Below are 135,153 nucleotides of genomic sequence, written 5' to 3'. Positions count from 1 at the left end.
CAAGAGGCCTCTGTGGTCTCCCTCTCTTGGGTCCATATGTCCTCATTTTCACTCTGGGAGGAGAAAGGTAGGAGTTTGATGGGGTACCTATAGTGATAGAGCAAGCTAGGACTCTTTCTCTGAACTGAGGAGAACCACTAAATTGCGGACTTATAGTGTGTGTGTAGGTGCATGTGCATGTGCATGTGTGCATGTATGTATGTTCATGCTCACACATGTGACCTTTAATGTCAGCATATTAGTAGCAGGAGGGGTGGATCTGGGAAATCTTAAAGGCATTTCAAATGGAGAGCCTAAGCTATAAAATTCAGCCATGCTTCCACCTGGAGAGATTATCATTGGAATCCTGGAAATGTTTCTCAGTTCAATACTCTGTCCCAACCTTCATACCACGCAGATCCTCAGAATGTTACCTTGTTTTGAAATGGAGTCTTGGCACATGTAATTGTTTTAGTTAGGATGAGGTCATGCTGACTTAAGATGGACTCTAATCCCTTGACTGTGCCAGTCCTAGGGCTTGAATTGAGGGCCTGGGCACTGTCCCTGAATTTCTATTTTTGCTTAAGGCCAGGGCTCTACCACTTGAGCCAAGTTCCCCTTCTGGCTTTTTGGTGGTTAATTGAAGATAAGAGTCTTATGGATTTTACTGTCCTAGCTGGCTTCAAATTGCAATTCTCAGATCTCAGCCTCCTTTGTTAGCTGGGCTTACAGGCATGAGTCAATCATGTTCAGCTATGACTGGTATTCTTATAAAGAAGGAAGTTTGGACAGAAAAACCAACACATAGGAAAGAAGACCATATGAAGACACAGAGAGATTTTGGGGTGACATGAAGAAAGACATTGGGCTGTTGCAGATGAAAGCCAAAAAACACCAAGTATTGCTGATAAGGTAACCTGAGTTAGGAATGCTCAAGGATGGCTTCTTCTCTAGAGCTTTCAGAGAGAGCATGGCCCTGCTGTCATCTTGATTTTGGATTTCTAGCTTCTGGAGCTGTGAGTATAAATGTCTGTTGTTTATATCACCTAGTTTGTGGTACTTTGTGATGGCAGCCCTAGGAATCAAGTATAGAGGCCAAATCTTTTTTTTTGCGGGGGGGGTTTCCGGTCATGGGGCCTGAACTCTGGGCCTGGGCACTGTCCCTCAGCTCTAGGTTAGCACTCTACCACTTGAGCCACAGCACCACTTCAGCTTTTTTCTTTTTGCTTATGTGGTACATAGGAATCGAACCCAGGGCCTCATGCATGCAAGGCAAGCGCTCTACCACTGAGCCACCTTCCCAGCCCGAGGCCAAATCTTCTTATGACCCTGCCTTTAGTGAGTGTGTCCCCCACTTTTCCCACTTCCATGATTTCTTTCACCCACAGCCCAGCCTCACACCCCTTCCAGGCTCTTTGGACCACCCTGCCTCCCCCTTTGTCTCCATATTATGTCTACCCTTGCAGGTCTAAACAGACTCTCAAGGTTCATATAGACTTTAAAGATCAATGGTTTACTTATTTTGAATGCTTAGCTTCTCTTGATAATGTCCTTACAAAGAAGTCATCTTAACCCTGATTAGATTTGGAATGTCATATCTCTCATTCTTTCTCACTCTTTCCATTCCATGAATATTCACTGGCTACCTGCTATGTGGGAAACTATATACAGGGAGTAAAAGACCCAGTCCCTGGTCTCATGGGGTTCATGTTCTAGTGGAGGTTTGATACTGGCAAACTCTTCCTTTTCTAGCTCATATCTGCCACTGAAGCAAGTCATGCTACTCTTGGTCCATATAAGGTGGATTGTGGTGGTGAATCTGTCACTGCTCCCCTGGGCACTTCTGATTCTCACATCTAAACCCAAGTGGAGATCAGAAAGGGTCACTATAAATGATCCAAGCTCTATTTTACAAGGCAATTGATGTTTAGAACACTGTAATTAAGAAAGAATTGGCAGCCTCTATTCTTTATCTCCAAATCAGATACAGTATCAGATGTGCAAGCCAGTGGGAATCATTGCTCTTATGATACAGGATACATATTGTCACATAATGTTGAAGTATGTATTTGCCAGAATGCAACAGATTATAATAAACTATATCATATCATCTATTAACATTGTATTTATAATATATTTTAACCATGTAAGAAACAGAATTTTTGGCAAGAATACCAAATTTATTGACTCATCTGATAATATTTCAGGGATGTTTGAAGCTAACAGAAACCTTAGTAATGAACTAGCTTTATCATTTTTGTGATAGAGGAAACTAAAGTACCAAGAGATAAGCTAACCTGTTCCACAAAGAGAGATTGATTGGAGACTCACACTCAGGTCTCTGAGCATCTTCCTAGTCAGCCTGTTGAGATGGATTCTCATTTTGTAGATGAGGATGCTAGGACATTTCACAAGTAAAAGCTCTGATGGCTAGACAGGGAAGGTCACATGTCTGATGTTTCTATACAATATACAAAATGAACTACAGTATCATATACCTTGATAACTGAGTATAGACTGATATTGCTTAACAGGTATTTCTTGTTACCTTCATATTCTGTAGTGGGGGGCAGATGATGTAGTTCAGTGGTAGAAAAATTGCCTAGCATACATGAGGTCCTGTGTCTGGACCCTGGTAACACTCATATGTGTGTACACAGCCAGGGGTCAGGAAATCTTAATGAAGAGGGGACAAAGGTTGACTTAGAGGCCTTCTTACTATCTATGGTTATCAAGATGGGTCATTCATTGCCCTTAGTAGAATCGGGTTGGGACAAAGCAAGGCTAAATAAGTATCTTGTGTTCAGCAAAACCTCTGGATTAATATGTCTCTTAGCAAGAGAGTTGGGTGACTGAAACCAAGCAGGAAAAGGATTCAAGAACACCAGAGCATCATTCTAGTTAGTATCATGCTTCTTACTTAGAAGCCAGTTGCCATGGACTTGTCCCAAAATATCTGCTCCTGAGACAAGATATTTCCTCATCTTGTTTGTTTGTCCCTTGAACCTCTGAACCAGAATGCCAATCATACAGGGTTGCTAGAACCTAAATCATTGGTGGGGAGAGGGGAGATGGGACTGAGATAGGGTTGGAGCATAGTGGATGGTGTCTTGGGGCTCAGCTGTATGGAGCCCATACACAGTTTGGGGGAAGTTTGACATCTACCATAGGTAAGGTGGCAAACAAAGGTGGATTTGGGTTAGAAGAAAGCCAACTCATTCATTCAATTAATTAATTAACTAGTTAATTAATCCAACAAATATTTACTGAAGGATATATGTTTTCTGTATACCCTTCATGCTTTAAGGTGCTGCTAGATATGTCAATAAGCAAAATCTTTGTCCTCATGGAGATTGCATTTCATAAGAGAGTCAGATAAACAAATAAACATCTGCAGGCAGAATTTATTGCTACTAAGTTGCCACTGCTCTGAAGAAAAGCAAAGGGCAGTGAAAGCAAAGGGAGCAGGGAAAAGTTGTTTTCTGACTCCTATGGAGAGGGCACAATGAGGCCAAGAACAGAATAAAGTGAGAGAGGAGACCTGCCATCTGACTGAGGAGATGACAGAGGGAATTCAAAGTACAAAGAGATTGAGAAGAGAGAGATGCTGGCTCTGCCCACTGGGAAGTGGAGAGCTGAGCTGGGTGTGTCTGTAGGACAGAGGTGGTAGGAGATGAGAGCAGAAGAGTAACCATAGGAACAAACTATGGCAATGGAGAGGTATTGGAGGGTTTTGAGCAGATTCTCCAAGCCTGTATGAAGAGACCTCTGAGGAGGTAGAGGAAAAGCACATGACAGATGGAAAAGTCAACCAGAGGGGCTCCTTCAGGTATTTGTTTATGGATCAAGTGGCTGGATGAGTAAAGGTTGTTGGGAGGGACTTGGGGATCTCATTTTGTGTAGCAGTGCCAAATGCTTTTCCTTCCTGCCAGCAGTTAACCACAGCACTTAATTCCCACCTCTCTGAAACCTCCTGGATTGGGTAGGAGAGAATCACTGATTTTCTTCTCAGTTCTTTCTCCTAGGGCAGGGAAAGAGGCACTGAGAGAGAAGTTATGACATCTAAACCCCAGCTCCAGACCTTCAGTGTCTTATCTGGTGAGCTTGGAGAAATCATATCACATCACTATTGCTGAATGTGCATACCAGCCCTCTCCAAGCGGGGATTATCTTCTCTGTTCTTACCCTGAAGGCTGGTTGTTAAGAGAGAATATGAGAGACCTGGAAACACAACAAATCAAAGAAAGGTTGGACAAATGGGATTGCATAAGGTTGCAGAGCTTCTGCAGGGCAAATGACATAGCTAGCAAGATCAATAGAAAGCCCACCGATTGGGAGAAGATCTTTACTAGCCATACAACGGACAAGGGTCTCATATCTAAAATATACTTGGAACTCAAAAAATTAAACCACCCAACAACAAATCCTCAAAGAAACAACTGCCCAATAAATAAGTGGGCGAAAGACTTAAAGAGAAGCTTCTCTGAAGAAGAAAGAAGGATGGCCAATAGACACATGAAGAAATGTTCAACATCCCTAGCCATAAAAGAAATGCAAATCAAAACAACATTGAGATATCACCTCACTCCAGTTAGAACAGCAAAAATCAAGAACTCTGGGCTGGGAAGGTGGCTCAGTGGTAGAGCGCTTGTCTTGCATGCTCAAGGCCCTGGGTTCGATTCCTCAGCACCACATAAGCAAAAAGAAAAAAGCCGGAAGTGGCACTGTGGCTCAAGTGGTAGAGTGCTAGCCTTGAGCTGAAAAGCTGAGGGACAGCGCCCAGACCCAGAGTTCAGGCCCCACAACCGGACCCAAAAAAAAAAAAAATCAAGAACTCTAACAACAACAGATGCTGGAGGGGATGTGGACAGAAAGGAACCTTACTTCATTGTTGGTGGGAATGTAAACTTGTTCAACCACTTTGGAAAGCAGTATGGAGGTTCCTCAAAAGACTTCACATAGATCTCCCCTATGATCCAGCAATCCCACTTTTGGGCATTTACCCAAATGTTTACAAACAAGACCACACTAAAGCTACCAGCACAACTATGTTTATTGCAGCATTATTTACCATAGCTAAGATATGGAACCAACCCAGATGCCCCTCAGTAGATGAATGGATCAAGAAAATGTGGTATATATACACAATGGAATTCTATGCCTCCATCAGAAAGAATGACATTTCCCCATTTGTTAGGAAATGGAAAGGTTTGGAAAAAATTATATTAAGTGAAGTAAGCCAGGCCCAAAGAAACATAGCCCCCATGGTTTCCCTTATTTGCAATATCTAGTATAGGTATGAGTCAAGCGGAAAAGGTCAGATAATGTGATGTTAGGAAAATGAACCCTTAAATATGTATTTTAATGTTTTCGTTTCTTTCATGCATGTGTTTCTAACGCATTTATAAGATTATTTCTTTGTTGCTTTGTATGTCCCTCCCCCACAGTGTAACCCCCGCTTTCACTATATTTGATGTCAGTATAACATGTGGAGGAGATGGGGACAAACAAGTCGTTTAAGGATTCAGGTGGACCTGTTGCAACAATGAGAAGTACAAAATGTCATGTCAAAACCAGCTTTACAATGTCGGTGTGTGTGGGGGGAGGGGGAGGCTGGGAAGGGAGGTGAAGGGTAAACAAAGGAGGAGGCTGCAATGCTTGGTAAGAAATGTATGCATTATCCTGCCCATGTAATTGTAACCCCTCTGTACAGTATGTTCACAAAAAAAAAATGTCAATTGTAGCTTGTCTGTTCTCCATAAGGCTTCTCCTTGTTGGACTCCTGCTTAGGATGGTTTGGATCTATCCTGTGTATCTTGCTAGGGGTAGGGTGGGTGTATGATATTCTAACAAGGTAGAACAGAAGCTCCAAGAGAGCTGTCAGAAACTTACCATGCTTCTTAAAGTATCAGCTTGAAGTGTACACAATATCATGTCTAACTACCACCTATTGGCCAAAGCCAGCCATATGACCATGCCCAAAAATAATGGGGCAGCAAAATGGAGAAACTATGTCCAGGGCATAGAGGAAAGGAAAAATTATGGATAGATAATTCAGTTAAACACAGAAAGTACTCCAATGTTTCTTCACTCCACCAATTTTGGTTAAACTCTACTATAAAGTCAAGATCCCTTGCCTACCTGACTTTGTAAAGTTAAGGAATGATAAATTAATTTTAGTCTGATGACGGAGAACAGCAGTTATGGAAGATCATTGTTCTGAATTCTGCTGGAACTATGCATCCTTGGAGATAGAGTAGTTTAAGGGAGTTAGAGCTGAATCCTTAAAGAAAGAGCAAGATGGGAAGTTCACATGCATGAAAGAAAAAAAACATTAAAATACATATCTAAGGGTTCATTTTCCTGACATCACATTATCTGACCTTTTCCACTTGACTCATACATATACTAGATATTACAAATAAGGGAAACCATGGGTACAATTGACATTTGAGTAGGAAATAAATGCTTTTACTCTAAGCCAGAAAGATTTTGAAATTGTTTGTTGCAAGCATTCTTATAGTAGGTTCTAACTCTTACATCTTCTGAGGTGACAGTAAACTTTATTAACTATACTAGCTCATTTTCCTATTTGGGTTCCCTGTCATTACTATCTGTGGTTTTTCTCAGGCTAAAATTTGGTCCCTTGTATTTATTTATTTCACTAGATCTTTAAGAAGGAGGCCATTTTTTAAGAGCAGGATCCATGTATATACCCAAGACAATGCCTCATCCAGAATCAGAGCCATATTGGTACCAAAATGAAAGCATTACAGCTAAGATGGTTAATAGAACCCTTTGAGATCAAATATGAGAAGTGCAGGACTTTTGAGGGGGAAAACCAGGTTGTTATGGCTTCAAAGAACAAATAAGTCAAGGTGGTCTAATAGAGAAAAGGTCACGGAAATCTTCCGCAATGGCAATGTCACTTTCATGTTCAAAGAGTGACTCATATCAAAGCTTTGAGACTCAGTCATCATCTGGACATAACAAAGATTTGAATCTCTAGCCTCTGTATCTCTAGTTTTGCCTACTGAAAGGAGACAAGAATGACCTTGGGTATCCTCTAGCTTTATTGGGCTAGGAATGCTTCCCACAGGAATGGGGCTAGAAGAGCAGGGAAGAATGTAATATAAGATTCCAAAGGCATCAAAGGCCCTGGACTAGAGTCACCTTGATACCCTCTAGCTCCAAAGGCAAGTGAGTCATATACTCAGGGATAGCAGAGCTTAAACATCATCATCTACTTCTTATAATTTTTGAAATGTCTAAATAGAGAATAGATGTCTATCTGTGGACATCTACAGGACATCTGTGGGCATTTTAAGGCTACGCATTTCAGTTCAGAATAAATCCATGCTCTGGTTGAAATGAGTAGTCCCAGGTTCCCGTATTCATACTCTGATCTCCAATGCAATAGTATTTGGAGACAGGGCCTTTAGAAATAACTGTATTTAGCTAAGGTCATGGAATAAAGCCCTTATGATGGGGTTAGTGCCTTTGTAAGAGCCTGGTTCGTCTCTCTCCCATTTGAGAATGTAACAAGATGCCCATCAGCAAATCAAGAAGTTAGTCCTCACCAGACTCTAGGTCTGCTAATAACTTGACCTTGGACTTCCCAGGCTCTAGAAATTTGTGCATTGAAGTTTCTGTTGTTTAATTCACCCAGTCTATGGTAATTTGTTACAGTTTCCTGAGCTGAAAACTGATGGTGAACCAGTGTTGTATGAACATAATTCTTTCTTTTGTTCTTTCTCTCTTTTAGCTCTTCATGTATTTTAAAGGTTTAGTATGTGAGTTGGCAAGCTTCCTCCTTTTTTCAGTTATATATTTTTAAAATTATCTTTAGTTGCAGAAAGAAGTTACCATTTAATAAAGCAGTTTATAAATACAATATGTCTTGATCAATGCCACTCTTTTCAAAGTTCTCACCCATCTCTCCCCTTCCAACCACTTCCCTTTTGTAAGATACACATTGGATTCTTGTCTGCATTTTATCCCTCTTCTCCTTTTCAGTTGTCTATCATTTTCCCCTAAGCCCTACCATATTCCTTTCAAGTATCTGCTTCTTGGTGTTTTATTTTGCTGAACTTTGATTTTGGCTTTCTAAAGAATGACACTATTTGAGATCTCTCTTAAGTCTACTATGCTTCAGTAAATTTTTTTTTATCATAAATGGTCTGACAATAAAGATTTTTAGATTTTGTGGGCATTATGCCAAGGTCGCAGGACCCCACCAAGAAGCCCACCGAGAGTCAGACTCTATAGCTGTTTTATTTAAATGGGCTACAGCTCCAGCCTCGTCCTACACTCTGACACAGTGGAGCCCAGGAGGAGAGCCCCAGGCTATGGATTTGTATGTCTTATAAGGGCACACAACTAGGTGGTTTAGCACTACGTGTTGCTCTGCTCTGAAACAAGCAACATGGTCAATGCCTCAAATACTCTAAGCTTTCATTCCCCCCCTTGACTTATTGTCTGAGCTACAATCTTGTGGCTCTGGCCCAAAACTAAACTCCAACAGCTCTTGATCTTGAATGGTTATACCAATAACGATCAGTCCATTTTTCTTTTCTTGAGGCGCATTCGGAGTGGTTGGGTAGAATGCTTGGAGACTTCCCATGTTTCCCCATGGTCGCCCAGGGCAAAAGGGTCAGCAGGTCTGGCGTGGGAGCAGTGGATACAAGCAGCAATGCCATCCACCTTAAGGGCAGTAGGTGTAGCCAGTAGCACCCTTTCACCGTGGTTCCAGAGATCTCAAGTTGTGCCTTCCAACAAACACCCAGTCCCCTGGTTAAACAAATGGGGGGTAGGAATAGAAGCAGAATCATATAATGCTCTAAGCTGGGGCCACATACTCTTATGCCCAGCTGTAAATAGTCAAGCTTACACAGAAATTCAGTATCATCCAAATCATCAAGCAATTCAGTCTGAAGGCTAGGAATAATGGGTGGAGGGTGTCCATACATTATTTCAAAAGGAGTAAAGCCAAGCCATTAGGGTGAATTTCTTATTCTAACCAAGGCAAAAAGAAAGAGCGATACCCAGTCTGCGCCAGTCTCCAAGGCCAATTTAGTTAAGGTCTCTTTTAGAGTCCGATTCATTCTTTCTACCTGCTCTGAACTCTGGGGTCTATAAGCACAGTGCAATTTCCAATCTGTCCCCAGTGCCGCGGCTATTCCCTGACTTACTTTTGAGATGAAGGCCGGTCCATTGTCCGACCCAATGGTGGATGGGAAGCCATACCTGGGTAGGATTTCTTCCAGGATCTTCTTAGCCATGACGTTCGCAGTCTCATGCTTTGTTGGGTAGGCTTCAACCCATACTGAAAAGGTGTCTACAAAAACTAGCAAATATTTATATTCGAATTTTCCAGTTTTAATTTCTGTGAAGTCTACTTCCCAATACACACCTGGCCTATCTCCATGGAGGCGAGCTCCTTTTGTAACCGGTTGATTGGGGGCATTGGTGAGCTGACAGGCTTTACAATTTTTAACAATGTCCTCAATGAGTTGATTTCCTTGCCTAATTTTTACTTCTGAGTGTCGGAGCAAGTCCTGCATTCTTCGGGTTCCCATGTGAGAGACCCGGTGAATTCTCTTAAGAATCCCCTTGCCCAATCTTTGTGGCAAGATAAGTTTTCCCTCACCAGTTTTTCACCAGTCTTTATTTCCTTCTCTGTCCATGGGTTTATAGGCCATGGGAATTTTCTTTATCCACTCCAAGTCTTCTTGGGAGTACTGAGGCTCAGGAGGCAAAGCTTGTAGCCCTGGGTCTACTAGAGTCAGTACTTCCGCTCTGGGCTGGAGGGCTGCCTCCTTAGCTGCCTGATTGGCCAAGTTATTTCCTTTGGTTATAGAATCAGTTCCCTTTTGATGGCCAGGGCAGTGCATATTGGCAATATTTGCTGGTTCCCATATGGCCCAGATGAGGCTTAAAATTTCTTGTTTGTTTTTAATAGTCTTTCCCTCAGCTGTCAGCAGCCCCCTCTCTTGGTAAATGACTCCAAGGACATGCATGGTGGCAAAAGCATACCGACTGTCCATGTAACTGTTTAGTCTCTTCCCTTTTCCCATTTGTAGGGCTTTTGTTAGTGCCACTAGCTCTGCTATTTGTGCAGACGTTCCCTGGGGGAGTGCTTCTGCCCACACGATCTCCATGTCTGTGGTGACTGCTGTGCCCGTGTACCTTTTTCCATCTCGAATGAAACTGCTGCTGTCTGTGAACCAGGTATGCTCAGCATGTGATAGTGGTGAGTCCAACAAGTCTGGCCTCTTTTCCTTGGCCAGGTCTCTCTTTTCACGCTCAGTTTCATGTTCTCTGTCCTTCCTTTCCTGTCTTTGCTCCTCTGGCTCTCTCTTATTGTAAACCTTTTCCACTGTGGCTACTAGATCCCTAATAGACTTTTCACCAAACCTGTCTAAAGCCTGCAACTTTCACTTTATGTCTGGTGCAGCTTGATTTATATAGGCAAACATAATCATCTGAGCCAACTCCTGGGTCTCAAGATCATATGGGGTATATTGACTAAAAGCTTCCACGAGCCGCTCAAGATATGCTGCCAGACTTTCACTTCCTCCCTGTCTTACATCATAAACCTTGGCCATATTAGTAGGTCGGCGAGCCACTGCCTTGAGACCTGCCAACACAGCCTGGTGGTAGACAAGGAGTCGCTCCCTACCTTCAACCGTATTGTAGTCCCATGTTGGTCGGATCTCAGAAAAATAGGCAGCGATCAGGGCAGGATCCATGATGGGCGCTCCTGTGGGGCCAGGGATATGTTTCCGGGCCGCCTCTCAGATACGGTCTCTCTCTTCGGTGGTAAAAAGGACCTGTAAAGGCTGACTGCAATCATCCCAAGTGGGCTGATGAGTAAAGAGTATAGTTTCAAGCAAACAAACTAAATCCTGGGGTTTCTCAGAAAAGAGGGCATTTTGGGTGCACCAATTGTATAGATCACTGGTAGAAAATGGCCAATATTGGAGTTGCTGTTGACCATCCGCATCCACAGGACCTACAGTGCGTAAGGGAAAAACAGCTGCATTAGAAGGCGGGTTGATCCTACGGCATCGTTGAGTGACTAGCCCCTCAGAAACTTTAAGGGCAGGTGCCGAGGGTTCTATAGCTCCCTTCTCCTCTTGATCATTCTCAGGTTCTGCAAAAGGAACTTGGGAAGGAGAGCATGGGGGAGGAAACATTTCTTCTTCCAAGTTATCTACCTGAAAATCCGGGGGTACCTTTTCTTTTCCTCATTCTCAGTTTCTTTTTGTAAGGCTAGGGGGCTAGATGGAGTGGTGCCCATGGTTTCCAGTCCCGTCAGTCATTCAGTCCCCAAAACAATAAACAGTACAAACAAGACACACGCAGGCCTGACAGTTATGAAAAAAAGGTTACAAAGTGGAGATCTCCTGAATTGGTCCACTGACTCCTGTAATGGGACACCCACGCCCCACAGCAGAAGGAGCAGACCCACAGTGGGTGAGTTGGGCCTCGATTAGGAGGCCCTTTTGGTCAGTTCCGGCCCAACACGGAATGGACCCCCGCCCCACAATTCACACGGGTGAGGTTCCAAGGACCCCCCGCCCCCCCCCACCACACGGCAGGGTTCCAAGGAACCCCCCCCCCCCCGCTCCACATGGCAGGGTTACCCCCACCTCACAAGAGGATCTGGGACATCTCACAATTCCTCCAGGGTTGTCGTGCAAGCGTGTCCACTTGAATTGGAGCGGCTGTCCTCACAAGGGAAAACAAAAGTAAAATAGACAAACAACAGGACAAGACAAATTAACAAAGACAGAGCTGTTTTACCTTTGGAGTCTGAGGTCTTGGGGATCTTTGGGGGGATCCCGGACGAGCCCCCACCAGTATGTTATGCCAAGATCGCAGGACCCCCACCAAGAAGACCACCGAGAGTCAGACTGTATAGCTGTTTTATTTAAATGGGCTGCAGCTCGGGCCTCGTCCTACACTCTGACACAGCGGAGCCCAGGAGGAGAGCCCCAGGCTATGGATTTGCAGGTCTTATAAGGGCACACAACTAGGTGGTTTAGCACCACGCGTTGCTCTGCTCTGAAACAAGCAACAAATGGTCAATGCCTCAAATACTCTAACTTTTCAGTTGGTAATTCCTGCACTATTCTGCACACTTCTTAGACAAGAACTAAGCATCTATTATGAACAAGGGAGCAAGTATATCAGAGGCTGTGAATATAGATCTGTTTTAATTAGCCTGAGCAGAGGAAAAGCAAATTTCAAGGGTCTCTCTGCCTTTCAAGAGAGATGTCTACTTTCATCTAAATATTTCTTTAGTCCATTTATTTTGATACTGCCTTCTAGATAGATACTGCATAGATTAAGAGGCTAATAAAGATTAGTGTATTTTGATTATCTGCTGGCCTTTAGCTTTTGTGGACCTATTTTAAGTTTTACGACCTTCTGTTCTTCTCAAGAAGGCAAAGAGGTAGACCACAGATAACTTTTGCTAAACTAGGTGATCTGTCCATCCCAAACTCACAAATTCTTGTTCATTTGTAGCATTGTATGCTTCCAAATCCCAAAGTGAACACATTCCAACTCATCAACACTCCAGGCTGTGCACGGCTTCCATTGGTTGCTTTCTTCATCTGTGTGGTATTGAGAAATTGTGTTACTCATTTTAGGAAAGTAAGTGGATTGAAACTCTCCACCAAAGCTGGGATAGAGGGCCAATATACCGAATTATTGAATTTAGTGTAAATTCAAGATTTCATGTGACAGTAAAGAACTGGTGAAGTCAAAGGGCAGCATTCACTCTGCCTCTTCAGCTCTAATAAGATATTATAGGCCTTGAGGCTCCTAATTCAGGAAATCAATCTGAAAAGAATCAACTTGAAGCCTTCTCCCTCCTGCCTTCATGAACTCCATCCAGAATTTCCAAGGGTGCTGGAGAAAGTTCCTTTGTTCAGACATGGAGTTGGAGAATTTTACAGACATACAGCTCTATCCTGCAGGCTCCCTTCCACCCAAAGAGTGCCCATCCTGGGCAAGCATGGCTGTCCTGAGCTGAGTTGATCCTTGATCTTTGTTAGTGAGTCTCCTGTGTGTTTTCTCAACAAGAATATTGTACTTTAACACAACAAAGAGTAAAAAGATTCCTAGGATTACTAATTTCAACAAATCATTTATGGCATGAATTATTGGTTCATTCACTCATTTGTCCAGTAACATTATTGATAACCTACTATTTCCCAATATTCAAAAGGGACACACAAATGACTGAAAGACCTAACCCTGTCCTCAGGGATCTTAGTTCAAAAGTAAGACCATAATTGCAATAGAATATTAGAAGTGCCCTGAGAGAGGCCTCGACGGGCTCTGTGGGACAGCAAAAGGATCCTCATCTCCTCTTTGCAAGGCACTGTGGCTCAGAGCCCTGAAGACTTGGCAATGTATTAGGGGAACTGAGAATCCAGCTGACATACTCTTGTTCATGGCCACATTTTTCAGTCATCACTTACACTAGTGCATGTCTGTTTCCCAAAGTTGTGAGTGTTCAGCACAAGGTCCCTCCATCACTGGAGATATATGATGTGCTGACCAGAGAGAAGACCAGACATCAGCAGCACCAGTGATAACAACAGCAATAACAACAATAATTGTTTATGGGGTTGTTTACCATATTTTTGAGACAGGGCTGATGAGCATTTTAGGTTTACTTTTCAGTGAAATCTTTATGGCAACCCTCTGGACACTTGCTAGGTTACAGAGGAGATCCAGGCCAGAAATTTTAAAATCTTCTCCAATGTCTAGGAAGTGATTCAGCTTGGATTGGAGCCACACCAGGAAAATTTGGTATACTTTGATCATACATTCTCTATATAGAAAGTTGAATGAGTTTTTCTGTGTCTAACATATCCGAATTATTGGAACCTCTGAATCTTGTACAACTAGTGTTGAGAACCCAAAAGACACATCACTAGTGCTCAAATTTATGCAATCATCAGTATTACCACATTGCCCCTTAAGAGTCAGATGTTCAGGTCCTCTCAGAACTGTGGAGTTGGAATTTTTCAGTGTGTGATAGGGCTGGGGCAAAGTGGACTTAAGAAGCTATGGGGCGGGGGGCGGTCGGGGCAGTGCACACACACAACAAAGCTTGGGAATTCCTAGAAGCAATGGCCTCTGAAGTCTCCTTCAGCTCTGAGTCCAAGGTTCCCCTAGGCAGTAGTACTTTTCTTTTTCCCAGGGCTGTAACTGCCTGTTGGTGATGAGAAGAGATATCACCAGCTTATAAGCTAAGCTTTAGTGTCCTGTGGGAATGCAGGCAGCTTGCAGTGGTGCAGAAAGTGGTAAACACATTTGACTATTCTTTATCATTTGCTCATGTACATGATGGGCAAAAGGGACTGGATCTCTGTATCCAGGATAATAGGGCACTAAGGCTTTGCTTTAGGCCCAAGGCCTGGGCTGGCTCCTGTTCAGTTTGCTCCATGCTTTGGCTTGAACCCCAACCTTAACCCTACCGGAAAAGAAAAAGCCAGCTTTGGAAACTTTTTCTGACTGAGTCAGCTCCATGTGTCTCTGGGTCAGTTGTATGGAAGTTTGATTCTAGATTTCAGCATTGGAATAAGGAAGTGAGAGGCAGGGTCTGGGGTTGAACTCTGACCCCGCCCTGACTCAGAGAGGTCATCTTTGCATATCTTTTCTTCCACATGATATACAGTGATTTAATGGCAGTGAAACTGACTGTGGATAACAAAGTCTCAAACTGCATATTGCTAATGGATGATTTCAAATGTGGATAAAATCTCTTCAACACATCAAGAATACACCTTCAAGTAAAGATTAGCGAGTGAAAAATTGCATAGTTAAACAAGAAAGAAAGGAAATTTAAATCAATCTTCCAAGTTCTCTACCACTTTAAATGTGTGATTTTAAAAGGTTAGTAGGGGGAGGGATTGTTGCCTCTTGCAGTTCCCAGAGTTGACTTTGTGGTGTTTAAGGGGATTCACTGTGGTAAAAAGAGTTCAGAAACCCATAGAAACTAGCATTCCAAGAAGAGTATCAGGGATATATCTGCCATAGTGCAAAGGTCCAGAGTCTTACATGTAGAAGAGACTTTGGAGGACATGTATCCTACTACATTGTGCATATGCATACACTGAAGCTCAGAGAAGGAAAGGTGTTGCTCAAAGTCATAAGATGAAAGATTGCAGGGGTAGATGCCAGGCTTCTCCATTGTGCCCTATGAAATTGGAATAATAATAATACCCATCTTACAGAGACACCACAAAGAGCTGGAGGAAAACTACTTCGGAATATCGATGCATTTAGTTCTGGAAGGAGTGTGGTGTGGGACAAGATTGGCCAGGAATCTCGATGGTAGATTGAGTGAGTGGCCTACCTCTTCGACCCCTTCACCAGTGTGCCTTCAGGAGCATGGCTGGCTTAGGATCCTGGACCCCTGTCCCCCACCAGGCTGAGAACAGGAATAGGCAGCGACAAGCCCCTGACATTTTCTTTGAGACAGTGGCAGCTGGTGAGACTTTTGACTAAAGGAATAAAGAGCAAGCAGAAAAAAAAAGTTACTGTGTTAAAAGAGGTTTAAAAATGTGCCTGCCATCTGTTTGGCCACCAATGTTTTTTGGGGTGTGCGTAGGGGGGGAAGGACCTCGTCTCCCACTTCTGGATGTCACCTTGGTCAGGGCCAACAAATGAAAATCTTTACCAAATCTGCAAGTGTTGTTTTCTTCCCAACCTTTCTTTCTGCATCTCGTGCATGTCCTCATTTTGTTTCCTGAAAAGATATGTACTTACTTTCCCCAATTGCTACTGAAATATTGAGTCCTTAAAGCCTGGCACACTTGGATCAAAAGGCAGGTTTTTGTTTTTAGCATTTTCTCTCTACAGTTGATCCTATTGTTAAGAGAAATGGGACTTTCAGAGACAGCTTAACAATATCATCATCTTTACATTTACTCAGTTATTCCTTCATGTTCTAAAGTTTTACACATTTTTTCTTTAATATTTCTTTTTGTTTGTTTCTGGTTTTTGAGGCAGGCTCTCACTACGTAGGCCAGACTGGTCTTGAACTCATGATCCTCCTGCTGAGATCATGGACCTACATCCTCAAGCCCAGCTTCTGCTGATATTTCTTAGTAAATTTGTCTTAGGCAAAGTGTGATGGTTCATAACTGCAATCTCAGCACTTGAGAGGCTGAGACAGGAGGCTCTCAAATTTGAGGACAGCCTGGGTTGCTAGTAAGATGCTATCTCAATTTTTTTAAAAAAAGCAACACAATAAAAACCAGAATTTATCACTCAGTAGGGACTTTCACCTTTATACTTATTTTTTAATTTTGTATAAATTGATTAATTTTTGTTATTCTTTTAATTTTTTTTTTTTTTTTGTTGGTTGTGGGGCTTGAACTCTGGGCTTGGGCGCTGTCCCTGTGCTCTTCAGTTCAAGGTGAGCTCTCTACCGCTTGAGCCACAGTGCCACTTCTGGTTTTCTTGTGGTTTATTGGATAAAGAGTCTCATGGACTTTCCTACCCAGGCTGGCTTTGAACCACGATCCTCAGATCTCAGCTTCCTGAGTAGCTAGGATTACAGGCATGAGCCACTGGTGCCCAGCTCTTTTAAAATTTTTTGTATACTTATTGCCTTACTTATACAAATGTAACCCCTCTGTATATCACCTTGACAACCTTTATATTTATTGATAGAACTTTATTTATTATAAGTTTATTTTCCTCCTTTATTGCTCCTATCAATTTTGTTGGATTTATTAAATGTTTTTTCATTTCAGTTTTTCTTCTCTAATGGTTCAGAATTAATAGGTTGCTACATTCATGTATTTTTAAAGAAGTATCAATATCTCTAGGGAATTATTACCTAGATTTCTTCTACAAAAAATTAAAAATTTTAGTTCTTTTCCTTCTTGCTTTCTCTTTGTATTTACTTTCTTCTCTCTACCTGAGCACTTAGCATACCAATATGATTTAGTACTTTAGTTACAAATTACTAATGATTGTTGGGTATCAGCATATATTTCAATTAGTAACATTCCTTAATGTGTCTGCATTCCTTTAACTCAACTTTTTGTATCCCATGTTTGTTTCTTTGGTTCCTTTCTTCATTTGATATGGTTCCATTCTGTCTAAGAATTCTTTATTGCCTGCTTGAAAACATCTTGATTTTCTCTTCTTAACATCAAAGAGTTTTACTGGGTATTGAATTTTAGGCTTAAAGCCAGTTGTCACACCTTATTATTGTTTTTTCTATTGTCATTCAATGGTGCCAATATGAATTCTGCTGCCACTTGATTCTCATTCTTTTACAAGATGCTGTAGACTGAATTGTATCTCCTCTTCACCCTTCATTACTTGAAGCTCCAACCCTTAAAATAATGGTACTGGGAGATGGGACCTGTGAAAATAGTTGGGTTTAGATGAATTGGTTTCAAGATGGAATTAGGACCCTTATAAGAAGAGATATTAGAATATGTTCTCAGTGTCTGTCTCTCTCATCTGAGAACACAAGAAAGTGGATATCTGAAAGCCAATAAAAAAGCTTTCTCAAGAACACCCTGAGACTGTCATCTCAGACGTCCAGCCTCTAGAACTATGAAAAGATAAATCACTCTATTTGATGTCGGTATAATTTGGGGAGGGGAATGGAAAAAACAAAATGTTTAACTAAGGATACAGACTGATCCATTGCAACAATGCAATATACAAGATGCTATGTGAAAAAATGAACTTTACAATTTAGTTGAGGAGGTAGGAGGGAAGGGATGGTAGGGGAAAAACAAAGGAGGAGGCAACATGCTGGATAAGAAATGTACTCATTACTTTGCTCATGTAACTGTAACCCTTCTGTATAATATTTTAACAATAAAAAACTTATTTTAAAAAAAGATAAATTTCTGTTGCTTACACCACTTGGTTTGTAGTATTTTGCTGTGGTAGCCCAAGTTGACTAACATACAGAGTCACTTTTCTCAGTTTTATCTTCCTTGTTTTTTTTACATGAAAGACTTAAATGTGTCTTTTAAAATTTAAATTTCTCAGCAGTTGATGGATCTTTTAATGTATACACTTTCATCTTTCTTTTCAAGTATTTCATCCTACCTCTTACTAAGTATTTTTTTTCTTCTCTAGTTTTTCCATTCCATCTGTCTAGAACTGTTATTGAATGGACTTAGGTGTTACTAGACTCATTCATCATCTCTTTACTTTATTCTTAGTTTGCATCTATATTTTCTTCTGTGTTATTTTTGAGTGAAGTAAAGTACTTGAATCAATCTTCCAGTTCAGTGATTTTTTTTAAAGTTTTTAAAAATCTATTCTCTTACATTTTAGATCATATAATGATTTTATTTTATACCTGTCCTGGGGATTGAATTTAGGGCCTGAGTGCTGTCCCTAAGCTTTTTTGCTCAAGTCTACCACTTGATCCACAACACCACTGGCTTCTTTTTGGTGTTTAATTGGAAATAAGGGTCTCATGGACTTTCCTGCTTTCCTTTCTTGGCTGGCTTCAAAACACAACCTCAGATCTCAGCCTCTGAGTAGCTAAGATTACAGGTGTAAACCACTATTGCTGGGCCATATAATCTTTTTTTTAACTTTTAAGTACTCAAATTTATAACGCCAGATGATTATTTTGTATGTAGGCTATATTCCCTTGCATGGGCATATTAATATTCTTCTAAAAACATCTTTTTTATTTGATTATTGTGGACTTTGGAGTTCTTCAATTTATTAAATTTAGTCCTCTTTTTTCTGTGAGGTTGAATTTCTTTAGTTCCTCAAATAAAAAGATTTCCCAACAGGAAGTCTCTTTCCTCTCTGGAAGATGAGAGGATGGAACAAGATGATTGGTAGTGACCCCTCCCAGTCTGAATTTTTTTTAAAAAAAGATTTGTTTACAAAAAAGATTTGTCACAACCAGTTGTGACAAAGAAGAGACTGACACTGATTTGATGGATTTTCTCACTTAGAAATGGGGAGAAAGTTGAGGTTCAGTAAGAGCTGTGCTATGTTGTTTGAAATTCTTGTTCCATACCTTTCTTCCTCCCTACACTTTCCTTCTCATAGAGACATTACTGTAACCATATTTCTATTGTTTGAGTGAGTTCCAAATAAAGCCCTGCTCCAGAAGCTACATGATTTCTCCCTCGTGTGCACATCTGCAGGGAGTGGCCCTCAGGTGCTTGAATGTCTCCATTTTTTAACCTGCATACGCCTATTCTCTATTCTATGTAATGCTTAGGCAGAATGTTTTTCCCTGCTATTGTCATTGGGATATGAACAAGTATGAGGTCAATGGTACCTTAGAATAAACTTACCCTCTTGGGCTTCTGCCATTATCATAAAAGAAAGGTGCCCTGGGCCTGCCTACTGGTCCAAGCAGGGTTGAGGGATAGCTGGAGCTAACTTGACCTAATCCCAAGGCCGGAGCCAAACTCAACTAACTCAGATGAGATCAGCAGAGCTGTCTCAGCAATCCACATATACATAAATGAGAATAAATGAATGTTGCAAGTCACTGAGTATTGGGGTGGTTTGTTTCCTGGTGTTATTATGGCAATATTGACTGATATATCACTTTCTAGAACCCAACCCATGTTTGGAATCCAATACTCACTCTTTCAACCAGCAACCCCCTTAACCTAAAGGCATGGTCTAACAGTACAATGTCAGCTCTGTTTGAGGCTAGTGAGGTCAGTGCTTTGCTGGGCCTGTGATAGAAGCTGCAGCAGAAAGAAAAGAAGAAAAAAATTCCCCAGGCAGCTAATATTGCTCAATGATGCTGTTTGATGACTCTGCAAATACAAAGAGCAAGGATTGGAAGATTTTTTAGCAGGAGCAATAGACTAGGTCTGGGGCTGGCAGTGTGCCTTGAGCTTCTTCTCTATTTCCCCCCCATGAGATCTTTCATTAAGATATAGGGGCCAGTAACCTTGCCCTGGGCCTGAAATATGCCCTAGTATGATATACCCAGAAGTACTGCTGTCCTGGGAATGAGAATTATATATTTCAAATGGACAATGTAGAAATTGAGAATCAAGCCTTATTAAGGAAAAAACCACCCTATTTGCATATTGGGAAAGGCAAGGAGAAGCAATTTTTTCTTCTTTCTTACTCAATTGAGGGGGGGGTGGGGAAAATTCTTAAGGAGGCTTTACTGCAGTCATGTTTCTATTGCTTAAGTGAATTCCAAATGCTACTGTAAATTCCATTCATTATTTAAACAGCTTCAGCTCCCTGGAGAGCCCAAGTGCCTTCCAGAAAGGAAGGAACTATCAAATACATGAAGGGTAGGAAGGTGCTGGTGTTTGGGTCCTAGAGGAATAGGGTCTGTGGTTTTTATGAAGAGTCTATAGGAAGGTGAGCCAAGGACCCACTGAGTGGTCACGAGATCAGTAGAGATAGAGCTGGGAACATGATTAAGATCATCTAGGATATTTTCTTAACTTTCCTGGTCCTGAGAATCAACTGACTCACTTGTTAAAAATAGGTCTCTGGGCACTACCCTGCAGATGTTATTTTAGTAGGTCTGACATGGGGTCCAAAGATTCACACTTTTAAGAAAGACCGCAAGTTATTTTGATAAGTAGGCATATATGGGAAATACTAATCTATCAAACTGCTATACTTCATAAGCAAAATAAATGAGGTATAAGGAGGGGTCTTGCCCCAGGTTTGTGACAGCCCTTGAGATAAATCCAAGGCAAGCATTTATATGAGAATGGCATGGATACTTGGGATGACTGCTTTGCAGCCACCCTGGGACAGACAGGATATTCTGCAAGGTTTTCTGATACTTTGGTAGTCTGCTTTTTGTGACTCATTTTTTTCTTTGTAAAAATAGCTGGAGGCAGAATTTCTGAAGTCAGGTGCAAGTCTTACCTTGGCTTCTGATTCCTTGTAAAACTATAAACAAACTGTTTATCCCAAACAATTGATAGAGGTATCAAATCATTATATCTACATCTAGTTGGTGTTCAGTCAATAGTTATTGTTCATGAAGTGCTAGCCTTGAAAGTATTAGTGCTAGTATGAACATATTTAATAAACAAAATAAGCAAGTCATTAATCTCATTGAAAAATTAAGGAAAGTGAAGAAGAAAATATCCAAATGACTTCCTTAATATTGTTCATACAGCTAAAGCAGATTTGTGGCTCAAACTGTAGCTCCCTCTTTCCTTTGGGTTCAAGGCTTGTATCCTACTTACTCCAGCATGGTGGTGGTTTAGGCCTTTGTACAGACTTAGACATTAATAGTGCTTACAGAAGAAAATTGAGATTCAAAGACAGGACAAGAAATATACTCCAAATGTGGCTGAGAATGAGGCATTAGGACAGGCAGGCTGGAGAAAGGTGGTAGAAAGCCTTGGAGAGAGAGGCCTATACCAGGGAAGGTAGGCAGGGCCTCTAGGACCAGTTCCTGGGAGTTAAAAAACTGATTTCAAGCTGAACAATTAGCATTGAAATGCATAGCAGCCAGGAAGTTTCCTTGCATTGTTGCCTGCAATAAAGAAAAATCCAGACTGAACTGGCTGCTTCTGTTAGAAGTGATGTAACAAGCCGGCTTTGGCCTAGTTTTCTTAAAGCAGGCAGATCCTTGCCTCTTCCCACACCCTTTTCTAGTTGTCAAGTGACAGCTATTGCCATCTAGTGGTCTGAGCCACACTGTACAGGAATGGAGGGGGGAAAAAAAGTTGGTCCTGGATTCCTCGGAGGAGGAGATGGCTTTGGCCTCCTTCCCCCCAGAGATATGAGCTCTGATGTTAATTGGGAGTTTATTCTGTTGAAAGCATGGCCACTTTCACTTCATTAGGACTTCTCCGCAATTGGTAGTCGGGGCCTCCAACTGCCTTTCCCCAAAGGAAAAGTGTCAGTTGCATTGTCAACTATGATGGAAACAGCACTAGGACCCAAGTGTTCACAAAACTGATTCTGTGCCTAGAAATGATTCATAGGCTGTGAGGGTTCCTTAAGTCTCCTTAGACAAGAGAATAGAAGATAGTGTCTCCTGAAGGTCTTGTGTATGTCACTACATGGTGGTGGGTCACCACCGATGAGTGAGAGATTTTCTCTAGGATGAGAATCCTCAGGTGGGATATATGGGCCATCAATGCCCTCTAGGAGGTTGCAGAAGAAGGTGAAGTCTGAGACACCACAGGATGCTTAGTGAAGTTTTCTGGTCCAGATCCCTTGTCGTTAAGATTGGTAACCAAAGTTCAAAGGGAGAACATAAAACCTCTCCTCTCCCCAGTCTGTCTTTCTGCTGAGCATATTCAGGTATTATAATGGGAGGTTACATTATTTCAAGCAGATCTGACTCTTGCCACATCTTGGGCAGGAATGAATATCAGTCTCTAATGTCCTGTAAGGCATGCCACAAAAATGCAAATGAAGAAAGGAGCGAATGGATACTTTTATTTTTTTAGCATCTATAACAACAGATAATCTCAAATCTTTCAGATAAATATTTTTTATTAAGTAGTTATACAAAGAGGTTTCAAATCCAACATGTCAGTTTGTGAGTACAACATATCTTGACCAATGTCACCCCCCTCCCTTTTTATTTATCATTTTCCTTCTCTCCCAGCCTCTAGGTGCAATGAAATCTTAGGCAGAACTTACAGGGTGCTGGTGGCTCATGCCTATAATCTTAGCTACTCCAAGGCTGAGATCTGATGATTGCAATTTGAAACCAGCCCAGGTAGGAAAGTTTGTGAGACTCTTGTCTCCAATTAACCATCAGAAAACTGGAAGTGGAGCTGTAGCTTAAAGTGGTAGAGCACTAGCCTTGAGCAGAAAAGCTCAGGGACAGCACCAAGGCCCTGAGTTCAAGCCCCACAATGGACAAAAAAACCCCAGAATTTGAGTTTGTGGAAGAGATAAAAGCAATAAAAACTGAGAAGGCTGACATTGACTGTGTCCCCTGGGCATGCTTGCCATGTCTGAGATCTAGAGGGAGCACAGATTAGAAATCAAGGTATTATTTAAGGAGCACTGAAAATAGAGTCCTAACACTTGAGCCTCAGGCCCTGTCCAGGAGTTTGCATTGTGGTCTTGGAGGTTATCCCGTATTCAAATCTTTTTCTAGTTTCTTCATTCATAAAATCATCCTGATCTTCCACATGCTCAAAAAACAGATCAAATGGAGGAATGGGGGAAGAATATAAAAATCATTTGTAAAAAGTAAAGTGTTATATTTATAAAAAAACTTTTTATTTTTGCTATATTAAAGTAAAAATTATATGCAATGATAATAGATGACTATTAAGTGTTCAAATCCATGAAGTTAGAGAATTCTATCAGATTAAAATTATTACCCAATAGAAAGCTGGGCTCCTTTCTATTCAGCCTCACCAGGCTCAAGACCACCCCTGTTCTGTTTCCTATCATTTAGCTTTGTGATTTTGTCCCTGTTCTGCAACTGTATATGAAGAAGGTCATATGATATGTGCTTTTCTTTGTCCATCATAATGCTTTTGAAAATGCATCCTAGTTTTTGACACATCATTACCTGTTTATCTATTTTCTTGTTGAAAATATTTGAGATATTTCCCTTATTTGGATACTGTGAGCAAGGTTGTAATGAGTGCCCTAGCGTACATTTTAGGTGTACATATGAACCCAATTTCTATTGAAATGGGAGTGGAATAGTGGAGCATGTGCTAGATACATATTTAATTTTAGAGGAAACTCAAACACCATTTTACATGCTCAGAAGCAATGCACATAATTCTATTTGGTCTGGCAGAATCCACGTTTTGTATGTCTTTTGCGTCATCAACATTCTGGTATGGAATGATATCTCACTGTAGTTAGACTTTGCACTAGTGTTGAGAAATCTTCAATGGTTTGTTGACTGTATATCTTCTTCTGTAACTAGCCAATATTATTTTGAAAATGAAGTACAAAGTTGGAGCAGTGACATAATCTGATTTTCAGAGTCACTGGAAACCTTCAGTTATCTAGACAGTGTAGTGTTAACAAAAATATACACATAGTATGAAGGAGTTTCTTGGGATGAGCAAATTGTTCTATAGCTGATTATGTCAATGGCTAAATGAATCTACATGAGCTAAGACTCATAGACATAAGATTTCTAGTGACTTTGAATCAGATCATGTTATAGCTGTTGGCTAAGTTTTTTGTTTTTTGTTTGTCAGTCCTAGGACTTGAACTCTGGGCCTGGGTGCTGTCCTCAGCTCTTCAGCTCAAAGCAAGGGCTCTACCACTTGAGCCACAGCACCACTTCTGGTTTTCTGGTGGCTTATTGGAGATAAGAGTCTCACGGTCATTCCTGCCTGGGCTGGCTTTGAACTGTGATCCTCAGATCTCAGCCTCCTTAGTAGCTAGGATTACACTACACTGTCTAGATAACAAGATTTCCACTGACTTCGAAAATCAGATTATGTCACTGCTCCAACTTTGTACTTCATTTTCAAAATAATATTGGCTAATTACAGTTCTTCAGCTCAAGGCAAGGGCTCTACCACTTGAGCACCCTGTGGCTATAGATTTTATAGTAGATATCTTTTATCAGCCTGAGGAAGTGTTTACAATTTTAGGGAACAATTTACCTTGTAAAACATACTTCAGTTTTTTATTAAAATATTTTATTAGGAATTGGTATTAAATTTTATCAACTGCATTTTGATTAATGATTAATATGATCATGCATTTTTTCATTATAAAGTTTTAGTTTCGTGAATTACTTTCCCTTTTTTCTATTCTCTTCCTTCTTATTTATTTATTTATTTATTTAGTTAGTTAGCTAGTTATTTTTGCCACTCCTGGACCTTGAACTTGGGCTGGGTACTGTCCCTGAGCTTCTTTTTCTCAAGGCTAACACTCTACCACTTGAGCCACAGCTCCACTTCGGCTTTTTTTTTTTGTTTATGTGGTACTGAGGAATTGAACCCAGGGCTTCACTCTGCCACTAAGCCACAGTCTCAGCCCACTTTTTTGTTTTTTTTGAGACAGGGTCTTATCATGTAGTGAGGTTGGCCTCACTCACAATCTTTCTGCCTAAGGCTTCCAAGTTCTAGTATTGTAGGCCACCATACCCAGCTCTTTTTCAATTTTGATATAATTTTGTCTCTTCTCTTTTTAATCATCTTGATAGACATTTCAGAGTTTTGTATCATTAAAAATGAACAATATCCTCTGTACAGCATCTTTACAATAAAATAAATTTCCAAAGGAACCAAAATTTTTAAAAATGAACAATATATGGCTTGATTAATTTTTATATTGTCATTCTGTTTTTTTATTTCTTTGATTCTATTTTCTTTCTCTTTGTTGTTATGGTTTAATTTTCCTCTTCTGTTTTTCCATCTTGCAGAAGCTCGGACTACTAATTTGAAACTTTTTTCTTTTACTATTATATGAACTTAATTTTGTAATTTTCTCTCTAAGCACAGTGTTAGGGCATCCCAGAAATTTTGGCAGGTTGTTGCATTCTTATTTAAATTCAGGTAAAATATTTTCTAATTTCCTTTGAGACCTTTTGTTTTGACCCAGAAATTACTTAGAAGTGTGCTGTTTAGTTTGCTAGTGTTTGGAGATTTCTTCCTTCTCTTTTTTCTTATTGATTTCTATTCAAATTCTATTATGGCTTGAATATACCTTGCATGGTTTAAATTATTTTAAATTGGTTAGGGTTGTTTTATGGGCTTTGAAAATGATATAACTCAATGCATACCTAGTCTTCAATTAAAAATAATGTGCAGGTTATTTTTTGGGGGGAAGGTATTCCATAAATATTAATAAGATCCAATTTATTGATCATGTTCAGTATACCAAAGAGTATGAATTTCCTTTTCTATATCTTGAACCATTACTGCAAGCCTCTCCTACAGCTCCCTGTTCATGATAATGCCCACAAAGGTCTTGAGGATCAGTCATGTTTGGATCTGCAGATGACTAAGAAGGAAAAAAGGTCCTAATTTCACAGTTCTGGTATCAGTTTTTTTTTAATCTCTCTGTTATTATTTACTTTGCAGACTTCTCAGAATGAATTGCACATTCCATCTAGTTTTTAACATTGTTTTTATTAGGAAACTCTCATAGTCTTGTTTTTGAGGCTGTGTGTAGGGTGGAATCTAGAAGTTCTTCCATGTGTCCTGTGTGGCCAGTTAGTGCACTTTATCCAAGGCTACAGTAATAGGTTGATGAACTGTACAACAAGAACCATTTCTGATGGGGCTGGGAAGGTGGCTCAGTGGTAGAGCGCTTGCCTTGCATGCATGAGGCCCTGGGTTTGACTCCTCAGCACCACATAAGCAGAAAAAAAAAGCCGGAAGTGGCACTGTGGCTCAAGTGGTAGAGTGCTAGCCTTGAGCTGAGGGACAGTGCCCAGGCTCAGAGTTCAGGCCCATGACTGGACCCCCCCCCCCCAAGAAAAAGAACCATTTCTGAGACTTTTGTGGGACCTAATAAAAGCAGAATCTTTTGTCACCAGGGTTATTTAATTGCTGGGATGATGGATCTTGGTAGTATGGCTCAAATGGTAAAGCACTAGCCATGAGCAAGAAAGGTGAATGAAATCACAAGGCCCTGAGTTCAATTCCCAGTAGTAGTACACACACATACACACACACACACACACACACACACACACACACACACGTGCACACATGTCTTTTTTTTTACACATGTCTTTTAACAGCCTGGGAATGTTTGCCTGAGAGTGAAAAGACACATTGAGAAATATGAGCCATACAAATTCCTAGTGAGCATACTTAAGCACCTAGATCCAGCCATTCCTGAAGCTTGTAGGCATATTTCATGTTCTAGACTTCTCAACTAAAACAAAATGAACCCAAACAAAACAGCAACAAACATACCTTCTCTACACTTGTCAGTATTATTTGACATTTCTATCACTTAGATTAAAGGACGCTTATTACATATCTCTTTATATTGTTACCTTTCTATCTCCTTACATTTCTCAGTCAGGATTCTAGGGACTCTCATTGCCCCTTAAGCTCTAGGCTAGCCTCCCCTTCTTTTAAAGAGAAAATAGCTGATTTCATGGTTCTGTAAACAGAAATGGCTGTCCTTAGAGAATCTCAGCATGGATTCTGGGCAGAGAGGCTGGGTCTCAGCACAGAGCCGGAGAGTGTGTTTGCAAGTCTGCATCTGCTGGCAAGATTAATGTGAAAGGCAGGCTGTGTGCCAGGGTTTATTTTTAATAATCAGAGCCCATCTTACTTTTGAAATGTGCTACAGCCTCCAGTGACGAAAGAGAAAAGATAGCTCTTTTTGTCTCACCCGATGGCGTCTGCATTTCTGGAGACTCGAAGATGACATAGTGGCTTTCCCACTGGGACTCAATAGTCAGGAAGGAATTAAATGAACAGGGGTGGAGAAAAAAAGATAGGCTTTTCAGAAATGGGAAAAGAAGATTATCTGCTTCTCTGTAGTATTTTGCTACTTCTGTTAAATTCATCAGGATCCCAAATTATGGGGTAGACAATACTGTTGGCATGTTGGTAAGGCATGTGCTCAGCATGGGTACAGGAACCCATTGAATCATGGAGACAGTGAGCTTGTAGTCATGATGTGATTAATGAAGAGGATGACCCTTGAGAGACAGGGCTTAGTCTGAGGTCACATGAAGAATTAGCTGCAGCAAAACAAGAATTATGCCCAGGAGTAGTTTTCCATTTGTGTCCAAAAGCCCTTCCTGCATAGCCCAGAACATTCACACATCATTTACACCTTTTATGTGTTGGGGATCTCTTGGTATGAGGATGCACACTTGGCTTGACCACCACCTACTCCTTACCTTTCTTTGCCACTTACCCATCTGGCTGTGTGTGTGTGTGTGTGTGTGTGTGTGTGTGTGTGTGTGTGTGTGTGTGTGTGTGTGTGTGTGTGTGTGTGTGTGTGTGTGTTTATATAGCTGTGTTTTACCAGGCAAGGTCAGAAAGAGAAAGAACAAAGTATACAACCAGAAGCAAGTCATTTGCTCTGGGTAGTGGAATGTGATTGGATCCCCTTGGGATGGAGGCCTAGTAAACAGGCTGCCTCATCAGCAGGATTTATTGAGTACCTGTTTTGTTTCCCACTCAGGGCTGGCAAGGCCCTGGGAGTCCAGCCTGTCTGGGCCTTCCAGGAGCCTTCATTCCAAAGAAAGAGGCAGAAATGGAAGTGGTTATCACACAAGGTGATGGGGCTGGATCAGTGCTATGTCAAAGAAGAGAGTGTTCAGCTTTACTGAGTGTTCAGAAATCCTTAGAGAAGATTTCTGCAAAAGAACACAGGCCCAGAGTTTGATCTTGAAGGTCAGGTCAAGTTCTTCAGTAGAAAGGCATGTAAGGGAATTTCTGCTTTCTCCTCTTGTGATGTTTATTTCACTCGCTGTTGCTGATAATACCATGGATTTGCTTGGTCATCTATATTCCCTCTGAACATAATTGTGCCTCAGTTCCTTCAGCTGTCAAACATGTGTCACTATAACACTCTCTCATTAGAGTCACATGGAGGATGAAATTATTTGATAGATATGAATGTGTATGAAACAAACAGGACAATGCTGTATGTACAGCAAACACCCAGTAGAGGTACAAAATACAACTCCTTACATATAATAGGTGGTCAAACCACATTTTATTAAGGTACCCATAAACTCTAAGTGACCCCTGTTATCTAAAATAACAAGGTCATTCTTGCTATGAGAAGTCTCTAGCAGACTCACGCCCCCTCTCAAAGAGAGTGTGTTACTTGCTCTTCTATTGCTACAGCGGAATCCCACATCCTGTGTAGTTTATAAAGAAGAAACCTTTATTCAGTTTATGATTCTAGAGGTCTGGAGGTCCAAGGAGAGTGTCAGAATCTGGTGAGCTCCTGATTGCTGGTAAGGATGACTGCTTTATTCAGAGGTAGTTTAGGGCATCACATAGAGATATAACAAGATTACTAACTTGACTGCTTCTTTCTCTTTCTATAAAGCCACTAATGAGGGCTCTACCCTCATGACCTCATGTAATTCTAATTATTTGCCATATGCCCTACCTCCAAATCCATTAGTAGCAGGAGAATCTACTACTAAATGTCAAAGAGACACAAAAGGCAATGACTCATGACTGTTCCTAAAACTTAGGGGCCACTTGGGGGAAATAGACTGTATGCTTGGATATAACTGGATGTAACTGTGTATAGACACCACAGGGCCAGTTGTCTTTCCAGCATACAGGTGTTTTGACTGGGAGTGTACATCATTGCTAGGAGGATGGTTGGCAGAGAGGTCCAAAAAGACTCCCAAATGGATATTCCAGCAGGTTCTCCAAGAAACACACTAAAAAAGGGAAACTGGTAGCTTATAGATCTGAAAAGGCTGCATCTTGCAAAGAAAATGAAAGGTATCTTCTTTCTTCTTCCTTCTTCCCATTAATGCTTTGAGGATTGGAAGGTAGGTTCTCAGATATCACAAAAAGATTGGCATGTTGCTAAGATGCTGAAGAGAAGCCCAAAGGAGGAAGCAGAATGAAGTGCATGTCTGGAGGACACAAGACCCAAGGCTTGGGCTCTCTGCTCTAGCAACTGTGAAGGACCCATTTAAAGACTGGAGTTTTGGCAGCAGTAATGATTTCAGCTTTTGTGTGCCATCTCTGACTCAATGTTTTGTGTGTTGCTTCCTGTTTATTAAATTCTATTCTTGATCATTTTGAGATGGCTGGCAGGCAAGCCTGTCTCGTATTTTGTATGGTCCCCAGGATGAACAGGTGGACTGTGAATGGATGGGAAGACGTGCCAAATAAGGGTTGGGAGATAAATCAGTGAAACATCACCAGGGGAGTTCATGGCGAAATGCAGACAAGGAAGTTATACTCAGACATCTGTCCAGAGAGAATCCCAAATTAATCATGTTAAAATATAAAAATAAATACATTCTGAAAATGAAAAAATCAGAATCAGGAGATTTGAGTGGAAAGACTTCTAGGGAGAAGCAGTTCTTGGCTAAGTCTTGAAGGATGTTTAGACTTTAGCTATTTGGAAGGAAAAAGATGGTATTCTAAGATGGATGTGATGGTCACTTTCATATGTCAACCAGACTGGGCTGCTGGGAACCCAAATAGTTAAATATTATTCAGAGTGTACTTGAAAAGAGTGTTCAGATGAGATTAACGTTTGAGTTAAGGTTTGAGCCATTTTCTCAGGCTAAAACACAGATTGCCCTCCCTCATGTGGGTAGACCAATTAGATGAAAGTCTAAATAGAACAAAAAAAAAACCCACCCCGATCCTCCTACAAATGCCAAGGAAGCCCTCCTGGCTGACTATATGGATTTGGGACACTGTAGTTTTCTTATTTTTATTTTGTGTTTATTTGCTTGGTTTTATTTTTTGAACTCAATAAAACAGTAGTTTTTCTAAGGTCTCCAGTCTGCTTTCAGACTGGAACTTTCTTCATCAACTCTTCCATTTCTCAGGTCTTTAGATTTGGACTAAACTACACATCAATAACTCTGGATCTCCAGCTTGTCCACTGCAGATCTTGGGGCTTCTCAGCTTCCATAATAGTGTGAACAAATACTCCTCTCTCTCTGTCTCTCTATGTCTCTTTTTGTCTGTCTCTGTCTTTGTCTTTGTCTCCCTCCCTTCCCCCACTCCCTTCAAATGCATGGTGCTTTCTTCATGATCTCATTTAGTCTCCAAATCCCTAGGCTCAGGCAGTAGCACATACTTCTGAATCTAACCTGTGGATCACTGGTGTACTGATATTTAAATAACAAATATCCACTGAGCACTTTCTACTTTCAATAATCAGGAATTTTGATATAATTCACCTCTTTATTTGGGCATGTTCCCAAGGGCCACTGATAGTTAGGACAGAGTCATCTGACTAGGAGGACTTGGGAGCACATAGAAGAATTTATTTATATCCTGACAACATTGGGATCCACTGCTGGCTGAGAAGGGAGTTGCGTTTATTATTCTTGAGACTAAGCCAAGGAGAGTAAGGTGATCACTACATCTTGGGAACCAAGAATAATAGGTACTCAAGTAATATTTGTATACGCTATGTAAAAACAAACAAAACCAACCTAAAGTGATCAAAACAATCCACTGTGAACAAAATACTAACTGTGATGGCCTTGCTTACCTCAACCGAGTCCCTGCCCTGCGGGACACTGTTATTGCATCAACGTTGGATATAAATTGTTACATACTATACATTCTTTGTGTCAATTTTGATTAAAATATATCTCATGAAAATAGTACTTTATCTTGATTGCTGAGGATTTTGCATGTCTCTGTACCTTTTGGGCTGCGCTATTGTCAGTAGGCTATAACCAGGTTTGGGGGCGCTGGAGGCCCAGGGAGACTAGTCTAGATGTAGTGTAGGTATAGAGACTGGTGTGGGTGGGTGGGTGCACACACACACGGTGTAGCCAGATTGTCAGCACGCGGGTGGTGCGGGTGGAGGGGATGTGCGGGAGGCCTGCTGCGCTAGCTCCCCCTTCTGAGGATTCTGAGGAGGGGGTTGGTGGGGGATGCTGTCAGCAGCCCATCTGTGCGGTGTGCGTGCCAACCAGGCTTGTAAGCCAAGAGTCTCTTTCCTCAGTGATGCTGATGAGGAACCATTTTTCCCAAGAGGAAGGGGATATGCCTCATGGTCTTAATCCATCATGCTTTGGGGTCCATTCTAGCTACCCCTCAGGAGTCAGTGGGTTCCTCTTTGTTCTCATCTGGTTCCTGTTTTATCTACTTACCTCCTCAGTTGTAGCTCAGGTGAGCCTTAGTTCTACTCTGTGGGGTCTATGTGGATCCTGCTTCTACCCACCTGCTCCTTAACCTGCCTGTAGTATTGTCATTGCTGGCCAATTCAGACATGTTGATCAGGCTATGGGAACACCTAAAATCTCCAGGTTGGAGAAAGCACTGGGAGAGGCTCAACCACCATTCCTAGTTGACTCTACTAGTCTTTTCCAGCCTGGATGTCTGTTTACCCACTGGGGCTTCAGTAGGTCCACATTACCTCATTGTATCTCTGTCTCCCAGCAGCCTTTACATCACTGTGCTGAGCATAGGAGCACAGCCAATATGCACACAGCTGAGCAGCCATAAGAGAGCAGGCCAAGTTGTAGCAGTGGAAACCTTAGATGCAGCCATGCCTGAAGCCAGGATGTGTCAATTACATGTAAATTCCTTTCTTTGACTCAAACCAAAATTTAAATTGGAGTTTCTGTTACTTGCAACAGCAAGAGTATGTTATGCTTAATTGCTTAAATAGGTGGGTAAGAGTTTACCCACCTATGAAGATTCTGGGAAGGAGGGGAGTGGGTACTTGTCAGGGGCCGTGGTATATGGGGCCTGGTGATGATGCAGAACCTTGGGCCTTTCTCCAGATTTGCAGATTCAAAATCTTTATTCTAATTAATTGTAGCAAAAGCCCCAGGTGATGAAAGTACACATTAAAACTGGAGAATCGGAGGGAAAAACTGGGAGAGAGTGAGGGACTGGGTGATTCACATAACCATAACCCCTCTTTACAGCACCTTTATAATAACAGTTAAAGAAAGGAAAAAAGTAACTTGCTATAGTTTAGGTACAGTTTGAGTGTGTCCCCCTAAAAACACATGTTCTAGAGTCTTGGTTTCCACTGTGGTAGTGTTAAGAAACAGCAACCTTTAAGAGGTAGAGTAGAAAGCAATTAAGTAACTTGAGGTACTAACTTGGAAGAAATTCATGTAGTTTTCTCATGATCGTGGTTAGTTTTTGTGAGAACAGGTTGACAGAAAAAGAACAAGCCTGAAGCTGGGCACTGGTGGCTCATGCCTGGAATCTTAGTTACTCAGGAGGCTGAGATCTGAGGATTGTGGTTCAAAGCTAGACTAGGCAAGAAAGTCCATGAGACTCTTATCTCCAGTTAACCAACTAAAATACATAAGTGGTACTGTGGCTCAAAGTAGTAGGTGATTAGCCCCCATCAAACCCCATGAATGACTAAACAAAAGCCAAGCCCTGAATCTCTTGGCTTGGCTTCCTATCTCACCAGATGATCCCTCTTGTACACATGCTAGTAAATCATTGTGATGCCATGCATCATAAAGCTCTTACCAGAGGCTGAACCCTCACGGCTTCCCTAGCTTAGATTTCCAATCTCCAAATCTTAAAGATAAACAGCTACTCTTCCTTATAAAAAAAACCCCAGCCTCAAGAATAGTGTCATAGCAATATAAAATGAGTTCATGCAAAAGTAATGTGTGTTGAGAATGAAGCCTCATGTCCCTAGCTCCTTGAACCTTCCTTAGTCATTGGGTATAGCTTAAAAGTTAATTGGAGTTTAGGATCAATGTTCAAATCATGTCTTTAAGTACTTAGTAGCTCATGGACAACAGGTTTGTTTGTAAATATATGTGAGCTTTAGTTTTCCTTTCTGAAGAATGGGGGTAATGACAGCTACTGCTAGAGGCTTTGTAATAATTCAGTGTTATTTTCCTCATGGAAAGTACTTGGCACATGATTGGGCATAGAGGAAGAGCTCAAAATATACCCGCTCTGATTATTTCCACAACTCTACAGTGAGGTTGCTTTATATTCAACCTACCTAATAACTTTTGGTAGATCAAATGAGAGAACAGATGGGAAAATATTTTTGGAATGTGTAAATTGATGAAAAAGAGGAGTGATTTTTTTTTTTGCTAAATCTTAAAAGAAAAAAATCATTCACAAGGGTTGTTTCATATGTATGTGATCAGTAGGTGGTTGTTTCTGGCATGCACCTTTGGACAAGGGTAGCAACTGGGCAATGACACGAGGAGAGGTCACCAGCCCTAAACTGAGGCTTAAAGACAGAGAATCTGTTTCTTCTAGAGAAAGACTAGATCAGAACATTTGGGAAGGGAGTTCTGGATGAAGACAGACCCAGAGAGCTCTGAGTCAAGGAAGTTAGGCTTTAACTAGCAAGCACTGGAGATGAAACTGATCATAGTGACACTTCTGCCTTGCTATCTCTTTTAAGAAATGGCTTCCCACATTGTACAAATCTCAGAGGAGCTCCAACATGGCCTTGAAGGCCACACCAGTCCTAATGGAGGGAGTGGGAAAGGGGCAAAGGGTACAGTACAGGAAGCCTGGGAAGGATATAAGGGAGGAGCCTTGGCAGAGCAAATGGCACCTTGTAGGAGGGTGGGTGTCCATCCTAGGCTTTCTGTGGTTGATTCCATATGTGGTTGAGCCTTGGGTTTCAGTCTACCTGAGACCACCAGTGAAGAGGGAGTGGGGGAAGGAAGGGCACCTGCTGGGCACTGCCATGGCTCCAGAATAAGGTCTTTAATGTAGTCTTAGAGAAGGTCCATGGGTCCTCTGCTCAGTCCTTGATTCGCTTTAGGACCAATTCTGGTAGAGATACTGAGCCTGGCTTTTGAGATTTATAGATGTGAGAAAGTGGGAAGGGATAAAGGTATATTAAAAGAACCCTCAATGCTCCAGAGAATCTCTGAGCTACCCGTGTTCTGCAAATGTAAATGCTGTGCCTGGGAGGTAGAAAAATTCCAAACTCCAACGTCAGGCATGAGGAGGCGTTGCAATGTGAAAAGAATAGACTGGATGCTGGGCAAATCTGGATTCAGAGTCCCTTCTTACTGTTTAGTCTCTTACTATCTATAAGATCCAGACAATCTCTGCATGTTTGTGTCTCAATTTCTCTTCTTATACGGGTGACACTAAAGTGATTACTGTAGCAAAATACGGTTCAGGGTACAATATGTGAGACAGAGTAAGAAGCAGGCAAAGACAGCTCCTTATTTAGCTCTTTCAGTATCTAATGGGACAGGGGGATTAGAACCTAATTGGACTGGTAAATTCAGGAAAAGCCTTTCTGAGAAACACAGTTTAAACTAGGATGAGAAGGAGCCCACATCATGACCCTAAGGGAACAGCGGATTCACATAGCTGAAATGGTAGCAGACTTAGCCACCAAGGCAAGGCTATAAGGGGAGCTTGGTGAGAGGCAGATGATGAGGATGCCTTGCTCTGAGAAGTGTCTACTTCCTCTTTACCACAGCCACACGTTGGAGGTGGGCTTTGGGTGACTGAGAGTTAGCAAGACTCTCATTTGGAAAGACACAGTAGACATAAAGCAGATGAGAGTGAGGACAAGCTGAGAGGCTCCAAGCCCCTCTGTGTCTGTATCTGATCATGGGGATATTTCATGGATGATGATTGCTCCTTCACTGCTTATCATCCAAATCTGCAAATTCCCATTTTGGACAGCTGTTTCAGAACCGTGCAATAAGGGGACTTTGGGATCTGCAATTACAGCTTATCTAAGTTGACAGCACAGTTATTAGAATGCTGGTAACTTATTTCCTAAAGTGAATAGAGAAAAAACTTGGACAGGAGTAAGTTTGGGATAGGAAAAGTCAAATATTCTGTTATGGACGTGTTTAATTTGAGATACCCCCAGTGATCCCAAGTCTTGCTGTTCATGCTGCCCTATGTGATTCTCTTCCCTCAATGTGGGCTGGGTTTAGAGACTCACTTCCAGCAAATAGAATTCCAGAGAGGCAATGAATGTCACTTCTGAGATCATGTTATAAAAAGATCTAGCTTTCTTGAGTGCTCTTTCCTTCTTCTTCCTTTGCTCTGAGACAAGCCAGCTGTCCCTGTGTTATATGTCAAGAGGCCCAAATGACAGAGAACCAAGGGAGACCTAAGGCCAGTGCCCAGTGAGGAACTGAGACCCTTCATTCAAGGGCCTGCCAAGAACGGAGCCTGCCATCAACCCCATAGATGAGTTTGAAAGCAAATAGTCCCCTACCTGACTTTCAGATGAGATTACAGCCCAAGTCAATGGCTTGATTACAACCTGGAGAGAGAACCTAAGCCAGCGGGACCTAGACATTGGCAGCCAGATTCCTGTCTCACAGCAAATGTGAAACAATAAATACATCTTGATTGTTTTAAACAGCTTTAAGCATATACCTCTGCTCCTGACCTCTTTGCCAAGCTCTAAATACCCTCTTGAATGTTCATATTCATTATTCATTACACCATAGCAAGTATTTAAACAGCAGCATAGTTGTTTAAAACAGAAAAGTGAGTTGGGGTTCTCAGAAGTCAGGGGTTGGCCCAAGGGAAGGATTCAGCATGTAGTGGCTGAGTCAGGAAGGAAAACAGAAGGCTGTGGTATCAGGACTCAAGACCATGTGCCAAGGGTAGAGAGTTCAGTGCTGCTGTGAGGTCAGAGGTAGAGTCAGAGAAGTGTCTGTTGGCTTTGACCACATGGAGTCAGTTGATAACCAGAACCAGAGCAGTTTAAGTGCAATAGAAGCTCAGCTGGCCAGGACTGAGGAAAGCAGAGAGCAGGAATTGATTGTGTGCCTATGTGGCAGCATGCATAATGAATGAAACAGGGACTTTCCTTTCCAATTCCAGGATAATTGGGCTTTCCTGGGTGGTACTTGGCCTTGCGAGAAGGGAGGTAGAGAAAGAGATGGGGAGCTTGGATTAGCAGAGAGTAGCATTGTGGAATAGCATGGTTGGGAGCAAGCTTGGACACAGAGCCAGGGAGCTCAACTGGCAGGGTTTCAAACCCTATTTCTGTTAATTGATTAAGGTAGTTTCTTTATATGGCTAGAACTAGAAATCTACTCTTCAGCCATTCAATGATAGGGACCCTGCTAGGCACTGGTGACCTGCCACTGAGTACTATATTATTCTATAGGGAGAGGATTCATGTCCTGGGGAAGTGGATGTTCTGATAAACATTATAGGACACTCTTGTCAGTAGTCAACATGTAACAGGTCCATGGTGCATGACAGCACAACTAAGGACAGAGGGCCTGAGTTTGCCTGGGCAGGGGGTGTGATGGGGACTTGAACAGCACTGAAGACTGAGTGGCCGCTGCTATGCAGGGAAGGTTATTTCAGGTCCCTTTTCACCCCTCCCTGCTGACCTCACTCACTCTCCTTCCCTGGCAATTTTTCCAGCCCTCCCCTTCCTTTCCCTTTCCCTCCCCCAGTCTCTCCCCTCCCCTACCGTCTCTTCTTTTTCATCCTATGCAGTATCCTTACCCCCTCCCATTTCTTTCTTCTCCTTGTCCTTCCCCCTCCCCATGTTCTTTCTCTCATTTCCCTCCTTCTCCCCTTCTCTTTTCCCTGGCCCAGGATGAAAGACCTTCCCTAGCCACCCGACTGATGAATTATGCATGGTCTCCAGCGGGTGTGCCTGGCATCCAATTAGGGCCTTTGCCAGGTTGATAACACTGACAGATTAAAATGTATTTCATTGGGGTTGACATTTAAGCCCCAGTGTGAATGGCACAGAAGAGAAGAAAAGCTCTCGGGTACTTTGTGTGTGTGTGTGTGTGTGTGTGTGTGTGTGTGTGTGTGTGTGTGTGTGTGTGTGTGTGTGTGTGTGTGTGTGTGTGTGTGTGTGTGTGTGTGTGTGTGTGTGTGTGTTGTGAAGGGCTCTTAGCTACCTGTGCTTGCTTAATTATGCCAGCTTGAAGTAATCAGCCTGCAGATGAGGCTTCTGATGCATGAAGAGACTGGGGAAAGGCCCAAAGCAGGCTTTAAGCCAAAGCAGGCATTTTTTTAAAAGACTTAAAAAAAATAATTTGAGATTTACACCAGAGTAGCAATCATAGTACATAGAGTTCCCATATACCCTTCACTGAGCTTTCCCTGATGTTAACATCTTATATAACCATGGTACAATGATCAAAGCAAAGCAATTAACATCAGTACAATCCCATTAAAAAACACTACTGACGTTTTTTTGTTTCCCCCAGTTTCCCACTAATGTCCTTTTGTGTGCCAGGTTCCGGCCAGGATCTAACATCCCAAAGCAGCCTTTTGTGTCGCGCCTCCCCAGGGACAGTAAGTCTTCTCCACACCTCAGATTCTCACATTTTAGAGGCCAAAGAGTTACCTGGGATTTGGGCTAAAGGCCATGGTCTTCCTCTAAATAATCAGATTCAGTAAGTCTTGGGTAGAGTCCTAGCATTTATATTTTTTAACAAATAGTTCAACCAACAGAGCTGCTGGCCCCATGACCAGCACTCCAAGTGAAGACTCATTGATTCTTAGTTCCTTTGGCAAGACACTTGTCCTCATCCATTGCAGATCCTGCAGGGAGGGGCTGCATGTATATCTCTCCTGTCACCACTGGGCTGGGGGCTGGTTAGTGGCTGGCTCATATATATATATATATATATATATATATATATATATATATATATATATATATATATATATCATATATATTTATGATGCCATTCTTCCATTTTATAAGATAAGCTGGATGTAGTGATACACTTCTATAACCCCAGTAGGAGTATTGTGAGTTCAAGGCCATCCTAGACTTCATAGTGAGATTGTGTCCCAAACAAAACCAAACAAAAAGCACAACAAAATATGAGGTAAAACATAGGGTAGGTAGATTAAGCAAATAAAAAATGGCTAAATTTGAACTTCAGATAATGCAATACTAAGGCATGCATCTATTTGAAAATTTTATAATCTGTAGAAAATTCAAATTTAACTAGGTTTGATATTGCAGTCCTAATTAATGATGGCCTTGGGATGCAAAGCTTGCATGTCAGCCTGCATAGGGGGTGTGGGTTTGACTCTGGTGCCCTATACTACAACACCCTTGTGCTTTGGTGATCAATGCCTTATCATTTAGGAGGCCACAAGCCATAGGAGGTGGGGACCAAATGTACTGATGTATCTCTAGGACTTAGTGCATTGGAGCTAGGGTTGCCTAATAAGTATTTATTGTGTAGATGAATGGCTACACACATATTTGAACAGACTCACTACTCTCTTTTCAGTGGCAGTGGGTGGGCGGAAGGTTGCAGATGATGATGACTTAACAGAGCAGCTAAATGGACCAGGTGCTCAAGATCTGTGTGCTTCAGCCCTTGCACAGTGAACATGGGAAATAAGCTAGTTCTTCTCTCTTAACTCTCAAGGCCTCTGCTTTACTGGCTATGTGACAGGATTGTGTTTCTTCCAGCTCTAGACTTCTGTGGTTCTATGGTTGTTCTTAGGTAAAAAAAAATATGACCAGCTGAGAATGTTTACTGCCAGCTATTTCTTCCCACTCCTCTATTTCTTTCTTCTTTCTCCCCACTCTCGCATCTATAAGAATGTTGGAGAACCCCCTTGGTTCTTGCCCTTATGGATTTTTTTCCTCGAATGCTCCTTTCCACCCTGTCAGATGGAATCAGAAGCCCAGAGAGACCCGGCACAGCACAGTTCCTTGCAGACAAGGGAAGACGTTGGGAGCGCATTGTATCTTTTAAAATAGACCTGTTGTCGTCGGAATGTATTTTTAGCTGTGGGAGAGATTGGCATGCTCTCAGTGCCACCATCTGCCAAAGGCAGTTGCTAGGCAACTGACACTGACGACAGCAAGGGGATGGCTTCACGGAGGATCTGGGGACCCTGGTGGCCCAATCCCTCTCCACTGTCTAGTTCCTGCACGACAACAGCCAGGCCCAGGAGAATAGCTGTTCTTTTCCTTAGAGGCTGGAGAGTTGACTTAAGGCCTTTGGAGCTGAGCTTGGAGGAGGTGGCCTAAGCAGTAAGAAGTAGTACTACCCCCTTGATTAGTGGAGTTTTCTGTTTAAAATGTCTGATGCTGTTGTGGTTTAAGGCTGGTCTCCGCATTCAGTGAATCCAAATAGTATACATCCCTCTCCCATAGCCCATCGAGGACAATGGCCTCATTGGGCTGGATTTATTTGGAGGCAGTATGTTTAGAGGAGGTGTCATGGGTAAACCACAGCAGGCAGGTAGCCAGGGTATCTGGGCTCTGGCCCAATCCAGCCTTTTGTTCTCTATGTGAGTTATATCTGTTCTTCTTTCCCACCTTCTTTTATTTTCTTCAAAATTAGGATATCAAATCAGATAAAATATACTCATGGGGCTAAAAAAGGATGAACAACCATAGAACAGAGAAAAATCCATGAGCCAGATTTGTAAATTCAAAGAAGACAGTATTTCAGACTCTTTACCTGTGAAGAATGATAGTGTCACTCTCTTGGTGCCAGGAGAAGTCAACAAAGCAGCACCTTTATTTTAGCACATGTTGGAGAGCTGAAAATGGGGAGGTCTGATTTCAATTCTGTAGCAGAGGCTGTATCATCCATCACAATCATCCCTCCTTGTTCTTTTTAAGACTTGAAGCTGGGAATGTGTCCAGCCTCCTTTGCAGCCAAGTTCTTACTGAAGACACAGAAAAGAGAGGGGGGGTACACTTTCTATCTTAGTCACTTGCGGGAAAATTGCCTCCTTGGGGCTACCTCTCTTTTTCTGCAGGACATGGCTATGCTGGGATACAACTATGGCCAAGCAGAGTAGGAAGACATCCTGTGGGTGTGGTGGGGGTGGCAAAGCAAGAAGATGAAAGACACCTGGGCTGAACCAGTTTAGTATACTTTTTTCCTGGACCTGGAAGAGGATAGAATGAACCTGCTTAGAAAGGTCTGAGTACTGGCAGGTGAGTTGGGGAGATATCAAAAGGAAGGGGAGATGTATTATCAAGCTGTTCATTACAATGGCTAACCAGATCTTCATTGCACAGGGAAGCTCTGGGAATAAGGATAAATCTGGCCTTCTTTGCTAACCAGCAGGTGAGAGAATGAGAGCAATTCTACCTGACACCCAGACACCTCCATACAGACCACATCTTCTGTTTGAGGAAATCCAAGCCAAAAGTTAAAGTGATTATGGACTAAATTTCTCAGTCAGAAGCTTGCCCTTTGCATACAAGCAGCGAGAAGGAATAGGTCAGTGAGGATTGCAGTAGGTGGTACTTGGCAGGTGAGAAAAGGAGTTGGACAGCAGAGTCCAGTGTTCAGGGACATTATGAAGAAGGCAAAGGGCCCTGTTGGCAAGTGGCAAGGATGAAGCTAAAGATAGAGCCAAGCCTATTTCAGTGGTGAGTGAACAGGGACCATGGGAGGAGAAACGAACCAATTAGAGCAGAGGAAGGAACAGATAGTTATCCAATGTCAATCCACACATGAGACCTGTAAGTCAGAACTACTCTTTGATTGGCTGGGAAGGCTACACATGAAGGACCCAGGAGGTAGGGCAGAGAGAGGGAAGATGAGTTTCTTTTGGATTAAGTCTTTCCTGGGGATTTCCTCACAAATCTGTGACCAGAACTAGGTAGTGAGGACCTTTGGCTTGTCAGGTTGAGTTCAGCCTCTCTAGCCCCCAGAAAGCTCTGGGATGAGGGAACTGGCTGAGCTGCATCCTTGGGGGCCCATCAGAGAGCAAAGGGGATGAAAGCACGTTGTACTAAGCTCAGGGTGCTCTGTCTACTGGAATTCTGTTCTCAAATAGAAGAGGCTTTACTGCCCATAGGATGAAATTCTCCCTTTAGTCCCACAGTGTATGAACTTCTCAATAACTTGGTCTTGGCCTGAATTCTTTCCTCATTTCATATTCCTGTCCTAGGATCATCATCATCTTTACCATCACAACCGTCACCAAATTATTTTTTTTCTTTTTCTTTTCTTTTATGAACATACTGTACAGAGGGGTTACAAGTACATGGGCAGGATAATGCCCGTCACCAAATTATTATGAATGAGTTTTCTTATAAGTAACAGGAATTCTTTTAAGCAGTATGTGTGCATAATAATTAATCTTTGGATGAGGTCTCCATTGGAGATCTTTATGGAGATTATTTTTCTCTCCAATTTGTGGAAAAAGAAACTAAGGCACAGGGGCACCAACTTACCCAGGGCTTCAACCAGAAGAAGGCAGGACAGTGGCTATATCTAACATGGAACTTCTTGCTTAGCCTTCAGCGTACTATGAAGGCTCATGTGTCTCAACCTTTACCCAGGCTGTACTCAGGCTTGGATAGTTGGCCTACCTTGGCATCTCATCCACCTAAAGAACATCTATAAGAACTCCTTTGCAAGGCACAGCTTCTGGCATTGTCCTAGCTCACCTAGCACGCCTTAATCATAGTGTTCATCATATCCCATTACTAGTTTTCCTTCATAGAACTACAAGTTACTCCAAAGAATCCCATTTCCCTTCATTTTTCCCATTTGGAAAACATTTTATTGACATAAAGAGACTACATTTCAACCTCAAGTCTTTTTTTCTCCCTCAACATGTGATCTGGTGCGGACCAAGGATGCAACCAATATACACTGAATGGGACATCTCTCTGCCCTTGCTTGGCTCACTCACTGCAGTCCTGTTCCTGACTCTTTACTGGTTGGGAGAATCCAGACATCTTGTATGACTGCAGTTCAGTGTAGCCCATTTTGGCTGGAATTCAAGGAGTAATTATAGACAAATGAATGCTACTACAACCCACATTAATCAGCTTCCCACTCCTCAAATGTTCTCACCAAAGGCATCTCACAGGGATGATTTCAGGAAGATGCCATTTCATTTGAGACCAAGTGTCTTTTTGGTGAGCAGGACACACATGCTACCTAGAGGGATTCCACATTGACTACCTACAGCTGAATCTCTAGAATGCAGTGCCTGTACAGTCTGAGAGCGCAGCTTTCTGGCAGCTGGAAGATCTGAATTCAGATCCTTCCATCACTTTCTCCTGAGTGAACTTAGACATAGGAGTTAACTTCTCTGAGTCTGGATGTTCTCAGAGATAATGGGGGGGGGGTAGGGGTAGCTGCTATTATATTCCCTGGGAGTATTGGTGCATTTATTAAATGAGATAGTACATGTGAAGTGTCAAAAGAGTTCCTAGGTGATTAATAAATAAAAACTTCCTTTCCCACTCATTCATGAATTAATCATTGGGTTCTTTGTTCTCTATTGGGGGCATGGTTCTATCATCGGGAGGGTTTTGCAACAACAGCTAGCTGCTAAGTCTCATTCTTGTCTACATTCTTAGGCTTCTTGGAGAATGCAGAGCAACTGGTACAGGGAAGCCTTCTCAGAGAAATCGCAAAACGTCTCTAACTTTGTAACTAACTCCACCTTGGTAAACATCATGGGTATAGAGAGCAAGTCTTTGTTGCCTTAGCAAGTTTGAGGGAAAAGTGATTTTTGCCTGAGCCCCGGCACATGTGGCAAACTGTCTGGAAGGAATATTTCTGAAACTGGAAGTGTAAGAGGCCAAGAGCCTCTGTTGGTCTGAACAGAGTCTGGACTTCAGAGGGTTTGGGATTATCTTTGTCTATCTGCTCAATTTGATTTAATAAAACATCCTGATACCCTCTTGAATGATACATAACATTGGGATTCAGGCATCCAGAAAAGAGAAATTGCTGGTCTTGTGTTAATCAGGGTCATTAGGATAATATACAGTAATGTAAGGACTAGAAACATGGATACTGACCCCTACTTTGGAGGAAAGGTGGACCTGACCTAAATTTAAAGGATGAGGGAATTTGTTGCCAATGTACTGTGCCAGGTGAACATTTTTCACTTTAAACCTGTGTAGCATGTAAAGAGCAGCTGAAAAAGTCTGGATTCAATCCCGACTCTGTCACTTATTAGCTGTGTTACCATACAGAAGTCACTGATTTCCTTTTCTAAGCCTTAGATTATTTGTCTTCTGTATCATAGAAGTAAAGGTTAAAACTACTTGAAATATTCATTTGAAGACTGATTGGTAGAGAAAACACATACAGCATTTATATAAGTGCAAGTGTAACTACCTAGAAAATAGATGGTAGTTGTGGTATTAGTTATGATTTTATCCTGAGGTCCAAGAGCAGAAAGGGGTAAGAATTTCAGAATGAAGCTGTAGTTGGTACATGAATCATCTGCTTTCTCTTGGCCATCTCATACTTTCTATGAAGCTCATAAATTTTCTTTTCTGTCCATCAGCAAGTACTGGCTGCTCTACCACACTTAAATTTAGTTCTACTCTCATCCTGACAAGTGCAGAGAGAAAGATATTCCCAGAGAACAAACAAAAGCACAGCCATATTTCATTGCTGTTAGGTTTTAGCCCAAATTCTAATGAAACCACAGTGAGTTGGACTGAATCTCTTTCATGATCATGTTAATCTTTTATCTCCATAGAAAAATTAGTCTCCAGATGCCTTTACCTCGTTTTCTTTCTTTTTTATTGTGAAAATACCACACAGAGGGATTACAATTACATGAACAAAGTAATGAGTACATTTCTTATCAAGCATTGTTGCCTCCTCCTTTGTTTCCCCTTACCATCCCTTTCAATATCAGAAATGACAGAAGTCTAATATATCCTGAATGCCTTATTTGGCAGAAGCTCTGTTGTTCAAATCATTTCACTATGAGCATAGATTATTCTATTTCTCTTTATTTTTTTCTGATAGCCTAATTTCTATATTTTTAGCTATGTTATTTGATGCCTACATGTTCACAATTGTAATAACTTCTTGCATTTTTAAATCTAATTATGAATATTTTCCTTCTATCTCATTTATATCACAAGGCCTGGCACTATGGGGAAGAATTGCAATCATATTTAAAAATCTCCGCTAGTTAGACAACTTCTTTTATGGTCCTATGAAGTCAGTTAATTATCCATTTTGTAAAGATTATGATATAAAAGGTCTGTCAGGAAGTTCAGAGCTGGAAAGACTCCCCCCCCCCCCCATAAAATCTCAGAGTACTGCAAGAGCAAGACTGATGAGAAACTGGCTTGATGATCTGCTCTACTGTTTCTCCTGCCTGTTTCTCTCTTGAATTTCTTCCCAGTAGATTAAAAAATTAGAATCTCTCCTTTATAAATGAGTAAACTGAAAAGCAGAGAAACTGATGTGTCTTGCCTAGGTCTGGAATTAGGATCTCTTGGCACTAAACTACTGCATAGTACAATTGCTTCTACTCAGATACTTTGTTTCTCTCTTTTGGTAGGCTAGTTTGATAATTTAGCAAATGTAGATTAAGTTTCTATTCTAGTTCCAAACAGTGAGTTAGGCAAACCAATTTGCCTGTCAATTTCGAAGGCAGGTATACGTCACCTAGTGTAGAGAGCATATTTATACCTACAGACAGGTACACTTGAGTTTTCATACAGCGTGTGTCTATTTCCCTGCAGCTCAATGACAGTGGTTTCGAATATAAACGCTGTGTTTTTGTTTTCTTTGTATTCCTTTCAAATAAGTCCTGGTCTGGGGCTCTGTGACCAAAGAGATCTCTGAATTGCTTTTCTCCAAGCTGACCCTTTGTTAGAACTGTGAAGGAGGTAGGTTACTTTGTTGCCTCTACTTCTTTAGGTATTTTTGTTTCATTTCTCCTGTCCCCATCCCTCTAACCTCCAGGTCTCCCATATTAATCTGAACTCCTCTGATTTGGTATAATAATCTCCTCCCCTGAGCTCCCACTTTCATTATGGCACTTGCATTACAAAATAGAACTCACTAAAGTTGGCATTTCAAACAACAGACGAGACATGGACATTTGGACTGTGCTTTCCACATGGTCCTACAAATCAAGGGGCATGAGACTGTACTTGACAGGTACTACACTTTTGTGTCTAATTAGTCCTCTTCAAGCTTCCCTGGGAACCAGGACTTGACAGGCCCTGATAGCCCTGAACCCGCATGAATCCCTTCTTAGGAATAAACAATGATTTTGCAGGATGCTGGTCTGATGTGTTAGTAAGTTTTCTGTCACTATAGAAAATATACCTGAGATAAATAACTTGTAAATAGAGAATGTTTATATTGGCTCAGAGTTTCTAGTCTATGATTGGCTGACCTCATTGCTTTGGGTGTGGGGCATGGCAGGAGTGTGTGGTGGAGAAAAGTCAGTTACATCGTAACCTGGGGCACATGAAGAGAAAGAGGAAGGGGCCAGTGTCCAGTTCTTTTCAGGGGCAGCCATAATGGCCCAAGGACCTCTTGTTAGGGTACACCCCAAGGGTTTTACTACCTCCCTATTGTGCCATGCTGGCAACATGAACTTTCCCCAAATTTTTAACCTTTGAGGGGCATCTGAGATCCAAAGTATACAGTCCTGTGCAAAGAAATTAGAGTGGTCTCTTCTCTCAAAATCCTCCATGTCTCCCTTATGCAGGTCATTAGGATGCCAGTTCTGGAGACCTGGCAGTGGTACACGATGAAGACGTCATGCCATCTCTTCCAACCTGAGGATTAGAGAGAATCATGCTTGGACTTGACCAAAGTGCACAAAAAAGCATCATGTAAGCAACTTCCTCCTGCTCATTCCATGTCCCCTAATTCTAACCTCCTAAGGTACACAATCGCTGTTGGGGAGTGGATGTTCCTACTTTTCTTCATCTGCCCTGGCTTTCCAGGTGATGAAGTTCCTGCTCATTTTAAGTGAAGAAGAAAGCACAGAAAACTGGCAGTGGCTTTTGGCAGGTAAATGATCAAAGCTGTGCTCAGCATCCAAATGCACAGTGAGGAAGGTTCAGATCAAAGGAGTCAGGTTCTATTTGAGGGTCAATTCTACAGTTCCTCATTACAGCCCTCTGTTGTTCCCTGTTGAAAGGAACAAGGCCAGGGAATTTTTCCTGAAGCTGGCTGCCACGTACTGACACATAGACAATCCCAGAACAGCCAGCATCTAATTGTCAACTTCAAAACTGAAGTAAAATCCATTGATATATAAGAGGAAAAGCAAAAGAGAAACAACTCCAGTGGGATCAGAAAAACCATTTGTAAAAGCTCTAGCTTTTAGGTCAGCCTGTATCCTAGAAATAACATTGGAGGTGTAAGTGTTTGCCATGGAAATTGACACGAGGGCTTTCAGGTCTGGGAAGGTGAGTCTAGCTCTCCAGGACTTCTGGTACCTAATGTACAAGGAAGATAAATGATGTCTCCATGAGCACAAGGTCAGGAGGCCAAAATGCACAGGTGCATTTTTCTTTCTTTTATTGATGGGAATTGAACCTACGGACTTGAGCATGCCAGGCAAGCATTTCACCATTGAGCTATATCCTCTTTCCAACAAATATATTTTGTAGCTTCATCACCTGAGGATGGGGAATCTGCTTAGCAAGCTCTATAGCCGAGCAGCTTTGTGTGCTTTTTGTCTGTGGGGCTTATTTCACTTTTTGTGAAGCATTGAAAACAAACCATGACAAGCTTTCAACAGTGTGCCGATAAAGAAATACTTTCTTTCTGTTCCTTTACTTTCTGTTTGAGAAAGATCCCTGACCTAGGGAGGGAAAAGGTGAGCATCTCCTCCCTTGCTTCAAGCAAACCTTTTCCTCTCTTTTTATCTTAATTTTACCATCAGAATGCAGGGTATACCTCTGAATGCAGTTTTGGGGAAAATGTTTGAAAACTTAAGCAAGGCCGTGTTGGTACCTAGGATTTAAAACTAGTAGATGCAAATTAAATCCAATTTGGAAGGTGAACAGCTGAACAGCCCCCTGAGTTTTGGCTGCAGAGTGAAGGCAGGTTTGCTTCTTGCTCCTCACCCCACGTATTTTTAGCTTGAGTACCGTGTTGCCTGTGGATAATTTCCAAGGTCCTTCATTGCTCTGACAAGCAGGTTTTGTGGTAGGCTGCGGGTCCTCAGGCCCTGAGCATATCCTGTAACATTGCACATTTCCTAGAAGACCACTTTCCTTCTTTTCTGGTATGCCTCTGCACAGGTTTTATTATGGGGTGGCACTAGGCTCATTCTTCAGAGAGGAAGGTTCCTGGTCTATCTGAGGCAGACCTATTATTCCCAGAGAGGGAAGCCTAGTCATCCCAATGAGCATCTCAAATGCCTTTTCTCTTGATCAACATGAGCCTGTGTTAATCTTGTTTAATTCCCCGCAGCTGGCCTCGCTATGTCTGTCTGGGGATAGGTTCTTTTGTTTTCCTCTTTTTTTTTTTTTTTGCATTTGAGCAAACAGATTTTCTTTTGCATTTTGGATAAATGTTTTGTACCAAGATTTGGATGCAAAACAACTCTCTTGGAAACTTCTGGGGCAAAATACTGGAGCAGCAAGGAGGGAAGAAGCTGTAGAAACAGCCTACAATGAAAAGTCAGGCTTCTAGAAAAGGGATTAATAGGGTAAAGGAAGCCTGCATTTGAGTCTGGATTCATACTCACTGCTGTGTGACCTTGGGAAATCCCTTACACTTTCTGAGCCACATTGTGAAATTTTAGTTTGATTAATGGTTTGCAATTAAAAAAATACTTTTGAGCCCTGTCTTCCATTAAAATCTACTGAAATCCAAAATAAATCCTGTGAAGTTTCTGTGTTAGTAGGTTGAAATAGGCAATATCCCAGATCTAGTCCAATGTCTCTGAGCCTTAGCATTGTGGAACTGTGGGGCACATAATGGCAAGAGACCCTTATCTTTATGGAAATATGGGGCAGGTAATTGCCAGAGGCTGCCAGGGGCCTGTAGCCAGTACATGCTTGTACTTATAATGATCCCAAATACCTTCAGACTTTGCTAAACATCTCCTAAGGGGAACAGTGACTCTAGCCTAATCATACTAAAAGGGGGGACAAATGGGACTCACAAGAAACTTTGGATTGTGGTCAGTGTGTTCACTGCCCAGGATGCTATACAACTTAACACAGGCATTGTAACTGTCATGTTGTCTCCTTTTCTTTTTCTCCTCCATGCTGGGGAACAAAAGATGAACACTTTCAGTTAAATTGGGGCCGCCTTTCTTCTGTCTCTCAGACCACAGGAATAATCTCTGTCAAATAAGACTTATGACTTGGGAGATGGGGAGCTGGTAAACCAGAGGTAAGAAGAACCAAAGGTACCACCTCTTTTGTGGCCATGTGCCCCTCTGCCCTCTGCCTAGTATCTGGAGCCAGCCCTTGCAACAGCATCTCTTATGTTTTCTCCTAGGACCAGAATGAGAGACTTTTTTCTAGAAAGTCCTTCTCATTTTGCCTGGCACGTTAAAAGCCCTAATTTCCTTTATTTCTTCTAACCCTTGGTATCCTTACTTATAAAGTGGCCAGACTTTCTGTAACTAGATTCTTGAGGGGAGATGGAAGGAGTTTCCTTTGATCCATTTTCTGTGTCCTCTGAGCCTCTTTTGACAAACCACTGTCTCAGATTAGAGTTTACAAATGGAGTCACTGAGCTTGATGTCTCAAAACTCACATTGGAACCCAGAATTCTCTTTCCAAGTTGATATTTAACGATGGGCTCTTGAAATAACCTGAGAATTTTCCATGGTGTTCTTAACTCCCAGCTCTGAAGGACATGAAATAGTCCAAAATGCCTTTTCTTATTTTCTTAGGTTTCTGACTTAGAAACCTTCTCTAGGAAGCTCCATTATGGCAACAATGAGAAATCATGATTGTGACTCCTATTTCTATCCTGAGAGGGACCCTGTGCCACTAAAACAGAACTGCCCTCTCCCTTCCTGGATAATCTCAGCCTCTCTGATTCTTTGAGGTGCTGGCATTAAGACCTAGGACAGGAGATGGAGGCAGAGCGTCTCTGGAAAGACTGGTCAGGCATATAACTCTGTCCCAGAAAATAAATAAATAAATAGCAAAATAAATCGGAGAGTCTACTTGGATAGAAGACTCCTATTTCATAGCCTCCACCTCAGTACCCCTTAGAGCTCCTCTTCTTCATCTATATAATGCAACTGCTTGGGCTTCCTTATGGGGTTGCAGCGAGGAGTAACTCCCATGACTTCTCTGACCCTGTACACAGTGTTCTCTTGGAAGGCAGTCATGTGAGTGGCAAGGCCTATGATGACCCCAGTGTTGGCACCTCCAGGTCTGTGACAACCCCAGTGTTGGCATTTCCATGTTCCCATCTTTCTGGTCATACTATCTTCCAAGCAAGTCGCTGCCCACTCACAGTCATGGAAACTTAGCTAGACTGGGACAGGAGTCCCTGGCCCCCCTGAGCACAGAACCTTTCTTGTGTAATAGTCAATGGAACTTCAGCTCACAGGGCTTGAGGGTTATTCATTCGCTTCCTGGTTAAGTGTTGAGAGTATCTGTGTGTCATGATACTTCATTTGAAGTCTTCCTTTTTTAAGGTATCTTAAAGGGTGATTTGCTTTTTATTTTCCTCCAACTAAAAGTTGTCTTTCACCCAAATAAAAATAACATTTTTTTCTGGTTATAAACATGGTTTATACTCATTATAAGGAATGTTTCAAACAATACACAAAAAGTATGCAAAAAAGTAAAAGCTACTTTAACACCTATCTGGTCCAACTTTTTCTGCTTTGAGTTTCTAGATGTGCCTATGGTGATTTAGGGTGTGTGAACTCAAAGAATACTAAAGATTTGCTTTTGCCTTTTCAATTTGTATGTGCAGTGTGTAACGTGTGTATTGAAAATAACATGAGTGCTCAGTGTACAGATCAATTTTTATGAATTTTTATTCTCTTTGCTATACTACACACATCAAAACAGAGCATTTGCCCACACCTTGGATGCCACACAGAATTATCATTCCTGCCAGGAAAATCACTCTTCCGACTTCTGGTGTCCTAGGCTAGTTCTGCTGCTTTTGAACTCTATATTATTGAACTTGTTTAGTGTATCTATCTATGCTTTTTTATATGGCTTGATTAGTTTGACAGTCTGGGTAATTTGTTTAGTTCATGATATTGTAGTGATTCATTCTTTTTCACTGTTGTATTGTGATTCATTGCATGGATATACCCTACTTTATCCTAAAAATAAAGTTATTTATTATACTAATAATGAGTACTTGATCTGATTGACTCTTTTTTTATTTTGGTGGCACTTGGGCTTGAACTCAGGGCTTTGTGCTTGCAATGCAGATGCTGGCCTTTGCTGAGGCTGGCCTGAACTTGTGATTCTCCTGTCTTTGTTTCCTGAGTAGCTGGAATTAAACATGCAAGCTAATGTGATTGTTTTTTATATTTTTTTTTCAGTGCCAATATTGGGGCTTGAACTCAGGGCCTGGGAAATGTTCCTGAGCTTTTCTGCTCAAGATTACAGCTCTATCACTTGAGACACAGCCACCATTCTTCAGGCTTTTTGGTGGTTAATTGGAGATAAGAGTCTCAGGAACTTCCCTGACTGGGCTGGCTTTGAACCCCAATCTTCTGATCGCAGGCTACTGGGTAGTTAAGATTATGGGCATTAGCCATCTCCAGCACCCAGCTATTTTTGTTTTTGTAATTATTATCATATTTAAGTAGTTGTGCAAAAGAATTGCCATTTAATAGACCAGTTTAAGAATACAATCTGTCTTGATCAATGTCATCTCTTTCAACTTTCTCACCCATCCCTTCCTACTCTTCCCTACAGACCCCTTTTGTGTTTGTTTTTGAGACAAGGTCTTACTATGTAGCCCAGGCTGGCCTTGAACCCATGATCCTCCCACCTCAGCCTCCTGGGAACTGAGATTACAGTCATAAGCTACCACACCCCTCTATATATTAGCTTTAAAAGCCTGATGACATGTGTTATATATAAGTGTATGTTAATCAACAACAACAACAAAAATACAGAAGTCTCTGGACCATGTCAGATCTTTGTTTTCCCATTGTACCTGGAGAGGCTCAGAAGAGAGGCTCTGTCTGGATCCTGGCCCTCTGTAGTCCAGGGAAGACTTCTACAAACTGGTTCTTCTGTTTGTGTGTTGATGACAAGGAAGATAAAATATGTCCTAAGAAAGGCAAGGCAAACTTTCATCTGCAACCTGGGTTCCTTAGAGGGTCCTTGGACCATTTCTTCCCTTCTCTAAGAAATACTATCCCAGCCCTGATGGTGTCTTGGTCTTTTGGAGAGACTAATGAACAGAATACCTCCTTGGCTTCCTGCTGGCCTCCATCTTCCAGGCAAAGAGCTTTGTTTTTCAGAGAACTGCAGAGAGAGGTCCCCTGGTATTAGATTCACTTGGCTTGTACCTTGGGCAGGTAGGACACTTAGCAGTCTCATGAGGATCCAAGCCAGAGAACAGAGTAAGAACGCTTCCAAAGCTGGAGTGTGGAGAAGCAGCAGCAGCTAGTTTAGGAGTATAGGGACGCTGCCATGGCCCCCAGCTGATAGCAAACTGCCCTTCTGAGTACATTTTCAGTACAAGCTCAACTTTCTCTGGTGGAAAAAGTAGATGCTAAAAACATGGTCTCCTAATGGAGTTTTAATGCTGACATAGACCTGGATAAGACAGTAGCTTTCCTGAACCACAGACTTTTTATATTTGAAGTGAGGGTAAACCTCATTTGCCAGGGTGGTCTTGATGATGAAAGGAGTCAATGCATAACCCTGTTTAGCCCAAAGTGCCTGGAAGACTGAAAGGGTTGCACCTCACAGGAACAACTGAGGATCTACCACCTGTATAGAGAAGACTTTGCTCAAAGCCTGGTAGCCTGAGTTCTAGTCCCAGCCCAACCTACTTCTAACAGTATCCCCATGCTAAGCTGAGGAGCCTGGTTTTGGTCATACCTAAGTCTCCCTAGTTATAACTCTGGAATCTGTACAGCTATACTTTTTGCCTCCAAGACAAATTTATAATGTATAATAGTGAGTCATAGCCTAGACTTAATTCTCCTGAGCCTTTACTCCTTCTTCTTACAAGGTGACAGTTACCCTAGCTACTTTATCCAGTTGTAGAAAGAGTAAATAAAAGTTTGTGAACCACATGGCCCAGTGGAAGCCATGATAATTATTGTGAAACAGTAAGCCTTGCATAATGGTTATATAATAGTGATATGAGCACTCATAAATAATTATTTTGATGATACTGGAGTTTGACCTGAGGGTGTGATGTTTGCTAGACAGGTGTTCTGCTGCTTGAGCCACACCTACAGATCTATTGTTTTTATGCTCTAGTTATTTTTCCAATAGGGTTTCACATTTCCACCTGGGTCAACCAGGAGCCTCCTACTTGCTTTATCCCAGAACCTCCTGTGTAGCTGTATAGGTGTATGCCACCACACCTGACATGAACACTCATAAATAAGTTAAACAATGTCTTTTAGTTGAAAGGAGCTGAACAGTTAGAATTTGACACTAAAGACAATCATGGTAAGTAACTATTCACAAATTTAGTACAAAAAATAGGATATTCTTTATTGTTGATAATGTTAAGCTATGGTGCAGAATCCTTGTAGTGGTGGGAAAATTGAACTTGAACTTTTCTAGGTTTCTTTACCTGCTCCCTTGTTCTTGAAACTGGGTCATAGTCCCTAAGTTTTAGTGCTAAGACATAGGGTGGGTCAGGTACTCTCAGGGCAGCCTATGTCTCAATCATTAATCTACATAATGTCCAATATCCATTAACCTTCCTGGTGCCTTAGAAGACCAGAAGAGTCATGTCCTTAGTGGGTTACATTTGTGGCAGGTGGCCACTACTGAGATGGTTGCCTGGCTACATGTTACTACCCCACCACTGGGTTCAAGTCACACCCCCAGTTTTAGTTCATTTTCTTTTGCTATAAGAAAATACCTGAGGCTGGGCAATTGGAGTTTATTTTCTTAATGATTTGGAGGCTGGGAAGTCCGAGAGTACAATACTAATATCCATTGGCCTCTCATGAGGACTTCATATAGCATTGTAACACACCATGTGGCTGGGTAGCCCAGCAAGTGAGCTAGCTCAGGTCTCCTATCCTCTTCTTATAAAACTACTAATGCCATCGCAGGAGCCCTGTCCTTATGATCACATCTAATCCCAGTGACCTTCAAGGAACTCCTGATCTATCTAAATACTTCCTTTTGAATCCCATCTCCAAACATCATGTATGTGTGTGTGTAGGGATTACAGTTCCAAGCACATAGATTTCTGAGGGACACATTCAAACTTTAGCTCCTCATTTCCATCCAGGAAGCAGAATCCTCTTGGTTCAAGATCCACAAGTCTCTCCTTCTGTCTGCTCTCCTCTCCTCTTCTTTGCCTGTTCTGGGACCTGCTTTCAGGAATCAATAGTCTGAAAAGAAAACTTTTAGTGGCTGTACCTCTTATTCTGTCCTGCCATATCCTTCCTCTATCTTGTCAGTTGTAAACAAATTATTGACACATTGCATATCTGTTTACCCACAAATTTCTGTGTCAATTATCTACAGTTGTAACAGGTTATATCCTAAGACATAGCTCATGATTTAGTCCATCAATAGTTTGACTAGGATGACCCAGGTAATTCTGTCATCTTCATCCAGGCTCTTGCATGCATCTGTAGTTAGCTGATACTCAGCTGAAGACCACACATGTAGATTGGATAGCTGTAGGCCAGGATTGTGGGATCTGTCTGTCTGTCTGCCTGTCTACCTGCCTGCGTGTCTGCCTGCATGTCTGCCTGTCTATCTATCTAATAAATATAAAATTTATATATGTATATAAAAGATATCAATTTATAGATAAATATTTAGCTCTGGCTTTCAGATATTGCCTAATATGTACTAAGATGTAACATTTTTTGAATAAATTTTGTATTGCATTTTTGAGATTCTTAGATATATGAATGGATGTCTTTATGTATATATTTATTGTAAAAATGTTGTATAGAGGGGTTACAGTTACATGAGTAGGGTAATGAGTACATTTCATAGTGAGCATTGTTACCTCCTCCTTTGTTTCCCCCTACATCACTTCCCTCCCCACCTCCCCAATTCCTCCCACCCCCTACCCCACATTATAAAGTTTGTTTTCAACATAGTGTCCTGTTCATCTTGTCGTCACACTGGGTCAGCCTGCATCCCCATTTAAGCATTCCCCAGATTCCTTCCCCTCCCCAAATTACAAAAATGTATATACAAGGTGCAGAACAGGAGCTCCAGTGGTGCAATCGGTTAGCGTGCGGTACTTACAAGGTGCAGAACACCGGCCTCAAGTCCAGTGAGAACCGTGATTATACTGTAGGGGAAGAACATAAAAAAAGAAACAAAAAATCACATAGTGCATTGTAAGTACATTAAAAACACTAGCAAGAAAGAAGAAAAAAAACCACTTGTATCCCTGTCTTGGGGTACATTTTGCTTAACATTATCTCATGTAGTTGTATGTACATAGCCTTTGATCTTCTCTGCTTGTCCTAGACATGTACTAGTCATTGCAAACAGGGGAAACCATGGGACCTATGTTTCTTTGGTCTGGCTTACTTCACTCAATATGATTTTTTTCCAAGTCTTTCCATTTCCTAACAAATGAGGCAATATCATTCTTTCTGACAGAGGCATAGAATTCCATTGTGTATATATACCACATTTTCTTGATCCTGAATGGATGTCTTTTATTACTTTTCCAGCCAGTGTTTTTCAGTTATTTCTACAGTTTCTTCTAGACTTTTCTTTTTAAACCAAGTCTCACTATGTAGTGTGAGGTAACCTCAAATTTGTGATCCTCCTGCTTCTGCGTTCAAGTGCTGGGATTACCATCATGCCTCACTAGACCTGGCTTCTTCTAGACTGTAATAACATATTTGTTAGACCATTATATATTGTACCTTGTATATTAATTCTTTTGTTTCCCTTCCTCTCTTTTTTCCTTGTACTATAGTTTTCATACTTGAGATTACTCATTTTTCAAATTTCCTAATTCTTTTTGTATATATTTTTATTGTAAAAATACTGTACAGAGTTACATGAGTAATGAATACATTTCCTATTGAGCGTTGTTAGTCTAGTCTACTTAGTATTAAAATAATTCTGCCAACTCTTTATTTCATACATTATATTTTCAGGTTTAGAATTTTCATTTCACTGATTTACCATCTAAATTCTTTCATGTGCTTATAACAGTAATTTTAAAGTTCTTATCTATATTTTTGTTATTTATGGGACTTTCTCCTATTGACCTTCTTGTCCTTTGGTAATAGGTCATATTTTGTTTTTTATTCTTCCTGGTTATGTATTTTTCTACTTTGTGCCAGATATTGTAAATAGAACTGATCTTGTCAAGTTTATCAAAAGTTGAGCTGAGTCAAAAAGACCTAAATGTGAACATGTTATCTAAAATTTTTTTAAAAAGAAAAAAAAAGAAATTGATCTCACAATGAGATCAAAGGAGGATATACATAGGAGCGGATCACAAAAGTTCAATAGTTATGTTCATATGGCTATGTAAAATGATATTTTAAAAATGAACTCCAAGAAATGGAAACAAGTGAAAAGTAAAAAGAAATTGGTCTAAACAAGAGTTGGGACTTTGAAGTTATAGTTAACCTCTAGTTTGAAATTCCTGGAGGCTGGACTTCAGAGCCCCCCCTTTGGTGGGGCTTTGATGTGTAGCACTGGGTATCTGTGAGGCTTCTACATTCTCCAGCATTTCTCTCAGCATCACAGTGTTCCTGCCTACTCAGCAAAATTCCCTTGGAGAAGAATTGGCAGTCAGGGAGCAGAGAGCCTGTGTTTGACATTTTTCCAGACTTTCCCATGCTGGAATAAATCATGTTTGGCTTTAGAAACTGAGATGGTTTGTCATTGTCCCTGAAAACCTCCCTGTCTTGGTAGACTCAGTCTTTTACCCATTTGTGACCTTGACTTGGCAGTGTCTCCTAAAGATAGAACTGTCTTCATCTCTGTTCATCTGCACTCACGTAGGAACAGCTGGTACCCTCGGTAGGGTTCAGTTTAATCAGGCTTCACTGGAACCACAGTTCTTTGATGGTTTTAAGAAAAAAATGTATAATTTTGCAAGTTTATCCATGCTCACTTCTTGTTACAGCAGGTGTGACAACAATCTGCTATGTCGTAACAGGAAGAAAGACTCCATGAGTGCTTTTATAAGCAGAACTATATTTCAAAAACAGGGTTTTTTTGCCCCAATCTTAGGAAAGCCAAAATTAAGACTGCTTGCATTTTTGATAAGCTGTATTATAGTATGGTAAACAATATTGATTTTATTTTTAAATACTAAAAAAGCCTGTATATCAGTGAAACCCAGAGCAATCTAAATTAACTGTACAGTTTCACTTGCTTCTAGGTGACTTAAAAATCCCAAAATTTTTAAAGTCATATGGCTGAGCAATATATTATTAATCTCCCCCTGGTTTATAGACAATGCTACTAATGAAAGCCACTAGTGAACTCTCCTACTTTTGCAATTACCCCTATACACACACACACACACACACACACACACACACACACATATATACTTATTTATTTTATTTTTTTCTGAGATATAACTTCCCTTACATTATAAATATAATTGGAGCTATGACTCTTCCAGCAATGTGGATTATAATTATATATTATATGTATTATATATAATAATTATTATTATTTATAGTGTTTATTTGATTGATATCTATTAGTTGTACAAATGGTTTCATTTTAACAAGTTCATTTCTGTATACAATATTTCTTAAACACAATCACCTTTCTACCATTTTTCCTTCTTCTGCCCTACCTCTTCTCAAGCCAGTCTCAACAAGTTGCCTTGTTGCATTTTTACATATGAATATGAAGTATTTTCTATATGTTCACTCTCTTTCTCCCTTTCCATTGGTCTGACCCTCTCCCCCAGACAAGAAATGTTTCAATTCCTTACCATTCTTTTTTGTTAAAGTGTATGCTAACTGATCAAAGGAGTTCAATCAAGGTGTCTCACACATGCTTACGCTGTACTTTAGTCAGATTGGCCACACAATTCACACATATATGTAAACATGCATAAGACCCTATATGTGCTTACATATTTGTTTGTATTGTAGATCTAACATATACATATGAGGAAAAACATGATACCACTTGATTTGAATTGCTAACATTTTAAAGGATGATTTGACATATGTTCCGAAGAGATATTGATATTTAATTTTTTCTTAATTCTTATACTTGGTAGATTTTGGAGTGAAAATTATATAAGTTCCATTAAAGAAGTTGGAAAGTGTTCATTTTTTTAGTCTCTGAAATAGTTTGTGCAAGATTGACATTAATTGATCTTTAAACACTGTTCCAGCACAATTCCAACTAGTCCAATATTCTGTTCCACATTTACCTTCTCAAATTCCACAAATAAATAAATAAAATAAAATAAATTGTTTAATTTACATCTATGGCAAGACCAGCATGGTGTCTCAAAAATGTTTGAATGCTCTTTGAAATTTGGGATTAGATGACCCATTTTTTTTCTTCTAATCAATAATTCAGATATTTTCCTGGCTGTCTTGGTTATCATTGAAAGCCTTTTTTCTCTCCTTTGCATTTCTATAACTTTTATCACTCCTTGGACTGATGGAAAATATAGGGGCCATGCTGTGCTTGGATGATTGCAAGATTCCTGCAGTAGTTTGTGCTACAACCAGATGATTTTTTTTTGAGTGAGTGTGACTCTGATCCAATGCCTGCTGGAAGGTCTTTGTGATGTGACATTGACAGCTACTGGATCTCCAAGTAATTAGACATTAGTTTTAGTTTCAAGTTCAGCAGAATCTTTTGCTTTGTCAAATACCCAGCTGTGGTGACTTGTAGACATATCCTTGTATCCCTAGAAATCAGGACCCAATATTTCCCCAAACCTTACGAACATGAAGCACAAATTCTGCAAGTCAGTTACTGGGTATGATTGTGACAAGGGCTGATATTTCTTCTACCTCCAATTATCTTACTGGATTCTTTTAGCTGTTGGGGTACAGCAACATATTTCAGACATTGTAGAACATCTAGAATAGTATCTTTTTATTTAATCTCTTTTTTCCATGTTTTTAGTTAGCTAAAGTCAACCAAAGTCTGAAACATTACTTGGAAAATTCCAGAAAAAAATCATGTTTTAAGTAATATTTCTTAAAATAATCCATTATTAGTTATCATCATGGTTTATTTATTACAGTGACTAATTCATTTAACTTTAGCAGAAGTGTGTGTATATCGGAAAAGCAGTGCATAAAAGGTTCAGTACTATCTGTGGTTTCAGGCATCCACTGAAGTCTTGGACCATATCTCCTGTATGACATTGCAATTTTGTAAGATGTTTCTCCCATACCTTTGCTGATACCTTAACAGACTATTTTATTGGTCTCTTAAGTTGACTGCTTCCTGTCCATATCTTTGTCAGGAGCAAGTATGGTGAGAGGGTCATTGTGCATCTATCACCAGAGCAGCCTTCCTTCATTTTGTTCACTTCTAGGTGAGTTTCCACCCTGAGCCAGCTCTCATTGTTTTCATGCATTCTTTAACCTTTCCTTACGAGAAACCAGAAGTGAGTGCTGATATTGCTGCTAATCAGCAAGGGTATATTGTTGAATGCTTGAGTTAAGTCTTAGACTGAGATCTTAGGTCTCATCTTAGTTTTCTCCCTCAGGGTTTCAATAGAACAACTTGAGAAAACAGGGAGATCTGATCATAGAGCTGTGTCTCTCAAAGGTCATCCAGGCCACTGGTGTGTGCTACTGATGGGAACATCAAGGTCCAGAGAAGTGGTGTCACTCAGTTAGTTTCTTAACAGATTAATCGAATGAAAGCAACAATCCTGAGATTGCATCTCACTCCATTTAGAATGGCCATCCTCATTTGTTGATGTACAAACATCAACAGATAATGGTGAGGACACTGGGAAAAAGGAACCTAGTACACTGTTGGTGAGAATATAAATTAGTGCAAACACTCTGGAGATTCCCTCCTCCCCAAAAAAAAACCAACTAAAAATAGAAGCACCCTATGATCCAGGGATACAATTCTTGAGCATTTATTCAAAAGTTAGGTTGGATACAATAAAGGCATCTATATACCCATATTCATTGCTGCATTATTCACCATAGCCAAGTTATGTAAACAGCCCAGATGTCTTATAACTGGAAAATGTGATATACATACATAGATATGAATTTTATTCACATATATGTTTGTTATGTCATTTGCAGGGAAAATCATAGATCTGGAAAATTATGCTAAGTCAGGCTCAGATAGACAAAGGATACATTTTCTCTTATATATGGAAGGTATATCTGAAATATAAGCATGGTATACAAATGCATACAGGGCCATAGGCATAAATAAACAACTGATTAAAGTATGGTATACACAGGAGTGGACTTCCATGGTATAACCCATTTGAACAATCAACCAACAGTTTAACAAAATGAATACCATGAAAGTGAATTATGTCTTGACTGAAGGAGACAGGACTTAAGAGGAAAGGATAGATGAATGCCAAGAGGAATGTTGGGCAAATACAGTCATAATACTCAATGTACATATGTGAAAATGGATCTAGGGAGCTTCAGAGGATGGGTGGAGTTGGAATAGATGGAAGGGAAAGAATGATGATCGAGATGCATTATATATGTAAAGGCACATGTTAAAGTGAACTAAAGGCAATAAAATAATAAAAAAATTAAAAAATAAACAAATTTGATTTTTAAAGAAAATTGATTAAAAAAGATTTAAATATTTTTGTGGCTTAATATTCCTTTATCTATCATTTCCTCTTCTTTCCTTTCCATCTTGTAGGTAGGAAAACTGGGTTCAAGTCTTAGTTGTATGTCCTCTCAGCCTTGTGATGTTGGAAAAATCAGCCTTTATTATAAATCCTCATTTGCTTCATCTACAAAATATAAATAATTTTGTTAAATTAAGAAACAGATACAAAGCATTTACCCCAGGTTTCATAGGTGGAACTTTCTGTTATTGTGCTGTCAGTTATCAGTTACCACCATTGTAACAGGTTCTTAGGCAAGATTTAGATTGCATTGTAGCAAACACTACTGACCACCTGCTATATGGTCAGGACAGGGGCTAAGTGCTCTGATGTCTATAAAGCTATAAAGGGAAGCTGGATTTCAATATAGTACATGTTTGCATTGAGATACCAAACAGAATCCCCAATCAGTATGTGTTAATAAAAAGAGTATAAAATACTTTAAACATATTTATCCAATGTCTTTGAATCCTCTTATAGCAAACATGCTTATAAACATTTATTAAGTTATGAATTCAGTGCTAAACCTAAACAAGTAAGCTCCAACAGATAAGCTAGAAACATTTTTGAAATTCTCACTCATCTCCCATTCATATCCAAAGATTCATGGTCACCTCAAAGGTGAACATTTTGAACATTTAGAAATATAATATAAACAACCCTTTCATTTTTGCCCCAGTCCATTTCAGTCATCATAACTATCATCCTATGTAATGTCTGCTGTTCTATTCTCAGTTACTGGATTTCAGGGACAATTTGAGAGACTTTTAAAAGGTTACCTTAAAATAGAAAAATAGAAATGATTTTGTGTTTTTCTTTTTCTTTTGGTGGTACTGGGATTTGAACTCCATGCTTCAAGCTTGTTAGGCAAATGCTCTACTACTTGAGCCATACTCACAGCCTGGACAGAAGTTATTTTTGCTGCAATAAGAACCCAATTCTCATATAAGATTCCATAGAGTCTTGTTTCTATAATTTATGGTACCTCTGCAGTCTATCAGAAATGGAGTTGAATTGGGGAAAATGAGATTATTTACTGGGAGACTTCTCATCTGCATGGTCCCATGGAGTACCCGCATTGAGCAAAGTGCGCTCAGCAGCTCGTGGCTCTGAGGTCGAGGAAGGACCCTACTTGTACAAAGTTCTGCATCCAGAAGACACATAATAAATACAGCTTGTGGCTCTCTCTGTGATCTCCCATGTGCTAACTATTTTGAAAAGTCCTCCATGCAGAGGATTCATTATTCCTAAGCCAAATATTGCTGTTGTTAAGTTCTAGGGTCCTGTCTCCAAATGGGGCTAGGACAGAGGCTATTTTCTCAATACGTAGACCTGATCATTCTGACTCTGGAAGTTCAGCTCCCAATGTTTGGGAAGCCCTCACTGTTAGTCCTGTAATGAATGGATCATGGAGCCTGCTGGGGACCAGTGATGATTATCCTGCCCAGGATCTCCTGTGACCCATGAGCTCTTTCCTAGAGCAAGGATGTTGGATAGAGCACTGCGGTGCATCCAGTACATCAAGAACCAGTATCCATGGAACCACCCACCATAACTTTCTCTCTCAGGGCTTATTTCCTGCCATTTACATTGGGGGGCCTGAATCTGAATGATAGCTGGCCCAGGACGAAGACAGTGGAAAAGCTATGTTGACCTCATGTGGTGATTTTTTTTTAAATTAAAAATGAAGAGATATTTGAATTGGTCTACCTGCACAGTCCTAGGACAAATGTTTGTTGGAGTTGCAGTGTCACTGTCTTTTTGGACTAAGCCTGGATTAGTCCCTATCACTTCCCATTCTTCCCTCATAGCCAACTTCATTCACTGCTGGTTTGTTGTCTTTCTGGTCCTATAGGTGTCTGAGCTTGAGATTCATGGCTTACTTGATCCTGAATATCCTTTTGACTTTTGCTATTCTATGCACCTAAAGCCTACAAAACTATCTTTTCCACTACAAGAGTTAATCATCAGCTGCTTCTTATGTAAATCAGAACAGGAAAAGCTTGCTTGGTGAATATCTCTGAAAATCTTGATCGGATGCTATTCTGCTATTCTGTGCCTGCAGCTCAGCATTTGTCTTCCGACAGGAAGCTTTTTCTTGTCCCTGAAAACAGCATCATCCGTGGATATCCAGGAAGTTCAGACAGGCCAGCCAGATGAGTGGGGATTGGGTACACCACAGGCAAGCCCTAATCTGGGTCATGTGGACCCTTGCAGCTATCATCAGGGGTGAGATGCTCAATGACAGATGGGTGGGGGGGATCTGAAAAGGTGGGAGAAGGGGGAGGATTTCCAGGTGAAAATGAAGTTATTTCTTGTTAGTCTCTAAGGACCATGGAGAGCTGTGTAGACCCTTAAGATTCAAATGTCTCATAATGCTGAGAGCCCTAGGTCCAGAGCCTTCTCAGTACAAAAGACCTGGTCCTTCCTTTGGGTTGCTTATATACCTGCAAAAAGAGGCTCCCGAGCTCCAGGGAGGGATGTGGAGCCTCTCTTAAAGTTTTGGCCACTGAGACAGGCCTTTGAATGTCATCAGAATACCTGCATTCTGCCAAATATTAATTTGAGAAATTTCCTTCTCTAGACTATTTTTTTCTGCAAAACCTGGGACATTTGCACATCTTGTCATCTCCTGGAAATGTCTGAACTGATTTCAGTTGACATTCATATGAGAATTTTTAATATTTTCATTTCTGTATATTATTTTCCATTTGTATCAAAATCACCTACCTAACTTACCAGAACCACTCTATAGATGTTATTGCTTAAGATTCTTCTAGGTTCAACTTTAAACGTTTATTTAATTTTCAGAAAACTAAGCAGTGAGTAAACTTAAGTAATCACTAGTAGTTATGCTGGTGGGTGTGGGAATGACAAGTATTTTGAAAACCCTGGGGCAGACAATTTAGTAAGGTGCTGGAAAGTCAGTCTCCAAAGCAAGTGAGCCCTCTCCCTAAATTCTGTGGCTTGGTGGTAGTCTTTCTAGTCAGTGTTCTGGTGGTGGTGGTGGTAACTTTACGGCAATCTTTTTGTGTGTGTGACTTTTTAATCTTTTAATTATTTTTATTTTTTTTTAATTTAACAGGGGGTTACAGTTACATAAGTAAGGTCATGAGTACAGTTTTTTTTTAAATTTTATTTTATTGTAAAGGTACTGTACAGAGGGGTTACAGTTACATGAGTACATTTCTTGTCCAACATTGTTACCTCCTTCTTTTTTTTCCTACTATCCCTTCCCTACAACCCCCCCCCCCCACCTTAGCTGGAGTTGTAAAGATCATTTCCAACATAGTATCTTGTGAGTATCATTGTTGCCATGGATCATCCTGTGTCCTGGTTTCAGCATTTTGTTATTCCCCTTCTATGGCAATCTTGAAGAAAGCAGAGGATGCGATTAGGATGGGCTATCTGGCTACTTACATTGCATGGCCTTTGGGTAGAGAGAGTGCTCTCCAGGAGAGTTCTAAGCTGGCTAATTCCCTGTGTCTTTGCACTTAGCTATTTATTCTTCCCATATGTTTCTTCAGGTATTGCCACTGAAGTGCCACAGAGGAACACCAAGCTGGGATGGGTCAAAGGGCAGCAAACCACAGTGCTGGGAAGTCCTGAGTCTGTGAATGTGTTCCTTGGGATCCCCTTTGCTGCGCCCCCTGTTGGACCTCTGCGATTTGCCAACCCACAGCCTGCAGTGCCCTGGAATGACGTGAGGGATGCCACCTCCTACCCGCCATTGTAAGACCAGACTCTGTTCTACAGGTGGCCCATGACTCCCAGAGTTGGTGGGAGATCACTGAGGGAGAATAAAGATCATGAAAACCTAGGGGCAGCAGAGAAAAGGGGCGGACATTAAGGAGGAGGGGCCATAAACAGAGGCAAGTGTTTCGGCAATCCCTGGGTTCCCTTCTGCACTTTCTGAATCAGAATCTCCTAAGCCGTCAGAATGATTTGAATGCTCTCTAGGGATCCTGAGCCCCAGCCAGGTTTAGGAAGAACTTCAGTGGGCTCCCTGAAGACACTCTCCAGATATTTCCATGGGACCTCTATCTAGGTCTTTAGCCCCCATAATCAGTTTGGGTTAGGCTTCAGAAGGGAGAACCACAGAAAGGGGATTTTAGCTCTTTTAGTCAAAACTGTATCCAATGCCATGCCTGGTTCCCAGTGGAAACTTCCTAAATTCCTGTGGAATGGTGATGTGGGTGACTGGGCATGGGGTGAGGGAGGCCATGGGAGACGAGGAATCTCTCCCCCCAGCCACTACAGATTTTCATATTCGGAGGATAAAGCAGTGACTCAATTAATTGAGGAAGGGTGAGATGAAACTTCTGGATGGCGGTGCGACTGGCAAATTCCCAATAATTTTCTGACATATGCCCTCAGGTGACCCAGGGCAAAACAAAAACAGGACAAAAACCAAACTTGTTTACTGATTCATTCATTCATTCTTCAAGTACTATTCATTCACAGCCAACTCAATAATCAGTTTTCCATTGGGTGTTAGGGTGCACACAGTATTGACCATACTCTTTACTAACAATGGACTTACGTCCTGGTAAGTTGAAGATGTATTTACTATACATAACCTACTACACACCATAGCTCAGCTACAAGAGTACAACAGGAGCTTCAGCTCATTGCTGCTCAGCAATATAATAGCCTGGATATGCTATCTTAGAAAAAAGGTCAATATTCAAAATTTGAGGTATAGTTTGTATTAAATGTATAATGCTTCTGCATCCTGATAAACTAGAAAATCCCAAATTGGATCATTATAAGGGGGAGATAGTCATGACTTTCATCTAGGAGCATGTAGGGTAACCACTGACAATTAAAATATAAGGTGACAAGGAAGCCATCAGGGGTAAGCTGCTGATGGAGCATCTGGAGCCTAAATTCTCCAGCTTTGGAAAAAGGCTAGTGATAGCTTTGTTTAGTGTAATAAAGTCTGAATTTGTGATAAACAATACACAAAGAGGCCAGGAGGCAGAAATAGCTGGGAGGAGGTAGATTGCTGTAATAGTTTCCCATTGCCAGTGTGTATACCAGTATGCCAAGAAAACAACTGATACGGATCAAACAATTATGGTAGAAATGTTCACATATACAATCTCAGTCTCACTGTCAGGCTCTGTGATAAGGGATATGAGGTACAGAAGTAGTTAATATAGAATCTTAGTCAATTAGCTACTCACAGTAGAGTTGGAGAACATGATAATGATCATGGATAGGCCTAAAACAAGTTCTAGGATGCAACACACATTATGAAGATGATTCCAAAAAAAAACTATGATGGAGAAATCTCAGAGGGCTTCTTGGAGGAAGCGACACTTGCACAGAATCTTATAAACAAAGGAAAACCATAAGCTAGCAGATAGAGGTGAGAAGAATCCTGACAAATAGAGCTTGAGAAAAGCCTGGATGCAGGAATCTCTTTGAAAATCTAATGTAGTTGGTTCCTGTTATGGAGATCTAAAGAGGTCCTTTGGTTCTCTGGGAGCAGAAAAAGAAACTGTGGGAGAGGACCATGTCATACTCAGCTCAATATCCTGACCTCCACAGTGTGGAGAATGGTTGAGCCATCTTGAATCTTTATGTGCATCTCTATTGTGGTGGGTGTTTGTAAGACTGGGCATGTGCCGCATGTGCCGGGAGCTAATACAATTACTTTGTACAATGTAGCTTTCTTGTCTGGGAACCAGATCATAGAGTATGATAGTGTGTTAGTTTAGTTGCTTACTAGTTTTGGCAATGAGGAGCTGGCTTCTTCCAGGTAGATTTGCTGAGAGTAATTCTATGGGCTTTTTCTACTTTTCTCCAAGGTGCTCCCAGAAGTTGGAGTGGATCAGCTCATATCAATCTTGGCTCAAGGTGCGCTACCCCAAACTCAGAACATCAGAAGACTGCCTGTACCTTAACATCTATGCACCAGCCCATGCGGACGATGGCTCTGAACTCCCAGTAAGACAGTCGGCTGCACGTTGGCATTGGGCTGCTGCTAGCTGGTCTTTGGCCTGGGATCCAGCACGGGTGTTTAGATTATTGGGAAACTGGCATATAAACATATCAACAACTTGTTCAAAGAAAATAATGGTAGATTTCACTTTACCATCTTTCTTTCTTTCTTTTTTTTTTTTTTTGGTCAGTCATGGGGCCTGAACTCTGGGCCTCGGCGCTGTCCCTCAGCTCTTCAGCTCAAGACTAGTGCTCTATCACTTGAGCCACAGGGCCACTTCTGGCTTTTCCTGCTTATGTGGTCCTGAGGAATCGAACCCAGGGCCTTGTGCATGCAAGGCAAGCCACCTTCCCAGCCCTTTACCATCTTTCTTGACTGAGCTTTTATTGAGCTTTGGTTTTAGTTTCACTTTGCTTTCTCATTTCCGTTAAGTATTGAGTAGTTTTTAAACTTTCAGAAAAAACATAGCTTCAAAGAACTTTGATTTGTTTTAACTCTTGGAACTCCATTTTCAAAGAGGGTAATTGCATCTTCTGACTTTCCTTAGGTAACCAAGATAGTGAGGTAATAATACAAAGTTTTCCATTTGAAAATGTAATAGAGCAGGGTGCAGTGGCTCACACCTGTAATCTTAGCTCCTCAGGAGGCTGACATCCGATGATGTCAAAGTCAGCATAGCTAAGAAAGTCCGTTGAGACATTTATTGCCAATTAATCATCCAAATGCCAGAAGTGGCACTGTGGTTCAAATGGTAAAGTACTAGCCTTGAGCAAAAAAGCTTGGGGATAGTGGAAGACTTGTTCTATTCTATTATGACCACTGCATCTATGAGTACTTACTACATGCTAAGCACATAATGCAGTGTGACATTTAAGGATTACTGGACCCAATACCAATGAGTCAGACGAGGCACAGGGAGTGCATTTGGGACTTGCTTCATGTTAGGTCCAGGCACCCAAGCCAATGCTTTGTCCACCTCTGCTTTTCTTCCATGACTTTCCTCTCTATTCCTGCCCCAATGGTTACAGTTTCTACTAATGAACTCAAGAGACTGGAATGGATTTATGACTATTCTGTGTTCGCTGGTCCTAATTTTTCTAATAATATTTTCCACATTTCAATTTCTTATTTTACTCAGAAAAAGCCCTAAGTTCAAACAGTGTAAGCTGCTTTTGCTCTGATCCACAGCTTACAGTGATTCCCATCTTCTTGTGGGTCACAGGCTCAGTGATACTTAGTTAACACTGAGTACCTGGAGTGAGCCAGCACTGGTTTTAGATGTGCATTCTTGTGTAGACCTCATGATAATCTCCTGAGATTTGTTCGTTCTTCACAAGATACAGGGAAGAAAAATGATCCTTAGAGATTGAATAGTTTGCCCAAGGTCACTCAGCTAATCAGTGGCAGAGCTAAACTTCAGCACTATTCACTTAGATACCATAGCTTGCATACTTAACCTGGACCCTTCTTCAACAGACAAAACATCTGACCCTACTTAGAAATGAATATTTCACAGAAGAAAGAAGTCACCAGCATGTCTAGGGAAGGGATATAGGTTCCTAGTGGACTGACTGGAATGTTCCTCTCCCCTCCTTAGGTCATGGTGTGGATCCCAGGAGGTGGCTTCCAGACTGGCTCAGCATCCATCTATGATGGTTCTGCCCTGGCTGCCTATGAGGATATTCTAGTTGTGGTCATCCAGTACCGGCTAGGAATATTTGGCTTCTTTAGGTGAGTTTCCTCAGATGACTGGCATCCTAAAACCCCGGGGGTAGCTGTGCAGAAGCCACGGGCAGTGTCCAGGAACGAACCTTTGGAGGTGTTGAATAAATCGGGCTCTAATTAGGTAATTTTAGCAACTATCCTAGATGCCTCTCCAAATCTTACTGGCTTCATACAATGAAAAAAACCTTTGTCATTTGCATGAAATCCATGTGAATATCCCCGATGCATAGACAGACATCTTTCTGTATGTTCTATCAGGGACTCCTTCCATCTTGTGTTTATGAGGTAGATTCTCTTGGGTCCCACATCAGCATTTGGCCAGCAGACAGAGAAGGAGAAAGAGCAGAGGGGATCACATGAGGGGGGTCAACTTAAAAGTGTATCTACTCATGTCTGTCCATTAGGCAGGGCTTTGTACATGGTGACAACCAAAATCATCTGAGACAGGGAAATGTAGCCAAGCCTGGAAGACAGAGAGACAGGTTGTGTGAGTAGTAGCTAGTGTCTTCATACCTCTCACCTGACTCCCAAAATGCTCCCCCAGAGAAGAATTCCCCAATTACATTGGCTTCCCTTCCTTCAGTAATACCTCCTAGGTATAACTGGGTGCTCGTTGTGAATCAGGAACCTCATTGTCTGCCTGCCACATGTTAGTTCAACTCACCTTCAGTGTAACACAACAAGAAAGTTCTATTGTTGTTTCCATTTTACATGGTCATGGGTCATGGGCAAAGAAAGAGACCCAAGAAGAGGAGCATTTTGGCATAGAGAAGTTACCCAGGCTCCTGGAGATCAATGAAAAGGGCTAGCTTTCTCAACAATTTCTATTATCCTGCCCTCAACATGGAAGAATGAGGGGTAGGAGTCATGCTTGGAGGCTGCTGTCCTATGCTATGGGGAAAGGCAGCAATGATGTACACCGGAAGCCTATCCTAAGGAGGTGTGTAAGCTAGTAAGGAAGATAATGCAGGGATATACATCTGTGTCACCAAGCAGGATGGGGCTAAAACCTCCAAGAAGGAGAGACAAATGGACATGGAAATGGGAAGGGAGATTCCAGAGTTCTTCCTAAGAGAGGTTGCATTGCAGCTATACCTTAAGTATATAGTGGGGCTTGGGAGGAGGGGTTTGGAGAGAGTGTGTTCAGCACAGGGTGCTGCCCTAGCAGTGGCTGGAAGGCTGGACGGGAAAGGAGCAGCTCATGAGTGAGATCTGCAAACGGTGCTTTGTGTCTGCAGCTCTGAGAGGTGACTTTGCTACTTCTGTGCAGGCTGGGCAGGAAAACAGGGTCCTCCGACGAGGGCACTTACACTTTTAGCAGCTGTATTCATTGGGATTCTACATAAGAATTCTTCGGCAGAAAGATTTCTGAAAATCATCTTGGTTTCAGCATAGGTAGAGGAGGACATCGTAGGAGATGGATTTGAAAAGCAAGGGCTCCAATGCAAGACCATCCATGGAGTTTGGACTTTCACTTTTAAGATCGAGGGAACCAGGAGACCCTGCAGGATGAGGGCTGAGTCGGGGGGTGTCCACCATAGAGAGCACATATGTAATGCTTATTGTATGTCTGGCATGGTCACTCTTCCTGTCAAACCTGTGGTAGTAGTAGTGGTCCCCTCCTCCTCCTCCTCCTCCTCCTCCTCCTCCTCCTCCTCCTCCTCCTCCTCCTCCTCCTCCTCCTCCTCCCCCCCTCCTCCTCCTACTCCTCCTCCTCCTCTTCCTCCTTCTCTTCCTCTTCATCCTCCTCTTCCTCTTTCTCCTCTTCCTCCTCCTCCTTTTCCTTTTTTTTCTCCTCCTCCTCTTCCTCTTTCTCCTCCTCCTCCTCCTTCTTCCTCTTCCATCCTCCTCTTCCTTCTTTCTCCTCTGGCTCCTCCTTCTCTTTCTTCCTCCATCTTCTTTCTTCTCCTCCCCCTCCTCCTTCCTGCTTCTCTTCCTCCTTCTTATTTTGCTGGTCCTCGGGCTTGAACTCAGGGCCAGGGTGTTGTCTCTGAACTTCTTTTGCTCAAAGCTAGTGCTCTACCACTTGAGCCACAGCACCATTTCTGATTTTTAAAAATTTTTATTGTTGAGATGCTGTTCAGAGGGGTTACAGTTACATGAGTAAGGCAACGAGTACATTACTTGTGGATCATTGTTACCCCTTCCCTTCCTGTTGTTGTCCCACTGTCCCTTCCCTCCCCCGCCACTGCCCAAAGTTCATTAATTTCTAGCTTTTTGTAAAGTAAGGTTTTTTTTAATTGTGAAAATACTGTACAGAGGGATTATAGTTACATGAGCAAGGTAATGAGTATATTTCTTGTCAAGCATTGTTGTCTCCTCCTTTGTTTTTCTCCCACCATCCCTTCCCTCCCACCTCCTCAACTACACTCTCCCCATCCCCCTACCTAAATTGTAAAGTTCGTTTTTTTTACTAATAAGTTTTTTATTGTGAAAATACCATACAGAGGGGTTACAATTACATGAGCAAGAAAATGAGTACATTTCTTGTCAAGCATTGTTGCCTCCTCCTTTGTTTCCCCTTACCACTCTTCCACCAAAGTTGTAAAGTTTGTTTTTCGACATAATGTCTTGTACATCTCATTGTTGCAATGGGTCCACCTGTATCCCTATTTAAACAATTTGTTTTTTCCCCTTCCCTTCCCCCAAATTATACCAACATTAAATACAGTGAAAACAGGGGTTATACCATGGGGGAGGGACATACAAAGCAACAAAAAAATTACATGGTACCTTATAAATACATTAGAAACAATAGCAAGAAAGAAAAAAAACCCACTTGTGTCCCTATCTTGGGGTTCATTTCACTTAACATCATTTTATCTAGCTTTTTATGAGTAGTTTATTGGAGATAAGAGTCTCATGGACTTTCCTTCTCAGGCTGGCTTCAAACCACGGTCCTCAGATTTCAGCCTCCTGAAAATCCTGTAATCCTGCTAGGATTACAGATGTGAGCCACCAGTGTCTGGCAAAGATATTATTATTCTTATTCTCATTTCCTTCTAAAGTACATGGAGTCCAAGTTGGTTAAATGACTGGCCCAAAGTAACCAGATGTGAAAGGCCAACCTATGAATTCTGGGCTAGAGGCTAGGACCTTAACTACTAAATTGTGCTGCTTCTAAACTGTAAGGGAGGAATGGAGACCAATGTGGGACCCACTAGGGAATGCAGGTAGGAAGACTTCAAAGGTGTCTGAGAGTGAGAAATATAGTCAGTCAATCGTGGGTCATGGACAGAGAAAAGGAACCAAGAGCTGGGACAATTTGAGGGAGCTGATAGGTAGTGGGGAGTAGATACTGGATCCTTTATGGTGTTCACCACATGGATTTTTACTGTTTTCTTCGTGAGACAGTGTCTTGCTTCATAGCTCAAGCTGGCCTTGCACTTGAGATAGTACTGCCTTACCATAATGAGTGCTGGGATTATAGGCATGTACCAACCATACTTGGTTGCACTGATACTTTTGATCTAGGCATTTATTTGGTTTTATGATATCTTTACTCTTTTTCCTATTAGAAATTCCATAGAGACAGCAGTGTTGGGGGTATGACTAGGAACATGGATGGATTCTAGGACTAGATTCATTGAATTCCAAATTTGTAACTTTTTAGATCTTTCTACAAAGAGGATTTAATCTTGCCTAAATTTCATAGTCTGTTCAAATGAGGTTTTATGCCCATTAGTATCTTAATGTCATAATCAAAGAGAATTAGTATAAGCTGTAACCATGGAGGAATGTGACCACTGCCCAACCCATTCCTCAGCATGGAGGAAGTAGAGGATGAATATCTCAATATTTCCTATTTTGTTCTCAATCACCTGCCTATGCCTTCTGTTGAAGGAATACAGCTGAAACCTGAGCCAGGCAATTCTTGGAGGTCAACCTGTTGGAAGCAGGTCAGGGGAGGGTGGAGAGAAGACACAGAGGCAAAGGGGGACAATCTAGAACCACTTGGATTACAAATGGTGAGAATTATGTGGGTATTAGCCATAAATCCCCTAGAACAGGGTCAGGAACATCCTGCTATTGTTAATAACTTTATATTTGGAATTAGGATCTCTGTGTCTGGGAAATCCTTACTCAGTACAATAAGTACAGACTTACTTTCACCAGCAGAATGCTTCAGGTGGTCTGGGAATGCCCTGAAAATTGATGTACAATATTGCACAAGAATTTTTCTGGGATGCAGAAATTTCATGGAATCTTCAAGAAACCCAAATCCCCACAAAGGTTGAATACTAAATCCAGTTTCCCCAGCTCCCTTACGACTTGGATTCTCATTCTTTTCCCAGATGACATCTGCTTAGGAGCTCTGCTAGGTCTCCCTGGGTTGTAGGCCACAGACAGCAGCTGACTAAGAATTAATTCTCACTTGCTTTCTGCCTTCAGCACACACGACAAACACAGCTCAGGAAACTGGGCCCTCAAAGACCAGTTGGCCGCCTTATCTTGGGTCCAGGAGAACATCCAATTCTTCGGTGGCAACCCCAACTCTGTGACCATCTCTGGAGGTTCAGCAGGAGCCATTAGTGCTTCTGGCCTTGTGAGTTCTCTGCTTTGTGACTTAAATGACTTTTGGTGGAGAGGTTATGAAGACGAGAACAATGAATCACTCATACTTGATTGGAGCCTTGGTGCTAAAAAAAAATCTCTTTAACATACATTCTCTCCCTCCATCTTCACATGGTGAGGTCAGGATGCATTCTCATCTCATGAATAGCACAATTGTTACTGGGAGTTTAGATTGTTCACTGGAGGTCACTAATGATGAACAATTTGAGGGGGAAAATCCCTTATAATTGTATTTTTAGAGTTGAAGTTCTAGCAGCCAATTACCAGTGTTGGTAAATACTTCTTTTATGTTAATCAGATGGAGGTAGTGTTTGTGGAAGAGGGAGGCTAAGTCCATTGGCACCCTATATTTCTGGGGAGTTTCAGTTCCACTCTGATCCAGGCATCACCCACCTGAATTCTAGCCAGCTTTCTGTTACTATAACAAGTATCTGCCATAGGCTAGCTTGTAAAGTAAGAGGTTTATTTAGCTTGCAGTTTCAGGATCTCAAAGCTGAAGATTATATGACCCTATTGGTTGGGTGTCTGGTGAGGGTGGTATATGTTATCATAGTATGGCAGGTATGTATAGGAAGAAGCTCAATATCTTGTACCAGCAAGCAAAAAGAACTCATGGGGCCAGGTTTTTCCTTTTTTACAGCAACCCTTTGTTGTTGTTTTATCCGCAAGGAAAGAGCCCCCAGTGACCTTCCACTACTCCATACTTCCAAGCTTCCAGCACTGGGGCCCTGAAAAGCACTCAAACCATTCCAAACTGTAGAATTGTTCATTTGGAAAGCTCCACTAAAGCATGGCATAACAATCAACACATGGAAACATTCTATTTAACAAAAACATAAATGTACATTGATAAACAGTGTGTTACCTTTTTAGGACTGATTTGTGGATTAGAGCGTAGTACTGATCCTTCTGCAAAAATCGCCTGCAGAATTCAATCCTACAAATTACACTTTAAATGTATTTTTTTCAGGAAGCAAAACCTTAAAGCTGTTTGCAATGTTGTTTTCTTTTTTACATGCATAATCCATTGTCTCCCACAATATTGCCTTGGTTATGTAACTACAATAGCAAGTGCAATTACAGATACAAATTTGGAAGCCAGCACGCCTGTCTCGGCAAGAACCCAATGGAAATGACAATGTGGCAGTGTATGGCTGTGAAAATGGCCCATTGGGTCACCATTTCCTTAGCATAAATGAACATACGATTTATAGGGATCAGTTACCTGTCCATGGATTAAGAGAGCTTCTGCTGTTCATCCTTCCTAATAGTCAAGGTATTTTTATCTATCAAGAGTACCTTCTACACTGGAATATATGAACCAATTTTACATATATAGTAACAGCCATCTTTCATGAGACTTGACCAGATTTGGATAAATTTATATCTGTTACTTTCCCTATTTTTCACAACAATTCTGTGATAGATATTCAATTTTGATTCCAGTTTTGCAGAGGAGTAAACTAATGCTTAGAAACACTAATTTCTAAGCCATGTGCTCGACAGGAAAGAGCTGTGAATCACATTTAGGCAATGGGATCTCAGAGAGGCCAAATAACTTGCTCAAACCATCACATCTAATTCTTGGATTCCCCCCAATCCAAGGCTTTCTCCCCTAAGAAGTAGTCTTTCAAAGGGATGAGTGGTATACATGGTGATAAGAGTTCCCAGGTTCTTCATAGTTATCCTGTGTTCTCCTTCCAGATTCTATCACCTATGGCCAAGGGCTTGTTTCACAGAGCCATCATGGAGAGTGGGGTGGCCATTATCCCCTGCCTGAAGACCATTGAGGAGCAACTGAGTGAGGATGTAGGTATATTGTAAACACCTCTCCTTTGCAAAGAGAGAACATGTTCTGGAGTCAACAGGTGGTTTCATCATGTGCTTGGCTTTCCTTACTGAGCATGCCCAAGGAAACTCATTCTGGTCCAAAGGGAACATTATCCTTCTATAGAAGACTTGTGCAACAGGCAATGGCTGCAGCTATACAATGCAGCACTCTTCTTGTTTGAGTTAGATGTGTTTATGTTAGAGTTCTCACATGTTGCCTGTTATTCTTTGCATGGAGACGTAACTTGGTTTCAGTTCTTCTGAGCAACCCTTCTTCTATACTTGTATTAAGAAAGATTTGAAGGATATTTCCAGCTCATTTGTAAATAACTCTGGATGGCATGGGATGTCTAGCACGGTATTGAGGGAAAGCAATAGGGCTTATGTCCTAGATATTTGTCATTTGCTACCTTCTCTTAACTTTATACTACAATATGAAGATCTGGGGGCCAAAATTTCTCTGTCCTTCATGTCTCAGCATAGTATCTGTCATATGTTAGGCAACCAAAAATATCTGCTGAATGAATGAGGAATCATTCAATGCATATTAACTAAGCACTAGGCTGTGTAGCTGTATCTTAGGTATGAATTATTTTAATGATTCATTTCCTTCTTTCCCTTTCTTCCTTTCCTTCTTCCCTTTCTCTCTTTTCCTCTCATTCCTCTCCTCTCTCTCTCTTTCTCAGACTCTGGGATAAGGTCTTTCTATGTTTCCCAGGCTGATCTTAAACTCCTGGGCTGAAGCAATCCTCCCATCCCTGTCTCCTGGGTAGTTTGGACTACAGGTTGTGAACCAATATACCTGGGTTATGTGGTACATTTCCTCTAACATTATATATATATATATATAATATATATATATATATAATATATAGAGAATAGCAATGTGCATCAAAAGCAGAAATACAGTCATAAGATTGTGAAACTACCCTCAATACACAGAGATCATTGATTCTGGTAGCATTATACATAAAGAAGCTTTTAGTTTCTGCATATATTTATTCATCCACAAAGCATTTACTGAGTACCTACAGTTTTCCCAGTGTTGTTATGACCTCTGGGTTTATGAGAGAAGAAAGTACATCTTAAGCTCAAAAAGACTGTGATTTTTTTCCCTCATGGTAATGGAGATTGAACTAAACATACCAGACAAGTGTTTTACCACTGAGCTCCAGGAGAGAATATAAAATTGCGTTAGAAGAACTTTTTACGTGTAGTCTGTGGATAGATATAGAGGTGATTCTTCAGTGCCTTACAATTATATGCAGACTTTTATGTGCTATGTTAAATAAGCTATAATATTATAGTATATTTTATATACTATAGTACTTTGCATTTTCCTGGGGTCTGTAGTGTTCATTGAAGTCTCAGAACATCCGTAATTTCCAGAAGATGAAGAACCACCAGGGACAAGTTCTACAAATACGGAAAATTCAGTGAAGGGGAAAAGAAGTGTTTAGCAATGGGCTGAGTAGGGAAGCTGAGGGATCATTGAATGATAAGAGGTTAGGGGAGGAAAAGCCTTATGAAGATTGCAAAGATCTGAAAGGGTTTCTCAAAGGAGGTAGGACTTGGGGCTTAAAGTGAGACAAAGCATAAATAGAGACAAATAAAAATTATAATTATGAATGATAAAAAGTTGATATGGTGTAGAGATAGATAAAGATCTTCAGGGATTGGGGGCAGTGTATGGAACTAGGACTTGAGAGGAGAGGACAAATGGAACAATAAATGCAGATGCTTTGATGGGTGATTAAGGAGCTTTCCAGAATCACCTCTTATTCTACGTGCTCCTAGCTCCATTTGACACCCTGAGGTTGTGGGCATGGTGTGAAGGAAGCTAAGAACACAGGATTTGTGTTTTCTTGGTGCAGGAATCTTGATTCCAGATGGGAACAGTCAGACAAATCTTTATCCTCTGCACTGGTATTTTCTAAATAGGACAGAAAGGACAGGTGAGAGATCAGGATAATGTGTGCCAGCTATCCTCAAGGGGGTACATTGCACATAAGTGCATGAGACTGAGAAGTGTAGCTGGGCTTCACATCTAAGGACCAGCCCATGGCTTGTCAGAGGGTGCTTTCCAGCTTTCATATCTCTGAATGCTTTCCATACTGTCCTGACTTGATCCTTCTTGCAAATAGTTGCAGATGATTGCACAAATCTGTGGTTGCAATGAGACAGACTCTGAGGCTCTGTTGACGTGCTTAAGGAAAAAATCTTCTGAGGAGCTGCTGAGCCTCAACCAGGTAAGGAGGAAGGGGAGAATTTGGGGATCAGGGTTGTTCCCAAATTGGAATAGTGAACAATCCAACTCCTCTGTTATTTATTATGGTTTGGAACTTAGAAAAGAAAGGGGTTGGGGATTGACGGGGAGAGCTGTAAATAGACATGTAATCACCCATAAAATGTGATAAGGGTGCCAGTTAGCCTGGCAAAAATCCAGAAAAACACAAGGATTGATGGTAAGATGCCTTAGGCATCTCCCTGGGAAGAAGGACCATACTTATTCCACACACCCTTAGAGGCTAAAGTCAAGATCAAGAGTTGGATATTCTAATATGAAGCCATTTCAGCTTGGAACAACTGATAAATTTCAAAAAACGCACATGTCTGCAAAGAGCTGGGCTCTTTTAAAATACTGCTTACTTGGCAGGTATTCAAGTGAGGTCTGGTTGACCACTGGCAGCTTTCTATCATTGGGTGACTAATTGCACTGGGTGATAGTTGATGTCCCTTCTAGCCTTGAGAATCTTTGCTAAAACTTGAAAGATTCAAGATTACAACTGTGCCTCTAGAGATTTTTTTTATTTGGAAAGCATGGAGTGGTACTTGGGAATGTGTGCTTCTAAGCAGTACACAAGAGATGTTGTTGGTCTGAGAACCACATTTTGAGAACTACTATGCTTAAGTCTCCATTTTTCTTAGGTAGATACTATTGATATTTCCACTCAGCAGGAGAGTAAACAATACACAAAAAGTTTAACTTTCTTGTCCAAGTAAGTGGCAGGGCTAGCCAGGGCCAAGGACTGATGCTTTGTGCTGGGCCTGTAGTGGTTTATTTTTATTGTTCCTTTATCCTTTAGTTTTGGATACAGCTGCTTACTGTTGAACTAGATTGACGTAGATTGACAGAATTTAAGGACAGGAGATTTATGACTATTGTTGGCTGCTGCCTTTTTCTTCTATTGCAGATCACAAAATCTTTCACTCGAGCCATAGATGGAAATTTCTTTCCTGATGAGCCTTTAAAACTATTGTCTCAGAAGACATTTGAAGTAGTGCCTTCTCTCATCGGAGTCAATAACCAGGAGTGTGGCTTCATGTTGCCCATGGTAGGAATTCTGGCTGTGATATCTACCACTCCCCCCAGCTGTGATGCAGCTGTTGGCTTCCATACCTGACACCTGTGAGACTGTCTGGAGCTTATCAATGATTGATGTTTCTGTGTCTGAAAGCGTGTGTCTTAGTCTGTTTTGTGTTGTTATAACATAATACCAGGTGCTGGATAATATAATTAAGAGAGGTTTATTTGGCTCATGATTCTGGTGCCAGAATGGTGCTAGAGCTTTCCTGACTGTGTCACAACACGGTAAAGAAGAAGAAAGGAAAAGAGCCATAGGCAGAAGGAGGTGAGTATATAGGGTAGCCTTGCTTTATAACTCTCTCTCTTTAGAACTAACTGCATCCTTTGTGAACTACTTTAGTCTCTTCTGAGAGCAGTGCATTTATGACTTAGTCACTTTTCACTAGGCACCATCTCTTAAAGATTTATTACCTTGCAACATGGCTTTACTGGGAACCAAAAATTCGGTCCCTTTGCAGGTCATATCCAAACTCAAGGATCTGGAAAATTTGCAGCAGGCATTTTGCCTTTCTGCTCATCTAGACGTACAGCAAACAAGGCAGTTATATCAAGGGAAAAGACAGGGTTGAAGCCATTTGATCTATCATTACACACAATTGTTTCAAATAAATACCATTTCTACTTCACAATTAGCTTAAAAAATTTCAGTTTTTTAAACTTTTTATATCCAGACTTGGTCCTGGCATTTGATTTCTATCTCTAAGGTTGTATAAGTTGAACAGTTATGGAACCACTTTATTTATTTGGCAAGTAGATATTGAACATTTACTGTATTGTTACAGAAATTGAGTCTTCAGTAGTAAGCAAGTCACAGTGGTCTTGCTTTCTGTGAATTCATGTTCTCAGGAGCAAACGTAGGAAATTCATGGTTGAAAAGATGATAATTGAGGGGATGGATAGGGTTGGGAGCGATGGGGGAGAATGATAAAAAGGGTGACGATTAAGATGTATTGTACTAAGCATTTTACGTGTTGAATTAAAACCCCTTTGTAGTACTAGTTAAGGAAATTTTTGACAAGATAAAATCTATAAAGAACACAAGTAGACCAAAGAGCAAGACAGTCAGAAAAAGTCATCTAAGATGTGGCCATGTATCTAAGGCTTGGTGTAGAGATAGAGCCATAATTTTTGGATTCTGTGGTTTAAAAAGAATCCCTTCACTGGGAGGATTTCATCTGTCTTTAGAAGACTGGAGAGATCAAATTTGTAATACTGCAAAGATTGCTTTCATCGATCAACCCCCACTGGAGGAAATGTGGCTAAGAAATAGTGATTTATCAAATCTCAAAGGTTTTGGGGGCTGTCTACAACCAGAATCTTGAGCTCACTGAGTTGTTAAAGCATGTTCTGCCATTATTAATTTGATCTCCTGAGCGAAGTTTTGGGGTAAGTAGGGGATTTTTTTGTCCTCCTGCCATAAACGAGACAACAGAGTAATGGCTTAGGCTCAAGTAAGGCCTTTCATTGCTCGTTGGCTGCATGCTTGAAAGGAGAGGGCAGGTGCCACCACTGACAGCCACACCACAGCCTCTGTGACTGCTCCTCAAGTGCCTTCCAGGCACCACAAGCACACCATCTGTGCAAGAACTCACAAATACCATTAGCCTTATTTTAGAGCAAAGCAAACCAAAGCTCAGAGAGGCAAGACTAGCTTTCTAGTTAGTAAGGAGAAAGTGGTATGTAATTTTTCTATGTTTAGTCTCTGCCATTAAATGTTGAGTTCTCTGCTTACCTGCTTTGTGATGTTAGCCAAGTTTCCTAACTTGTCTGAACCTTTGCTCCTATGTGTGTGGAATAAGGCTAATTTTAGGACCCACCTCAAAGGTATATACACCAAATAGCCTGACATAGAGTAAGTGCTCTGTAAGTGCTACCTCTTGGAATTACTCCAGAGATGGAATAGAAATCAGTATCTAGATCTGCAGAACTCAGTGGACTAAATGGGACCTGATCGCAGCTCATTCCCTCCCTGAGTATAGAAAAATACAGAAAACCCTCCAAAGCCAGATTGATTCCTTAAAATACCTCTGTATTTCAGTGCCCTTGTAACTTAAATGATTCAGGAGCTTCCTTAATATTCTGGGACACAGGTATGTTTAGATATCTACCCTAGTGATTTATTCCTCCATAATCTTCAGCAGAAAATATATAAAAGAAAAACTCATTAGACCAGTGAATAGTATTTCTACTCATATGTATTTTAAGTTGTAAGCAACCAGCAAATGGTCATATAACCAATAATAATGAAGCTTTTGCTGTGGACAAAGCATTATTGTGAGTACTTTATAACTATCAACTATCAACTTTCCATTAGCATCCCAACCATGTTGGATCTCTACATTAGATCTGAGAACTTTGAGGTTTAATGAGTTAAGTCCCTTGCCAATTTCACAGGTGAGTGGCAGGGCAGGGAGTCAAATCTAAGCTGCCTGGCTGCTTATAGCTTATAGCTGTGTTCTCAGCCACCATCCTATCTCTGCTGGCTTCTCAGAGGCCCTGACTAGTGCTGTTAAGAATAACAAGGAACCACCGATTTTGACATTTTCTAGCTTCTCTTTGAAAGTGATGTTAAAGCAAACCTACAGCCCATATGAGTCAGTTCAGACCACTACAACAAACTAAATCATAGACTTGGTGGCTTAAGCAACAGAAATATATCTCATGGTTTTGCAGGCTGGAAGTCTAAGATGAAGTTGTTGACATACATGTTTTCTTCTGAAGCCGCTCTGTCTTACAATGGCTATCTTCTTTCTGTGACCTCCTGACATTTCTTTTTTTCTGTTCTTTTTTTTTTTTTTTATGATTGTAGGGCTTGAACTCTGGGCCTGGGCTCTGAGTTCTTCAGCTCAAGGCTAGTGCTCTACCACTTGAGCCACAGTACCACTTCTGGTTTTCTAGTGGCTTATTGGAGATAAGAATCTCATGGACTTTCCTTGCCCAGGCTGGCTTTGAACCTCGATCCTCAGATCTCAGCCTCCTGAGTAGCTAGGATTATAGGCGTGAGCCACCAGCCCCCAGCTTTTGTCATTTCTTATGTATGCTCAAATTCCTAGCATGTGTGAATTTCTTCTCTGATAAGATTTCCAATCAAATTGGTGGAGAGGCCATGTTCTTAGGTACTAGTGGTTATTACTTTAATTTGGAATTATGGGAGAAGGGCACAATTCAGCCAGTAAGTGGCCCCCCTCCCCACAGAGTGACTATTTGGGACTCGCAAAGCCACAGGCATGATAGGAAATGTCTGCCTTTATCCAATGTGAGACTTCATTGATAACTTACATAGGCTGCTATTACATATGCCCACCCAGGGTTGAGAGAGTTCCTGCTCCTTCCACCCTCCTCTGAGAAAGGCTGTTGCCAGGGACCTGCGGGACTGGCTTATTTTTCTGATGACCAGAGTGCTCACAGAGGCAACCTGTTTTGTCTTCATAGGAAGCATATCCCGAGATCCTCCTTGGTGCCAACATGTCTGTTGCCCTTAGCTTGCTGCATACGTTCCTGGTAAGTGAGCTTGGGTCATGGTTTTTTCTCATTCACTAACTAGACATGCCTGGTCCACACTCAGGGTTAGATGTTGGGGTATAGCCATTGCTCATGAATTAATTCAACAGACATTTACCAAGTAAAGACCCACAGTGCTACATTCACAATCTTTAACTCTAAAGAGCTCCCCAAATTCCCAAGGTTTTTGTTTTTAACTCTTTCATTTTTTTCCATGTCTTTCTTTTATAGTTTATTTATTTATTTTTAATTGTGAAAATACTGTACAAAGGGGTTATAATTACATGGGAAAGGTAATGAGTACATTTCTTATCAAGCATCATTGCTTCCTCCTTTGTTTCCCCTTCCTATCCCTTCCCATATCCCCCCCAGCCCCCCTACCCAAGCCTCCCCCCCCCCACCAAAATTGTAAAGTTCATTTTTCGACATAACATCTTGTACATCTCATTGTTGCAATGGGTCCACCTGTATCTCTATTTAAACAATTTATTTTTTCCCTTCCCCTCCACAAATTATACCAACATCAAATACAGTGAAAGCAGGAGGTATACTGTGGGGGAGGGTAACCCTTTCATTTTTAACAAACCTCACCTAGACTGATATGTGGCCACTAGACATCTTTGTTCCAACACATTCATTCACTTTATGTACTCACTATCATGTTTCTTTTAGAATTTGGGTTCTGCTGCCCCGAGCATATTACATAATACAGCACAGATGTACTGACTTATCTACCTATGATTTGAAAACTTCTGAACTCTGAAACAGATAGAAGTAGAGGCTTGTGTTGATTAAAGAGAAGCCAGACACTATACTAAGTTACAGCAGTACCAGTTGCGCATTCATTCATTCAGTACATAGTCAGTACACAAACACAGCAGCAGCAGATCTTACTCTAGACACTAGGATTCAGACATGGATTTCTCTCCTTCATTTTGGCTCTCCTTCCTGCCATCTTCCTCTTCTCCACAAATACATATTCTGTATGCATGCCAAGTTCATTTCCCCTATTGACTTCTTGGACAAATGTTTGTTGAGATCTACATGGTCCCACACTCCCTAGGCACTAGGGTGCAGCATGTACTGGACAGCTGCCATAAAGGGAAGTCTTGTGATCTCCACAGGAGGGGGCAGGCAACTCCCTGGGGAGAGGAGTAGAGTTGAGGGGCACTTGGAAGGGAGCACAGGGACCAACTTGGAGTAGAGAGATGTGAGGAGATCAACTGAGGAACTAGGTTGCAACAGGTAGGCTCCTGTAGCTGCTGCAAGCTACAGAAGAAGCACTGTAGGCTTCATCGCAAGGGCTGGGAAGAATGAAAGAATTCAGTTTCCCAAGCCATTACTGTAGAGTAGGCCCAACAGGGCCAGGTAATCTCTTAGCCCCTAAGGCTTCGTGAAAGCATGTTTGCTGAGTCTTGGTTGTCTGATAATGGAGATTGAGGTTATGGCTGGAGGAACATTTAAATGAGAAGTTGAACAGTAGAAACTCTATTGAGTAGATTGGGATTACCTTGTGGAGGAGATGGTCACTGATCAGGTCTTGCAAAAGAGGACCATTGGGGCAAAAGACATTTCAGATGCAGCAGCTGGAAAAGTTGTTTTGAGCCAAATCCCAGGGATGGAAGTGGTTGGTGGGGAAAGTGAGAGGGGAAAAGCCAGGGTCTTCTCTATGCCTGGTACCAGGTCAGGAGCGACTTTGCAAATAGGAAGTAGTTCTCTAATGCAGAAAGCGTCACTTGGCTCTAGAACCCCAGGTCTCACTCTTATGGCTGTCTTCTGGTGGTGTGCCAGAGGATCCACATAGAGCTTTCTACAGAGTTTGGACAGCTCCAGCACCATGACGTCTGCTGCCCATATAGTTCTAGGGGCCAGACCTTCCACCTGCTGTAGACGCCTTCTTTGTTTTGGGCTTGAAGTGGCATAAGGAGTCTGTATTCCAAATTCCTTGAATTTTCAGGGAGTTTACCTTGCCCTTTGCTATTGGTTCTTGGGGCAAGATGAGGAGGGAAGCCCCGTAGGTAAGATATTGCTGAGTCAGAGAAGACAATGAATCCTATATTAAGGCATTCAACCATGGGTCTCAGAGTATCTGAAGAACTGAAACCTGCTCTGTGCCAGTCAGCATGCTGACACACAGAATGCTTCGAACAATCCATTTGTGGTAGAGAAATGAAATGAAGCTTTAAGATACCAACTAGGTTAATAGCAAAGGTTTGGAGGCAGTGCTAGCCCCTGGAGCAGATAATATATGGCCCATGTACTCACAGAAGGCTTTGTGCTCTGAAGGGTCCTTCCTTTGGTTTAGTGCCCCACTGTCACTATCTGAAAATTCTTGATGACCTTTGAACAAAGGGGGCCTCATCTTTACATTGCTCTGAATTTCATAAAGGAGGCAGCCGTTCTTCCTCAGAATGATTCTTTCTAACACATGACAGAGTGGGAAGTATACTGAGGTTGGAACATGGGGTTTGGATGCCTTTAGACTTCGTGTTCTTTTTTTTTTTTTTTTAACAAGTTTAGGCCAATCACTCAATCCCCCAGAGTCTAAATTTCTCTATCTATGAAATGGAGTTATTTTTTTTTTTTTAAAAAATACCTACATCATAGGAATATGGTGTAGATCACATGAGGTAATGAACAGAAAACATTAAGAATTTTGCTTGCACAGATGAAAGGTTACTATGGTGGCCATTGTTGTGTTGGGTCTCCTACTCTTATGATTATTATTGATTTATTTTACAGAACATCCCCACTCAGTATTTGCATGTTGTAGCTAATGAATACTTCCAGGATAAGAACTCCTTGGCTGAGATCCGAGATGCTTTACTGGACTTGTTTGGAGATGTGTTCTTTGTGGTTCCTGCATTGGTCACAGCTCGCTTTCACAGAGGTGAGTCTCTGGAATATTCTTGAAGGCTGGTGGTAAAAGAGACCCCCAAATGAAGTAACCATTTGCATCTTTGAGATCACAAACAGGAACCATCTCAAGAAGTATTGGTAACAATGTGAAATGTTTAGAACTCTCAGACAATTATGGTGAAAAAAATAAAGCCACTCTGAAAAACCAATTTCTCTCAAAGTTAAACACACCTACTCTATGATTCAGACATTCTGTTTCTTCATATTCACTGCAGACAGATGAAAGCCTATGTCCATACAAGACACTTTTACATGCACATTCATAGTTGCTTTAATCCTAGTAACCAGAAAACGGAGACAACACAAGTGCCCCTCACTAGATAAATGCATAAGCAAATTGTGGTATATTCATACAATAGCATAGTGATTAGTGATAGAAAAGAATCAGTTACTGACACATACATGACTTGCATGAATCTCAAAACCTTTGTGCCAAACAAAAGAAAGTATAGCGTACACAATAGAGAATATACTGTATTACTTTAGTTATTCAGAGTTGAAGAACAGATAAACATAGTCTATGATTGATCTATGGTTCTAGGAATAAGAACACTGTCTTTGGGGAAAGTGACTAGAATGGACCCTTCTGAGATGGTGGAAAGTTCTATGTTCTGACAGGTGCTGATAACATGTTTATTTCAGAATTCATCAAAGTCCTATGCTTTTATTGTCCAAATATGATATTTGAATTAAAAGATGGGGCTTTGTGCTCTGAAGGGTCCTCCATTTGGTATAAGAGGAGAGTAAATGGAGATAAAAAGCAGAATGTAACACTGTTGTGGGGTCTTGCTGGAAGAGATGCAGAGAAATGAGGCAGGAACTGGAGAAGAAATTGGGACCAAGGCTGTATGTGTTGGTGTGTGTTCATGTGAGCAAGCTCACCCAGATGTGTCCATGCATGCATGTGTGTATACCCTTGTTTGCTGAAAATTAAAAAACAGGGAAGATTTTGTTAGAAGAGAAGAAAAGGAATTCAGGGTGCACATGGATGGGTTATCTTGGAAGAAGGGAATTCTTCTTCCTTCTGTTTATCTTCAGACAGTGGAACCATGGTAAATGTGAGGAGGTTACAAAGGATAAATCTTGTTCCACTAAGAATTTCTTTTGAGGAGCTGAACTATTGCCTTTCCAGGGTACACTGGGGAGGGGGGGTTATGATCTTTGTCTCTAGGACTATGAGGACTGCCATGGCAGGAAATTCCAATCTCAAATCTAGTAAAGATGGGGCTGGGAAGGTGGCTCAGTGGTAGAGTGCTTGCCTTGCATGCACGAGGCCCTGGGTTTGATCCCTCAACACCACATAAGCAGAAAAAGCCAGAAGTGGCACTGTGGCTCAAGTGGTAGAGCTCTAGCCTTGAGCTGAAGAGCTGAGGGACAGTGCCCAGGCCCAGAGTTCAAGCCCCATGACTGACAAAAAAAATCTAGAAAAGAGAAGGTAGACTTATTTAGGTGGTCTCCTGTCTCAGCACTATCCTATTTATGGTTCTATAAATCCACGACTTTGTATGTAGCAATGCAAGACAAGCCCTCTGATCTGCCTCCCTGCATATCTGAATTTTCCTGACTTTTTTAAAAATCAGATTCTGGTGCACCTGTCTACTTCTATGAGTTTCAGCATCGGCCCCAGTGCTTTGAAGATTCAAGGCCAGACTTTGTCAAAGCTGACCACACTGATGAAATCCGCTTTGTCTTTGGTGGTGCCTTCCTGAAGGGTGACATTGTCATGTTTGGTAAGGAAAAGTGATCATGGGCTCCTGGTTTTGCAGGAACATAGGATGTGGTGGGGAGAACTGACTACTAACTGATATCATAACATTCCCTGCTCATCTACAAAAGTCCTGTGCAAAAGCACAAGACTAGCAAGTTGATATTGAATCACCTCTGTGCTTGAGGCAGATACAATTTTTCTTTGGAATATGCCCCAGGTCTGTTTTTAGAAACTAAGATAAAAAAGAGCAACCAACAATTGCTCAATGAGTGCTTTACTGTTTACTAAAGCCTATGAAAGTGGGCACTTTGGGACACTTAAGCCATTTAATGTTTTGAAAATCCTCAGAACCATTTTCTTCCTAGTCTGACCACAGGTCTCACTCCCTGTCCTTCCTAGAAATTTCTTGAGGGTACATTCAGGGCTTTCAAAGTCCTACTGCAAAAAATTAATTCTAACTCTACCTGTCTGGATCCAAATGAGGTTGTGAATGGGATACTTGTTTACTTATTCCTATATTTATGACAGGCTTAGTGCCTAAAGTAACAAACCAATTAGATTGAAGTTGTTAATAGAAAAAAGTGATAACAGTAGCTCCATACAGTGGCTAATTTTCACTAGTCTCGACAATGGGGAGAGACATACAGACAGAGACAAGCACAGAAAGAAGGGGTATCTGATCTCTAATGACACTTCAGTCTCATGAGAATGCTTGGAAGGGCAGCAGATACCAGGGAGGGTATGTGTTCAGCCTCCACCGTGTGGGGACTACGATTCCTTTTGGAACCGCTGTTACTTGGACACTCAGTGTCTGCATATGGCTTGGTAAGCCTGAAAGGATCCTGTAAGATGGGTGTATGGATGGGATTAATCGAAAGAGTAAGTCCTTGTGAGTGGATGGATTTGTGTTTGGTCCCTGCAGATGGAGCCACCAAGGAGGAGAAATTGCTGAGCAGGAAGATGATGAGCTACTGGGCTAACTTTGCTCGGAGTGGGTAAGTGAACCTGCAGACCTCTTTCACACCAAATGTTTAAAGGTAACCATCTCATGCTGTCTGCACTCACTTCCAGGAATCCTAACGGCCCTGATTTGCCCCTGTGGCCAGCCTATGATGAGATGGAGCAGTACATGATGCTGGATTTGAACATGGGCGTGGGACAGGAACTGAAAGAGGAGAGAGTGGAGTTTTGGGTCGATACCCTTCCCTATATCATGTCAGCTTCAGAAACTCTGCTCACTCCTCCTTCCTCCTTAATCTTCTTTTCTTTAACCTTGCCCTTCTTTCTCCTTGGCTTCTGAGAAGTCATCTTTGTGTGGTTGTGGTTTTTCTCCTTCTAAGCATCGCCTTCAGTCATTAGCTTCATTCTCATTGAGCTGCTTCCTATGGGGATCTTTGTGGGATAAGCTGCTTTAGCTGATGTTTTATGGACTTAGAGAACTTCTTTTCAACATCAATAAATGCAATTTATCTTGGAAGGCAAAATGATATCCTCAGTAAGTCTGGAGGGAGGGTTGACTCATTGACTGTCATCTTCATGATTATATTTTCTCATATGAAATAAAATCAGTGTGCAAAGTATACACAAGGAATTAAATTTACTGCTGCACTGGTAAATCTCTGGTCCTTGTCATTCAAGATGAAGTGGACTTTTCTGTTAGACCAGGTATATATTACCTAGAATGTGAATCTTCAGATTTCAATACAGGAACCTTTAGCCATAAGCCAGGTTTGGATGAGCGAAACACCTTTAAGTTTGAACTGAAGCTCTTCTGGTTTGCAGAGTAATCTTGGGGAGGGAACCATTTCAGAGAGCATCCTTCTCATAAAGATGATACAAGACAAAAAGCCTAGAAGTTGAAAATCAGGAAGCACGAGTTCAGTTGTGGATATGAAGAAGAAAAGATGCTTGTCTGGTAGGGTCACAGTGAATGGACATTGAGTGTCTCATGTCCCAGACATCCAATGAGTGAGTTAGCAAACAGGCATTAGACAAATGTTAGGTGCCACTCAGGAAGAGCAAGGTATTGTAAGAAAGCATAAGAGAGGGAATCACATCTAGATTGAACACATAAGGGTCTTTTTCTGGAGATACAATATTTATAGTAAGAAAAAGTGAGCCAGGTATGCATGGCTCACACCTAGCTGATCAGGAGGACGAGAGCTGAGGATTGCAGTTCCAAGCTAGCCCAGGCAGAAAGTCTGAGACTCTTATCTCTAAGTAATCATCAAAAAGCTAGAAGTGCAGCTCTGGCTCAAGTGGCAGAGCACTAGCTTTGAGCTAAAAAGGTCAGACACAGTGCCAAGTCCTTGAGTTAAGCCCCTGTACTACCACACACACAAATACACACACACACACACACACACACACACACACACACACACACACACACACACACACAGAGAGAGCAAGAGAGAGGGGGGAGGGAGAGAGAAAGAGAGAGAGCAGATTAAATAATTAAAAGTTAGTCACATGAAAGTTGTTGGGGATATTTAGGCACCATCATTCAAGAATGTATTCTTACATTTTATATCCATATGATCCATATTATATCCATATAATTCACCCATTTTGTCATCATGGGACACAAAGAATTGGATGGTTTCTGAGATGTAAGTAGCTTCAAATTTATCCAGCTCAGAGATCTCCACCTCATAGCATGAATCTGACCCCTGGAAGTGCTTTGTGTAGTTCACACAATGTTAAGGGTGTTCTCAAATTAGTTATGCATATTACAAACCACATATCCAGCTTCTCATAGAAAAAACAGAAAATGTGGAAACAATAAAGTCACAACCACTGCATATGATAAGTAGGACTTCTGAAAGATAGTCGTATACCACATTGGTGCATATTAGAAGGTGTCCCAGCTGTTACTGACAAACGACTGTGCCTCTGATGGGAAGGAGACTTTCTCTGAATGGTTACCCTTCTGCCGTGCACAACCTGTATGAACTGAGTAGTGGCTACTCCCTTTACAAAGCCAGGGGAATCTCAGTTCTCCACAGTCCACACCATTCCTCTGTTTCCAATGCCTGGCTCATTTCCCTCACTGATATTGCCTCACCCATGTAGGCACATAAGATGGACACTTGACTTCCCATTTTATGAGTCACAAAAAGGAAAAAGGATCCATCCAAGATCACCCAGCAAGTTGGATCCAGATCATGGCTATGTCTCTTATTTCCCCAGAGCAAGACTTTCTCTGAAGCTTCCTACCTCTTTGAGCAAGATGGCTCAAAGCTATTGCGTTGTCTGTGGTTCATATGGTTCAAGGAGTGATTGCAGAGGCTTGAGATACTTTATGGATCTAGAAAGAGGGACCATGCCACCTGAAAGAAAGATTAGAATGTCATGGCACCTGCACTTAGAAAAGGCTAATTTCTAAATTGATATTTGGAAACATTAACAACTAGAAAACATCGTTTAAATAGTATCATTTTATTAATGATGATATGCATTATTAATATCATTCATAGTCCCATCATCCTCAAATATGGTTCTGATTTTGGTAGGTATCTTACTAGGTTCAGCGCATTTACAAAGCATGTGGATATGAACACCCCAGCACCACCATGAAGTTTCAGTCTTCACATGTGTGTTTCCCAGTGTCCAGCAGGTGGCAGCAGTACAACAGGGAAAAATGTGTTTCTCTCCATGGTGGCTCCTGAGATGCTGGTGATGAGACAATATAGACTCTGCACAGAACAGAAACAGTACCAACATGTTACATTAGAAATCAAATCACATCTCTCGATCCATGACCTGAAAAGGCTGGCTGAAAAGACTAAGCTCACACAGAGAACACAGGTTGAGGCACGCAGAGTTTCTTCTCTAGTTTTTGTGCCTTGGGTCAGCTTTCTAAAAAGCCTCAAAGGCAGAAAAAGCTTGTCCTCCTAGGGCTCCCTGTTCTTTCTCTTCCCTTGAGAGCTCTTTGGACTCTGGATCTTTTCTTTAATTCCAAAGCTTATGTCTCCTGTCTCGCAGCTTCTGGTGTGAGCTGCAAGCCCTCATTCCCACCAGAGAAGGTGAGGACTGTTCTTAGGCCTTGCACCTGGGAAGCGGCCCTACTTGCTGCTACTCCAGAGAACCATCTTCAAACGATCTCCATTCTCATGGCCCAGTTGGAGGCCACTTGTCATGACCCTTGTGTTCCACCAAGACTTGTGTTAAGCATGCACCTCATTGATTCTCTAGGAAGGAAAGGCCAAGGAGAAGAAAACTGACTTTTCCACTTGACTGTGCTAAACCACAAGGGGATCCATTGATGAAGTTCTTGTTTGGCTCCATGGATGAGTTAGAACTCAATTGTGGACCATAAGGATGGGAAGAAAGGGGCCTGATCATGTTACTGGATGCCCAGCATGGGGAGGGGATCAGCATAAGAGGCAGTGTGTCTTATGTTGATGAGGTTTGATGCTACAGAATACCAGGGACCTATGGGACACATTATTTGTTTATTTATTTAAGAAGTTGTTCAAAGAGATTACAACTCCACAAGTCAGGTTGTGAGTATGGTGCAGTTCGATAGTGTCACCCTTTCCATTGTTGTCCTCCATTTTCTCCTTCTCATCTCTGCCGTTAAGTTATGTAGGACAGCTTTTATACCTTGACTGGCAGGTTTAAAAGGTAAACCTCTTTCTCTCTCATTCTCTTTTTGTCTTTTCTCTTCTCTGTCTCTCTTTCATTCTTTCTCTCTTTCATACAAAGGGATCATATTGTTTATATCTGAAGCTGAGTTCTTCATACAGACAAGAGTTTTATTGAAATCACAAGAGGGTTGAGAACAAGATGCTGGCGTTTTCTTGGCTCAAACTTTATTTCAGATGGTAGCATAATCACAAGAGGTCATAGGAAGCCAGAGACCAGGGGTGGGGTTAGATGCACTTTTTTTTTAAAGTAGTAAACTCTATTTACAGCAACTAGCCTGGTCTTGCAAGAACCATATTACTCTCTTCTGAGAATGACACGTATAGTGACCCAATTACCTCTCATTAGGCCCACCCTTTAAAAGTTTCATGGACTCCCAACAAAGCCATGTTAGGGCCAAATCTCCAGCTCATGAACCTCTAGGTTCACTCAAGCCAACCAAACTATATCAGGAATACTGTAACAGGAGGTAAAATGATCTATCTCTCTGCCTATCCATTTACACCCATTTACTTAAAGCTTCTGTTTGCCTCCCAATTCCTCAAATATAAAAAAGCAACTTACTTAATAAATGCTTTGGGGTAAATTTAAGTTCTGGATTTCTGTGAGTATATGCAGTAGAAATCTGTTTAAAATAGTTGCCACATTTGATCACTTACATTTTATCCTATTATTATGAGTCATAGGGCCCCCACAGGAAGCTTATCTGTATCCATCTTGCTCTTTTTTTGGGGGGGTCCGGTCGTGGGACCTGAACTCTGGGCCTGGGCACTGTCCCTCAGCTCTTCAGCTCAAAGCTAGTGCTCTACCACTTGAGCCACAGCGCCACTTTGGCTTATTTTCTTTTTGCTTATATGGTGCTGAGGAATCGAACCCAGGGCCTCATGCATGCAAGGCAAGTGCTCTACCACTGAGCCACCTTCCCAGCCCCATCCATCTAGCTCTTTTATTAGGTAAGTTCTTAATGCCTGGAATGACCTTTCATTCTTTTAATTGCATACAATACACATGCAATATATCACACTTTGATAGTTTTTACAAACTACTCACACGTGTGTAATGAGCATCTGGTTTGAGAACTACATTTTGAGAAGCAGAGCAAGATGACTGAATAAAGGCACCCCACACTCACCTGCTCCTCCAAGGATGGAACCAAGGTAACAGGTGTGTAGCTGCCTGCTGAGGTGAGTGGATGTAGGAGAGGGCTGGAATTCAGACAGAAGGAGGCTTGGGAAAGCCCAAACACAACAGATATCAGCCTAACAGGAGAATCTGAGTGTTCCAGCACCTGCTGCCCACCACTATGATGGAACAGTGCTTCTCCCCTTGGCAGGCTTAAACATGAATGAGAGCCCCAGCTGGCTCTATTGGTATGGAAACTATTGTCTTGGACTGATGCTTAAGTTCTCATCTTCTAGTGAATACTTGGGATACTATAGTTTGGAGCTAGCTGGAAAAGGTCCTATTGTGTGAGTTTATACACCTGTCAGGGGGATGCAGAAATGCTTGCAAATTTATATCTGTGGGATCTCATGGACATTTTAGCACCCTGCCTCAATAGGTGATCCATCTTGCAAGGTGACCCATCTTGGCTTGACAAGTGACCACCCAACCCTGCTGAGAGGTCTATGATGTGGGGAATGTAGACTGTGCCACAGAGAGTAGTGGAGAGACCTATAACCCAGAATCAGTGGATGAAGGACCTTGTCCTTAAGACCAGGGCCTGAAAAGATGGTGTGGATTTGTGCTGGTGCTAGGAACAGAGCAACACTATGGGCAGAAGATCACAGTTTCCATTGTTTTCCCAGCACAGATATTTGTGGATCCATTGTTATCCATTTCCTTAATTAAAGATACCCAATGACCTGATGTGGTTCCAGCAAAAGAAATTTGAACCAAAGTAATTCTGGAGGTATCACAAAATGTGATTTTTAAGACATATTACAGAGCCCTAATAACAAATACACTATGGAATTGTAAGTACTGACACAAAGGCAAATGGAACAGAGTAGAGAATCCAGAAATATGCATCTTTGGACAGCTAATTCTTGATGAAGTTTCCAAAAATCATACATTGGAGAAAAGAAAGCCTCTTTAACACATGGTTCTGGGAAAACTGTGTATCCACATGAAAAAGATGAAAGTTTATCCTCTCCTTATCTGTCATCCTGTAAAAATTCAACTCAAAATGTGCCAAATGCCTTAAAGATAAGACCCAAATCTCCAAAAATGACTAGAGAAAAACATGAATTAAACACTTCAAGATACTGGACTCCAATAGTACAGGGGAAAAAAAGACAAAGCTGGCAAATGGGATTGTACCAAATGTAAAAGCTTCTACACAGAAAAAGAAACAATAGAGTATAAAGAAAACTCTCAGATTTATTTATCTGACAGGTGATTAATTTACAGAATATACAAAAAAGCAAAAACAAAAAACTTAACAAAACCCCAGAAATCAAATTGAAAGAATAGACAAATGATCTGGAAATTAATGGCTAATAAATATATGAAAGATGCCCAGTATCCTTAGCCAGGAAAAGTACAAATCAGAACTACAAGGAGATTGTACTGTTAGTAAATGAATAAAAAACAGCAAATTCTGGTAAGGATGTGGGAGAAAAGGAAGCCTTATACACTATTGATGGGAATGTAAATTAGTAGCAGGAATTATGGAAATTAAAAATAGAACTGCCATGTGATTTTTCTATCTCCTTCCTTAGTTTATATCCAAAGGAAATGAAGTCAGCGAAAAAGAAACATCTACATGCCTATTTATTGTGACACTATTTACAATGCCTATGTCAGCCTATGTGTAAGTCAACAGATGAATACATAAAATGTGATATACATACTCAATGGAATACTCTTCTGTCATAAAGAATAATGAAATATTTTTATTGACTGAAACCAGAATAAGATAGTTGCATGTGAATATTGGAGTCCTCTTAGAATTCTTCATGACTGATAGGATGGAGAGGGACAATGTATAGATTCATCCTTCCCAACCACCCCTGTACCCATCCTTGATGTCTGCCTAGCCTGTGTCCATAGAAGAGCAATTAGCAACAGAATAGACAGTGAACTTGGGAATGTTGGAAAGGTTACAACTCTCCCATCCTGCCAATGAGCCCATGAAGTAGTCTTGTTTCCATTACCCTTAGCAGCTTATAGTATGAAAACAAAGAACCGGTAGCAATAGAACCTTGGATTAGAGCAAATATTTGTGAATGCCGGTTTTCTTTTTGGATAATCTTATGTCATTTATTCTTGCTCAGTCTTGTGCAAGCCACCAAAGCCAAGCTCTCCCCTGAGGAGGACTTAATGATGTTTGAAGAAGAAAGTATATCTTCTGCCCTCCCATTGAGTGTTCAGGAGAATTTCTTTCAGAGTAATCCTACTGGTCCCTCCCAATGGCTTACCTGTCTTTGCCAGATTCTACTTGAGGAAATATATTATTCATCTTTAGTGCCCTGGATTAGGAAGACTTTCAGTAGTTCCCTGGGTCTGGGAACAAAGTGCTTGCAGCTTGGTATTTAAACCTCTGTCCTTTCTTTGCCCTTCTGGTCTAATTGACCTTCTCAGGGGTACCCATGCTGCCATCTATGTTAATGCTCAGTGCTATTGGGACAGTTTGGAGCACCAACATAAATAAACACTGGTGATTTTCAAAGCAAGGAAACATAAAACATTTGTCTATATGAGGCTACTATATCAACCCAGTTCTTTATAATACAATTTCCAGATTGATTTTTCTGAGTGTTTTCCTGATTATAATTCAGTCTAACCTTTTATGTGTCTAAACTTTTACATGTTTTGGAATCATCCTGATTTGTAATGGTGACAGGGATAGTAAAGGGATAGATGGTCAGGCTGATTCTACATTCATTCTACCATTCTTGCATCCCTTCCCACCTTCCAGCTGTCTAGAATGGACAGCCATGACAACACTAATGTCATAATCATAAGTTAAAGATGGCAAGACCACCACAGTAAGTATCAAGTCTGATCTGCTGTTCATTTATGAAAATGAAGTTTTATTGAGAACCATATATGCTCTTTACTTATATATCCCCTAAGGTGCTTTCAGTACAACAGTGGAGTTGAGTAGTTGTTAGAGAGAGTATATGGCCTGTAAAGATTTGAAGTATGTACATTGGTCCCTTTGTATAACCATTTTCCCACACTTTGTGCTAGATCCCTGGATTATCACACAGAGGATAGCTACCCTGCAGCCCTGAACCACACCCTGGCCTTTGCTTCAGCAAAAATAAGCCATTGAAATCCTAGACATTTTTGCTACTATTGTTGGCCTTCTCACCAATCTGTTCTTACTCAGCAGCTCTAGGGAGATGGCTTACTGTGGGAGGTCTGCGTGCCAAGCATTTGTCCATCATGGATGGCTATATCACTGGGGTATGCAGTGTTCTCCTCTGGGACTCACTTACAGGCCACTTTCACTGAGACTGACTTAGAGCATATATAAATATTATATATATGTAATATATATTTGTGAAAATACTGTACAGAGGGGTTACAATTACATTGGCAAGATAATGAGTACATTTCTTATCCAGCATTGTAGCCCCCTCCTTTGTTTCCACTTCCCATCCCTTCCCATCCTCCCCTGGCCCCCCACCTTATCCTCCCCGCCCCCCCCCCCACCAAAGTTGTAAAGTTCGTTTTCGACATAACGACTTGTACTTCTCATTGTTGCAATGGGTCCACCTGTATCCCTATTTAAATGACTTGTTTTTCCCCTTCCCCTCCACAAATTATACCGACATCAAATACAGTGAAAGCATGGGCTATACCATGGGGGAGAGACATACAAAGCAACAAAGAAATCATCTTATAAGTGGGTTAGAAACAATCGCATGAAAGAAAAAAAACATTTGAATAGGTATCTTGGGGTTCATTTCCCTAACATCACCTTATCTGACCTTTTCTGCTTGACTCAGACATATACTACTTATTGCTAATAAGGGAAACCATGGGACCTATGTTCCTTTGGGTCTGGTTTACTTCACTTAATATAATTTTTTTCAAGTCTTTCCATTTCCTAACAAATGGGGCAATGTCATTCTTTCTGATGGAGGCATAGAATTCCATTGTGTATATATGCCACATTTTCTTGATCCATTCATCTACTGAGGGGCATCTGGGTTGGTTCCATATCTTAGCTATGGTAAATAATGCTGCAATAAACATAGTTGTGCTGGTAGCTTTAGTGTAGTCTTGTTTGTAAACATTTGGGTAAATGCCCAAAAGTGGGATTGCTGGGTCATATGTGGAGTTTTGAGGAACTTCCATACTGCTTTCCAAAGTGGTTGAACAAGTTTACACTCCCACCAACAATGAAGTAAGGTTCCCTTCTGTCCACACCCCCTCCAGCATCTGTTGTTATTAGAGTTCTTGATTATAGCCATTCTAACTGGGGTGAGGTGGTATCTCAATGTTGTTTTGATTTGCATTTCTTTTATGGCTAGGGAGATTGAGTATTTCTTCATGTGCTTAGAGGGTTTAGTACCAGATTAACCACATGATGCCTGACCACCATTAACAGCAAGGTATAAAGTAATATTGTTTCTGCCCAAATATCTTGTCAGCAGGACGAAGTTCCCCAGAGCTAATAAAATAACTTCAGGGGTGAGGATCCTGGAAAATCCAATGCCTGTGTGACCTACCTGATAGCTGTGGTGGTGGCGGTGTCACTATGGTCTTCATTAAGTGACCCCACTGGTTCACTTCCCACACTGACTGGGTTGTTTGTAGGCATATACTTTTCTAAGTCATTACTACTTAATCATTGTTTCCTTTTTATTTATTTTTAATTTTTAAAAAGTGACACATTTTATATATACTTGCCTTTAATGTATGCAATCGATACACATTTTCCATTAATGAGAATGATGTAAAATGAAAATGTTAAGGTAGAAAGAGTTAATGCATTAAAAAACTACTAATACTATAGATGCATGCTGGTATGATGTCAGCCTTTAAATAAAAAAGAAAACCCAGGTGTACATAGTCTTAAAGGGAACAAGCAGAAAGTATGACAGTGTGGAACCAGCATGCATAGAAACCCTGGGTCGATCTGAGGACTGGTGAAGGCAAAGTTTAAAGGCAAAAGAGGAGAGTTATATAAACTGTTTTGAAACAGTAATCCTTGGCCACAGGGTTATTAACACAAGTTCTAATGGTCACTGGCAAGGGTGGCACCAATCCAAGGCTGAGTAGACCATTGCTGGTCCAGCATCCCCACAGAAATATGCTTTGCATAAGATTGTGGTAGTCTTTGGTTTTGCTGAAGTCTTTAGGAGAATTCTTTTTTTTCTTATTAAAACATCTTCCTATTTGTTAATGTCACATAAGAAATTTAAGCATGTTCCGCTATCTTAAAAAACACAACTAATGCATTTATAGAGCAATCTTTAGGATAATTCTTGTTACCAAGTCAGAAAATGCAAGCTATCCCTCTATCACAACCTCCTGGCTTTATTTTGTTTCAGTTTATGATTTTATCTATATATTATTAGTAGTTCATATATTATTCTATATATTATTAGTAGTTTGTTAATGTATTTTTTAACTCTAACATTTTCATTCTAAAAGGGAGCTTTTATGTGATTCTCATGAATGGAAACTGTGTATTGATTGCATACATTAAGGGTAAGTATATAAAATTGTGTCACTTTTTAAAAACTAAAATTAAAGAAAAATATTGATGAAAGTATGGCATATGCCAGGGTGGTTTCCAATGGTGTAACTCCTTTGAACAGCAAAACAGTTTAACAGAATGAATATCCAAAAAGCCAGAACTATGGTATCAGGGGGAGGGAGACAACTAAATGGAGAGAGTAAGAGTGGGCAAATGCACTTATGATATCAATGTACATATGTGGAAATGAAACTAGGACAATTGAAGGGTTGGGTGGGTTGGGAGAAGTGGGGGATAGTTATGACAGGGGTGACATTGATCAAGATATATTGTACTCATAAACTGATACATTGAAATGCAACCCCTCTGTATAACTACTTAAAGATAATTAAATAAAGAAAGAATTTGACCCAAGGGATCCCATTTGGATTCTGGAAAGTTTCCCAATAGAAAAAAAGTGACATTAATATAAGAATAACAGAAGTTCCAGAACTGTGTCACCTATCTAGGCTAGAAGATGCTATATAGTTCAAGATTCGTGGAATTTGGAACCACAGGAAATGGGACTTGGGAGAGCATCTCATCCAGAGCTATCCTCCTCTACCTCCTTTGCAGAAAGGGTCTACTACCCAGGAGACTAGTCCCGCCCACCTTCTTAAGACTTATGGACAATTCCTAGGATTGTATAGCCAGGCCAAAGAATCCCACACATGTAGAATTGGGGAGTGTCCAGGGGAAAATCAATACTCCTAATCAACTGACACTGAAACACAGAGGAAAATTAGACTCAATAAGCAGCCATGAGATCCATTATGAGGCTTTGAAGAACTGGATTCCCCCAACATTTAGCCAGCATTGTGAGCCAGAAATGGGTTCTGAAGCTGCAGCCAGGTGCAGGCAAGTTCTAGGTGTGGTTGCTTGTTTGAAGAATTGGCTGGTGGCCCAGGGGTCCTCTGATTCAACAGTGGTAGGGAACTATTTCATTGCCATCTTTCATGTTTTGATAAGAAAAGGCAGTACAATTTTTATAGGTTAAGTGTCTTGTCTGTTTGACAGGTATCCAAGGCCAGCTAGCTAAAGGTAACATCTAATTTGAGGGACCATCCTGATCATCAGATGTGTATAGAGATAAAGAGACTTTTATTAGGATGTTCTTTTCTTTTTGTCAGTTGTGGGGCTTGAACTCTGGGCCTGAGCCCTGTCCCTGAGCTCTTCAGCTGAAGGCTAACACCCTACCACTTGAGCCACAGCACCACTTCCGGTTTTTTGAGTGGTTTATTGGTGATAAGAGTCTCATGGACTTTCCTGCCCTGGATGGCTTTGAACTGTGATCCTCAGATCTCTGCCTCCTGAGTTGCTAGGATTACACGCATGAACCACCAGCTGGCTATTAGGCTGTTTTTAAAGACCTATATTTCCTCTCTGGATTAAAGCAAGGGAGGAATTCCAGCCATCTATTTCTATAACAGTGCAACTTCCCTGATGACTGAAATAGAATTAGGTCCCAAATCTTCACCCTGTGTAGAATTTCACAGCTTCTCACAATGACTGACGGTAGTGTTAATGCACATACTTAAATCTGAGTCTCAAGAATTTTCTTTGACCTTGAGTAAGATCATTATGGAGCGCTAGTTGCCCAATTCTTCTTGATATCAATCTTGGCCTGATCTGAATAAATGCAGGCTTGCCAAGTGACCTTAGAAAAGAGAGCAGATTCCTGCCTCCTCTCTTCTGGACTTTTCTGACACCCTTCAATCCTTCCAATTTGAACATCTTTCTGGTTTATAAAGCAAGCCAAGTGGTTGCCAGTTACTATATAGTGAATATCAAAAAACCCAAGTTCTAGTCTTGACTTTGATGTTGAATTACTGAATGATGTCAGGCATCCCCTACTCTGGTGTGTGAATTAGGTCCCACTAGATAAGAATAAAAACATTAGGTTGAGTTTATATATCTATCTGCTTGGGTTATCCTAGCAATACATCACAGACTTGCTTGGTTATATGACAGGAATTTATTTTCCATGAATTTATTTTTCCATCCTGGAGGATGGAAGCCTAAGATCCAAGAATCAGCAGGGTTGGTTTTCTTTCTTTTCCCTTTGCTTACTGGTTAGGCGGCCTTCTTGTTTCTTCTCAGGGTGTGCTCTTAATGGACATGTATTCTTGTTGTCTCTCTATATTCAAATTAACTCCTATAAGGACACCAGTCACGTTGGATTAGGGTTTGCTATATGGCTTCATCTACAGTTAAAACTTCTTTGAAATCCTTGCCTCGAAATATTATCATAATTATGAGCTATTGTTAGTTACAGCTTCACTACTAATTATAGGGAACATACTAATTCTAGAGAACATACAATTTGACTCATAACAGAATACACAGATCATTTGTCTAAGGAGCTATTGGCCTTTTGTCTTTCTTCAGACTTGCTCACAAGCAACCTGATTTAAGGATTCAGTGCAAGTAGTTTGTCTTGGGACATGCAGAGAAAAGTGGTGGAATAAGAATGAGCGGAAGAGAAGGGAAAGTAGCCAATTAAAGTTAGTTATGCAGTCAACTCTGAATAGGGTGGCTGGAGGTTAATAATGAAGAGAAAACATTGGGGAAACAATATGTGTTTCAAAGTTAGTCCACCAGAGTAGTGAAGGAAATTGAGGTATTTATACACCAACTCCAATCAATCATTGACTGAGAATTACTCCAGGAAATAGTGCTTTCTCAGGAGGATGGTAACCACCAACAGCATCTATCATACTATTCCTTCTCTGAATTCTGTGAAAGGTGAACAGGTGTTTGCACACACCAGGGAAGGGACTAGAGACTAAGCTAACAAATGTTATATGTCACTGACTGAAAATTATTTGCCTGTATTTTTCAGGGATGTCACCCAAAAATGTATATTGGCTCATACTTAAGAGTATTCTTGTTCATGTGAAGTTCAAAACATTGTTATAGAGCAGCTGTTATCTAACTACAGATCAAAGACTCAGACCACTACTATCTTATAACTGCCTCACCCCTTAGGGTCTCAGAACCTTTGTCTCCAGCTGTATGTGGGAATAAGCAATGTGGAGAAGACACAGCCTCCTCCTCACTCCCCTGTCTGGAGGTACATACCAGATGCTGGCTCTATTCCATTGCCATAACTAATCTCAGGACTCCAATTAAATGCTGGAGGGAAGAGTGGGACACTGCTGGCTGAGCAGTATCTTCCTTCAGTCTCCACTGAGGTACTGAAAATAGAAAGTTTGAGTGGTCAGGATGCACTTTGGCCTCTCCCAGGTTCTTATTTCCAACCACCATTCTTTCTCTGAATAGCTCCACCCAGCCAGCAGTAAGGGTCAATCCTGACAACCTGCAGGATCCAGGGGAGATAAGAAGAAATACTTAGATGAGGACTTCAATATGGTTGAGGTGGAGGACATCCCTGAAGAAAGAGGCTATAGTAGGTCTCCACAGGCCAATCAAGTGTGTGCTTGGCACCCTCACAAAGTTGTGATGTCAAAACCACGTGCCATCATCACAGAGAGGTTATATGTATGGGCTGTAAGGCCACACAGGGTTTTCCCAGTCCTCAGTGTTTCCTGTGGTGGAATACACCGTACTGGGCTAGCTCTTCAAGTACAATGAGCTTCAGGAAGCACTGAGATGGTCTATAGGATTATTCAAAGCACATTGTCATGTTCACAAAACTCAGAGCCCAGGGTTGACCACACTGTAAGCAGAAATATTTGGTAAATGAATGTACATATAAAGACAGAAAATACAAAATAAATAAAAATTACCACCAAGACATAGCTATTATAATGCTAATTAGATATAGTCCACCCAAAATTTTATGCAAATAAAGATACATTGTTAATAAAATGAGTTGTATTATTATAGCAGACTATTTAAGATCTTCATTTTACCAAATTATAATTTATATAAATATATCATTTTAAGTGTATTGATCACTGGTCTCTAGAGTACTAAAAAGACACTAAAAAGAAATCACCATGTTCTAATTATAAAACATTTTCTTCATTTCAAACAAACCTCATTCCTTTTGGCAGTTCTTCCTCATTTTTTCTATCCCCTACCCCTGGTAACTACAAATGTAACTTTTGTTCCTATGCACTTGCCTATTCTGGAAATTTCATATAATTAGAATCATACAATCTGTGGCCTTGATGCATGGCTTATTTTATTTAGCATGTTTTTGTTACATATATTGTGATATGTTATTTTCATGGCTGAATATTATTCCATAGTGTAGATATACAACCTTTTACTTTTCCATTCATCAGTCAATGGACATTTGAACTATTTCTACTTTGGGCTATTATGAATAAGACTGTTATTTGTGTATAATCATTTGGATGATCCATGTCTTCAGTCCTCTTGGGTAACATACCCAGGGCTAGAATTGTTGAGCTAGATGGGAAGTCTGTTTAGCTTTTTACTGTCTCCCAAAGCCACCACCACAGTTTCATCACTTGTGTTTTCCCCTTCCTCAGTAGATGATGTCTGTATTTCCAGTCAGTAGAGATGCTCTGGGGTGCGTGTAGAGTATTTACTTATCTAGCTGTGCCAGTGTATATAAATAATTCTTTATTGTAAGGTATTTAATGATCCTATGAAGGAGGATTTCAGCCTCTTATTATGTCCCAATACAGTTTGAAAACCAGTTTCTCAGGTACACTGTGACCCCCAAACTTGGTGCTTTGACAAGCTTTGCAACCCTCCCCCATCTGTCTTGTCTATTGCACAAGAGCTTTGAGAAAAGGGACCCTGTCTTGAACTTATCCTTGTATTCCAACTCCTAGTAAGAGCCAGGCATTTTGGTAAACATTTTACAAATGAATTGATAAATGGGTGCCTGATTAGAGTCCAGAATTTTGGAGAGAGAGTAAATTTACTGTAAGAGCATAATATCTCCAGACCCTTGCTCTGAAAGGTTAACATCTTCCATGACCAGGGTTAAAGGGGCAGGAGGTGGAGTTGCTTGGCAGGAATATTTGCAAAGCTAATTTAAGCATTAGAAAGGGAGACCGAGGTGAAATTTGAGATTGCTCCCTAATGTGTGAGCTGGAAACTTTAGGTAATACCAGCCAGGGGAGCTAAGAGAGGCATCCTCATCTCTCAGATAAGCTTGGGAACTACCAATTGCTTTAACATGTTCCATGTTGTTATGAGGACCCCAGGTATAGCTTCACCCTGCCCCAAGACCATGTCTGCCTTCTGGGAGCTCACACTAAACACTGGGGTTAGAGTTGTTCAGGGAGAACCCTTCATATAAGAAGTTGTTGGACCAGTTTGTGGCCACTTGTAATCCAAGTGTAGAGTCCAACATGCTCAGATAAAACAGGGTAAAGTCTGGGTGGGTGTGGCTTGAAGATCCTATAAGAAAGCCTGCTTGCTCTTTGGAAAAGGGAGAGGTTTTCTGTCCCTTTCGATTGTGCAATTGGATTGGGTGGGCAGGATTCATGGGCAGGACTCCAGCACTGGTGCAGGAACAGCATATCCCCTTTGTTGTAAATCCAGATCTGAGACCTCACCAGCCCCCCAAACCTCTGTCCTTCAGTGATGTGGCTCTGTGTCCTTGTCCTGGTGTCTCTCATGGCTTGCACGGCTTGGGGTGAGTTCTTATGAAATACAGATCGGGGAAGGGATTTCAGAATATTTGTCCTGGGTGGAAGCAGGTGAAGTGTGTAGGACAAAGGCAGGACAGGTTCAGTTTTGTGCTGACTTTTGGAGTAACCCAGCCAGCCAGCCCCAGGACAGGCTATGCTGAGACCCACGGTGGATAAATCCAGCTGCATAGGAGAGGCGCAGGAATGCAATGAGCTAACCTCAGGCCTTGTACATGAGGAATTAAGAGAGCTTCGTTTCTTTTCCCTTTTATTAGTAGTCCAGATTAGGCCATATCATGCAAAACAGCTTACCAGAATATGAAAAGCACATCTGAGGGGCCACAATGTGGCTCAAAAACCCAGCTTAGCACTGCTAAGAGATATGTTTTCAGACAAGGTACTTAACTTTGCTGTACTAGTGTCACTCTATTTTTAAAATAAGGATGGCAGCAGTATCTACTTTGTGAGCTGTTAGTGAAGATGTTATTTTTAGTAATTAGCAACAACAGGATAAAAACCTCTTATGTGTTCGTATTACTGGCTATTTTATTTTTCTCCAGCACTGGGGCTTGAACTGTGCTAGTGCTCTTGCACAGTTTTCTTGCTCACAGCTGATACCCTACTACTTGCACCACACCTCCAGTTTGGCATTTTTCTTGTTAATTGGAGATAGAGTCTCTTAGACATTTTGCCCAGGCTGACTGAATTGTGACCTCCAGGTCTCAGCCTCCTGAGTAGTAGGGATTATATATGGGAGCCACAGGTGCCTGACTTGAAATTAGTTATTGATGTGATATGTAAACTGGTTTACAAAACAGGGTTTTCAATGTCATGGATAATTCTTCTGTCATACTAAATCTGAAGTTTTCTTTTCAAGCCACACACTTGGAGGGAGATGTTGGCATGTTGTCTATATCGAAATGAAGAAAATGGGAAGGTGAGAGGGCGGGAAGGTGTGAGGTGACAGCTCAAGGCTAACGAAGCCAGATAAGAGAAGGGGGTCAAAGGTAGCCATGGGTATCCATGCAAGTCCACCTGCCTCAGGAAGGAGAATCAGATTGGTTCCCTTGGATCCTATGGCAGGTAGAACCAGGACAGGTAAGGAAGCTGTAGGAAGATGAACAATGAAATCTGTTCCTTAAGAAGGGAGCTAATGTGGCAGATTGATGTCTACTCAGTCTACTCACCTCTGGATGATCCTGTTCTTTTATATTATGTCCTGGTGCTTAGTTTTCCACTAAATAAACCAATCACTTAGCCTGCAGTTTGAGGCCTCCCTGCTATGGTACCTGTTCACCCAGGATTAACCTCCATTCCCCTTGGTCTCCACCTGGTGGGATACAGAGACCACTTGCACTTCCCAGCCAGGTCTTGTGTTTTGCTGACTCTGAATCTCTGAGCATCTCGTATCTCTGCTACATCCTCTGCCCAATCCATCTTCCCTTGTTCATCCCTACCCCTGCTGCTAGTCCCAGCTCCTCAGAAGGTCACCTTCAACTCCAACTCCTGTAACACCTTCCTGGTCCCTTTCCCAGAGCATAACCTCTTTCAATACAGCCTGAGGTCAAATAGGTCTCTGGCTCTGTTTCCTATCAGTCCTGCCCTCCTGAGAACAGGGGCTGCCTCCTGTTCCACCCAGCATGCAGCTCAGTATCAGGCCTTAGTGGGTAAAGGTTGTAGAAGCTTCTCAGAAGGAAACCAAGTGACCTTTTGTTTCCAGCATGTCTCCTTTTTTTTTTTTTTACAGTGACTTTTGATGTATTTTCCCCTCTAATTCTAGTTTAGCCTTTCCATCAGCTCTCTCTTTTAGGAAATACAATTTTATGCATCCTGGATTTATATAAGTAATAACTCTTGCCTAGATGACTGAAGTGACTTATTCAAGGTTTCGTGCCTAGAAAGTGGGAAACCTACTTGAAAACCAGGTCTCACTTTTCCCCTCTGAAGTGACCTTATCTCCTCTCTATGTTCCAGGGCACCCATCCTCGCCACCTGTGGTGAACACCTTGCAAGGCAAAGTCCTGGGGAAGTACATCAGCTTACGGGGGTTTGCGCAGCCTGTGGCTGTGTTCCTGGGAGTCCCATTTGCCAAGCCCCCTCTTGGATCCTTGAGGTTTGCTCCACCGCAGCCTGCAGAGCCATGGACCTTCGTGAAGAACACCACCTCCTACCCTCCGATGTAAGTGTGTGCATCCCCCTGGGTGTCTCAGGGGATGTTTGTCTGAGTGATGCAGTAAGGAAGGTCCTTGTAGCAATTCTCCAATTCACTATATTTTGTCCTTAAGCATATTCTAGAACCTGAAATATTTCAGAACTGTCACATCTCTGTATTTGTTATAGGACAGACATATTCTAGGTTCTGAGAATACCTTAGTAAGCTTCAAACCAACTTTCCTATCTTTGTGGAGCTGATATTCAACCAGAGAGAGAGAGGCAATAAAAGCATACAAATCCATAAATGAATTACATAATATGTTAGGATATAGTAAGTGCTTTGAAAAAGCAGTCCTCAGGGAAATGAGACATACTGATGCTCTATCTTTTACCTTGTCTAGAACCTTGCCATGGCTGGGGAGAGGAACGTGTGGGAATGTGTGTTGAAGAGAAGAATATGGGGATTGACTTTACAAGGTCTCCCTTCGAGTTGTGTCTAGCTACTTGATCACAAATTGATGGTTTGCTGGTGTACCCCAGTCAGATTAGTCAGCTGGGTTTAAGAGCCCAACATTTCCAGAATGTTTGGCAGCCACACTCAGAGCACCTCAGGTAACTACAAGGTCAGCTCAGTCAATATTTGCCTCCTTAGTCAGGTGCTTCTGAGAATCCTCAGGATTTTGCTGTGGTTGCCTTCTTTCCATTCCTTTCCTTAAAAATGTAATCATCTGGGTGCCAGTGGCTCACGCCTATAATCTTAGCTACTCAAGAGGCTGAGATCTGAGGATTGCAGTTTAATGCCAGGCAGGAAAGTCTGTGAGACTCTTATCTCCAATTAAACACACACACACACACACACACACACACACACACACACACACACACACACACACACACACACACACACACACGAGGTAGAATACTAGTCTTAAGCAACAGCCTAGGCCCTGAGTTCAAGCCCCAGCATCAGCATACAACAGGAACAATAAATGAAAACAACAAAAAAATTAACTGTTTCTATTTAAACTTTCTGACTTGAAGAAGTGCACATACATTTTTACATGTAAAAATGTAGAAAATACAGAACAGTAAAAGTAAGAAAATGAAAATCATCTACAGTTTACCTACTTAGATAATTTTTTTTTACATTTGATAACTTGTTTTCCAGTCTTTTATCTCTTCGTATTTCTTTCTTTGAAAATGGACCATAAATATAGATAGTAAATGACTGCCTGATTCATTTGTAACACTAACATCATTTTATATCATTAAATACCATGGCCAATTTTTTAATAGCTGGTTTTGAACTGACATTTATTTACCCAAGCTCTTACTTGGGTCATGAAATTTTTATGTTCTAAATAACACTCTGATGAACATGTTGTTTATGAATATTTTGGCTAAGACCCATAGAATGACACTGCTGTATATCCTTCCAGAAATGTTTTGCCTCTGTACATACACACCTCTGTGGAAGCAGGAAAAACCTCTATATAGCAGATCCTTGCCAAAGCATGAACTTATTGAAATATTTTGTTGACCATCAGATAAATAAAAGTATCATGTAATAATCATAATCACAATAAACATATTTTTTATGTTTCTTTTGAATTTATATAAATTTTAGCAAATTTAAATGTTTCCCTCTTTACTCCTTTTATGACTACTATACCCTGTGACCTTGGTGATCTAGGAAAAATTCCTCAGGGTAGAATCTGGGCATCACGTGGCTGGCTCCACTGGACAGCTGTGTCTTTCTGGCTCCAGAGAGACTTTCCTCTTGTCTCTTTGGTGGGCAGTGAGGCCTGTGTGGAGTTAGGAGCAATACAGAGCCTGGGTCTGGACATTAGACAGGGTCTCTAACTTCCTGGGGCCTTATGTATACAAAAGGAGTTTCCTCATGTATACAAAAGGACTGATCAGAACTTTAAATGAGTATTTACATAAATTATTGCCTGGTAAACTGGGAAAGTGCAGGAAACATGAACATTTCTCATCTGTGTTGGACCTGGGAGACCTCTGCCCCACTCCCCAGTTCACCTGGGGGAGGGGTATGAATAGTGACTTGTCCTGGAGATGACATTTCCTGTACACATGGGGCAACATGTTTATCTGGCAAAGCCGCATGGCCACTCTTCAGCCCACAGTACAAAGCGCAGTGAGGACAGGATCGAATCCCAGGACTGCAGGGAATGCCAGCTCCCAGGTGGGCCAGCATTGGAGTGACTCCTCACATTGTCCCAGGCATCCCAAGGCTCTGGAAAGGAGAGAGCTGCGAAGTCCTCCTTGCTCTGCATGATCTAGGAGACTCCTGAGAGTCTCCAAGCATGCCTACCAGGATTGCCAGGAACTCTTCTACCCATTTCAGTGTCTCAAGTCTCCTGATAGCAGTTCCATGGACAGCCTCAGCTTCCTAGTATATGTCCAGCCCCAGGTGTCACTTCCAGCTTCCACCTTGTAGCACCTCAAGTGTTTTATTGTTCTTTCCTCTTAGGTGTGCCCAGGACCCAGTGGCTGGGCAGATAGTTAATGACCACCTAACCAACAGAAAGGAGAAAATTCCTCTCATCTTTTCCGAAGATTGCCTGTACCTAAATATTTATACTCCTGCTGAATTGACAAAGACCAGTAGGCTGCCGGTAAGCATGGTGACTGCTGGTCAATACTTGCTACTTCCAGCACCCGGGATCTTCTAGTGCAGGCAGCAAGGGGATGGAGGCAGCTGAGGGTGGAGGTACCATGGCCAGGAATGATTTAGAGGCCAGAACTTCCTTTTACCACAGGAAGTACAAGTTTTCCTTTCTGTAGTTTTCTCCAGTGACGTCATCTGTGATGCTGTTGTACATCAGAAATGCATACCCTAAACATTTTAAGTTCTCTCTCAGTAATAGGACTAGAATGATGACTTTCAGAAGATTAAGGCTATTTATTCCTAGAGCAGCTAAGACAGAATTTGCATCTTAGTTAGAGCTGAAAGGAATATGAGAGAAAACCAACAATCCAATACTTTTCTCTGAAGATCAATTGATGGTCAAATGGGGTAACAGAGGGCACACAAATGAGATGGCAGGATAAGGAAGACCTTAGGTGTTCTGATCCTCAAACCTGTGCTTTTTGACAGGGACTAGGAAGTATAGGGCATGCTCTGCTTTTCCACCTGCCCCACCTGTGACAATTTCCACTGCTACATAATGACAATATTGAAAGGAGTCTGGGACAATCTCATAAGCATTTACCTTGTCATTTGTCAACAATCTGGGATATTATTGTAGTTCCTTTCTCTCTTAATTACCTTTGGTGCTAATTGGCTCAGCATTTCTCTATCAATGACGGACCAGAAGTGAGTCAGGCTACCAGCTATAAGCCAGAGGTTGGGGGAGGGTTGCTGGAAAAGACAGTGGTCCCTGGGGGTGGGAAGATGAGAGTGTCAGTTCCAAGCCAGTCTCCTAGAGCATTCTGGTACAGAGGCCAGAAGGGGAGGAAGTTTTGAACTTGGGACTGGAAGTTGGTCCTACATGTGGTTTGTAAGACAAAAGGAATGGGAACAAATATTTCCCTCTCTGCTTCCCTCCCTCCATCCCTTCTTCCTTTTTCTCTCCCTCCCACCCTCTATCCTGCCCCTATCACATATCACATATTAGTTGTGGGATCTGTAGAGTTGCCTTAGTTTTCCCATCAGTCACACAGGCAAATCGCAATACTCATCTTTTAGATTTATTATTTCTATTGCTTTGAATAATCCTTGCTCATAGTTTGTGGTATAGATTCTTTTATGTTTTATTAACAATATTAAGCATTATTATTTTGTCCTTTCTTAGTTCTTCCTTGAAATGTGATCCTTTTAAATTCAAGAGCTATGAATTAGGAATTGTTGTACCCACTCTCAAGTCTCCTCAGTCCCTGGCATATAAGCTGTCAGATAATATTAGCCACCTGACCAAAGACTTCCTGGAAATGGTGGATGTCACTTGTGCTTGGAGGAGTGGGGAGGAAGCAGGGGGAGGAACCACCAGGGACCATGTGTGCCTCTTTTTAAAAAATTTTTTATTGTAAAGATACTATACAGAGGGTTACAGTTGCATGAGCAAGATAATGAGTACACTTCCTATTGAGCATTGTTACCCCCTCCATTGTTTTCCCTCTACCCCATGTGTGCCTCGTAAATGATCACTTATCAATGAGAAAGCTTATTTCTCCAACAAAGAGTTAACAGAGATGAGGTTCAGCTATAAGGTCCAAGAAAGAGGATGATGGGAGTGGTGGGGAAAACATGACCTTTTTTGCCTTTTGTTCCTCCAGTGATGATGTCCTCCATTTGTAAAGCTCTAAGAGGGTATGGTCCATTGTTCTGGGGAAAGGAGGGGAATGTGGAGTGGAATGACATCTAGGCTCCAGCTGGGAGAGTTGGGAGCAGAAATCTCCTTTTTCAACCCTATTAGACATACTGGTGAACTTTATGAGTGATAGCCTCCCTTAGTAAGGTGTTGGGCAAAGCAACTCAATCTGACAAGTTCTGAGGTCCCTCCCAATTCAGCTTTCTCTTCTTTCTGTGCTGTCTCCTCCTGGCCCAGGTGATGGTGTGGATCCATGGAGGTGGACTGGTGGTGGGCGGGGCATCGACCTATGATGGACTGGCCCTCTCTGCCCATGAGAATGTGGTGGTGGTGACCATTCAGTATCGCCTGGGCATCTGGGGATTCTTCAGGTAAGGTATAGGACTATTGTCTATACAGGAATCTCTATATTGGTCAGTTTTTTGCTGATATAATAAAGGAACTGATAGCAGGCAATTATAAGAAAAACAGATTTTTTTATCTGAGATTTGCGCCTGGCAAGGTCCTGGTGGCTGCTATACAATGTGCTGGAGGATGACAAATGGAAATTGCAGGACACATCTCATGGTGAGACAGGAAGCCATGAAGGAAGAGAGGTCAACTGCAGTTTACACTTCCTTCCTATTGGGAAGTAGCCAGAGTACCTTAAATCCTAACACTGCCAATTACCTCACCATTTGCAGATTCTATCACTGCTTAATACACTAGAGACCAAGGTTCCTGTGTATAAATCATGAACCTTAGCATAGTATAAATCTGAACCTTAGCATCTCTCAAATGAGATGTTAGGGCCCAGCTCTAGTGATGCTCTCTCTCATGGAGATCTTAGTAAACCCCTTCATAATGCATCTAGTTCCTTCATTATTGGACTCTCCCAACCTCCTCCTCCTGCAGCTAGTCTTGTCCACTTGCTTCTGAGCTTTTGCATGTACTGTCCCCTCTCCCTAGAATGTCTACTTCACCTGTGAAGCTCCTATTCATCCTGCAGAGCCTGGCCCTCATGTGTCCTCTTTTGAAATATTTATCTCCTTTTCTTAAAACAAAACATCTGTGTAGTCCAGCATGCGGCATTCTGCTATAATGTCATGCACCATGCAGCACATCAGTTGAAAGTTGTGCACCTTCTCATAGGAAAGAGAGGAAGGAAGGGAGGGAGGGAGAAAAGGAGGGAAGGAAGGAGGAAGGGAGGGAGGGGTTGTTCCATGCAGGAAGCTCTATGAGGGTTCATGCAGACAGATTTTCAGATGACAATGCCATCAGGCTGTTCTTCTAAGGTGACTATGACCTTGACTGTTGCTCAGACCAATCTCATGACCTCACAGCTGCAAAGCACACAGGCCCTCCAGCTTCTTTGAAGTGCCTCCTCCTTCTGTCTCTGGTCACTTCCCTGCTGCTCCTTTTCATCTCTTTCCTGCCCCTCCTCCTCTTCCCCATCTTTAGGCCTCTGTGTTTCCTCCTTCTTCTCCACTAACCCCCTGAGTGCTACCAGCAAGCACACTCACAGCTTCCAGTTGCCGTTTCCACCGCTCTTTTAGAGTGTCGACTTTAACTACTTTCTGTTGTCTGCCCTGGATGTCTGCAGAATGCCTTTTACTGCACAGGAAGAACTGAGTCCTTGTTGCACACTAATCTACCCAACAAAGACCCTCTTCCAGAACCCTCTGTGCTTCTGCTAACAGCTCCATCCTGCTGATTTCTCAGGAAAGAGACTTTGTAGGCTGACTGGTCTCTTGTTCTCAAAGCCCAACATCCAGCCAGAGAGAAAATCCTGTGGTTCTACTCTGAAAATATATTCCAAATTCAGCTACTTCCCATCTTCTCTTTCTATTACCAATCAAAGCTCTGTGTGTCCTGGATTAAGGCGATCACCACTCAGCCATAGCTCTTCTATTCTAATGTTGCTGTAGCTCTGTGAGCCCTCACTGAGCTGTGATGGCCTCTGCACCAGATCCCATGTTACACATGTGACAGAGAACTCCACAGGGCCCGCAGCCTCTGCACCAGATCCCATGTTACACATGTGACAGAGAACTCCACAGGGCCCGCAGCCCTACCCTTCCTGCATTCACACAGCTGTCTACAGCCCTGGCCCTTTGCACCTACTGCTTCTCCTCACCTGAGCTCTGTTCTTAGGGTTTTTTTTTTTTTTTACAAGATCCATGTGCTCATATTATTCATGCATCTACATAATGCCTCTACTCAATGGCCTTCCCTGTCATGAAATCTGGGTCCCTCTCCTGATCTTTCTTTATCTGTTTGTATTGCTCCACCAGCTGATATATGTGTCTGTGTTTGTGATCTGCAGTGTGATCTGAGTGAAGCCAGATATTTTGCTCTTTTGCTGCCAAATATGCTCTAGCCTTTCCTTCCCTTCCTCCCTCTCTCAGTCCCTTCCTCCCTCCTTTCCTCCCTCCCTCCCTCTCTCAGTCCCTCCCTCCCTCCCTCCCTTCCTTCCTTCTTGCTCTTTTTCTCTTTTTCTTCCTTTCTTCTTTCCTTCTTTCTTTTTCTCTCTTCCTTTTTTCTTTCATTCTTTCTTTCTCTCGCTTTTCTTCCTTCCTTCCTTCCTTCCTTCCTCCCTCCCTCTCTCTTTCTGTCTCTTTCTTTCTGTCTCTTTCTTTCTTTCTGTCTCTTTCTTTCTTTCTGTCTCTTTCTTTCTTTCTTTCTTTCTTTCTTTCTTTCTTTCTTTCTTTCTTTCTTTCTTTCTTTCTTTCTTTCTTTCTTTCTTTCTTTCTTTCTTTCTTTCTTTCTTTCTTTCTTTCTTTCTTTCTTTTTCTTTCTGTGCCAGTCCTAGGGCTTGAATTTAGGGCCTGGGTGCTGCCCCTGAGATTTTATCCCCCAAACTAGTGCTCTGCCACTTGAGCCAGAGCGACACTTCCTGCTTGTTTGGTGGTTAATTGGAGATATTTGTTTCATGGGACTGCCTAGGCTGGCTTCAAATCATGATCTCATAGCTCAGCCTCCTGAGCACCTAGGATTACAGGTGTGAGCCATCAGCACCTGGCTTTAGCTTTCCTTAGACTGCTGTTCATGCATAGTGATCTCAGTACACAGCTGCTGGAAGAATGAGAGCAGAGCCCTGCACAGGTCAAGGATGTTGGGATGAGAGGCACTGGAGAGGCCTATGGGATGCAGAACCCGGCCTTACTCTGGAAGCCTCACTGAGAGCCTGCAGCACACCTGTGGTCTGAGAATCCAGAATTATACTGTGACTAGGTCCTGCCCTACCTTTCATCCTGAGAGTCCTGCTCTGACAGCTGTGTCCCACCCCACCTCATTTTCCTTAAGCACAGGGGACGAACACAGCCGTGGGAACTGGGGTCACTTGGACCAGGTGGCCGCACTGCGCTGGGTCCAGGACAACATCGCCAACTTTGGAGGGAACCCAGGCTCTGTGACCATCTTTGGAGAGTCGGCAGGAGGTGAAAGTGTGTCTGTGCTTGTAAGTGTTCCTGACACAAAGTGCCACCCTGAGGCCTGTGGATGAGACCTGTTGGAAATCAACCAGTCTAACCAGACATTTGCCTTGAGCAATACAGAGGAGGTACCTGAGGGTACTGTGTAGGGTGCCTTAAGGGAAAAGGAAAATGGCTTTTGTCGGTTAGTGATCTAGGGTTCACTCTGTCCCTGTGTACACAGTGGTATAGACCTTTGATTTCAAGACCTTGATCCAGGGGTGACTGTACTGTGTAGTGTAAGATGATGGAGAGCCAAGGCCCAAACTCAGAGCTCAGCTTTGTGTCCTCTGGCCATAAATATCATCAGCTCAGTCAGTGACAGTAACATTCCTCCTCTCCTCACTTGGTTGATTCCTGTCCCCCCCGCCCTCCCTTTCATAACCATTTTATTTTTTTTGTTTGGTTTTTTTTAACTGTATTTTTTGTCTTTTCGTTTTTGGTACTGGGGATCGAACCCAGGATGTTGCACTTGCTAGGCAAGCGCTTTGCCACTGAGCTACATCCCAGCCCTCATAACCATTTTACATGAAGTCTCATCTTTTTGTATCTTGATTAGGTATAAATTACAAAAAGGAGAAGGTGAGGGCCTGAGCTGGATTGTCAATGTTTGGTTCTAGTCTAGATCTACATATTGAGGGGGCCTGAGCGCTGAGATCAGTGACCCGATGGTCACTCAGTCTCTGGGACGGAGTGTAAGCTGGGCTGGGGGAAGCTAATGAGAAAAGGATAAAACTGATAGGGAAGGTTGTAACAGATACTGTGTGGTACAGACATAAGAGGTGGGAGGAGTCTTTTGTGGAGATGGTGGCAGGGAGGTGACACTGAGGGAATCTATTGAGGGTACAGGGACCATAATAAACCATCCAGCCATCTCAGAGCGGAGCAGAAGATTAGCCCTATTACTGAAGTTTTCAAACAAGCACTGGTTTCACAGTTGATTTCTCAGGGGTTAATGTTTATAGTCTTCAAGCTGAACAAAAAGAAAATGTACAGGCAAACTTGATGAAAGAAAATATACACAATCCCACTATACAGTGTAGTATTTAGACACTTTGACATGTATTTCTCTAGCATTACAATTTCATATCTGTCTGTCTATCATCTACCTACCTATATATCCATACATTCATTTTCTTTGTCACTTAGTCATCTATGTATGTTGTTTTTAAACAAAGAAGCTTTCTTAATGTGTAGTATAATAAAAATATTTCAGTAAACATTATTCTTACACAATGTCTTTCACAGTTGCCTAATATTCCATGGTAAGAATGAAACATTGCTTATTTTCCAGTCTTCTAATATTAGACACTTGAGTTATTCTGATGTTTAGTGTTATATATAGTGTAAAAAATTTGACTATCTTTATAAACTCTGATTATTTTCCTCTTTTTTTTGTGATGAATGTTTGCGGCTTACTCTCAAACACTACCGCTGAGCTATGTCTCTAGCTATTTTGTAAATGACAGTTTTCATGGTAATGGAAATGCTGAAACCAAATTTGTGGCTAGGAATTGCCAAGCTATCTTTTCCAACAGTTTTGGTTGTTGTGATGGGCCCAAACTCCCTATCTGTGTTTGGTTCTGGGATGTTGTTCCATACTCCTACTGGAGCAAGTTTTCTTGGAGAACTTGGGCCCAGGAGCTGTCACATCCACAGAGTATCAGATTCCATGCAAATGCTCAGGGCAGAGTTATGAAGAACAACAGAGTCACTGACCCTTCCTATAAACATAAACTCTCCTCCTCTCCTCCCTACTGCCAGGTGTTATCTCCACTGACCAAGAACCTCTTCCATAGGGCCATTTCTGAGAGTGGTGTGGCCCTGTCTCCTGGTCTATTTGCGAAGAATGTCAGGTCATTAGCTGAGGTATGTCTTACCCTAGACAGCTTTGGTACCCCGTTCTTGGCAATTCTGAAATTCTCAAGGATCTTTCTTCTTGTGGGATCCAGCTAGGATGCTTAAGGAGTCCCTGAAGTGAGAGTGGGTGAGTAGGAAGACTCCAATAGAACTTATATTTAACCCTCATTCTGTATATTTTGAAGTGTCTTCATATAAACTATGTTACTCAGGCTTCCTGCGATTCTGCACATTTCAGTCTGTGAGAGAGCACAATCCGTGTTAACTCTCCTACTAGGGTAGGTGCTATTATCACCCTCATCTATAGGGGTGTAGAGAAGGAACAGAGGCCAAATCATTGGTAAGTGGAGGAGGTTAAGCCTGACACTAGGATTCGGCATTCCTTGCTTTCCTGCTATTCCACGTGGCCTCTCATGTGACACAACACTTGGACAGTTTTGTGCCATTATAAAGTAACAGAAACACAGATATTAGGTAACCACCTCATGTCACGATTCCAACTAGTGACAGAGGCAGCCTTCTATGGGACCCAGATCCCACAGAGTGTTGTCAGCGATCCTCTACTGCCTTCAAAAACTGAGTCTGGGAGAGAATCCCTCTGTCTACATTGGAGGTAACAGACACTGCTGTTGACCTCTGCTGTTGCCTGTGATCTTGGCAGCAAGTTGCTGTTACTGCTGGATGCACTCTCACCACCTCTGCTCCTATGGTTCACTGCCTGCGCCAGAAGACAGAACAGGAGCTCTTGGAGACTACAATGAAACTGGTAGGCATGCCCTAACACCCTGTGTAGTTGACATTAGGCTTTTTCTCTTAGTGGTCTTCTAACACCAAATTCCTTGGGATAATTTCCTATCACTCAGTTGCAGTTTCAGTCTTCTGCTTCCAACTGGGATTGTTTTCTGTTTTTTTTTTTTTTGTTGTTGTTGTTGTTCTGGCCCTGGGACTTAAACTCAGGGTATGGGCACTGTTTCTGAGCTTTTTAGCTCAAGGTTAACACTCTACCACTTGAGCCACAGCTCCACTTCTGGCTTTTTGGTAGTTTATTGAGAAGAGAGCCTCACAGACTTTCTTGCCTGGGCTACAAGATCCTCAGATCTTGGCCTCATGAGTATCTAGGATTACAGGCATAAGCCACCAGGGCCCAAAATGTCCCCCTAGCTTTTTATTGTGAGATATCTCAAATATTAAAATGTCTAGAATCAACTGATGAAAAATTGAATAGCAGATATCTTGAAACTTCATATTTTGGGGCTGGGAAGGTGGCTCAATGGTAGAGTGCTTGCCTCACATGCATGAGACCCTGAGTTCAATTCCTCAGCACCACATAAGCAGAAAAAGCCAGAAGTGATGCTGTGGCTCAAGTAGTAGAGTGCTAGCCTTGAGCTGAAGAGCTGAGGGATAGTGCCCAGGCCCAGAGTTCAGGCCCCATGATTGACAAAAAATTCATATTTTGCCATTCTTGTTTTCAGATATAACTCAAGAAACTAAACATTCCATTTCCTCAGAATAACTACCATTCTGAATTTATAGAATGAAGATATCATGCACAAAGTTTATATTAAGAGTATTATAATTTATATTGACTTATTTAGAAACTAAGTTATAATAGTATAGTAACTTAATTTTCTAGATTTTCTGAAATTCTGCTTCAGTTAGAATTTAGGAATAGCTACGTCTGTTACCCATTTATGCATTTAGCATCCATCCATCCACCCATTCACTTATCCAATTCATGGAAATCGTTTCAAACTAGTATCAACCTAGTATCAATATATCTATAACTTTTCAGTCAAACATTCCAATCTGCCCATCATTCATAAGTCATACAACAATAGTACATATTTTGAGCAACTTCATCCATCCATCCATCCATCCATCCATACATACATACATACATTCATACATACATATGCACCAAGTATGTGAAGGAATTAGGGAAGCTCAGAAAATCTAATAAAGATCCTATGACATCCCTCTGAGATTTCTTCAGTTCTTGTGGAGTGTTTCCAGTCAGTATTTCAGCATCCACTGTATTCAGCTACCCTCTTCTCACTTATATTTCTCACTTACATTTCTGTGGGCATAGGCTCTACAGAACTGTCCACTGTCAGGAGGCAGAAATCACCAGCTAAGGAGTTCAGAATCCTTCAGTTAGGAGGAGAGATCTCCCAGGAGATCATAAGTTTGCATCTGTGGAGGGGGTGGGGGGAGCACACAAGCAAGCAAGCATAAAAGAACTCAGTTTGGAATCTTCCTTCCAGTATTTGGGAAACTCCTGGAAAGGAAGGAGTTTTGATAATAGAAAAGTCTTGGATTGTAATTCAACATAGAATGGAAATTATAAAGAGCACTTTGAACTGAGAGGTGACATGATGAGTTAACAAAAGTCTTCAGTGTAGAGATAGATTGTAAGATAGGATCAGGGAAGGGGCAGAGAGACAAGCTGGGAAGTCAATGGGCAGAAGAAAAATAGGCAAAGGATCCTGGAAAGTTACACCAGCATCAGAGTAATGGGTGAAAAGTGTTTGAAATCTGGAGTTTCGGGTTGTTTTTCTTGATTGTGGGGCTTGAACTCAGGGCCTGGGTGCTGTCCCTGAGCAATTTTACTCAAGGCTAGCGTTCTACCACTTTGAGCCATAGCACCACTTCTAGTTTTCTAGTGGTTAATTGAAGATGAGTCTCATAGACTTTTCTCCTCTGGCTGGCTTTGAACCGTGATTCTCAGATCTCAGCCTCCTGAGTAGCTATGATGACAAGTGTGAGCCATTGGAGCCCATAAAATCTGGATATTTTAAAGGAATAGCTGACAAGACTTACTGAGGAATCTTATATGAGGTATGAAATAAAGAGAAGCAGGAAGGATCCCTTCAGCACCTACTCTATGGACAGTGGCAATCATAGTGATTCTCATGGTTACTCCCGTGATGTTGGCGCCTCACAGTCCTCACTGTTTCCTGATACTGCTAAATATAACATAGAACATGTCACTCCTTTCTTAAAAGCCTGATGCTGCTTATAAGACAAATTGCCTAACGTTCTCTGTAAGTCAACTTTCTATTCCTGTTAATAAATCCCCAAGACAATCAACTTAAATCAACTTAAAAATAAAGAGAAGAAGGTTATTTTCATTAACAGTTTGGGTGTTTTCTTTCCATGATCATATGATCTTCCTATCTTGTTCCAGTAATGGCACATCATTGAGGAGTTTGTGTAGGAGCAAAACTGCTCACCTCATTGTGGGGGAAAGAGAGAAAGAGAAGCAGGACCACTATATATTCTGAAGACATTCCCCCATATGCCTGAAGGTCTAACAAGCCAGAGACCTATGTGCTGGCCTCATGCTTAGACCAGCAGAGACAGAGAGAGGGAGTTGGTGTGGGGGTGGGGAGAGAGATACAGATATTACCTGGAACCACATGTATCATGTTATTCTCTTCCCCAGGGCCACTTCTTTGTTCCTGTTGTGGTTGATGGAGTTCTGATTCCAAAGGCACCTGAAGAGATTCTGGCTGAAAAGAATTTTAACACTGTCCCCTACATTGTGGGAATCAACAAGCAAGAGTTTGGGTGGATTTTGCCCACGGTGAGACTGTACAGAGCTCTTTGGCAGATGTACCCCCAACACACGATCCTCAGACCTGAGCTCCCATGAGTTCTTTCTTTTCAATGCCCTCTGCATCATGGAAGATGTCAAAAGTGCACATTTCTGAGGAAGCAGCCTCCTGGATGGACAGCCTCCCATGAGTGGGGCAGCTCTGGGAACGCTTCTCTGCATATTTCTTTTCTATTTCTGCTACAGAATCCTGAAATGTCCAGACTGGTAAAGCCAGGAGAGATGAGAAAAACTGAGGTGGGAAAATGTTAGAACATCTAGGAAGGGGAAGGAACTGGGAGTTTGGAAAAGTCAGGCTAGGGGCGCAACAGCCCTGGGCACTGGTAGCTTTCTCATGGTAGATTCAGAGAAGGCACTTCTATATGAATTAAAATGGGTTTGTAAAAGGGAAGGACTTTTCATCTTCAGTGAAAAAGCCAGACCCTAGTTAAAGCAGCAGGAAAGGTCAGTAGAGTAGTAGAAAGGAAAAAAAATCTGAGATGACCTGAACTCAAATCTCCAACACAAAGTCTGGAGTCATATCCAAGCAGGGTGAGTTCCAGGAGGCATGTGTTAGGAGGAGAGAGGTCATGCCATGCTGCAGACCTTTCTTCTCAACAGGAAATACCATTTCGTGGTGAAGTAAGGTCTTCACTAAAATTAGGACTTTCGTCTTCCTTTACGTCTGGAAGTGAGATCAAGAGTTAATTGCCCCCAAATGTTTACATTTCAAAGAGGTTACAAATTCTTTTTTTTTTTAATTTGCTTTCAGGTCCTTGAGGAAAAGCTTTTTGGCTGAGAAAGAGTCAATAATTGCAAGACATTTCCAAGATTACAGCTCCAAAGAGCAGGCTCAGGGGCCATTCTACCCACTACAGGGTTTTAGCTGGAGGAAAACAGTGATTTCACCTGAAAGCATGGAACTTTCTCGATAGGCTTGGTAGAGGACTGGATCACCCTTAAATAGGTTGAACTGTGTTGTATTTGGGTCAGGTCTCTGAACCAGAGGTTTGAACAGGACCCCTATGTACTGGGAGTTTGGCAACTCTCATTTCAGAAGGATTTCAATGGGTAGCAAAGAAATACAGCTTTGTGACTGATTTTAGCTTCACTGTTCAACTGAGTCTGGCAGTATGGCCTATTTCCTCAATACTTGAGCCATCAGTTTCTACACTGTATTTAGACTTGAATATTCCTGAATGTTTCCTCACTGTCTGATCAGTACATATGTTTACCTCTAGTTTGTGATGTTAAGTGAAATGAACCCCTAGATCAGGACACAAGTGTTTAAGTGTTTTTTCTTTCTTGCTATTGTTTTTAATGTATTTAAAATGTACTATGTGATTTTTAAAATTTCTCTTGTATGTTCTTCCCCCACGGTATAACCCCTGTTTTCACTGTATTTGATGTCAGTGCCCTGCATCTTGTACATACATTTTTCTAATTTGGGGAGGGGAAGGGAAATAACAAAATGCTGAAATAAGGGGAAAAAAATTCCTGCTTGCTTTTCTCCAATTCCTGAGGATTTACAAATGCCTAACTATTGTTTAAACAGTCGAAAGGCTTTCCACTTTCTGAAGTACAATTCAACCAGAATTTGGCCACCTCACTCCTGCAGAAGTCTAAGCACATGACGGTAAGCATCTGTGTAATCATAGGAGTTGGTTGAGAAACAGTGTAGGTCTAGAGGCTTCAGTGGTGGAAATAGGGCTGGGACCAGGGTTCTGTCTACATTTTCTGTATTTCCCACTTCTCCACTCCAGAAGGGATTTGCATAGGGTTCAAGATATTCATGATCAATGAAAAACTGTCTCAACTGCCTGGAGAAGCCACATTGTTCACCAGATGGGGGTGGTTTCTTTCTTCATCCATTGCAGAGCTTATCTGAGAAGCTAATTCCAGTGATCATTGAGAAGTATTTAGAAGGGACAGATGACCCAACCCAAACTAGAGATCGGTTCCTGGACTTGCTTGCAGATATGGTATTTGGTGTTCCATCTGTGATTGTGTCCCGTGGCCACAGAGGTGAGTCCTAGAGACATATAAGAAAGGGATAGTGGCTCAGAAACACAGTTTCTGATCTGCCCACCTCCCAGCAGAGGAACATGTGGAGTTGTGGAGAACCAGGCCTCAAACTCTGCTTTCATACTTCCTGGTAGAATGTTGTCCTATTTTGGTGTCTGCTAGTAGAAGACTGAATAAAGGATTGAAATACAAATAGTCAGTTTAGGAGGTGATCCAATAAAACAGCACTGAAGTGAGAAGGAGGTGACACAGGGAAGTGATATAGGCCAATCAATGATGCACTTCCAAGTATGTTTCTACTGTGGATGATGAAGCTGAGGAGCTCTGGGAAACAAGACTTCTCAGTGTTCTTCTGTTTGGACAGAAAAGGAGATGTGTATTTATCCACCTGTGTCTACATGTCATTGGTTGAAGGCTGTTATGAGGGACTGTTAGTTCTTTGGTCCATGTTGTGTACATGGGAGGTATGGTTTGTGGTGAGAAGACAAAGCCTTTATGCAAAGAGCTATTAAAGTTGAAAGTGGAAATCAGGCAGATCTGTCTGATATGATTGGCATATTAACAACATCAGCCAAGGACTTCTTATATAAGGTTAATGGTGTACATTGGACTAGAAAACAAACGTGATAGAGCTCATAGAAGATTCTTAAAGCTAGAGCTAGCCACCAGCTAGGTGGTTACATAATAGAGTCATAGAAAGTCAGAATAGGACCAGGAGACTTGTCTGGGGCCAAGAAGGCCCAAAGGAGGGGTGGTAGTAGGTGTGGGGACAAGGAGTATGTCAATGTCTGTGGCTCGATCATGTCTTCCATGGTGTGGAATAGTATAGACAAGCTGAAGGGCAGGCTGGTGTTTATCACAGGTTCTTCCAACATCTACCCAAGGCTCTATGTGGAGTTTGAAGAGAGAAGGATTCATGAGCTTACCCTGGAGGAGGTTACTCCTTCTGCTTGTCATTTAGACAGTCAAGGGACCTTCCCCTATCTACCAGCTCTGATGCACCTTAGTCTGAGAGTCAGTGAATGGTGCTCTGGTCCAGACAATTGTCTCAATGTGCTGGAAGAGTTATCAAGTTTAGGATACTGTAAACATGGATAGTTTAGGACAGTATCAAGCTTAGAACAGTATAAATGCCATGTACTATCTCACTTTTTTTTCAAATTTTTTATTGTGATTAAGTGGTTACATAATTTCCCAAATTTCACAGTATTGTGGGATAGTGATGCTCAATTAGAGTCACAAACACATTCTAACTTTCCCTATTTTACTTTTCGAAGTTGCTTATGAGCATCTGTAGGTTAGAACAAGGAGAAGGGTGAGTACATTACAATAAAGAATTGAGAGAGAAAGAGAACACAAAATTGTAAATTGACATGTTTTATACATACATATTTATGGGATATATAGTGACATTACAAACTATGAATATGATACAGAATAATTATGTCAAACAAGTCAACATATACATCCCCCCTCAAATATTTAACATAAATAATATGAAATTCTCAGCAATTTTCAAATGAACAATACTTTATGAAGTGTATTCACTATACTATTCAATAGAAGTATAAAGAAAAATGTTTTCTTCCTTTTACCATCACCTTCCCTTTGTTCTCCCCATCAACCTCTGAAACTACTAATTTACTGTATGCTTTGATAAGTTTTATTAGTTTGGATTCATTACCTAGGGAGTAGCATGGTCTTTTCTGCATAGTAGCATGGTATTTTCTATCTATACCTGGCTTATCTTATTTAGCATAATGTTTTTAATTTCCATGCATGTTGACATAAATGACAGAATTTCTCCTGTAAATAAAAGACAAACGGCATTTATTGTGTGTTCATAACATGTTTTCTTTATGTATTCTTCCATTGGTGGACACAGGATGATTTCAGAGTGTGGCTTTTGTGAGTAGTGGTGCAGTGCAATATACATTGGGGGTGCGGGCATTTGTTCCACAGACTGGTCTCAGATAAATGTTCAGGAGTGGGACTGTTGGATCACATGGTAATTGTTTTTTACTTATTTAAAACACTGTCCTGTTTTCTATTCATACCATCAATATTTTTCAAAAAGGTTTTATCTCCTCATCCTTGCCACAAGAATCCTAATCCTTGACTTATCCTAATTTCATAGAAAAGACTAAATCATTTTTTACCTCTGAGTGTAATGTCATCTGTCACCTTCTTATACGTTACCTTTACTGTGTCAAGATACATTCGCCTGGTGAAATTATTTTAATTCAGTGTTTGCTTCTGAATTTTCTAACTGGGATGATTTGTCTATCTTTGAGAGTGGGGTATTGAAGCCTTTTCTATTATTATATTGTAATCTATCTTTCCCTTCAGATCCTTTAATTTTTGTTTTACACATTTAGGTTATCTGATTCTTAGATGCACATATATTCACAATTATTATATCATTATTATGAACTGACCTCTTCATCATCTCTCAACTTGTAATGTCTTTGTTTCTTTTCCAGGTTTTTAAAATTAATGTCTTTGTTTAATATAATTATAGCTAACTGAAGCTAACTGCTTTCCTATCCTTTGTCTTTTTTTATTTCCTTCTTTTTTGGTAGTCTTTCTATGCATCTCACACTAGCTGTAACCTTGCTGTATATCTCAGACTGTCCTTGAACTCATAATTTCGTATCTTAGGCTCTTGAGTGCTAAGATAACAGGTGTGAATCACTGCATTTAGCTTCTTCCCTTGTTCCCAAAAAACAATTTTCCACAATACAGAATTCCTGAGATACAGTGTTCCAGCTCTGCATGCATTTGTAGTAAAATATACTCATTTTCAGGAAAGAAGCTTGGATTTATTTCACTCCTTTCTTAATTCGTGAGAAAAACACCATAAATGGTCAAAACTAGGCTGAACAGAAGACAACTGTTAGCTTGTAAAGCTTCTTGAAAAGAATTAGCACCATCCAGTATTGGATACATTGGATACATTTTGCACACTTGTCCTTTTATTCCATAAATATATGGATTAAATCCCACTTCTGCATCCACTAGTTATACAGTATAAGGAAATTATGGGGCTGTCGTCTGTCCCGTGCAGATAACCATGGGTTTCCTACAGGGCTGCAGACCTTAATGTCAGGTGCATGTCTGGTAAACATAAACTGCACAAATCCATGTTTTCTCAGATGCTGGAGCTCCCACCTACATGTATGAGTTTCAATATCGTCCAAGCTTCTCACCAGACATGAAACCCATGACAGTGATAGGAGACCATGGGGATGAGGTCTACTCTGTATTTGGTGCACCAATTCTAAGAGGTAATGGCTGTTTGCTGGAGATACACTTGGAAATAAAAGGCCTGCGTTCCAGACTTTCTTTAGTCTTGAACAATCTTCTCTTCTTTCAGTCTTAATTTCCTCCCTTGGTGTAACTGAGGTGAATGACATTGGGTGTTACCAACCTCGTCTTCTACTATAGCTCTCCCCAAAGAGGGTGTGTGTTCATGTATTCCCCGCTGTAGTCACTTTTAGGATCCTGACTTCTAACACCAGTAAGAGTTGGCTCAACTGTAGCACCCTGCTCAAAGACAGGAATGCCACTACTTGATCTCTCACTCAAAATAAAATATCAGACTGTTAGTGATGATAAAGCCAGAAATGGCACTAACATTGGCTCAGATAGCATATGTATCTGCCTTTAAACCTGAATATCATAACTGAAGTTCCTATATTTTGACCAGTGGTATAATTAATAAATGTAACATTTAAGAAAAATGTTCATGAATGTTTTAATACTTTATCTCAGCAGTTGCAAAAATTGACTCAAGATACAACTCTGGGATGCTCATGACATGCCAGTGTCTCTGGGCATCAGTTTGGTGACTTCTTAGGACCTAAGCAGGCTTTTCTTTTTCCTTTCTTTTCTTTTCCTTTCCTTTCTTTCTTTTCCTTTTATCCATACTGAGACTTGAACTCAGGGCAAAGCATTCTGCCACTTTACCCACACTCTCTAGCACTGTTTGCTTTAGTTATTTTTTCTTAGATAAGTTTTGGCCTTTGTGTCTGGGCTGGAATTGGGTTGTGATCTTCCTACTTATGGTTCCTGCAGAGCTGGGATGACAAGCCTGTTTCATACTATCTGGTGGACCTTTGCAGTTCTAACACTTTTTCGACTCTATGAGTATGTGAGTGTATTTAAGAGAAAAGAAAATGTAGGTATGTTTAAGAAAAAGGAGTCAGCAATCCTGCAAAGCAGAAGGAACCCTAGGTTGTGGCACTTCTGCCTTGATGGGAGATGGGTGGATAGGTGTGCATGAAAGACAAAGGGAAGTTGAAAGGCCTATGTGCCCATTACTGAGTCCTAGATCAGCCCTTCCCAACTCACCATTCATATTTTGACTTGGTACATGTGCAGTCAGGGCCAAACACTGCCTGTCTTAACAACCTCCTAGTGGTGCTGATGCAGCAGCCTATGAACCACACTTTGTATGCCACAAGGTTATTTTCATCTTCCCTACAGAGGGTGCCTCAGAAGAGGAAATCAACCTCAGCAAGACGGTGATGAAATTCTGGGCCAATTTTGCTCGGACTGGGTGAGGTTCATGGAAAAGATGGAATAAGGATAGTGTGTAAGGTGGGGTGCTGCGGAGATAATTATTTGGGAGAGGTGACTTCTAATGTTTGAGTAATAAACTCCTACCTCTGTGAACAGTGATGGGGCAATAATTGCACTCCATATCTGAGTGTTCACAAGTCTCATGGATCAGTGATAAGCTAGAGAATTCTTACAAATCTCAGAGGAATGTGAGACTGCACAGCAACTGTGTTCACTTGATTCTGTTTCAGAAATCCCAATGGGGAGGGACTGCCCCATTGGCCAGAGTACGACCAAAAGGAAGCATATCTAGAGATTGGTACCACCATCCAGGCAGCCTATTGGCTGAAAGACAAGGAAGTAGCTTTCTGGACTGAACTCCTGACCAATAAGCAACTACAACCAGAGCACACTGAACTGTGAACAATCGATCTGGGGAAAGCCAAAGAGCCAACACATGCATATTCTACAGAAGGTGTAGGCCAAGGAGGCATTTTATTGTGAAGACTGGAGAGTTGTGTGGTAAGGATGGACAGAGGCTTTTGCTGGGGCTGGAGAAGGGTATTATTTGTATCAGTGGCCTCAATTTATTAAATAAATGATTTTTGTGGAAACAAATGAATGTATGTGTCTTGGGCTATATGTCTACAGCCACAGATCCTTGCAGAGAAGTAAGTTATTTGGGCTGCCATGTAGCATCCTATGCAGCATAACACATGAATTGCAGCCAAGGACCCCCCAGGGAAAGTCCATTTGAAATGAAATTCACCATTGTCCATCAAACCAAATCTCAGAACATATCATCAAGAGTAGACTCCATCCTAAATCATTTCACATACAGTGGCAGAGATTTCCATTGACACAAATGCTTCCCAACATAGAAATAGTAGAAATAATGTACAAATCGTTATGTCGAAAAACGAACTTTACAACTTTGGTGGGGAGGGGCTGAGGGGGGAGGGGGAAGATGGGAAGGGATGGGAAGGGGAAACAAAGGAGGAGGCAACAATGCTTGTTAAGAAATGCACTCATTTCCTTGCCCATGTAATTGTAACCCCTCTGTACAGTATTTTCACAATAAAAAAAGAAATAGTAGAGATATAAGGGCAGAAAAACAAGTGAAATGACTCCTCCATAAGTTAATAACGCTGTGGTAGTAGATTCCAAAAATTTTATAGTAGATGAAATGCTGGACAAAGATTTAAGAGAATGTTGTTTTCAATGACCAATGAATTCAAAGATAATGCAAATAAACATAATGAATCAAGAAAGACAATGAAGGATTTGAAAGAGCAATTCTATAACTAGACAGAGATTCTGAAGAAGAACAAAACAGAAATTTTGGAATAAATTTTTTAAAAGTAAACAAGTAAATAAAAAAATGAAAAGAATCCTCACACTAAATTGGGGCTCGAAGACAAGATAGACAAATTATTACATTTAGACAGTAACAGAGAAAAAGAAGAAGAATGGATGAACTAACAAACAAAATCTCTGGGACACCACAAAGACCAAACATGTATAGTTGGAATAGATGTGTGACTTTAAGTATACTTTAAAACGTAGGAAACCAATTTAGTTAAATAATAAGAGGGAAAAAAACCCAAATCTTGGAATCCAAGTAAAATGACCTTTAGATTCTCAAATAGAAATGCTCAAAGAACCTCACCATCACATATAATAATTAACCTTCCAGAAATACAAAACAAAGGAAAACCAGAGTGCATTAAAGCATGACTGAGCAGTGGAGAGATGTGGTTGAACCATTCTCTATTCAGGGATATGGTGCTTGCAGGACTGTGTTGTTAATAAATTGGGATAGAGTAGGAAATGTCTATGGGGATTGAAGGGGATGTCCTCTCTTCCCTGTCCATCTACTTCAGCCTTAGCTTTATGTCTTCCATATCCCTGGCCACCAATTTTTATATTTTATTTTATTGTAAGGGGTGATATTGAGGGGTTACAGTTACATAAGTAAGGTAATAAGTATATTTCTTGTTTAACATTGTTACCCCATCCTTCATTTTCTCCCACTTTCCCTTCCCCCCAACTTCCCTCTCCCCCAAGTTGTAAAGTTCATTTCTAACATAGTGTCTTGTGAGTATCACTGTTGCATTGGTTCACCCTTTGTCCTTTGTTATTTCCCCTTCCCTTCTGCAATATAACCATATATACAAGATAACCATATATACAAGACACAGGGTACTAAAATCAGAAACAGTGACACAGGGGATAAACAAAAGGAAAGTAAAAACACAAAAGAAAAAAGAAATAACTTCACATAGTACATTTAAAAAAACAACAAATAAAACCTCTTGTTTCTATATGTTGGAGTTCATTTCAGTTAACATCATTATATATTGAGCTATTGTGATCCTCTGCTAGGACTATCTTAAACATATACTAATTATTACAAATGAGGGAAACCATGGAACCCCTGTTTTGGGGGTCTGGCTTACTTCACTTATTATGAGTTTTTTCCAAGTCTTTCCATTTCCTTACAAATGGGCTGATGTCATTCTTTCTGATGGAAGCATAGACTTCCATTACACACACACACACACACACACACACACACACACACACACACACACACACACACACACACACACACACACACACATCATATTTTCTTGATCCATTCATCTACTGAGGGGCATCTGGGTTGGTTCCCTGTGTTAGATATGGTAAATAAATGCTGCAATGAACATAGTTGTGCTGGTAACTTTAGTTTGGCCTTGTTTATGATCATTTGGGTAAATGCCCAGGAGTGGGATTGCTGGACCATGTGGGAGCATCATCTTTAGTCTTTTGAGGAACCTCCATACTGCTTTCCAGAGTGGTTGAACCAGTTTACATTTCCACCAACAGTGTAGTACTGTTCCTTTTTGGCCACATCCCCACCAGCATCTGTTATTATTTGTTTTCTTGATAATAACCATTCTAACTGGGGTGAAGTGGAATCTCAGGTTAGTTTTGATTTGCATTTATTTTACCTGGCCACCATTTTCATCTCATTTTCCTCCCCCTCCCTGAAGAAAACAGCCAAGGTGGCCATGGAGAACAAGTAGGTGAAAGGCAGAAAAGGAGGGAAGGGCAGGCAGAAGCAGATATCTTCTCCAGAACTTCTGAGACCCATTCTAGGTCCCAGTGCCTATCTTTCAATGGAGCTTTCCTCCTTTGTTTCTCTCATTCTGACCCAGCTGAGGCAGAACAGGCAAGGAGAACCTGGTATGGATCCAACTCCCAGGATTAGCTTTATCCCAAGATGGCTGCTCACAACAGTCCCAGTTTTTGTCTTGATTCACTTGGAGACCTCAGAGAGGTGAGAACCTTTGCTTTCTTGATTACACATTTTGAGTCTTATCACATTTAAGCTCTAAGTAACTATGAATGAAAGAATTGTTGTTTGTGGAATCATAATCACTCCTTGTGTGCATATTACTGAGGGGAAGCAATTTTTCAGTTAACACAGCTAGGAACCAGAGGCAGGATTGGAACCAACTCAACTCCAGTTCAATACTCCAATTAAACAAATCTTTGTCCCTTAGTCTTGGGTTCCTATGTCTGTTACATTTCCTGGTCCCCAAACTGCATCTGTGGAAGGAGGCTGCAATAAGACCTGCTACTCTCAGGAAGAAAAAAAATCACTGGTAAGGAGTTTCAGGACTCTTCACTGAAGAGAAAAATCTCCCAGGGAGGACAGAGGGCTGGGCACCTGTGTAGAGAGAGAGCAAAGCGTCTCATTCTTAAGGGCTCAGTCTGCTCCCAGATCTAGGAAACTCCTACTGTACACTCTACTCCATCTTGCCTTCCACCTCTGTGCAGCATTTCATAATTCTGTCTCTCTGCTCCCTCCCTATGGATCCTAGCACTTCCCTTAAAAGGCTTATTAGAATAAAGTGAGATTCTTTTGATCATTCAGGAAAGTTTTAAGAACTTGGCATGTAGCAGGAACTTAATTTGTTGAATTTTAAAAGTCATAATGAACACCATGGTTGTGAGTAAAAGCCAAAGAGATGTACAGTCATTTTACTGAGGGTAGGGAAAATATTAACCCTTACCCTGCTGGTGTTCAATTATAATTCCAAATGTAACTAATTCTTTGTGAGAATATAATGCTATATAATGTGTTTTAAAATAGGAATCCTCATATAAAACAAGGATGATGACAGTTTAGTGACCAGAGGCTCATAGGAACCCAACCGTGAGCTTCTCTGTGCAATAATAATCCAGTATTCACTAAATTAGTATTTACTGCTTTATAGACATAATTACTGTGAAGATCAAGAAAATATTACATATTTCCATCTCTTATTGGCTTTAAGGTTGCTTTTGAACTTATTTCTTTTGTTCATTGATTAAAACTTATTTAGATATATGCCAAAGACTGGTATAGCAGAATCATAGTGTAGATCTATCTTTAATTTTTAAAAGAATGTCCATACTGATTTCCATATTGGTTGTATTATTTTACATTCTGACCAACAGTGTATGAGGTTTCCTTTCCTTTTGTATTGATGCTGAATATTAATGGTATCAAGAAACATGACATGGGCAAGTTTGAATAAAATGCAAGACCTGACCATTTGTGCATAAAAGAAGTACACTTCTGTTCAAAAAGAAATGTACTCATCACCTGACTTAGGTAACAATAAAAATAGATAAAAGAGAAATACCCCTCACTGTCAAAGACAAAGCAAGCAGGAGCACCTGTACTTATATTTAAAAAAGGAGACTTAAATCCAAAATTAGAAGGGGCAAACATCACTTTATGTTAATTAAGGATTCAAAAGGAATAAAACAGTAAAGAATAAAACAAAAGGAATCAGTTGCTAGCATATATGTGCCAAATGTTGGCACACTCAACTTCAGTCAGCAAAAACTGCTAGATTTAAAAAACACAGATTCCAACACAGTAATAGTGAGACTTTAATATCACTTTCACCAACAGATAGCTCATCCAGACCAAAAATAGTTTAACAAATAAACTTCATATTTAAATGACATTCCATACCAAAGGGACTTAGCAGAAGTCTACACAATATTTCACAACAGCTGCAAAATACACATTCTTCTTGGAAGCCCATGGAACTTTCTCCAGAATATATAAAGTCCTAAAAAATACAAAGAAATTACAACAATCCCCTGTATTACATCAAACCATAATGAAATAAAACTAGAGGTTAACAGCAAAAAATAGAAACTATGGGAAATATTTTATTTTATTTTTTTTAAATTTTTTATCTTTGCCGGTCATGGGGCCTGAACTCTGGGTCTGGATGCTGTCCCTGAGCAATTCAGCTCAAGGCTAGCGCTGTACCACTGGAGCAACAGCGCCACTTCTGGCTTTTTTCTTTTTGCTTATGTGGTGCTGAGGAATTGAACTGAGGGCCTCAGGCATGCAAGGCAAGCGCTCTACCACTGAGCCACCTTCCCAGCCTCTATGGGAAATATTTTAAAACATAGGGACTGAGAAAAACATTCTTGAATGACCAGTGGAGAAATAAAGACATAAACAATTCTGAGAACTTAACAAAAGTAGAAGCACAACCTATCAGAACCTTTGGGATTCTCCTTCCAAATGTTTCCGTTTCCCCGCTATATCCAATGCAGATAAGTTAAAAATTCTTCTCTAGCAGGACTGGGATCCTGCCCTCACTTCTGTTATAGTGATTCTTTTCTGGCGTTATGATCATTGCAAGTGCTAAAGTTACCAGACTATGAGGTTAGTCCATAAAGAGGAGGGCTTGGTGGTTCTGATGATCTACTTAGCAGAAAAAGTTAAATCTTGGAGTAGGGCATTTTGGTAGTGAGAAGAAGGTGTAGGAGAGGAGGAGAGAAGTCAAGAACAAGGCAAGTTCTCTCTTTTGTTATCATCTTATTACCCTCAAAGGTGGGGAATGTTTTCTACCAAGGGCCACTTGGTATGTAATGTTAGCTGGTATTGATGTTTATGTTATTATGAATAAAGCTCCTACTTTTTTCCTAGGATTACCTTGGCAGGGCTAGATCAAATGAACCCAAAGCCCTCAAACCAGATGTTCCTAAAGCCTATGTGAGAAATTATACCCGGGGCAAAGCAGGAGGTAGTATATGTAATTTTGTGAAACAACAACATTTAGAGAAAACACAGAGACAATTTGTCACACCTCTGCAGATACATTTCTTAAAATATCCTCATTCTCAGACGAGCTTCATGGAATCGCTTCTCTCTTCTCTGAAGAGAAGTAGGCTGATCTGAAGGCACTTATTAGCACAAATGTGTAATGAATAAATGAATGAAACATGAATGAATAAATCATTCTTCATTCAATAAGCTTCAATTTCAAACCACAATTCCACTTCATCTAGCAATGAGCTTTACAGAAACTCTGTTTCTGTCTTGTGCAGGAATCATGGTTTTCTACAGTGCTGGAGCCCTATAGCAGCTAAGAGTGTGTCTGGCAATGTGAACCGTACATGGATCTATGTCTCCTCAGATGATGGAGCTTCCACCTTTGAATTTCAGTATCACACAAGCTTCTTAGTAGACATGAAACCTAAGTCTGGGATTGGAGACCATTGGGATGTGTATGTTCAGGGACCCATTTTTGAAAGGTAATGATTCTGCTTGGATTTGGGAAACCTGGAATTCAGGCTTGAGTTGGCAGCCCTTACTCTGGTCTCACTTTCCTGATTCTGTGTAACAGGGCTGAGTTATCTTGTGAAGTCCCCACCCTATCTCATGCTTTAACACACATGAGGACAGATGTGTGTTCATGTACTCAAGCCACAGTTACTCTTAGAATCTGACTTGTGAAATCAGTAAGACAGGTGGTGGGTCATCTGTAAGGTTCACTCCAGTGCAGAATGTGATAGCTTTTTTCTGATGCATAAGAATCAGAATGTCAGTTAAGGAAATATTAGAATTGTTGCTATCCTTGAATGGAATGTCATATTTAGCCATTCTTCTTTCTGTTTCTATATCTAAAACTCATATTTTTTACACATGATATAATATAGTGCTGAAAGAAAACCTTTTCAAATGACCTCAATACTTTGTCAACAGTTGCATATGACTTGTGACCCATTTTTTTGGTGTTCATGACACATGTTTTTTTGGGCATTGCCTGGTTGGATGACTCTATACAATGTCTATAATTCTGAGACTTTTCCCAGCTTTATGGTGATGCTGGTATGTGTAAGAGGTTGGGAATATATCTAAAAACTAGATTTCCCAAAGTTGAGGAAACTGGATGTGTATGAAAACCATGACCATAATCATATAGTCTAAAAAGTCAATTTTCTACCCAATTGGTAATTTTTTAAACACAAAATTCAAATTTAAAGTAAGAAAAAATCCTATTGACAAGAAACATAACAGCCAATAGAGCTACATTCAGAAGTAACCCAGGCATTAGAACAGACTGGACATTTACAATAACTCTACAGAAAACTCACATGAAGATATAGATATTTTCAGCAGAGACATAGAAACTATGTCTAAGAAGCAGAGTCTGAAATTACTACTTTGGGACTCAAAGGTACCTACGTTTCCCAAACTCTGTGCATCTGCATCAAATATGCATCCACTGACCCACAAGGAGTCTTCCTTGTGATAACTACAGCTGCTGATAGTAGAATGCAGCAGGAAACTAGTATCATGCTAGGAGAAACCGGTTGCTTTCACTTTAAGACTGGAAGCTGTGTGGTAGACAGAGACTACTCATGGGATTAAGCTGAAAACTAAGTCTCAGACCACCAATGTGGCACATTTCCTATCTTTGCCCTCTTTTAAACATGGTAGTTATGACTCCATAATATTTTCTAACTCTTTACTCTCTTCCTCCAGAAAGTGGGAAAAATATGCCAGAAATGGATGCACTACAGCCACCAGGACCTCTGTGTGTGTGTGTGTGTGTGTGTGTGTGTGTGTGTGTGTGTGTGTGTGTATGTATGTGTGTGTTGTGAAAGTTAAATTATTACTGTATGTAGATTATGTGGTTCTATGTTTCAAAAACTCTAAAGACTCCACCATAAGACTCATAGAGCTGATAAGCAAATTCAGCCAGGTAACACAATAAGAAAATCAATTTACAAAAAAAGAGCAACTTTGCTATCACCAACAATGAACTTGCTCAGAAAGAAGTCGGGAATGCAATTCCACTCATGATAGCCACAAAAAAATACATAGGAATAAATCTAACCAAGGAGGCAAAAAACAAAGTACAATGAAAATTCTAATACACTCAAGAAAGAAATTTAAGATTCTAGAGGGGAAAGACTTCTCATTTCCATGGTTGGGAAAATTAATATTGTTTTAAAAATGCTCTATTTGCAAAGTTTTTTCAATGAAGTCATCACCAAAATCCCAAGATATTCTTGACAGAACCAAAAAATATTTTGGAAGCACAAAAGACCCAAAGCAATCCTGATCAAAAGGAGAAATGCTGTAGTCATCACAGTATCTGATGTCAAAGTTTACTACAGAGCTAGGTGCCAGCAGCTTACCCTGTGATCCTTGCTACTCAAGAGGCTGAGATCTGAGAATCACCATTCCAAGCCGGCTGGGCAGGAAAGATGGTGAGACTCTAATCTCCAATTAACTACCAAAAAGCTATGGCTCAAGTGGTAGAGCACTAGTCTTGAGCACAAAAGCTCAAGGACAGCTCCCAGGTCCTGAGTTCAAGCCCCAGAACCAGCACTATATGTATTGTATGTATGTATGTATGTATGTATGTATGTATGTATGTATGTATGTATGTATGTACGTATGTATGTATGTATGTAATGATTATATAACCATTACCTTGGTTCCATAGTGCATGTGTATGTATATGTGTATATATATTTATTTATATAAAATATGTAGTTATATATGTTTATTTATTTACTCTGGTGTATATGTGTACAAATATATACCAGAGTAAATAAATATAAACATATATATATATAAATGAATATATGTACATATATACAGAATGGAAGAAACATTTTGCTATCTCTTCATCTGACAGCATTAATCTCTAGAATACAGGGGAAATCTAAAAAGTTACCTTCAGAAACACAGCACAGTCACTAAATAGTTACAGATCTAAGAAAACACAAGTTGTCAAAAATATATTACCAAAGATTCCTAACATGTTTAGCCATCAGGGAAATACATACCAAAACCATGAGTGATTATTGCCTAAAAAGCAAAAGTAAATGCTGACAAAGTCGTACACTGTTGGAAATTTAAACTACATTTAGCCACTTTGGAAGATAGTACAGAAGATCCTCAAAAAAAAAACAACCCAACAACTATAAACAGAAAACCATCTGATCTAGCTATACCACAGATGTGTACCCAAAGTAAATGAAGAGTCAGCATACAACAACAATATCTGTACGCAGTGATTATTGTGGCCTATTCACAATAGCCAAGGTATGGAATTAGCCTCCTGGATGGAAAAGAAAAATATGGTATATATACCCAATTGAATATAGCCATAATATAAAATGAAATGATTGCATTTGCAGGAAAATGGGAGGAACTGGAACTCATTTGTAAAGCAATTCAGAAAGTCAGATTTAGAAAGGCAAGTATTCTATGTTTTCTTTCTATTATTTTTGTGTCCTGAGGAAACACCATACTTATTTCCATAGCAGCTGTGCTAATTATCATTCTCATCAACAATATATAAAGGTCTTTCTTTCCTACATCCTTATCATCATTTGTGACTGTTTTCTTGAAGACGGCCATTCTGACTGGGGTGAAATGTAATCTCAGTGTAGTTTAGGTTTGCATTTCCTTAATGGCTAAAGATTCTGAACATTTCTTCATGAGTCTACTAGATTTGTACTTCGGTGGAAAACTATTCATTTGCCCATTTGTTTGTTAAATTATTTACTCTTTTGGCATTTAATTTTTGGAGCTTTGTATATATTCTGAAGCTAAATGTATTATCTTATAATTAACTGAAAAAGATTTTCTCCCATTGTGTAGTACTACATAGCTGCAACCATCTGTTTTTTAATTTTATTTTTTTGTGCCAGTTCTGGGGCTTTAACTCAATTCCTGGGCATTGCCCCTGAGCTTTTTTTGCTCAAGGCTGGCACTCTACCACTTTAGCCACAGCACTACATGTGGCTTTTTGGTGGTTAATTAAAGAGAGAAGAGTCTCCAAGACTCCTGCCTGGGCTAACTTTGAACGGTGATCTCAGCCTCCTGAATAGCTAGGATGAGCACTGGCATTTAGAAAAGCATCTGTTTTTGGACCAAAACCCACATTGAAGAAATGATAGTTTCAACAGAAGAAAACATGTAAAAAACTAAAACTAGACACTTATATCCTATCCTGTAAAAAATTAAGATGGATCAGAGATTTTAATATAAGATCAAAAACTTTGAATTGCCAGGAAATGAAAATATGAGTTTTTTTTCCTTTGTTGCTGTTTTTGTTTTCTTTTTGTCTTATTTGTTCCTTTATCTGTCTTTGGGTGGGTAAAGGAGATGGG

The 135,153-nt window shown here is 41.1% G+C and overlaps 2 protein-coding genes across 4 annotated transcripts; both read left to right on the top strand.

Annotated features, from left to right (window-relative positions):
- Positions 1-62,221: 62,221 nt before the first annotated feature.
- Positions 62,222-87,375, top strand: Ces5a (carboxylesterase 5A). The gene is made up of 13 exons (XM_069992325.1): positions 62,222-62,413; positions 63,712-63,916; positions 66,001-66,139; positions 67,732-67,865; positions 72,252-72,405; positions 74,139-74,243; positions 76,409-76,513; positions 77,459-77,599; positions 81,064-81,132; positions 83,875-84,022; positions 85,632-85,781; positions 86,682-86,754; positions 86,831-87,375. Exons 1-13 carry the CDS (start codon positions 62,341-62,343, stop codon positions 87,057-87,059), a joined length of 1,725 nt encoding a protein of 574 aa, XP_069848426.1. The 5' UTR covers positions 62,222-62,340; the 3' UTR covers positions 87,060-87,375.
- A 15,134-nt stretch (positions 87,376-102,509) lies between these two features.
- LOC138806907 (carboxylesterase 1E-like) lies at positions 102,510-125,293 on the top strand. 3 transcript variants are annotated; one of them, XM_069992327.1, is made up of 13 exons: positions 102,510-102,693; positions 104,663-104,867; positions 107,337-107,481; positions 109,414-109,547; positions 112,462-112,615; positions 114,393-114,497; positions 115,150-115,254; positions 117,934-118,074; positions 119,639-119,719; positions 119,961-120,108; positions 123,264-123,395; positions 124,597-124,669; positions 124,923-125,293. In XM_069992327.1, exons 1-13 carry the CDS (start codon positions 102,642-102,644, stop codon positions 125,092-125,094), a joined length of 1,647 nt encoding a protein of 548 aa, XP_069848428.1. In that variant the 5' UTR covers positions 102,510-102,641; the 3' UTR covers positions 125,095-125,293. The 3 variants fall into 3 exon arrangements, with proteins under 3 accessions (XP_069848428.1, XP_069848429.1, XP_069848430.1); XM_069992328.1 differs by lacking the exon at positions 123,264-123,395; XM_069992329.1 differs by lacking the exons at positions 115,150-115,254; positions 117,934-118,074.
- Positions 125,294-135,153: the final 9,860 nt, after the last annotated feature.

The sequence above is a fragment of the Dipodomys merriami genome, unplaced genomic scaffold (genome assembly GCF_024711535.1).
Source record: "Dipodomys merriami isolate MVZ:Mamm:240054 unplaced genomic scaffold, mDipMer1.0.p SCAF_41, whole genome shotgun sequence".
Lineage (NCBI taxonomy): Eukaryota > Metazoa > Chordata > Mammalia > Rodentia > Heteromyidae > Dipodomys > Dipodomys merriami.
The sequence above is the reverse complement of the archived record's forward strand: the minus strand, read 5'-3'. Positions and strand labels throughout refer to the sequence as shown.

Bases quoted from the DNA above. Each gene is read 5' to 3' on its own strand.
- Ces5a (XM_069992325.1), top strand. From the start codon at position 62,341: ATGAGTGGGGATTGGGTACACCACAGGCAAGCCCTAATCTGGGTCATG. The intron at 77,600-81,063 runs GTAGGAATTCTG...TTGTCTTCATAG, and splicing joins GTGGCTTCATGTTGCCCATG to GAAGCATATCCCGAGATCCT. The intron at 86,755-86,830 runs GTAAGTGAACCT...ACTCACTTCCAG, and splicing joins GCTAACTTTGCTCGGAGTGG to GAATCCTAACGGCCCTGATT.
- LOC138806907 (XM_069992327.1), top strand. From the start codon at position 102,642: ATGTGGCTCTGTGTCCTTGTCCTGGTGTCTCTCATGGCTTGCACGGCT. The intron at 109,548-112,461 runs GTAAGGTATAGG...ATTTTCCTTAAG, and splicing joins GGCATCTGGGGATTCTTCAG to CACAGGGGACGAACACAGCC. The intron at 120,109-123,263 runs GTGAGTCCTAGA...ATGTTTTCTCAG, and splicing joins TGTGTCCCGTGGCCACAGAG to ATGCTGGAGCTCCCACCTAC.